Here is a 124,177-nt window from a genome sequence, read left to right as displayed (position 1 = left end):
CACTCATTTCCAAGCAGCTTGAGGATTTGTCAGCCTGTGAAGTATATTTGCCTTTTAAGTTGGATCACATCGACGGATATCTCCATCAATAACTAAAATTATTATTTTGTAATGGATTACATTTTTCCTGACAATTTGGCCAGCGCAATTTTATTATAGACTTTTTAATTTTAAAAAATCGGCCAGAAGCCTGCATTTACAGGCTAAAGGAAAGCCTGTAACTGCCATGCTTTCTTTACCAGATAAGATTTGTTTGATAAGTGAACACCTAGGATGGCAACAGTTCAAGATATTAACCCCTAAAACGAGTCCAGTACCGAATGCCCAGATAGTCTCCAAATACTATACATTAGGATTAAAGCGCACCTAGGCTATATCTAAAGTTGCTGTGGGCAGTGTAACACAGTGTTGTGGTGGGATAAAGAACAGTGGGTCTCAGCAAGATTCGCCAAACATCACAGTTTCTCCTGTCCCCCCAGGGAGAGCAAAGCAGATTTGTTTCTGCCTCCTCAAGCAATAAATCACACAACCCTAAATGGTGCATTGCCTCCACTCCAGTCACAAAGGCAGAGGCAGAGTCAGACAGAGGCAGAGTCAGACAGAGGCAGAGTCAGGCAGAGGCAGAGGCAGAGTCAGACAGAGGCAGAGGCAGACAGAGGCAGAGTCAGACAGGGGCAGAGTCAGGCAGTCAGACAGAGGCAGACTAAGGCCGAAAGAGTAACTTTTGCTCTGCTCACGGCTACAATATTTTTTAATTGAGGATTGCCTCTGTTCCAAACTCCAGATAATTCCAGAGGAAGAGACAGGGAGACAGGGAGACAGGGAGAACGAGAGAAGCAGTGACAAAGACAGAGGCAGGCAGAGGCAGAGACAGATATTTTCATAGTATTACTACACAGACATACCATGTCTGCATAATATATTCCCTTCAGATGTTTTCTCCATACAATGTCTGTGTAATAATACCTGATCTGTCCCTTCAAGCCCTAGGGTTTATCTTATATAATTAGATGTGTCTCTTCAGTACTGAGTCATGCAACAGGAGCCCAGAGGATTGTCATGGACTGAATTGTCCTCATTATTAGACCTTGAGAGAGGGAGCTTTGTCTATTTGATCACATAACCACTGTCTCCTGCTTCGTTCCAGTTCATTTCGACCAGATATTTTGGACTATTTTCAGATCAAGGACTTTTCTATGACCGTATATTCTTCATAGAAGCAGCAATACTGTATGTACAGCATGTGCTGAGAAATACATGGGTATGGGAAATGTAAATTCAAGACAATTTGTAAAGGGTTAATAGGTGCAAAGGGTGTGACAGTACACTGTGTCTTGCATAGCTCCCATTCATAACGACAAGAAATGTATTTCAGACGTGGAACTTTTGAATTTAATAATACATTATATAAGCACATTTAATGCCTAATGAGCTATGCATGTTTTATCATGTTTCATTTTTCTCATAATACATTTCTCACAAAATAAGTACGATGTGCCGAGAAATACATGGGTATAAAATAGATCACTTCGGGACAACTTTCAGTGTAAATGGATCAGACCTGGGTTCAAATACATGTGTATTGGCCTCTTGAGTGGTACAGTGGTCTAAGGCACTGCATTGCAGTACTACAGGTGTCACTACAGACCTGTGTTTGAGCCCAGTCTGTGTCACAACTGGCTGTGATTGGGAGTCCCATAGGGCGGCACACAATTGGTCCAGCATTGTCGCACTCTAGCAACTCCTTGTGGTGGGCCGGGTGCCTGCAGGCTGACCTTGGTCGTCAGTTGAATGGTGTTTCCTCCGACACATTGGTGTGGCTGGCTTCACGGTTATGCGGGCGGCTGTTAAGAAGAGTGGTTTGGCGGTGATGATATGTCTGTGTTCTTTTGGCCATCATAATCTTTTATTTGTATTGGCCAGTCTTAGATATAGCTTTTTCTTTGCAACTCTGCCTAGAAGGCCAGCATCCCGGAGTCACCTCTTCACTGTTGACGTTGAGACTGGTGTTTTGCGGGTACTATTTAATGAAGCTGCCAGTTGAGGACTTGTTTTCTAATGATCAATTAGCCTTTTAAAATGATAAATTTGGATTAACTAATACAACGTGCCATTGGAACACAGGAGTGATGGTTGCTGATAATGGGCCTCTGTACACCTATGTAGATATACCATTAAAAATCATCCGTTCCCAGCTACAATAGTCATTCACAACATTATCAGTGTCTACATTGTATTTCTGATCAATTTGATGTCATTTTAATGGACAAAAAACTTTGCTTTTCTTTCAAAACAAGGACATTTCTAAGTGACCCTAAACTTTTGAACGGTAGTGCACACACACACACACACACACACACACACACACACACACACACACACACACACACACACACACACACACACACACACACACACACACACACACACACACACACACACACACACACACACACACACACACACACACACACACACACACACACACATACACATATACAAATATGACTACACCTCCTGGTCTAAAATAGCATTAAAAAAGTAAAGGTATGGGGTCCATCTGATGAATAACCTTCTATAACAAAATTATTACATCATGACTCCAAGCCAGTCACAGCAGCAGTTATTTGCGTTGATTGATTTATCTCTGAGAATATATTATGAATGTATCCAAAAGTAGTGCACTATAAAGAGACAATCCTATATTTTAAATAATGTATAGGTGGTGCTGAAGAGAGAGACGGCATCATGGAACAGCTTGTGCTGTTCGAAGCGAGAGAGAAGTCAAGGTAAGGCTAGCTGCTTATAAATTATGATCATCATCGTTTTCCTTCCTGTCCTTGGCCTTGATGTCATGCTGCTAGCAGAGCTCGCTACATAGGCTACAGTACAGTGGGGTGTCTTCCTCTCTCCTCCTCCCCCTCCCTCTCGCACTTAACACCTACAGTAGCTTTTTCCTCTTTACTGACATTGATTCAATATCAATGACTCACCCAACCTAACAGCTCTTCTCGTCTAAGCAGGGAGGAAAGGGCTGTGTGTGTCGTGCGTGCTGTGTGTGTGCATGCGTGTGTGTTTTTCCCTACTCTCAGCACTTCTGAGGGACTGCACCAACCGACCTCCGTGTGACTTTTTCGAGACCAGTTAAATGCTGCAGTGAGTAGAGTAGCCTGCCAGCTAGTTCCCACACATTAGTTTTACAGTGCTTGATCTGATAACTGTGATGATGTGGCTCAGTTGGTAGAGCATTGCGTTTGCAATGCTAGGGTTGTGGGTTCGATTACAAATAAGTACAGTACAAATAAGTATAAGTATGAAAATATATGCACTCACTACTGTAAGTTGCTCTGGATAAGTGTTTCTCCTGAAAAGGAATGATGAATAAACCATTTCAGTTTTCACATAGAAATAAGTTAAATTTGCAAAGTATTTTAAAAAATCTGGAAAACATATATAAAGCAAGTGTTTTAATATTCCACAAGTATTATCAGATTAACTGTTTTGTACAGATAATTATCAGACTCAAGTTACAAATACTGGTAAACAATACAAATACATTTAGTTTAAATTGCTTCACAAAAGCAGTGCACTGGGCCTTTCCTAGTCTTGTATTAGCAGACTGATATACTGATATAGACTTCTTCAATGCAGGCAATTATTATGTATTGCATTCCCTGTCTGCAAAAATAAATCACAGCAGCCCACCCTCAAACTACTTCCTGCAGCTATGGTAGAAGCTATAGAATTAGAGATCACATCCTTACCTTTGGGGGAGCATTTAACCTACTTCAAGTACAGTCTGTTAACATAAAATGAGTTGTCTGTTAATGACTTTTTGAGGTCAACGTAACTGGGCCTAATGCATTAACTGTCTTACCTTACCTTTGGGACTGCTTCCTCTAATGGCTTACATGGTTCCTTTAACACACACACACACATTGCTAATTCACATGTATTAATTTGTTTATTTCTCAGAAACCAAGTGTATGTTCCAAATGGCAGTCTATTCCCGATATAGTGCCCTTGGGACCTGATCAAAAGTAGTGCACTACATAGGGAATAGAATGCCATTTAGGATAGCGACATTGTAATGGGGACTCACTGAATATACCTAAATAGACAACTAATGAAAAACACAATGAAAGAACACTGGGATTAAAACCACTTAAGTGTCAACAATCCCTCTTAGAGAACTCTCTGCATTCATTTCTGATACGGATTCCATTGGTTGCCCATGGATACAGTTTCAGTACTGACCATAACTCATATTTTCATAGGAGGCATGTTGAAGGTCTTGTTCATCATGAAGTACATCCAGGGCATGTTTTTTTAATAAGCCTCATTGGATCTCCGGATTTCACATCTCTCGACCCTGGAGCCGAGCAGCATTCCAGTTATTCTCCCTCTCCTTGAGAAAGAATGGGACCCGAGGAAACTGGAATTGCAGGGATTGTCATCATGATCGCAGCCATTGAGAGACAATATTTAGTCCCATCTGCTGTAAGGAAGGTATACTTGATCTCCCATCTCCCCACCCTGAACCCAAGCATTCCCCCGCCACCATCAGTTTCTCTATCTCTCCTTGAGAAAGAATGGGACCCAAGGAAACTGGGATCACACGATTGACCATGTTTATTATTCCCAGCTGATGTACTAAGGAGGGTACCTGAAACTGAGACCAGGATTACTCAGCCTTTTCTTCTGGCTGACTCCTCTATTAAATAAGAGGATCATTCCTGGTCTATCAGTCGTCTAGGACATAGAAATATAATTACTAGAATAGACGATAATGCCGGTCCACCCATCATGAATTGAATGGGGATATCCGTTCTAGTAATTAATTTGGTCTACGCCTCTTCTTCTGTTCCTACTTCCTATTCTCTCTGTCTGTGACATCTATTTCTATGTCTAGGCCTCTCTCATATCCTCTACCTTTCACATTTAATCAGTCCAGAGTCCTTGAATGCAGTACAGAGTGGTTACAGGAGGCTAGGCCTGTTTTCCAACCATGTGTGTTGGGTACAAGGACCATACAGCAGCGAGTAAGTAGGTGGTGGATGCAATTTAGAAAATTCTAATATTCTACATTGATGTATACTGAACAAAAATATAAACTCAACATACAACAATTTCTAAGATTTTGCTGAGTTACAGTTCGTATAAGGAAATCAGTCAATTGAAATAAATAAATTAGGCCCTTATCTATGGATTTCACATTACTGGGCAGGAGTGCAGCCATAGGTGGGCCTGGGAGTGCACAGGCCCACCCACTTGGGAGCCAGGCCCAGCCGATCAGAAAGAGTCCCCCCTACGATCTCACAGGTGAAGAAGCCGGATGTGGAGGTCCTAGGCTGGCGTGGTTACACGTGGTGTGCGGTTCTGAGGCCGGTTGGATGTACTACCAAATTCTCTCAAATTATGTTGGAGGTGGCTTATGGTAGAGAAATTAACATTCAATTATCTGGCAACAGCTTTGGTGGACACTCCTGCAGTCAGCATGCTAGTGTAACGGATGTGAAATGGCTAGCTAGTTAGCGGTGGTGTGCGCCAATAGCGTTTCAATCGGTTACGTCACTCGCTTTGAGACCTTGAAGTAGTGGTTCCCCTTGCTCTGCAAGACCCGCGGCTTTTGTGGAGCGATGGGTAACGATGCTTCGTGGGTGTCAGTTGTTTATGTGTGCAGAGGGTCCCTGATTTGCGCCCGGCTCGGGGCGAGGGGACAGACTAAAGTTAAACTGTTACACCAATTGCACACTCCCTCAAAACATGAGACATCTGTGGCATTTTGTTATGTGTGGCCTTTTATTGTCCCCAGCACAAGGTGCACCTGTGTAAGGATCATGCTGTTTAATCAGCTTCTTGATATGCCACACCCATCAGGTGGATGGATTATCTTGACAAAGGATAACATCCTCACTAACAGGGATGTAAACAAATTTGTGCACAAAATCTGAGAGAAATAAGCTTTTTGTGCATATAGTATAGAACATTTCTGGGATATTTTATTTCAGCTTATGAAACATGGGACCAGCACTTTACATGTTGCGTTCATATTTTTGTTTAGTGTATTGCATTAGATACTTCCTTAAAACCTAGAAGTACTGTATCCCTAGATCCATAAATGCCTTGCCTTTTTACACCTCACTCATTTTGTGACTTGTTGGTCTAGCATCCTCAAGTAGGCAACCTTATTACTAGTAGATGTATCCTTATCATTCTGTATATTTGAGGTACTGTTGTTAAGATTAAGTTACTTGTATGATTGATGTGTGGTGTTGATCACTGTACCAGTAGCAGTGCGTGGGTAAAATCACTGTGGAGGCCAATAAGAAGACATAGTGGCAAAATAAATTCTACCACACCTTTTGTTTTTATCACAAAACCGGATAGCAACCTCTGTCCAGTGGAGTCCACAAAGCATATTGCATGTACAGTAACAGACAGTTACATGACCTACAGCATGGTCAAGCAAGTTAATGTTTCTGACATTTTTGGACCACAAAACAACTATTGATTTAGAACCACCAAGAGTTACCAGGACAGGATCTGCCATCACTATTCCAGCACAATTTCAACTTCAACATTTCAACATCATCAATTCACCTATGCTTAGTCTAATACAGTGACAACTAAAAAAATCCCCAAAACAATTTAGTCCAATCAACGTAAGCTAAATATGTTCACCCACGACTGCGTGGCCATGCACGCCTCCAACTCAATCATCAAGTTTGCAGATGTCACAACAGTAGTGGGCTTGATTACCAACAACAATGAGACAGCCTACAGGGAGGAGGTGAGGGAACTCGGAGTGTGGTGTTAGGAAAACAACCTCTCACTCAACGTCAACAAAACAAAGGAGATGATCGTGGACTTCAGGAAACAGCAGAGGGAGCACCCCCCTATCCACATCGATGGGACAGCAGTGGAGAAAGTGGAAAGTTGTAAGTTCCTCAGCGTACACGTCAAAGACAAACTGAAATGGTCCACCCACACAGACAGTGTGGTGAAGAAGGCGCAACAATACCTCTTCAACCTCAGGAGGCTGAAGAAATTTGGCTTGTCACCTAAAACCCTCACAAACTTTTACAGATGCACAATTGAAAGCATCCTGTGGGGCTGTATCACCACCTGGTATGGCAACTGCACCAACCTCAACCGCAAAGGCTCTCCAGAGGGTGGTGCGGTCTGCACAACGCATCACCGGGGCAAACTACCTGCCCTCCAGGACAGCTACAGCGCCTGATGTCACATGAAGGCCAAAAAAATCATCAAGGACAACAACCACCCGAGCCACTGCCTGTTCACCCCACTACCATCCAGAAAGCAAGGTCAGTACAGGTGCATCAAAGCTGGGACCGAGAGACTGAAATACAACTTCTATCTCCAGGCCATCAGACTGTTAAACAGCCATCACTAACACAGAGAGGCTGCTGCCTACATACAGTCTCTAATCAATGGCCACTTTAATAAATGGATCACTAGTCACTTTAAATAATGCCACTTTAAGAATGTTTACATATCTTACATTACTCATCGCATATGTATATACTGTATTTTATACCATCTATTGTATCTTAGCTATGCCGCTCGGTCATCGCTCATCCATATATTTACATGTACATTCTTATTCCATCCGTTTAGATTTGTGTACAAGCTTTCTTCTTTTCACCCTGTTATTTAGGTTAGTATTATAGAGTAACTACAATGTTGTTGATCCATCCTCAGTTTTCTCCTATTACAGCCATTAAAGGTGCACTATGCAGAAATTTCTCCAACATCTGGTTGCTAAAATTCTAATAGTTCGCCTAATTTCAATTTATGTGACAAAACAAGCAAGTATAGTGTAGAGAATCATTGTACCATCTAAACCGCTGTAAAATATATTTTCATATCCAAAAACATAGTATTTTCAGCCGTTTTAAGCTGGTGTACAAAACCGAAAGTACAAGATGAAAAAATGCACATAGAACATATCCACCTCTTCTTAGACTTGCTTTCAATGAGAATGACAGATCTATAACTCACTTTTCTATGTGAATATTGTAGCTTTAAACTCTACCTGTTTTAATGTCACCATTGGCCTCATGGTGAAATCCCTGAGGATGGATCAACAACATTCCTCTCAACTGAGTTAGGAAGAACACCTGTATCTTTGTGGTGACTGGGTGTATCGATACACCATCCAAAGTATAGTGAATAACTTTACCATGCTCAAAGGGATGTTCAACTTATGTGACTTGTTAAGCAAACCTTTACTACTGCACTTACAGTATGTAGGCTTACCACAACAAAAACACTGAATACTTATTGACTCAAGACATTTCAGCTTTTCATTTTGAATAAAATTTGTACAAATGTATAAAAAAACTAATTCCACTTTGACATTATGGGGTATTGTGAGTAGGCCAGTGACAAAAAAAATCTCAATTGTATCTATTTTAAATGAAGGCTGTAACAAAATGTGGAAAAAAGGGGTATCAAATCAAATCAAATTGTATTGGTCAATACACATGGTTAGCAGATGTTAATGTGAGTGTAACGAAATGCTTGTGCTTCTAGTTCCGACAGTGCAGTAATATCTAACAAGTAATCTAACAATTCCACAACAACTACCTAATACACAGAATACAATATTCCAGAACATGCATCCTGTTTGCAATAAGGCACCAAAGTAAAACTGCAAAAAAAATTGACAAAGAACTTTTTATCCTTAATTCAAAGTGTTATGTTTATGGAAAATCCAACACAACACATCACCGAGCACCACTCTTCATAATTTCAAGTATGGTGGTGGCTGCATCATGTTATGCATATGCTTGTCATTGGCAAGGACTAGGGAGTTTTTTAATATAAAAAGAAACGGAATAGACCTAAGCACAGGCAAAATCCTAGAGGAAAACCTGGTTCAGTCTGCTTTCCAACAGACACTGGGAGACAAATTCACCTTTCAGCAGGAAGATAACCTAAAACAAATATACACTGGAGTTGCTTACCAAGATGACATTGAATGTTCCTGAGTGGCCTAGTTCCAGTTTTGACTTAAACCGGCTTGAAAATCTATGGCAAGACTTCCAAATGACTGTCTAGCAATGATCAACAACCAACTTGCCAGAGCTTGAAAAATGTGCAGATGTTGTACAATCCAGGTGTGCAAAATATATATATATTTTTTAAATGTTAGAACTTTTCTTCCACTTTGACGTTAGAATATTTTGTGTAGATCATTGACAACAAAAATTACAATTAAATCAATTAAATCAATTTTAATCCCACTTTGTAACACAATAAAATGTGAAAAAGGTAAAGGGGTGTGAATACTTTCTGAAGGCACTGTAAGTACTTTCCCTCCACTTGCAGTTTGTGATGAATGTGAGACATGCAAAGTCTTAACAATAAAGACAAACCCGCGATAGGCTATATGTAGGCCTACTAGTCAGTCACAATTCCCATCTGAATTCAATTTAGCTCAGTGTACTCGTGTGTGCGTTTTCAATCTAAACGATTTTCTCCCCCCTCGCTCTTTTGCTGGAAAACTGATTGCTTTCTGTGGAGAGATTAGATTATCCCCTTCGAATACTGCCTTTAGAGAGAGGAGCAATAAAATGGTATATTCAGTGAAGGAATAGTAAAGACGGCATCCGTTAATCCTGTATTATAATTACAGCGCGTCTACAACATAACTCCCTTGGGGCTGGCTAGTCCCACCTAGCTCAGCGATATGCAGGTAGGAAAGTGATAGAGGAAATTAAAAGGCACGATAGTAATAGATAGGAGACTGATATAAAGTGATAAGCGATTCCCAGCTGTGAATTATTTGCACAGGCTCATGATCTCTGTTACATCTGAACATGACCAAACGGGTATTGGGTTGTCCGTGTACCTCGAGAGTGACTGTGTTATCCCACTGAGCTAAAGCAAATGGCAGTGGCACTGTCTTTTCTGATAACGTCTTTATTGAGGAAAAATGTACTTACCTCGACTGTGATGTGGTTATCTTCAGATGAATGCACTACCTGTAAATCGCTCTGGATAAGAGCATCTGCTAAATGACTAAAATGTAAAATGAGTGGTTACAAAAGGACGTTTTAACTGAATGATGTATTGCTTTCTTTAAGACAAGTGGTATATCTAGATCATAGGCTACAATTAATCAGTTAAATGAGGTAAGATATGATTACACCATCCACCATTTATCAATTGGTGCATGTGTAATGTCCTTATATAGGTCATATTCAATGGGAGCAATGAGAGGAAATGTCATAACAGTAGACATTATTGTACCTTTAATGCGTAACCTCGCCAGGTGCTATACATTTCGTAACACATGAAAGCGCCCCCCCCCCCCTCCCTCTCTTTCTCCCTCTACCCTCTCCTTTTCGCGGCAGCAGTAGTAGGAAGGCGCATCTCCGCAAACAGGTCACATTTCCCTCTAGTCGCATCCTCGTCTTCTTCTCCAGAAGAGAAGCTATTATCGAGTGCCGCGCGCCTTTTCTAAGCGCTTACCATGGTGATAATGACCGAATTGGGGGTCCTTCTCGTCCCGGTGATGATGCTGGTGGGATTCACCTTGCAGGCGGAAATTAAGAACGGGAAAGAGGCTGAAAAAACGGGGAATTTCATGGAAGACGAGCATTGGCTGTCCACCATTTCACAGTACAGCCGCAAGATCAAGCACTGGAATCGTTTCAGAGACGTGAGTCGCTGTTTTGGTTGATTGAGAGATCCGCGGTAATGCGGTAAGCTGTGTTGATAGGGCAACGGATGCCAGCGGTAGAATTCCGCCCGAGGCACGTCTTTATAATAACCATGTAGTTATTAAAAATATCGCCTAGTTAGACCATTATTACTGTTCCAGCTGGCTGATATGCTTTATTATAGGTAATGTTAAAGGGATTCATCGGGATTTTGGCAATTAGGCTTTTTATCTACTTCCCCAGAGTCAGATGAACTCGTGGATACAATTTTTATGTACAGTATCTGTGTCCAGTATGAAGGAACTTAGAGGTAGTTTCGCGAGCGAATGCTAACTAGCATTACCGCAATGACTAGTTGATGGGTATCTGCTAACGTGCTCATTTGCAAACAGGGACAGTTTCGTTGCACACAATCCACACTGATTTGGCATTGGATACATTATAAGATTAACACAGGCATATATCTCTGTCCATTCTTAGCCTGTAATTTAAGTAATTTGTGTGGTATAAAAAATATTCTGCTCGTAAAATTATGTAGAATTGCATGAAATGTTTATTGATCGGCAAATACGATGATAGATGCTATAATCTTACTATAAAGGAGCTCTATCCACCCCTACTCTTGTCCATGGTGGTCTGTGAACCCGCAACCTTCTGGCCTGCAGCCCTGTGCGAAATCAAAGTTCCTGCGTTCACATGTAGTGCTGACAGGACGAAGAACAGTTTCTTAAACTGCATATCTAAGGCTCTAGTCTGTCCAATAAATTAGGGAAATGGTAGACGTTCTCTGCTGTCCACTTTGTTTACATTATTATTTTGGTTATAGGGGAGCATCACTTGTTTTGTTTTTCAAGCGTTCGGGGAGTGTTTAGGTAAAATATTTCCCTGATTGGGGGCGCCATCCATTTTCATTTTTGAGAGGTCTGATTTTCTCCAGGTAACCCTTATTATAAATAACGTTCACTCCCCAACCTTTAATTAGCATACTTCTTCAATTCCCTACTTGGAAGACAACAGGTATTCTAAACTTCCACACAGAATTCGGCACAGAATCTGCAAATCTCTTCTAGTGTGATATGTGCAACGACAAGTTTTGAGAACGGTGATTGGTCAGCAATAGCCAAAGACAGCTCAGGAATGGCCAATGAGAGCCAGTGAATAAAATTAAAATAATAATATCTATTTTTTGGGGAACTCAGTCAGGGTCTGAACATAAGTAAAAAAAATAGTATTCTGAACTAAAATATAAACGCAACATGCAACAATTTCAACAATGTTTCTGAGTTACAGTTCATGTAAGGAAGTCAGTCAATTGAAATAAATGTATTAGGCCCTAATATATGGATTTCTCATGACTGGGAATACAGATATGCATCTGTTGGTCACATATACATAAAAAAAAAGGTAGGGACATGGATCAGAAAAACAGGCAGTATCTGGTGTGACCACCATTAGCCTCATTCAGCGTGACACATCTCCTTCGCATAGAGTTGATCAGGCTGTTGATTGTGGCCTGTGGAATGATGTCCCACTCCTCTTCAATGGCTGTGTGAAGGTGCTGGATATTATCGAGAACTGGAACACGGTGTCGTACACGTCGATCCAGAGCATCCCAAACATGCTCAATGAGTGACATTTCTGGTGAATATGCAGGCCATGGAAGAACTGTGACATTTTCAACTTCCAGGAATTGTGTACAGATCCTTGCAACATGGGGCCGTGCATTATCATGCTGAAACTTGAGGTGATGGCGGCGGATGAATGGCACGACAATGGACCTCAGGATCTCGGTGTCTCTGCATTCAAATTGCCATCGATAAAATGCAATTGTGTTCATTGTCCGTAGCTTATGCCTGCCCATACCATAACCCCACCGCCACCATGGAACACTCTGTTCACAACGTTGACATCAGCAAACCGCTCGCCCACACAACGCCATACATGCTGTCTGCCATCTGCCCGGTCCAGTTGAAGCCGGGATTCACCCGTGAAGAGCACACTTCTCCAGCATGCCAGTGGCCATTGAAGATGATAATTTGCCCATTGAAGTCAGTTACGACACCGAACTGCAGTCAGATCAAGACCCTGGTGAGGATGACAAGCACACAGATGAGCTTCCCTGAGACGGGTTCTGTTGTCTGACAAAACTGCACAGTTTAGAGTGGCCTTTTATTGTCCCCAGCACAAGATGCACCTGTGTAATGGAGAAATGCTCACTAACAGGGATGTAAACAAATTTGTGCACAACATTTGAGAGAAATAAGCTTTTTGTGAGTATGGAAAATGTCTGGGATCTTTTATTTCAGCTCATGAAACATGGGACCAACACTTTAGATGTTGAGTTTATGTTTTTGTTCAGTGTAGAACACATCAGGTGCAATTTTGAAATGTGGTTGTGCATCATCAGTTTTTCTCTTGTTATGTCAGGCACTGGTAGTCAGCTAACAATTTTTTGATCGCAATTTGTTCCCCTTTAAAGCACTGCATCCACATTCACCCCTTATACGGTTTGTCACGTCCACTTTCTCACAATATGCATTTTGGCCTGCTGTCATCCTGCTATTGACTCAGCCAAGTGTTTGCAAATGATCTGTTACAAACAGAATAGGCACAATGCAATAATGCAATTATAATACAAGTTCTGATCATTGATTACCAAGGTAATGCAGTTAGCTTCAAACTGAATCCGGCTGTACCGATACAATTTTAGCCTAAATGGCATGTAGATATTGCTTTGTCTATGAATATTGTGTGTGTGTGTGTGTGTGTGTGTGTGTGTGTGTGTGTGTGTGTGTGTGTGTGTGTGTGTGTGTGTGTGTGTGTGTGTGTGTGAAATCCTGCCTCTATCCTGCCTCAATATGATTACCAACGATCACAGCATGACTTGGACCAGAGGCCTGTTGGATTATACACTGAGTGTAGAAAACATTATGAACACCTGCTCTTTCCATAACATAGATTGACCAGGTGAATCCAGGTGAAAGCTACAGTATGATCAACTCAATATTATGAATGTGTTCTTAATGTTTTGTACACTCAGATTATTTTCAATAATTATATTCCCTCATAATCCTGTTGTTTTAATTGATCCCATAACTAGTTTGAGGGATTATGTCTTAATTGGAGCATACAACACAATACCAGCCTTTTTTCTCTTGAGTTAATTATTGCAATGAAATGTGTGGAAATAGTCCTTATTTCTGTATTGAGGAGATGGTTGGCCCCCTCCATGTCCAATATAATTAAATAATGTTTAATTGTAAAGGTCAATTCCACATTAACGGAATTACGCTTTGACTCAGACTTTCCACTTTAAAATCTCTTAGATGTAAGGTCCCCTGTTTAGGGTACCTCCGTGGTTCTGGTACCGGTTCCGACTGACATTTTTGCTTATAAATCGATCGGTGGACACCATAGATAAAAATGGCTTGGTTTGAGCGATGTCCGCGGGAACCAGGGCTATCAAAGAAAGCACCAGAACCACGGCGAAATCAATGGGATCTCGCATTTTACAACACACGGTTTGAAAAAGCATGTGATCAAACAAAGCTTCGGACATCATTGATGACGACCTTCTGATAAAGTGATACACGCATCTGCACACTGCTTCAAAGTTAGCTGCTTACGCTTCGATCACACCGACAGCGTCCTTGTGCAAAATAGTACGCAGCATCATCTGGATATGTATGCAACAAAAGTAAAAAATTCACCTTCTGCTACCATTTCTGTCAAGAGGTTTATTCATACAGTTTAACACATACGTTCGATAAATCCAACGTATGCACCGAGCGCACTGCAACTGCCGCTGCAACGCAATGCTGCAAGGCAAACGCAGCGTTTCATTGGAAATAAATGTACTTTTGGTGTACCAAAGTGCAATCCACTGTCGGTGTGATCGAAGCTTTAGCAATTTCGATGCAAGCCTTGGAGCTCCGGTATCAAACGTAATATCACTAGCCAGCATCCCATATGCCTAATGTTTGAAGTTATCTCTGCCACGGGATAAGATAGTATTTTCCCCAGTTATTTAAGTTGAAGTTGAAGTTATTGCCTTAAAGGTTGACTTAGTGAAATGACGTTGCCATGAGCAGCACCGCAGATGTTGAGATGAGCGAGATGCAATACTTCGCTCTCACACATAAACACACTATCTGCGCTTGTGCACATGTTCGCTTCAAGCCGTTCACAGCGTGTTAGCCAGGGCACCAAAACAGCAGAGAAGTTGAACCTTGCTCTTCAACACTTAGTTGTTGCTGAAATTGACCCACTATGCCAGGGGTGTCAAACTCATTCCATGGCAGGCCTAGTGTCTGCGGGTTTTGGGGTTTTCCTTTCAATTAAGACAGACAACCAGGTGAGGGGAGTTCCTTACTAATTAGTGACCTTATTTCATCAATAAAGTACAAGGGAGGAGCAAAAAATATGCAGATACTCGGCCCTTTGTGGAAAGAGTTTGACACATGCATTATGCTGTTTACTTTCTGCATCTAGGTCATATTGCTGAGTATACCTTTAAAAGGGCCAATAGTTGATTTTGAAGGTGCTTCTTTGGGTAAGAACATATTTTGGGACCTGAATGTTCCCCTAGCCACCTGTCAAGCCTTTTCAGTTAAATAAATCCCCATTTGAGAACGGAATTGCCTTGTCTGACTCTTGGTTTTGCACTACCACACATGTGACACAGTCCTCCACCTATGGAGTGGTGACACATCTTTGAACAGAAATAAATGGAAAATGCAAACAATTGGAAAACGAGTTAAAAGGCAGTTTTTCAGGAAATTACTTGGTTATTCTATGAAGGATCACCCATGACACTGTTAAATAAGCCAAATTACTCAAATGAATGCTGACCCTCCTTTGAGGGGCAGAAAGTGTAATATTAATGCAACAATGGAAAGCAATAATTATAAGCAGATCATAAGAACATGCACACACAGTATATACACAGAACCACAAAAACATACATGAATATTAAATATGTATTCTATTTCAAAATTAAGACCTACAGTATGCAGAGCTTGCATTGGATTGTTTGTGGCCGACGGCTGTTTTGCATTTGATAAAATCTCATCCCCCAACTCTAAATATAATTGATTCTTGTTTTTTCTATATTCCTGGTATAGTCAGTGTCTTCTGTAACCTAGCGTGATTCACGGTTGAGCCAACATGCTTTATCCCCTGGCCCCCTCTTCAAATGGCTATTGTGATGATGAAACAGTCCATTTGCACTCAATTAGTAGTCCATGTTCAATTTGAACTCTTAACACAAAGCAAACGGACACTGAAAGAGGCTGTTGATCCAGCAAATGAAATTGTATTGGTCGCATACACATATTTTGCAGATGTCATCGCAGGTACAGCGAAATGCTTATGTTTCCTCTTTGTCTCAAACTCCATTAAATGTCTCAAACTCTCCTTTTCCACCCAGGTTTCACAGTCACACAAACTGGTTAATATGGTAAGATGTTCAATGAGACTCCATTATAGGGGTGATGAGTTATGATTGCTGTTATTACTCTATCAACCTGGATCAAATTCAGATAGGCTCATCCGATGAGTCCGTTATGTCTTAAATTGCACCCTATTCCCTATGTAGTGCACTACTTTTGACCAGGACGTATAGCACTATATAGAAAATAGGGTACTATTTGGGCTGCAGACTCCATCATTGTGTAGCAGCTTACCAGTCAAGCCACCATCTTATCCATTCTTGTTATAAAAATAAATTAGACGACACTGCATTATTGAAATTGCAGTCATTCTGCACGTTATGCATAATTGATCGGATTTAGTCTCTCTGATTGCAGAAGCCAAATCAACAGTGAATACAATTTTATGCTCAACTAACTTCCCCTTATTAACGTCACATTGTGAAGTCATACTTTCGAATCAGTCTGATCAGCATTGGAGACAGTTGTCTTGTCCCAAATGGTACCCTATTCCCTACATAGAGCACTACTTTTGGCCAGAGCCCTATGGTGTTTTCTATCGTTTATGATGACATAGAATAGATCAGTTTAGAATGTTCATCAGACTGCTAATGAGACGCACCTGTGGGAGAGGATCACACATACTCATTATTTTTAGGAGAGTGTGTAGTGGCACCGAAACACACGAATGCACTCACACAGTAACACACTGTTGGAATAAAAACAAGCAGAGCTGACCTATCCTTAGGTCTCTCTCTCTCTCTCTCTCTCTCTCTCTCTCTCTCTCTCTCTCTCTCTCTCTCTCTCTCTCTCCCTCTCTCTCTCATCAAATCGGTTCAATCTGCATTCCCCCTCCAACAATTCTTCCCCCTTTCTCTCTTTATATCCTACTCCTCATCACCCCTCTCTCTCTGTGCTGGTTAGAAGTAGCAGTAGTTCTAGCTCGTTAGAGCGCAGCTCTCTTCCACAGCAGCGGGTCAGGGCTGTGCCACTAAGTCCCTGCCTGCACCTGTTCTTCTCCTCCACTTCATTTTTAATGAACAGAAAACGTTCTGTGCATTCACACAAACCTCAGTCCCCATGCAGTCGATGCCAGCCAAATAAAAAATTCAGGATGGCTGGGCACGCAGGTAGGTGGGGGGGGTGTAGACAGTTTGGTTGTCGTAGCGAAGCTCATTATGAAGATTCAGTGATTCAGGCCCGGATGTGGTCATGATGGTGTTGGGTTCAGTGTGTGTCTGTTGTTTGCCAACTTGATCATCAAATCATGTGGATGTCGTTTCGCTTGTGTTTGTGAACCGTTAAAGCTAGAAAGCAATGCAAGCAGTTGGCTTGGTGGCTAAAGCAATATAACCTGCTACATGGAGCCTAGCGTTCACCTGGGCTCCGAGACAATGATCTTTATGTCAGGGTGGTTGCATGACACATATAGGTTGCTCCCAAATGGCACCCTATTCCATATATAGTGCACTACTTTTGACTAGAGCCCAAGTACGGAATAGGATGCCATTTGGGATGCATCCACACACAGTCTTGGACGAAACAAAACACACACAAAACAAAGGTTGTTTGATAAACGCCAACCATGGCACCTGTTCCTCTTCTTGTCTGATGTTGGCACAACAAACACCCGCCCCTTCAGTCCCCCAAACAGAAATTGTTAAGACCACACTGTAAAATGGAAACAGAACCCATTGATTGGCCTTATTCAAATACTTCAGAAATGCATCCTTCCTTGAGTAATACCACCTTATTACTTTCACCAATCCAACCAAATGAGATCTGTGATTACTTCAAGGAAGGATGCATTTCTGAAGTATTTGAATAAGGCCAATGGGTTCTGTTTCCATTTTACAGTGTGGTCTTAACAATTTCTGTTTGGGGGACTGAAGGGGCGGGTGTTTGTTGGTGACAGTGCAGCCAAATACTCAATTTAAGATGATTCAGGAGATTACTGTGTGGGTGAATTATTACTGTAGCCTACTGTACCAGTCCTGGATATTGTCCTTGTTCGGAATGTCACAGAGAAACTCTATGCATACTTTCCCTTTAACAGCTGTTTATTTAATTATTATTTATTTAAAGTATGTTTATGTTTTTAGATTGAGATATGTCATGTTCTTCCTTCATTTGGTTAGTATTTACAGCTTTGTCAAGAAAGATCCCCTCACCAACATTTTGTTGTCTTGTGAACATAGATCAGCAGGCATGGCGTAGTAGATAATGTGCCTAAATCAGCATCTAGATAGCGCTGTTGGGTGTTTTGGCCCAGCACCAGAAGTTGTGGGCTCTTGGGAAGTCTGCGTAGATTGAGTGCACCTAGATCAGCAGGCATGGCGTAGATTGAGTGCACCTAGATCAGCACTGACAGAGAGAGGGGTTGAGAGCATCATGCTGCTCTGTGGGGTGTTTAGGCTCGGCATCAGAGGTTGAGAGCACAGTGCTACACTGTGGGGTGTCTTGGCCCAGCACGAGAGAGATGGGTGGGATGGAATTGAGTGAGAACAAAACAAAATATCCTTTCATCATCCTCCATGCACTCCCAGACAGCATTCCAAATGACAACCTAGTCCCTGTATAGTGCACTACTTTTGACCAAGGCCCATAGGGAAAGACACAATAATTATTGTGAATTGCTGTAATTTCCTGGAAAGACACAATAATTCATAATAAGTGTCCTAGTTGGTCTCTGAAATGACACTGAAGTTGTTGTGTTGTTTTGCCTTGAGGCACTTGGGCCCTGGTCAAAAGTAGTGCACTGCATAGGGTACAGAGTACCACTTGGGAGACAGCCTGTGTGTTTTGTGGAAGACAACTGCACTGAAATATTCACAAAAGTCAATATTTCACAACTGGATTAACCAAGTATTCTTGTTTGTTCTACTTGTCTTTAATCTCACTATACTACCCTCTGTCACTATTGTAGCATTATTGCAGTGACGGGTCATACACTCCTATGAAATGGTATCAGGCCTGATTAGATGTGAATCACTTTAATTCCCTTGCTGAGTCCAGAAAGGGTTCTAAATTCAGCAGTATTTAGGATGGCCTGCCCGGCCGAGGCTGCAAGCAGCAGCAGCAGCAAGACACGCAATCTATAATCAATTACAGCTGGATACTGTGACAGTACTGTGTGTGTGTGTGTGTGTTTGACAGCACTAGGGGACATTAATAACACAGCATGGGGGGAAATGGAAACACTTAGAGGATTTAAAATGTTCAATCGCTTTCCGCTCTTTTTTTCTTTCTTTTTTTCTCTGGTTCTCCTCTCTCTTGCTCTACCGCTCTTTCTCTCTCATCCCTCTTTCTCTCTGTCTCTCTCTGCCCCCTTCTTTCTCACATGCTCCCTGTCACTCATTCACCATCTTTCTCTCTTCATCTCTCCTTTTCCCACTCTCCCTCTGTATTCTCTAAGTCCGACTCCCCCAGAGGTACTGAACACCTCTCACCTCGCCGCTCTGACAGCTCTCATATAGCCCTCTCTAGCCTCTTCTCTCTACCTCCCTACCCTCCCTGCCATCCCTAGCCTCTACTCTCTACCTCCCTACCCTCCCAGCCCTCTAAGCCCTCCCATGATCAGCAGCTTCTGAGCTGGATCCCCCCACACAAGACCTGACCCTGCCTCCCTACAGCTGCTTACACTTCCCTACAGCCAGAGGGAGGTGTATAGATGTATATATTTTTAATTCCATTCCTTTACTTAGATGTGTGTATTGGGTATATGTTGTGAAATATTTAGATATTACTTGTTAGATATTACTACACTGTCGGAGCTAGAATCACAAGCATTTCACTACACCCGCAATAACATCTGCTAAACACGTGTATGTGACCAATAACATTTTATTCTGATTTGATTTGAGAAGAAGAGTGTGCTGGTGATGCTGCTACTGCAGTGTGTGATCTGCCTCCATTCACTCCACACTTTTAATCTGGAAACACCTGGTTGGAAACGAGGGAGACCCCTGTGTCCATATATACACACATCCATGCATATCGACCAATTAGTAGGTTCTAGTGATCTTTAGAATATATATATTGATTTTAGATCACAACAGAATCACAACAAAATATATATACATTTACATTTAGGCTCTAGTGAGCAAATCCGTGCTTCACAGCTCCTGTGAACAACACACTGTTGGCATAGCAACACACTGCTGACATAGCAACACACTGCTGACATAGCAACACACTGCTGACATAGCAACACACTGCTGACATAGCAACACACTACTGACATAGCATAACACTGCTGACATAGCATAACACTGCTGACATAGCATAACACTGCTGACATAGCATAACACTGCTGACATAGCATAACACTGCTGACATAGCATAACACTGCTGACATAGCATAACACTGCTGACATAGCATAACACTGCTGACATAGCATAACACGTTGGAGGAGAGAAGAAAGTATACAATGTTCTGGAGTCCAGAGAGGATGTCCCATGTGTTCTCCTCTTGGACCATGACTGATTAGATCCACAATCAAAGGGAGGATTCTGTGCTACTTATTGTGAAGAGTCTGTGTCTAGTTCTCAGGAGACTAGAATATAAGAACATGATGTAGCACAAAGCCTGTACATATGTAGCAAAGCAGTACTGCAGTAGAGGCTCCTACAGATGGAACTGAAGGTTTGGTTCTAAACTTTCCTCTATTATCAAATCAAATCAAATTTTATTGGTCACATACACATGGTTAGCAGATGTTAATGCGAGTGTAGCGAAATGCTTGTGCTTCTAGTTCCGAATATGCAGTAATATCTAACAAGTAATCTAACAACTACCTTGTACACACAAATACACACAAATGTAAAGGGATGAATAGAATATGTACATATAAATATATGGATGAGCGATGGCGTGCGGCATAGGCAATATGCAGTATATACAGTTGAAGTCTGAAGTTTACATACACTTTAGCCAAATACATTTAAACTTTCACAAAATAAATTCACTTTCACAATTCCTGACATTTAATCCTAGTAAAAATTCCCTGTCTTAGGTCAGAAATTTACATGCACTCAATTAGTATTTGGTAGCATTGCCTTTTAATTGTTTAAGTTGGGTCAAACGTTTCAGGTAGCCTTCCACAAGCTTCCCACAATAAGTTGGGTGAATTTTGGCCCATTCCTCCTGACAGAGCTGGTGTAACTGAGTCAGGTTTGTAGGCCTCCTTGCTCGTACACGCTTTTTCAGTTCTGCCCACAAATTTTCTATAGGATTGAGGTCAGGGCTTTGTGATGGCCACTCCAATACCTTTACTTTGTTGTCCTTAAGCCATTTTGCCACAATTTTGGAAGAATGCTTGGGGTCATTGTCCATTTGGAAGACCCATTTGCAACCAAGTTTTAACTTCCTGACTGATGTCTTGAGATGTTGCTTCAATATATCCACATAATATTCCTTCCTCATGATGTCATCTATTCGGTGAAGTGCACCAGTCCCTCCTGCAGCAAAGCACCCCAACAACATGATGCTGCCACCCCCGTGCTTCGCGATTGGGATGGTGTTCTTCGGCTTGCAAGCATTCCCCTTTTTCCTCCAAACATAACAACGGTCATTATGGCCAAACAGTTCTATTTTTGTTTCATCAGACCAGAGGACATTTCTCCAAAAAGTGCGACCTTTGTCCCCATGTGCAGTTGCAAACCGTAGTCTGGCTTTTTATGGCGGTTTTGGAGCAGTGGCTTCTTCCTTGCTAAGTGGCCTTTCAGGTTATGTCGATATAGGACTCATTTTACTGTGGATATAGATACTTTTGTACCTGTTTCCTCCAGCATCTTCACAAGGTCCTTTGCTTTTGTTCTGGGACTGATTTGCACTTTTCGCACCAAAGTACATTCTATCTCTAGGAGACAGAACGCGTCTCCCTCCTGAGCGATATGACAAATGCGTGGTCCCATGGTGTTGATATTTACGTACTATTGTTTAGAGGTCGATCGATTAATCGGAATGGCTAATTAATTAGGGCCGATTTCAAGTTTTCATAACAATCGGAAATCGGTATTTTTGGACACCGATTATGCAGATTTTTTTATTATTATTATTTTTTATTGTTATTATTATTATTTTTACACCTTTATTTAAATATTGCTGTTACATTGTACAACCTTCAATGTTATGTCATAATTATGTACAATTCTGGCAAATTAATTACGGTCTTTGTTAGGAATAAATGGACTTCACACAGTTCGCAACGAGCCAGGCGGCCCAAACTGCTGCATATAACATGACTGCTTGCATGGAACGCAAGAGAAGTGACACAATTTCCCTAATTATAAGAAATTCATGTTAGCAGGCAATATTAACTAAATATGCAGGTTTAAAAAGATATACTTGTGTATTGATTTTAAAGAAAGGCATTGATGTTTATGGTTAGGTTTGGTGCAACGACAGTGCTAAATCATCACCCATTTGCCGAAGTAGGCTGTAATTCGATGAGAAATTAACAGGCACCGCATCGATTATATGCAACGCAGGACACGCTAGATAAACTAGTAATATCATCAACCATGTGTAGTTAACTAGTGATAATGTGAAGATTGATTGTTTTTTATAAGTTTAATGCTAGCTAGCAACTTACCTTGGCTTATTGCTGCCCTCGCGTACCAGGTAGTCAGCCTGCCACGCAGGCTCCTCGTGGAGTGAAATGTACTCCACGAGTGGTTAGAGCATTGGACTAGTAACCGGAAGGTTGCAAAAATGAATCCCTGAGCTGACAAGGTAAAAATCTGTCGTTCTGCCCTTGAACAAGGCAGTTAACCCACCGTTCCTAGGCCGTCATTGAAAATAAAAATGTGTTCTTAACTGACTTGCCTAGTTAGACTTAGGGATGCCAACCGTTAGATAAAATACGGAACGGTTCCGTATTTCACTGAAAGAATAAACGTTTTGTTTTTGAAATGATAGTTTCCGGATTCGACCATATTAATGACCAAAGGCTCGTATTTCTGTGTGTTATTATGTTATAATTAAGTCTATGATTTGAGCGATGGTAGGCAGCAGCAGGCTCATAAGCATTCATTCAAACAGCACTTTAGTGCGTTTGCCAGCAGCTCTTCGCAATGCTTCAAGCATTGAGCTGTTTATGACTTCAAGCCTATCAACTCCCGAGATTAGGCTGGTGTAACCGATGTGAAATGGCTAGCTAGTTAGCGGGGTGCGCGCTAATAGCGTTTCAATCGGTGACGTCACTCGCTCTGAGACTTGGAGTAGTTGTTCCCCTTGCACTGCAAGGGCCGCGGCTTTTGTGGAGCGATGGGTAACGATGCTCCGAGGGTGTCTGTTGTCGATGTGTTCCTGGTTCGAGCCCAGGTAGGGGCGAGGAGAGGGACGGAAGCTATACTGTTACACTGGCAATACTAAAGTGCCTATAAGAACATCCAATAGTCAAAGGTATATGAAATACAATTGGTATAGAGAGAAATAGTTCTATAATTCCTATAATAACTACAACCTAAAACTTCTTACCTGGGGATATTGAAGACTCATGTTAAAAGGAACCACCAGCTTTCATATGTTCTCATGTTCTGAGCAAGGAACTTAAACGTTAGCTTTTTTACATGGCACATATTGCACTTTTACTTTCTTCTCCAACACTTTGTTTTTGCATTATTTAAACCAAATTGAACATGTTCCATTATTTATTTGAGGCTAAATTGATTTTATTGATGTATTATATTAAGTTAAAATAAGTGTTCATTCAGTATTGTTGTAATTGTCATTATTACAACAACAACAAAAAAAATCTGCCGATTAATCGGTATCGGCTTTTTTTTGGGCCCTCCAATAATCGGTATCGGCGTTGAAAAATCATAATCGGTCGACCTCTACTATTGTTTGTACAGATGAACGTGGTACCTTCAGGCGTTTGGAAATTGCTCCCAAGGATGAACCAGACTTGTGGAGGTCTACAATTTTTTTTCTGAGGTCTTGACTGATTTCTTTTGATTTTCCCATGATGTCAAGCAAAGAGGCACTGAGTTTCAAGGTATGCCTTGAAATACATCCACAGGTACACCTCCAATTGACTCAAATTATGTCAATTAGCCTATCAGAAGCTTCTAAAGCCATGACATCATTTTCTGGAATTTTCCAAGCTGTTTAAAGGCACAGTCAACTTAGTGTATGTAAACTTCTGACCCACTGGAATTGTGATACAGTGAATTATAAGTGAAATAATCTGTCTGCAAACAATTGTTGGAAAAAATACTTGTGTCATGCACAAAGTAGATGTCCTAACCAACTTGCCAAAACTATAGTTTGTTAACAAGAAATTTGTGGAGTGGTTGAAAAACGAGTTTTAATGACTCCAACCTAAGTGTATGTAAACTTCCGACTTCAACTGTACATATGAGATGAGTAATGTAAGATATGTAAACATTATTAAAGTGGCGTTATTTAAAGTGACTGGTGATACCTTTATTAAGTCTATTTATTTAAGTGGCCAGAGATTTGAGTCTGTATGTTTGCATCAGCCTCTCTATGTTAGTGATGGCTGTTTAACGGTGATGGCCTAGAGATAGAAGCTGCTTTTCAGTCTCTTGGTCCCAGCTTTGATGCACCTGTACTGACCTCGCCTTCTGGATGATTGGGGGTGAACAGGCAGTGGCTCAGGTGGTTGTTGTCCTTAATGATATTGTTGGCCTTCCTGTAACATCGGGTGCTGTAGGTGTCCTGGAGGTTAGTTTGCCCCCGGTGATGCGTTGTGCAGACCTCACTACCCTCCGGAAAGCCTTGTGGTTGAGGGTGGTGCAATTGTCATAGCAGGCGGTGATACAGCCCGACAGGATGCTCTCGATTGTGCATCTGTAAAAGTTTGTGAATGTTTTAGATGACAAGCCAAATTTCTTCAGCCTCCTGAGGATGAAGAGGTGCTGTTGCACCTTCTTCACCACGCTGTCTGTGTGGGTGGACCATTGAAGTCTGTGATGTGTACGCCAAGGAACTTAAAACTTTCCACCTTCTCCACTACTGTCCCGTCGATGTGGATGGGGGGGTGCTCCCTCTGCTGTTTCCTGTAGTTCACGATCATCTCATTTGTTTTGTTGACGTTGAGAGAGAGGTTATTTTTCTGACACCACACTCCGAGGGCCCTCACCTCCTCCCTGTAGGCCATCTCATTATTGTTGGTAATCAGGCCTACCATTGTAGTGTCGTCTGCAAACTTGATGATTGAGTTGGAAGCGTGCATGCCCACGTAGTCGTGGGTGAACTGGGAGTGCAGGAGAGGGCTGAGAACGCACCCTTGTGGGGCCCCAGTGTTGAGGATCAGCGGGGTGGAGATGTTGCTTCCAACTTTCACCACCTGGGGCGGCCCGTCAGAAAGTCCAGGACCCCAGTTGCACAGGACGGGATCAAGACCCAGGGTCTCGAGTTTAATGACGAGTTTAGAGGGTACTATGGTGTTAAATGCTGAGCTGTAGTCAGTGAACAGCATTCTTACATAGGTATTCCTCTTGTCCAGATGGGTTAGGGCAGTGTGCAGTGTGATGGCGATTGCATCGTCAGTGGACCTATTGAGGCGGTAAACAAATTGGAGTCTAGGGTATCAGGTAAGGTGGAGGTGATATGATCCTTGACTAGTCTCTCAAAGCACTTCATGATGACAGAAGTGAGTGCAATGGAAGATGAACTAAGCGGTACGGTTACAACCTCTACTCAACGGCTGGATCAGTGTTCAACTGGGACTGTATGTTATCATCAGTGATAGAACATGAGAGAGGGAATGAAAGAGGGGAAGAGTAGTTTGAGATGCAGAGGAAGGAAGATGGGAATTAAGAAAGAGGAGAGGGGGATGAAAGAGAGGTGAAAGGGGATGAGATAAAAGAGAGTGAGAGAGAGAAACAGAAGGAAAGAGAAGACAGAGAGCATCACATATAGAGAATAAAACCGAGACGGCGAGAGGAATGGAAATGAGGACAGTGCAGTCTTACATGGTCTAAAATCATCTTTGTGCCGGCGGTCGGGTGCCAGGCGAAATGAGAGCTGCCCAGCAGGTAGTGTGAAGCAGCAGGGTGGAACTGAATTTAGTCTGAAGCAGAGAGGCAATGCAGAACTCACTTTATTTTCCTCTCTCTGTCATCTCAAAGGGTAATAGCTTATATAAAGAAATAACCCCCATTTACCTCAATGATGAGCAGTTGTAGACTCAGTTGGTAAGAGTGTGGTGCTGGTAAACCCATGGTTGTGGGTTCACTTCCTGCAGAGAACAAATTAACATACTGATACTGCAGTCCGTCATTGAGTAATGTTAGAAAGGAAGGTGTTGAGAAGGTCATTCCCTATGAGATTAGTGTTGCTAATTGCTCGTGTTTTAAATGCCTCCTCTGATAAATTACTGATGTTTTCTCCTTCCTCGTCTACACATGATGGAAGACCTTTTGGATCACCAATAGTGTATGTATAGTCATGCATACATAGATTATCATCGGAGGTCCCACTACCTTCTGTTTTGCTATTGTGATCCACCCCATCCCCAGTACTTTCTTTGGGACAACTGAACAGGATACAGCATGTGACAGCTGACGTCTACTTAGAAATACCTGTCATTCACAGACTAACATGTGCACGTAAGCACATCCACACACACAGGCTGAGTCTCGTCCCAGTGATATGAGGGATTATAACCTGTCAGTCAGGGTGTGGATACACAGCAAGGGGTGGAGCTGTCTGCCATGTCAGATACTGAGACACCCAAAGTTAAGTGGATTCCTGTCATATACATGTAGCTACATGACATCAGGTGTTCGGCCCATTCATTTAAAATGGTTCAAACGGACAGTTTTACTATATCCCGCTTTCAACAGACTTGTGATACGAGTGGATTTTTGTCATAATTTTTTTTTTTTTGGGGGGGGGGGGGTATTTGGTGTTAGCTGGATGCATGCATATGCATCCTTGAAGATTGGCAGGCATTTGCATACCAGAATGATTTGTGATATCGTGACCCTCTTTCACCCTTTTGACATTGCCTAGTTGCCACAAACTGAAATTAAACCTTGTGACATTTCCCCAAATGATAATGTCACCTTGCTACCGTGTGCACTTAAGCCACTATATGTGTTTCGCAGTCGATGTCCATGATACATGTACACAAAATAATGAATAAATTCTCCCTGAATAAATGTTTTGTAGCCTTCCCTTCATAAAAGCATTGATTTCCACTTCTTGACAGAAGGACTCCTATTACACTGGGCCTGGCAGAATACCAAAAACCCCCCCCACACACACACACACACACACACACACACACACACACACACACACTTTAAATAATGCACGAGCTGCAGCATCAATAACAAGAACATCAGAGGTGTCCGATTTAATGGTTGGGTCATAAACTCTGTGACACACACAAGACCCAGCTAATGTGTGACTCCATCAGGCCCGGATAAGGTTAAACTACGAGAGCCAGAAATTCACAGAGCCAAACAGCAAAGGTAGATTTAAAGGCAATGTACAGTCAAAATCATGTTTTTCATGAAATTGGATGATATTTAGATGAAACCAGATCAAAGTATGATGACCAAAGTCAGAAAAATGACTGTTGCTTCTACATTGATAAAGTTTGTTCATAAAGTTACTGGTCCGATCCCCCGTGTCAAACACTTGGATTCAGGAGGCGGGATTGTTAAGAGGATAGGATGGCATGACCTTAACTCTCATTTTAATACACCAATTGTAACATGCGTGTTTGCAAAGGGGTGTGGTTTATATAGCTAGATACAGTGCATTCGGAAAGTATTCAGACCCTTTGACTTTTTCCACATTTTGTTACATTACAGCCTTATTAAAAAATGTATTACATTGTTTTCCCCCCCCAATTTAAACACAATACCCCATAATGACAAAGCAAAAACAGGTTTTTAGAAAATAAAAAAATATATATCAAATTTTATTTGTCACATACAACAGGTGTAGACCTTACAGTGAAATGTTTAGTTACAAGCCTTTAACCAAAAAGCCTTTAACCAAAAATGCAGTTCAAGAAATAGAGTTAAGAAAATATTTACAAAATAAACTCTAGTAAAACATGATAATTTTTTTTTATTGTAACACAATAAAATAAAATAACAATAATGGGGCCATATACAGGGGTACCGGTACCGAGTCAATGTGTGGGGGTACAGGTTAGTCGAGAGGGAGGGGGGGGGGGGGGGTGTCAATGAAAATAGTCTGGTTGGCCATTTGATTCATTTTGCAGCAGTCTTATGGCTTGAGGGTAGATGCTGTTAAGGAGCCCTTTTGGTTCTAGACTTGGCGCTCCGGTACCGCTTGCTGGAGTATTTGACAATTTTTTGGGCTTTACTCTGACACCGCCTAGTATATAGGTCCTGGATGGCAGGAAGCTTGGCCCCAGTGATGTATTGGGCCATACACACTACCCTCTGTAGCGCCTTACGTTCAGATGCCGAGCAGTTGCCATACCAGGCGGTGATGCAACCGTTCAGGATGGTCTCGATTGTGCAGCTGTAGATCGTTTTGAGGATCTGGGGACCCATGGCAAATCTTTTCAGTCTAATTTCATAAGTATTCAGACCCTTTACTCAGTACTTTGTTGAAGCACATTTGGCAGCGATTACAGCCTCGATTCTTCATGGGTATGACGCTACAAGCTTGGCACACCTTTGGGTAGTTTCTCCCATACTTCTCTGCAGATCCTCTCAAGCTCTGACAGGTTGGATGGGGAGCGTCGCTGCACAGCTATTTTCAGGTCTCTCCAGAGATGTTCAATCGAGTTCAAGTCCGGGCTGTGGCTGGGCCACTCAAGGACATTCTATCAGGCTTGAAGGTAAGACCCAGATGTAGACTGTGTCGGAGTAACAATGTTTATTACAGGCAGCAGGGCAGGCCAACGACAGGTCAAGGCAGGCAGGGGTTGATAACCAGAGTAGTGGGGTAAAGGTACAGGACGGCAGGCAGGCTCAGGGTCGGGTCAGGCAGAGGTCGGTAATCCAGAGGTGGGGAAAAGGTACAGGATGGTAGGCAGGCTCAGGGTCAGGGGCAGGCAGAGTGGTCAGACAGGCAGGCTCAGAGACGGGACAGGCAAGGGACAAAACCAGGATGGCGAGAAAAAGAGAGACTGGGGAGAAGCTGGAGATGAGACGAAAAGCTCTGGTTGACTTGACAAACAAGACGAACTGGCAACAGACAAATAATGGCGACACCTGGAGGGGGGTGGAGACAATCGCAAAGACAGGTGAAACAGATGAGGGTGTGACAATACCCCCCCCCCCCAAGGGGCACCACCTGGCATCCTACCTGGGCGCATACCTGGTTGACCGGGGTGCCAGCAGTGGAAGTCGGCGATGAGGACTGGGTCCAGGATGTCTCTAGCGGGGACCCAGTACCTCTCCCTCCCAGTCAACCAGGTACTGGAAACCCCTACCCCACGGCCGCACAATCAGGAGGCATCTCACAGTGTAAGCCTGTTGGCCGTTGATGAGACGGGGGAGAGGAGTGGGCCTAGAAACAGAAGACAAAGGTCTGTGAGACATGGGTTTAACTCGGGACACATGAAAGGTGGGGTGTATATGAAGGGTACGGGGCAACAGAAGACGAACAGCAGAGGGACTAATAATTTTAGAGATGGGAAACGGCCAATAAACCAGGGGGAGAGTTTGGATTTTAGCCCTGATGTCCTTACACAGCTCTCTGGTCTTGGCCATTGTGGAGAGGTTGGAGTCTGTTTGATTGAGTGTGTGGACAGGTGTCTTTTATACGGGTAACGAGTTGAAACAGGTGCAGTTAATACAGGTAATGAGTGGAGAACAGGAGGGCTTCTTAAAGAAAAACGAACAGGTCTGTGAGAGCCGGAATTCTTACTGGTTGGTAGGTGATCAAATACTTATGTCATGCAATAAAATGCTAATTAATTACTTAAAAATCATGCAATGTGAATATCTGGATTTTTGTTTTAGATTCCGTCTCTCACAGTTGAAGGTACCTATGATAAAAATTCCAGACCTCTACATGCTTTGTAAGTAGGAAAACCTGCAAAATCGGCAGTGTATGTTCTCCCCACTGTATATATTTTTTTAGTACCTTTTTTTGCCAAATTTGGTCTTTAATAAAGAGTAGACAAACAAGTTCCCTACCTTCTTCCACTTGCCTCCTCTATTTTTGCGGTAATGCTGCAATCAGTTGGTTGTAATTTTGGATAGAGCAAACATTTCCATATATTTTGGTTAACTGTACATGTGACATTACTCCACCTTTTCTATTCATAATATCAATAACAAAGATAGTTCGTGATTTTTTATTTTTTTCGTGAGTTTCCATAAAAAATTTTTTTTAAATTCATCAATTAGTATATTTGAATGTAATATTTATTTTCTGAAGGATGAAACTGTAATTGCAACCAGCTTTGTATGACTTGTTTTACAAATGGCGATCATTTAAATATTTTCAGATAACTGAAAGTGAGAGGTTGTAATCTGAATAAAGAGAAAAATACCGTATTTGAACAAGGGGTGAGCCATTCTTAAAAATAGCGTATTTGAACAAGGGGTGAGCCATTCTTACTAATCTACTGGAGAACCAGTTTGGGTTTAAGTATAACTTTTGTATGCTTTTAGTGAGAGGCTTAATGCTTTAATATTTAATCACTTTAGCCCCCCAAACTTACTATCAGTATATAAATAAGCACGTTTCATTTTCTCTTGCTTTCCGTTCCAAGTAATAAAAAAGAAATCTCAAATAATTTAAAATGATAAAAATCTGTCGTAAATAGGTAAACTGGGATATATCTAAGTAATTAGTCAGGGTGATTTTTCCATAAATAGACAAGTATTTACCTTTCCATGGTAGCAAGATCTTAACTATTAACTTCCTATTAAAATGAGTTGTACTACGTTCCTTTATTTCTTTAAGGATATGAATAACTGTGTCTGATGTTAGCTAGTTACAGGCTAGAGGGGTCTTCAGCCAGCATGGAACAAAAGGGGGGGAAGGATCGTTCAAAACTCAAGCGCGGTTGTCAAGTCAACACCTCCATCAGTGCTGCTGTGAACCACATCACATTTTTTACATCATTAGCTCAGTTTCCATCCAATTGGTGACAGATTTTCATGAGAATATAAAAAAATCTGCATAAAGAAAATATTTGCATTTTACCACCCAACAAACTTGTTGTGGATAACAGTCAGTGCGTGATGACATAGTGCACACAAAATGTACTTTTTCTCTTAAGTTTTCATGTACCGAATACATTTTTTAAGTTCAATGTGTTTCCAGTGCATTTTCAACTCAACCTATAGTTTTTTCACAAAAACTGTTGCATTAAATAGAACATTTAGGTGTTTCCACCACCATTTTTCGCATAATTAATTTTACAGACACAAAAAGATCCCACCAAGTAGAATTTACAAATGATCTGTCAGCATTTATAAAATTGTACCGAAACAACATGTTTTTTGTACAATTTTATTTATGATTTATATTTTTTTTTATATAAAACATCCACATACAAACTACAACATACAGACATACACAAACATTCACAACATCACCCCTGCCCAGATTCACCTGCTCACACCCCCATCTCCATCGCCCGTATCACTCTCTGCCTCAAACTGCACCATGTTGTTTCTCTCTTTCAATATTTAGATAATAAAACCTTGACCTTTCCATTGTGTTAACGATGGAGGATTGGTTGATTTCCAGTTTTTATATATACTTTTTTTTTTTTAAGTAAATATACATCGTACTACTTCTGACAGCCAACTTTCTAACTTTGCCCATCACTTTTGAACTTTATAGCATGCCTAGAAGGCATGAGTCAGTGATTTTTTTTTAATACTGTATGACTTTACTCACATAAAAACTGTGGATGGAAATGTGGTTAGTGATGCAATTTCAATGTTGATTGAGTAGCTTTGTGTACCATCAAATTAGCTTGAGATGATTTTACTGCAACATTGCTCACTGCATCCAAGTTACTTGGCATTTGAAAGATCTGTCAGTCAAGGCGAGCTCATGAATATAATCTCCCTGCCCACTCAGCCTGTCTTTTCAAACTTTCTGGTACTTAGCCATGAGAGAAAAATAAACATTTCTCAAATTTTGAGCACTTCTATCCAAAACAAATATTATTTATGATGTTTTAGTCACTCAAAAGGCTATTTTACATGTGCATCAGGATGACTGTTTTGAGACTTTTAAATTCAGTTCCTCCCCTTGTCAGAGACACCACCCAGTCTACTGTAAGTACTCTGGCTGGGACTGAGGAGGAGAGAGGGATGGGGACAGATAGGGGAAGAGGAGAGAAATGGGTTCAGGGAAATCAGCTCATTCCCAGTGGAGGGAGAGAGAGAGAACAGCAGTGTTGTGGTCTGGGAGGTTCTAAATGGCAGAGTTGAATCTCTGCCATTAGCTAGGTTTACAGATTTTCATACCAATATTCTAAAATCTGCATAAAATAATATATGCACATTTTCCCACCAGAGATGTGATTCCATTAAATTGACTTGTTGCGGATAAAAGCCTGTGCGTGATGACGTAGTTCACATTACATTTGCGGTTAAATTCCCATGTACCAAAAAAAAGAAGGTTAAATGGGTTTACATTGCATTTTCAAATCTGCTGATGGTTTTGTCACAAAATGTTTTGCATTATATAGTGAATGTTCCCACTCTGGTATTGACACATGCGCTCTAGCCAACAGCTGGCAGATACAGTGCGGCTAGGCTCTACAGGCAGTGTTGCCAACTTAGCGACTTTGTCGCTATATTTAGCGAGTATTCAGACCCCTCTAGCGACACATTTTCAAAAAATCGACTAGCGACATTTTTTGGAGACTTTTGGAGACTCTGACATGAAAGCATGTATCGTTCTTACTCTTCTCAACAAGCAGCAGGTGCTGCCGTGGGCCCCATCCCCGTCCCAAAGCACTCACAGGTGGCTCAGTCCTCGCGTCCCTCCGCGTCCAGACTGCAAATGAATCCCGCATGCGGGAAGCCGCCGCTGGCTGATTCCTGGCTTACATTCAGGGCGGGATGTAAATGTAAAATGTTCTTTATCTAAAATAAATCACTGCAAAAAAAATCAATCACTGCATTTGAGTCACACAGCCTCAGTCACTTACTCATGTTGTCCACTGTGTGTGTGCCTCTCTGTGACATAAGCTAAACATCTAGCTGACTAGCTCATCATGTCTGTCTAAACTGTACACTCAAAAATACAGAAAGGAGTGGGAATCAAACCCTGAATTCAAAGGCTGGTTGAAGCCGTTTATTGGAGATGATACACGGCCATACTGCCTGTATTGTAAGGCTGATTTCTACACCAAACTTAGTGAAGTAAAAAAACACATCACAACTCAAAAACATACTCAAAAGGCAAAGCCTTATAACAGTTCCACCCAAAATAAGCTGCCATTTATGGTTTAAAAATTGACTCTGCAAAAAAGGCTGAGGCCACCATGGCATTAGCTATCGCTGAACACTGTTCCATGCTGGCATGTGATCACATTGGAGAAGCATGTAGAGCTGCTTTCCCAGACTCCACTGCTGCTACCCACTTGAAAATGCACAGGACAAAGTGCACAGAAATGATTAATGGTGTTCTAGCACCATACTTTCTGAAATAGTTGGTCGCAGATGTGGGTGATCAGCCTCCTGCTTGATGAATCCACGGATGTAAGTGTTTCTAAGTACCTGGGGGTTGTGATAAGGTACTTTAGTGACACCAAGCAGACAATTGTATCAACATTTCTGGGGCTTGTTGGGTTGTAGGGAGGAGATGCCAAATCTATAGCCCGTGCTGTTGTGGCTTTCCTCGAGAAGTGTTGTCTTAAAAAAGAGAAACTCCTGGGGATAGGAACTGACAATGCCTCTGTTATGACGGGGATTAACATTGGGGTCCATAAAGTGCTGAAGGAGGAGTATGGCCTCAAATATCTGGTTATTTTTCGCTGTGTGTGCCACTCTCTGCAGCTTGCTCATTTGTAGTTCTAAACATATTTAGGGTGTTTTTTACTCACTTTTTGTCTCTCGCACGGCGTTATTCCTCTCTCCTACAGCGTCCATCACAGTTACATGCACATGGCCAATTATGCAAATTAGGCGATGACGTCATTTAGAGACTTCTAGCGACTTTTAGGACAGCCAATAGCTACTTTCCTTACTGAGGTGTTGGCAACACTGTCTACAGGTAGGCTAGTCTACTTGATGAGATTATTATCGATAAGAGCTAAATACTTTTTTTGTCAAACGGCAACCAAGCATCGATCATCATGTCACCAGAATAAGACCCTTAATATTTATTGAAATCAGCATCAAGCTGTGAAGTTCATCACCACTTATTTCATCTGTAGCCTAATAAACTGCATGCTTTCCCGAGTCGTCGTGGGAGGACCACACAACATATCATCGCGTGACTCCAATTTTACTTCGATATGATGGTTAATATATCAATATTTGTTCATAAAAGCAATTCCACTGCCATTTCTTGCATATTTAATTTTACAGACACAAAAAGATCCCACTTTGTATAGCATATTTTGTTTTGCTGTTTCCATCAGGCCTGTCGTGTCATTTGTTATCCGACATGTACTTTACTCTCATAAAAAGGTTGTATGGAAACCTGGTTATAGACGGAAAATATTTACCTCCATGAAAACAGCCCCAAGGAGCAGAGAGGGAAGACCTCAGTATGCCTTTATGAGGGTGTCACGCTTTATGGCTTCCATTGGGAGCTTTTTGGCACCTCTTCTTCCTGTACAGTAAATGTTTATGGTGATGTTTTTCCTACGGCGTATACCATCGCTAAGGAGGGAGACCATATATTTCACCAAATGGCTGCTATTTACTGTTCTGAGGCCAAGAGATAGGCCTAAGCCAATATGCTGAATTTCTTTGCTGTTTGTTATAGAGCATATTCACAACCAAATAGATACAGGGAGGATATCACAATGTAAATTTGTGTATATTTATTGATACTGGGGAAATATGCTTTCTCTTTCTTTTACTTCTGTTGTGCATTCCGTTTTATGAGGATACAAATGCTTTGAACAATATTGTTTTTTCTCGGCCTGTTGCAGAAGCAATTATATGTGAAGTCACTGCTAACAAAAGCTGGTTGTTATTTATTGTGTCTATGTGGAGACCTTAGCACGAATCAAGAGATGCTGTATACTGAAGATGGTGATGAATGTTGATTAATACACTTCGATATATTTGATGTTACACTTCTTATCCTCAAACTATCCCTCTGTTTTCTTCTCTTTTGCATCTCGTTCCACCAGGAAGTAGAGGTCAGTTTCTTTTTCATCTATATTCTACTCTTCCCTTTTTCTTTTGTCTGATGTCTTTAAAAAAATACTTGTAACTCACTTTCATTGTGTCTCTGTCTCTTTCTTTATTGCAATTTCCTCACTCTCCCGCCCGCCCTAGACACGTTCTCTCTCTCTCGCTCCTTCAATTTGTCCATTTAATGAGGATGGTTACTGTTGTAATGAAAGGAAAAATCACTCCACAACTATCTTTTGGTATTTTTTTAATTAGTCCACTGTTGATACAGTCGCAACATGTTTTGCATGTCAGCAACGACATTTTCAAGATATAGGACTTTCAAAAAGCAAATTGTCATTTGCCGCATCATCATGATGATGGAAATGACTTCATATGATGCAAAACGCATCATCATGATGATGGAAATGACTTCATATGATGCAAAACGCATCATCATGATGATGGAAATGACTTCATATGATGCAAAACGCATCATCATGATGATTGAAATGACTTCATATGATGCAAAACGCATCATCATGATGATGGAAATGACTTCATATGATGCAAAACGCATCATCATGATAATGGAAATGACTTCATATGATGCAAAACGCATCATCATGATGATTGAAATGACTTCATATGATGCAAAACGCATCATTATGATGATGTGGCAAATGAGAATTTGCTTTTTGAAAGTCCTGTATCTTGAAAATGCCGTTGCTGACATGCAAAACATTTGCGACTGTATCAACAGTGGACTAATGAAAAAAATACTAAAAGATAGTTGTGGAGTGATTTTTCCTTTCATTACAACAAGTATAAAAAGTAATTATTACAATTCAAAGCCCGCTTCCCCCTGAAGCCATATGTTCCACAGCCATTGGATGCATACCAAATGCATCCAGACTCCATTCCCTATATTGTGCACTACTTTTGACTTTACACAAGAGCCCCATGGGATAAGTAGTGTGTTATATGGGGAATAGGGTGCCATTTTGGACACACAGTGTGTGCAAGACTATTCTGGTGAATTACTACAGGCTGCCATGCTGCTCCTTAAATCCCCATGCAGACCCATAGGGCTCTGGTCAAAAATAGTGCACTATATACCGAATAGGGTGCCATTTGGGAAGCAACCATTGACTCACTCACTCAGTTAATCATGATGCTTATTTTACTGTGGGTTAACTTGGAACTCTCTGTCTCTGCAGGATGACTATGTGCGGACCTTGGATGAGAATCAGGGAGGCTCTAATGAAAGTACGTTTCACCTAAGTTCTTTCAAGTACCCTTTTATCTATTACAGTGCCTTCAGAAAATATTCACACCCAAAGATTGTTGTGTTACAGCCTCAATATAAATCGATTACATTTTGATTGTGTGTTCCTGACCTACACACAATACCCCATATCAAAGTGGAATTATTTTGGGGGAAATGTTACAAATGAATAAAAAATGAAAATCTTAATAAGTATTCAACCCCTTTGTTATGGCAAGCCTAAATAAGTTCAGGAGTAAACATTTGTTTAACAAGTCACATAATAAGTTGCATGGGCTCACTCTGTGTGCAATAATAGTGCTTAACATGATTTTTGAATGACTACCTCATCTCTATAGCCCACACATACAATTATCTGTACACAGATTCAACCACAAAGACCAGGGAGGTTTTCCAATGCCTCACCTATTGGTAGATGGGTAAAAATAAAAAAGCAGACATTGAATATCCCTTTGAGCATGGTGGTTACTAATTCAAATCAAATCAAAGTTTATTTGTCACATGCGCTGAATACAACAGGTGTAGACCTTACAGTGAAATGCTTACTTACAGGCTCTGACCAATAGTGCGAAAAAGGCATGTGTGTGTGTGTGTGTGTGTGTGTGTGTGTGTGTGTGTGTGTGTGTGTGTGTGTGTGTGTGTGTGTGTGTGTGTGTGTGTGTGTGTGTGTGTGTGTGTGTAAGTAAAGAAATAAAACAACAGTAAAAAGACATTTGAAAATAAGAGTAGCAAGGCTATATACAGACACCGGTTAGTCAGGCTTATTGAGGTAGTATGTACATGTAGGTATGGTTAAAGTGACTGTGCATATATGATGAACAGAGAGTAGCAGTAGCGTAAAAAGAGGGGTTGGCGGGTGGTGGAACACAATGCAGATAGCCCGGTTAGCCAATGTGTGGGAGCACTGGTTGGTCGGACCAATTGAGGTAGTATGTACATGAATGTATAGTTAAAGTGACTATGCATATAAGATCAACAGAGAGTAGCAGCAGCGTAAAAGAGGGTTTGCGGGGGTACACAATGCAAATAGTCCGGGTAGCCATTTGATTACCTGTTCAGGAGTCTTATGGTTTGGGGATAAAAACTTTTGAGAAGCCTTTTTGTCCTAGACTTGGCACTCCGGCACCGCTTGCCATGCAGTAGTAGAGAGAACAGTCTATGACTGGGGTGGCTGGGGTCTTTGACAATTTTTAGGGCCTTCCTCTGGCACCGCCTGGTCTAGAGGTCCTGAATGGCAGGCAGCTTAGCCCCAGTGATATACTGGGCCGTACGCACTACACTCTGAAGTGCCTTGCAGTCGGAGTCCGAGCAGTTGCCGTACCAGGCAGTACCAGGCAGCTGTAGAACCTTTTGAGCATCTGAGTACCTATGCCAAATCTTTTTAGTTTCCTGAGGGGGAATAGGCTTTGTCGTGCCCTCTTCACGACTGTCTTGGTGTGTTTGGACCATTCTAGTTTGTTGTTGATGTGGACACCAAGGAACTTGAAGCTCTCAACCTGCTCCACTACAGCCCCATTGATGAGAATGGGGGCGTGCTCGGTCCTCCTTTTCCTGTAGTCCACAATCATCTCCTTAGTCTTGGTTACGTTGAGGGATAGGTTGTTATTCTGGCACCACATGGCCAGGTCTCTGACTAACTCCCTATAGGCTGTCTCGTCGTTGTCGATGATCAGGCCTATCACTGTTGTGTCGTCTGCAAACGTAATAATGGTGTTGGAGTCGTGCCTGGCCATGCAGTCGTGGGTGAACAGAGAGTACAGGAGGGGACTGAGCATGCACCCCTGGGGAGCTCCAGTGTTGAGGATCAGCGTGGCAGATGTGTTGATACCTACCCTCACCACCTGGGGGCGGCCCGTCAGGTTGTCTAGGATCCAGTTGCAGAGGGAGGTGTTTAGACTCAGGGTCCTTAGCTTAGTGATGAGCTTTGAGGGTACTATGGTGTTGAACGCTGAACTGTAGTCAATGAATAGCATTCTCACATAGGTGTTACTTTTGTCCAGGTGGGAAAGGGCAGTGTGGAGTGCAATAGAGATTGCATCATCTGTGGATCTGTTTGGGCTGTATGCAAATTGGAGTGGGTCTAGGGTGGTGTATCAATACACCCAGTCACTACAGAAATGCAGGCGTCCTTCCTAACTCAGTTCCCGGAGAAGAAGGAAACCGCTCAGGGATTTCACCGTGAGACCAATGGTGACTTTAAATCAGTTACAGAGTTTAATGTCTGTGGTAGGAGAAAGCTGAAGATGTATCAACAACGTTGTAGTTACTCCACAATACTAACCTAAATGACAGAGTGAAAAGAAGGAAGCCTGTTTGCAATAAGACACTAAAGTAAAACTGCAATAAATGTGGCAAAGAACTTAACTTTATGTCCTGAATACAAAGCGTTATGTTTGGTGCAAATCTAACACAACACATCAATGAGTACTATTTTCAAGCATGGTGGTGGCTGCATGTTATGGGTACACTTGTCATTGGCAAGGACTAGAGAATTTACTTAGGATAAAAATAAACAGAATGTTTCTAAACAGAGGCAAAATCTTAAAGAAAAACCTGGTTCAGTCAGCTTTCCAACAGACACTGGGAGAAAAAAATCACCTTTCAGCAGGACAATAACTTAACACCTATGGCTAAATTTCCACTGGAGTTGCTTACCAAGACAACATTGCATGTTCCGGAGTGGTATAGTTACAGTTTTGGACTTAAATCTGCTTGAAAATCTATGGCAAGACTTGAAAATGGTTGTCTAGCAATGATCAACAACCAACTTGACAAAGCTTGAAGAATTTTTAAAAGAATAATGTGCAAATATTGTACAATACAGGTGTGCAAAGCTCTCAGAGACTTACCCAAAAAGACTCACAGCTGTAATCGCTGTGAATACTTATGTAAATTAGATATTTCTGTATTTAATTTTCAATCAATTTGAAAACATTACAAAAACATGTTTTCACTTTGTCATTAAGGGGTATTGTGTGTAGATTGGTGAGAATTTTAAAAGAAAATCAGTTTTAAATTCATGCTGTAACACAACATAATGTGAAATAAGTCAAGTGGTATGAATACTTTCTGATGGCACTGTATGTTTGTGTGCTGTCCATGCAATGTACTATGAACTTTATTTAGGATGATGCATCGCCCAATCAGTTTTCTTTTTCTGAATCAAAAAGGGCCTTCGGTGGTGGGCATGGCAGGGGTGGTCAGCGCAGTTACATTATTGAGAAAATGTTTGAATCCCCATCTAGGCAGTGTAGAGACATTTTTGCATGTACAAGCCAATTTCCTGTAATTCTATACATTTTGCCATGCAGCTGCGAGAGAACTTTGCAGTTTTAAAGCAAATTTCCTATGATTCTACATATTCTGCCATGGAGATGAGAGAACATTTAGCAGTTGTAAAGCTATTTTCCTGACATTGTACCATGGCTAATGCTGTGTTCTATTGATCAAACATAATAACATAATTTATACTGGTAAATGCATTTATTTTGTTATTTTCCCTGACTGTCTATCTTTTTATTTTGGTGGTTGTTTTGTTCTCAAAGATTATATTACTAAAATATATATAGGTCCATTATCTTTTCTAAATACTTTACATCTGTTTTTAGTCCCAAAAAATAATTTCAACCCCCCCCAAAAATATACACTGTATAGTGCATTCGGAAAGTATTCAGACCACTTGACTTTTTCCACATTTTGTTACGTTACAGCCTTATTCTAAAATGGATTACATTCGTTTTTTCCCTCATCAATCTACACACAATACCCCATAATGAAAAAGAAAAAAATGATTTTTAGAAAACTTATTGTACATTTACATAAGCACTCAGACCCTTCAAGCTGTGATTGCAGCTTGAAGTCTTCTTGGGTATGACGCTACAAGCTTGGCACACCTGCATTTGGGAAATTTCTCCCACTCTTCTCTGCAGATCCTCTCAAGCTGTTTCAGGTTGGATGGGGTGTGTTGCTGCACAACTATTTTCAGGTTTCTCCAGAGATGCTCGATCTGGTTCAAGTCTGGGCTCTTGCTGGGCCACTCAAGGACATTCAGAGACTTGTCCCGAAGCCACTCCTGCGTTGTCTTGGCTGTGTGGTTAGGGTTGTTGTCCTGTTAGAAGGTGAAGCTTTACCCCAGTCTGAGGTCCTGAGGGCTCTGGAGCAGGTTTTCATCAAGGATCTCTCTGTACTTTGGTCCATTCATCTTTCCCTTGACCCTGACTAGTCTCCCAGTCCCTGCCGCTGAAAAACATCCCCACAGCATGATGCTGCCACCACCATGCTTCACTGTAGGGATGGTGCCAGGTTTCCTTCAGACGAGACGCTTGGCATTCGGGCCAAAGAGTTCAATATTGGTTTCATCAGACCAGAGAATCTTGTTTATCATGGTCTGAGAGTCGTTAGGTGCCTTTTGGCAAACTCCAAGCAGGCTGTCATGTGCCTTTTTACTGAGGAGTGGCTTCCGTCTGGCCACTCTATCATAAAGGCCTGATTGGTAAAGTGGTGCAAAGATGGGTTACCCATCTCCACAGAGGAGCTCTGGAGCTCTGTCAGTGATCCTCGGGTTCTTAGTCCAAGGCTCTTCTCCCCCGACTGCTCAGTTTGGCCGGGCGGCCAGCTCTAGGAAGAGTCTTGGTGGTTCAAACTTCTTCCATTTAAGAATGATGGAGGCCACTGTGTTCTTGGACTTCCAATGTTGCATACATGTTTTGGTACCTCGACACAATCCTGTCTCGGAGCTCTACGGACAATTCCTTCGACCTCATGGCTTGGTTTTTCTCTGACATGCAATGTCAACTGTTGGACCTTATATAGATAGACAGGTGTGGGCCTTTCTAAATCATGTCCAATGATTTGAATTGAAATTGACTCCAATCAAGTTGTAGAAACATCTCAAGGATGGTCAATGGAAACAAGATGCACCTGAGCTCAATGTCCAGTCTCATAGCAAAGGGTCTGAATTCTTATGTAAATAATGTATTTCTGTTTTTATTTTATTTTTTATAAATTAGCAAATATTTCTAAAAAACAGTTTTTGCTTTGTCGTAATGGTGTATTGTGTGTAGATCGATGAGTAAAACATTGATTTAATCAATTTTAGAATAAGGCTTTAACGTAAGAAAATGTGGAAGAAGAGAAGGGGTCTGAATACTTTCCAAATGCACTGTATTTACACCGTTTGGACTTATGCGACCCCAAACAATGCTTAAGAGGCCTGACAAAGGATTTAAATGGCAGGAAAAAATCCTGCCAACCACTCTTGAGAGCTGACTAAATCAGTGTAGGCTAGCTAGCTAACCATCTGAGAGACCGGTCAGCAACATCACAAGGACCAGTGCTGGGCAAGAAACTGGGGGTTGAAGATCACTGGGTTTATCAGACACGACACGGTACATAGGAATGAGAATCAATGCACCACGACGCGCTCAAGCCCAGGTTGGATAAAAGGGAGCAAAAAGGTACTCAACTGAGGAACGAAACGCTACTCTGGTGTATTAGACACAACAGGGTGAATGTTTGTTTACAATCCCATTTGTATTCTTGGGTCAGATGTTGTCCACACGTGTAGTGGCCGCTCAGTGAAAAGTTCAAGTGATGTTAGAGATGTAAACTCACTGTAGTAGCAGCCGTCTGACTGTCTCTCTCTCTCTGTGGAGGTTCTGAGCTCTGCTGTCGACCACCTACCAATCAACATTGAGTACACTGTGTTTTCTCTACTCCTCTGTTTTTAATTCAGCCACAGGCAGATAAAGTCATGACATCCAGGTTGCATCCCAAATGACACCCTATTTCCTATATGGTGCACTACTATGGGCCCTGGTCAAACATAGTACGCTATATAGGGAATAAGGTGCCATTTGGAACATAGACTGAAATCATGTCCATGACCATTGTCTTGATTTGCAGCTCAAATAAAGTAGTGGGAATGAAATGGCTGAGTCCATTAGTACTGCTATATCTCTCCGAGCTTAATTAGTGGGTAATTATGACTTCCTGTAGAGGGCTGGAGAGAGAGGGGGAGAGGGAGAGGAGGGAGAGTGGAGGAGGTAGAGGGGGAGAGAGAGATTGTCTTGCTGGAGTCCATTTTGTGTCCATTGTATTTTATTATAATCAATAATTGAAATATCAAACGATGCTGTAGAAATTGTTGGAGCTCTCATCTTAATAATCTATTGATAGGCTTTCCTCTAAGGCTGGTTTAATGAGGCAATGGAGAGAGGGATAAAGGGTGAGAGAGAGATGGAGGTAGAGAGAGAGAGAGGGGAAGAGAGATTGAGATACAGAAAGAGTGAGAGAAGTGGAGAGGGGGAGAGATTTTGTCCCTCAGACATCTCTAGAGTCAGTGTGATGTCTTCACTGTAGAGCCAGGCTGATCAGACACCATTTCATGCCTCGTTAGTCTAAACCCAGAGAGGATAGACAACCAATCCCACTCAATACTGTCACACACAATGGCTGTGTTTACACAGATTTTTCTTCCATAGGCCTATCCTATCTTTTTTACTGACTGTCCACACGGAGTTTTACATTTGACCTATTACAGATTTGCTCACTCAAAAGATGTAGCATCTGAAATAGCATACAGATGCTATGTTCATTTCTTGTCACTGTTCCTTTAAATGTTGAGGGGGTTGTCTTGGTAACGGTAGGTTATGTGCAAAAACAAATGTGCTTCATAGCAAAAAAATCAGATCTGAGAATCCAGACAGAAGTCACATGTGGAGGATCGGGTTTGTATCAGGATTTAAATCCACATATAGAGGTGGTATAAATCGTAAGTAAAAAGATCAGATTCCATGTGTTTTTTTTGCTGTTTACACATTAGGGAAAAGATCAGATAGGTATCAGATATGCAAGTAATTGGCAAAATAATTGGGCTGACTGTGTAAACACAGCCATATGAATGTAGTATAAATCGCAAGTCAAAAGATCATGGAATAATTGTTATTTAGTAGACTCAATAGACACAACTATTGTAGAGAACGCAACACTGTCACAAAAGCAGGAAGGCACTGCCAGGTCACAAATAACATTGTTTACATATAGGCTACAGTTATACACATAAATAATATCACCCCAATACATCCCTCCATGCAACAAATACAATACCTATGGCTTTTTCATCAGTGTTTTCGTGATCATGTGTAGGGCTTTTAAAGCTGGAGGATTCATCCAGTCCTCTAGGTTCCTGATAGCAATTTGCTTATCTTTGTTTACTCAGCAACTGGTTTGACCCAGGGAGGACAGGTGAGCCGACGTTCACTCTCTGACTAATCAATGACCTTGAATCAATTTCCTCAAATCAGTGACGGTGAAACAATTATGTACTCTAAGGAGGTAGGGAAACTAGCTGACTCTGCAGCCCCCAGGTCTATAGTTCAATACCCCTGCTATAGGGACTGTAGGGTATCGATAAGGAGGCAGGTCATGGTGTATGTGAAGGCTGCTTAGAAACACACAACCATGGTTGAGTGCCGTGTCTTTGTGTGTCTGTGTGTGTGTATTTCTATGTGTGGTTCTGTGAATGTGCGCTTATACACGCACGTGAGTGAGCACACACTGTGTGTGTTCATAAACTAAAGATATCTGAGTAATAGCTCCGTTTATCTATTTCCAGGAAAAAGCAATATGCAGTAGCTGATGACATTAGTAGCAGAGAGTTTGTAAACAGAGGATGAGAGATGATGATGAGGCAGTGGACTGAGCTGAGCTCCCCATTCTCCAGCTCCAATATGCAGGGATTAGCCTGATGATAATCTGTATTAGGATGGATATCCACATACAGGGCCTAATTTGGAGAGTTTATAGCAGCACACTCTTATGGTATAACAAGGATAGAGATGGAGAGCGATGATGGGAAGAGGAGTGAGAGATGATGTGAGGAAAATACAGAGGGAGAAGGGTATAGAGTGTGAGACTGGGGATGTAAAAGAGACTGTTGAGAGAGACCATGATAAAGAGAGAGTAGATGTGGAGACAGAGAGACAAAGGGAGATGGTTGTTTAAAGAGAGGGAGCGTGGGAGGAAGAGGAAGGGGGGCACAGGGGGTACTGAGAGGGAGAGAGTGAAAGAGAGAGAGAGTTCTCAGTAATATAGCAGATTGAGCTGCAAATCACATTCAGTCCAAAAACTAGACCCCCATCAGACCGCAGTGCACATAGCCTGTTGCTATGGAGACGTCATCGTTGTGGTGCAGGCACTACTTTAATCCATGGAAGCCTGTTAAATTATCACTGGGCTAAGGCAACCACCTTATGCTATTGTACAACACACAACACAACTCCAAGCCTGCCAGCGCCAGTATTGTGGCTGCTGCTATACCAACAAGATTTATTTACAAATGTTTTCTATAAACATTACGAGGATTGTCTTTTCTATTTGCATGTATTTTCTTATTTCCTAAGCTAAGGTTAAATCCTCGGGAGGGAGGGAGAGAGAGAGAGGGAGAGAGGGAGAGACGGAGAGAGGGAGCGAGAGAGAGGGAGAGGAATGACCAGTTGATGACAGACTGAAAGGGTGATGATCTTGGTCATTTTGTAAATATATATTATTTTCTGGAACTACTACATTTACCCAACTCATTGTTATTAAATTATTAGAGAAACTCATTGTTTTTGCACCCACCATGCGTCATTTCCGCAATGGTCATGTGAGGTGAAATGTGGATATTTTGGGATGTGAACACTCAGTTGGTTTGCTTGATCTGACGAAGAGCCGTTTCAGATGAAAACGTTATCAATAAAGCGGTGAATTGGGAGCTTCAACAGCGTGTGGGCCTTCTTGTTCTTTACAGGCTGGATCTTCACCAAGACTCGTCTGTGGCTCTGACGTGTGCACATGCATGCAAGTGTGAGGCAAAACAGGCCCGTGGCGGACGAATAGGGAGTGTATTGTTTTGGATTTGCTTTTCCAATCTGATCTGTGGGTTTGCTCTGATAATCTACAATCTGCTGCAGAACTCTGTTTTACTGATTTAGTCTTCTTCATCCTACAATGCCATAACATGAGATGATACCGGTCACCACAGGCATAGATATAAGATGACTATGTGTACATGTGAATACAGTATGTCTCTATGCATCACAACATCTGCTCTAACTGTGCCATAAGAGCTGATTTAGAAGAGAAGAGAGAACAGCAATTCTGTTATGACAATGATCGAGATGTGAGAATGAATATAAATGTCAAGGGATTTAAGTCTTGCTAATTGATAAAGCACTAAGTGGTATTGTGTTGTAAGGACCCAGTTGCCTGCAGTAGCCTAAGGTATTGATGGATAGTGTGGCTGTATAGAGGTGGGGGAGGGAGAGAATATGTCATCCGGTTCAGGATTTGGTGGGCTTGGTAGTTGCATACAGTGGTAACATATAAGTGTGTGCGTCATCCGGTTCAGCCTCGGTGGGCCTGTTAGGAAGACGTGTGTGTGTGTGTGTGTGTGTGTGTGGTGCCGACACACAGCCACTGGCGTACCGGACACTCCCACAAGGGGGTTTGACCTTTACTGGTACACAATAGCAAGTACACATTCTTGGTCCCCGGCCCCAGTATGCCCACATGTGTTCAGAGAAAACAGTGCTCTGCTCACTGAGAAAACAGTGCTCTGCTCACTGAGAAAACAGTGCTCTGCTGTCTCTGATCAATATGATGCACACTTGGGTGAGTTTGGTTACATACACTGCATTTGAGACGCCTATTGCAGTCTCTTGTGCCCACTTGACAAGCAACCAAAACAAATTCCCCTTTCCTTTAGGAAACCAATCTTCTCCCTGTGGCTCCTTTTCCTAAATTGTGGACACAGCTCCAATTTGTGACGGCCGTTACACAACAGATCTGTGATGTGTTTTGGGTTTTGGGGGGGGGGGTTGCTGTGGTGATGACATGCTGGTAGCAAATCTGCTCCCTGTGTATTTGTGAATAGACGTGTGAATGAGCCTCGACGTTTGGCCTTTGAGTCTTGCTTCTGGATTGTATAGGATCTATTCTCACCTGTTTTTCCATGAACAGGATGAGATCAAGTAGTCCAGCACGCCTGCTCCTGTAACTCACAAGCAACTGACCTCCACCTCTCCCTGACTTTGTAGGGTAATTACAGGATTATGTTCTTTAAGCTGGAGGCCAGATCCATCTCATCCATATCTACCATTGCATTACAACAACCTCTGAGAATTTCGCTACACCGGCCATAACATCTGCTAAATATGTGTACGTGACCAATACAATTTGATTTGATTTGAGGTATAATGCATAGGCCTGTAATGCCTTGTGGTCTTCGGATTTGATGTTAGACCAGCTAAAAGCATTCTCCATGCATTGGCAATCTTGTATTCATCACTGTAGTTCTCCTTTAATAAGCCCTTGTCTTTCTGATAGCCTTATCTGGAGCCATATGTTGGCAGCTCCTAACCAGCTCTCGAGGCTGCGCTCTGGTTTACTGTTCGAGGAAGTGTTGTTTGTGTTGACTAGTTTGGCCTATATACCATGTTCTAATGACTGAACGAAGGACCTGTACTGTAAAATGTCACCATCAAAAGAGTAATTTCTCTGGGTGGCAGAAAGGAATGATGTTGCTCTTTGACTAGCATAGCAGTAACCTCATTCTGTCTTTGGAGAATGGTGATGAGAGGGTTTTCAATGTTTTCCTGTGAAATGTCCTGTGAATTGGAAAGTCTTGGCTGTTCTCCCCATGGCCCTCTATGTGAGTTGGTCAGCACAGAGGGGCCTTGTCCTGTATAGGCCTGCAGACTTGGGGTTGAGTCTTGTGCAGCAGTGTGCTCTCCATGAGCTGCTGCCTGAATCACACTGTGTCCTGACTGTTCTGATTGAGCTGAAACACTGTGAGCCTGGGCTGATTGAAGGTCAATGTGCTCAATGAATTGGGGTCCTTCTTTGGTACGCATACTTTATTTTAAATTTTTTTTTTTAATTTCACCTTTATTTAACCAGGTAGGCTAGTTGAGAACAAGTTCTCATTTGCAACTGCGACCTGGCCAAGATAAAGCATAGCAGTGTGAACAGACAACAACACAGAGTTACACATGGAGTAAACAATAAACAAGTCAATAACATGGTAGAAAAAAAAGAGAATCTATATACAATGTGTGCAAAAGGCATGAGGTAGGCAATAAATTGAGTAATTACAATTTAGCAGATTAACACTGGAGTGATAAATCATCAGATGATCATGTGCAAGAAGAGATACTGGTGTGCAAAAGAGCAGAAAAGTAAATAAATAAAAGCAGTATGGGGGGTGAGGTAGGTAAATTGGGTGGGTAGTTTACAGATGGACTATGTACAGCTGCAGCGATCGGTTAGCTGCTCGGATAGCAGATTTTTAAAGTTGTTGAGGGAGATAAAAGTCTCCAACTTCAGAGATTTTTGCAATTCGTTCCAGTCGCAGGCAGCAGAGAACTGGAAGGAAAGGCGTCCAAATGAGGTTTTGGCTTTAGGGATGATCAGTGAGATACACCTGCTGGAGCGCGTGCTACGGGTGGGTGTAGCCATCGTGACCAGTGAACTGAGATAAGGCGGCACTTTACCTAGCATAGCCTTGTAGATGACCTGGAGCCAGTGGGTCTGACGACGAACATGTAGCGAGGGCCAGCCGACTAGGGCATACAGGTCGCAGTGGTTGGTCGTATAAGGTGCTTTAGTAACAAAACGGATGGCACTGTGATAAACTGCATCCAGTTTGCTGAGTAGAGTATTGGAAGCTATTTTGTAGATGACATCGCCGAAGTCGAGGATCGGTAGGATAGTCAGTTTTACTAGGGTAAGTTTGGCGGCGTGAGTGAAGGAGGCTTTGTTGCGGAATAGAAAGCCGACTCTAGATTTGATTTTGGATTGGAGATGTTTGATATGAGTCTGGAAGGAGAGTTTGCAGTCTAGCCAGACACCTAGGTACTTATAGATGTCCACATATTCTAGGTCGGAACCGTCCAGGGTGGTGATGCTAGTCGGGCGTGCGGGTGCAGGCAGCGAACGGTTGAAAAGCATGCATTTGGTTTTACTAGCGTTTAAGAGCAGTTGGAGGCCACGGAAGGAGTGTTGTATGGCATTGAAGCTCGTTTGGAGGTTAGATAGCACAGTGTCCAAGGAAGGGCCGGAAGTATACAGAATGGTGTCGTCTGCATAGAGGTGGATCAGGGAATCGCCCGCAGCAAGAGCAACATCATTGATGTATACAGAGAAAAGAGTCGGCCTGAGAATTGAACCCTGTGGTACCCCCATAGAGACTGCCAGAGGACCGGACAACATGCCCTCCGATTTGACACACTGAACTCTGTCTGCAAAGTAGTTGGTGAACCAGGCAAGGCAGTCATTAGAAAAACCGAGGCTACTGAGTCTGCCGATAAGAATATGGTGATTGACAGAGTCGAAAGCCTTGGCCAGGTCGATGAAGACGGCTGCACAGTAATGTCTTTTATCGATGGCGGTTATGACATCGTTTAGTACCTTGAGCGTGGCTGAGGTGCACCCGTGACCGGCTCGGAAACCGGATTGCACAGCGGAGAAGGTACGGTGGGATTCGAGATGGTCAGTGATCTGTTTGTTGACTTGGCTTTCGAAGACCTTAGATAGGCAGGGCAGGATAGATATAGGTCTGTAACAGTTTGGGTCCAGGGTGTCTCCCCCTTTGAAGAGGGGGATGACCGCGGCAGCTTTCCAATCCTTGGGGATCTCAGATGATACGAAGGAGAGGTTGAACAGGCTGGTAATAGGGGGTGGGACAATGGCGGCGGACAGTTTCAGAAATAGGGGGTCCAGATTGTCAAGCCCAGCTGATTTGTATGGGTCCAGGTTTTCCAGCTCTTTCAGAACATCTGCTATCTGGATATGGGTAAAGGAGAAGCTGGGGAGGCTTGGGCAAGTAGCAGCGGGGGGGGCGGGGCTGTTGGCCAAGGTTGGAGTCGCCAGGAGGAAGGCATGGCCAGCCATTGAGAAATGTTTGTTGAAGTTTTCGATTATCACGGACTTATCAGTGGTGACCGTGTTACCTAGCCTCAGTGAAGTGGGCAGCTGGGAGGAGGTGCTCTTGTTTTCCATGTACTTTACAGTATCCCAGAACTTTTTGGAGTTAGAGCTACAGGATGCAAATCTCTGCTTGAAAAAGCTGGCCTTTGCTTTCCTGACTGACTGCGTGTATTGGTTCCTGACTTCCCTGAACAGTTGCATATCGCGGGGGCTCTTCGATGCTATTGCAGTTCGCCACAGGATGTTTTTGTGCTGGTCGAGGGCAGTCAGGTCTGGAGTGAACCAAGGGCTATATCTGTTCTTGGTTCTGCATTTTTTGAACGGAGCATGCTTGTCTAATATGGTGAGGAAGTAACTTTTGAAGAATGACAAGGCATCCTCAACTGACAGGATGAGGTCAATATCCTTCCAGGTGCATGCCTGGCAGAAGTGTCCCTCTGCCCTGTCTGAAATTCAAGGTCATAGATCTTGTATCTCTCTGCCTTTTCCTCAAAGTAGTCATTCATGCCATCTATTATTGAGTTGGCCTTTCTCTCCCTACAGATGTCTAGACCATGAGCTTTGCTGAGGCAGCTGCTATTTCAGTTTGCAGCTCAAGAGTCTCCCTTCTTTTCCTTAGTTCCATCTTTTGTTGGTTTAATTCCTCCTCCCTATCCTCTAGAAGGTGCTTGAACTTGAGAGCAGCAGCCTTTATTATTAATGCTGCTCTGTCGGCCTCTGGTCGGATGCAGGCTGAGGATGTGGAGGATTCACCTGAGCGTGAACTCCTGTTAGACCTGCGGCTGGAGGTTTGGCTGGAGGTTTGGGACACACTGTCAGTAGGTTTAACATCTTTCTATTCAGTGCATTCATCAGGTTTCTCTGGTGCTGGGGCTGCACCTGCAATCCATTTCAAATCAAATCAAATTGTATTGGTCACATACACATATTTAGCAGATTTTATTGCGGGTGTAGCGAAATGCTTATATGTTGGACACAGAACTAGAAATGCGTGAATATGCTGCCATTTGGGTTCCAATTCAGCATATCAGTTTTTCTTTCATCCTCAGGTATCATGTGATGATAGGAATGAATCAAATCTTTGAATCCATTCAACATTTCATTGAACTGAAGCATGTTTTGTTTTTTTACAACTCAGTCATCAGATCAGTAACAATGTTCATTTTTCTAGTCAGCATTGCCAGTTTACCCCTTCTGGATTTGCACATTTGGGAAACGTTCTCCTTCAAGGCCTTTTCTGATAAAGGCTCCTCCATTATCGCCATATCGCCCCCATACACAACTCTATCTGCAGTGGTAGAATTCTCTTCGGCCATATTCCATCGATAGGCTATCACAGTAATATCTATATCAAGAGATGCATATGTGTATTCCCTGTCATGTGAAATCCATAGATTAGGGCCTTATGAATTGATTTCCTCATATGAACTGTAACTCGTTAAAATCTTTGAAATTGTTGCATGTTATGCTTATATTTTTGTATTTCCCCTAATGTTATTAGTCTACCTCCTCTTTCTCTCTCTAGTGTTGCTTCATTCCTTCCTCACTCTCAACAGTTAAATGAAATACGTTTCGATGTCCTTATTTTCATCATTCTAATGACATCCTTTAATAATATTGGACTAGAATTAGATGCAGAAGGCTTTCACTTCTCTTCAAGAATAATGGTTATGGGTCTGAATAAATAACTGCGATAGCCTTCCGCCATCACGCGTTCGCTCTTCTTTCAAACTACCCGTGAGTTCTATTGGCTGCTGTATTAAACATTCAGCAAAAAAGAGCTTGCGTCCCTCTTCGAATAGTCTGTTGGTAGAAGAAATACTAAAAAAAATAAAGTCCAGCAAGCTATTCTAGTCTAGCTTTTCCTGCATTGGACTTGCTATGTTGTGTTCATCAATGATTGTCTAGTATAGCATCCATGATTCGTATCATTGATTGGACAGTCTATTTTGTTTATCTGTTTTTTTCATCTGAAATGACTAGGTGATTTGGTGGTCCTATTTACGTTTTTTTTTTTATGCTACTCATTGAGATAAACGTCAGCTTCAACTGAGAACAAGTGTTTAGTTTTAGTTATTTTTTTAAACATAGCATTTGGCGAAGGTGGATGGCTGACAGTATTTCTACAATATCTCTACCAGTTCTTTCCTCACGTGGGTGAACCAACAATCCCATGGGACAGATGGAAGTTGTCGTTTGAGACGTACATGCTACCAACCGGACTGGATGTGGTTAGCCCTGAGAGGAAAAGGGCCATTCTTCTCCGCTGTCTCGGCGCCGAGGGCCTGCACATCCTTTAAACGCTCAGGGAAGCAAACACATATGATGCAGCTGTTGAACTTTTGGATGGACATTTAGCAAAGAAACTCTTCTTCTGAAGAGGCTGAATTTTCGGTAGTGCGCACAGCGTGTGGGTGAGTCGGTGACCTTAAAGGGCTAGCGCAGTCATGTCCATTTGTTTATCTTAAAGATGAAATGATCAGGGACCAGTTAATTGAAAGATCCTCCAGCTCACCAGTGTGGGAGAGGCTTCTCCTTGAAGATGATGATCGGACTTTAGTAAAAGCTGTAGCCATAGCTTCCCAAGTGGAATCAGCAGCTCCCTGTGCAACTAAGATCTCTGAGGCACAGACACATGCTTCCATGTTCAGGCTGTGCAGCAGTCTCAGTGCTCAGACTGTAGATGTCACTCAGACATACGAGTGCCTCAGTGCAGTTAATGAGAACCCAGGAGCGTCAACGGTGTGCCAACTGTGGTTCCAATAGACACAAGTCACGTGCCCCTGACTGCCCCGCTCGTGGACAGACATGTAGACGATGCCAGAAACCAAACCATTTTGAAAAGTGGTGTAGGTCAGCTCCAGTCCCCCGTGCACCAACGCTCACGCCCCATGGACACACCACCTGCTGTCAATCACACTGTTGGCTCAAACCCAGCTGGGTTTTCCACCTGTGCTGTATACCTGGGTGACTCCTGCATTCCTCTCGTGCTAGACACAGGAGCAAAGGTGTCGCTCTTCAACATGGCTACCTACGAGCAGTTCTTGTCCCACCTGCCACTCCAGCCACCCAGCCTTAGCCTGTACGGATATGGGTGCTCTGTGATTGATGTTATCGGCTTTATATACTCACCTGTGCAGTATGGCAACAAGGCCTTCACAGTTTCCCTTCCACATCACACGGCAGGGCACTAATATCTTACGTTTAGACCTGTTCACCAGCCTGGGGTTCTCTCTGTTGGCAAGAGCAATGGCCCACCCTCTTCAATGGCGTAGGTGCCCTGACAGCGTTCACACATAAGCCCTTCCTCGTCCCTACTGTGACTCCAGTCATTCAACCTCTACGCCGTATTCCACTGGCTGTATATGTGAGGAGGTCACTAAGGATCTACAGAAGCAGCTGGAGGGTAGATTCATCGAGCCAATGGATGCCTCCCCATGGTTGCCCAACTTGGTCATTGCTAAAAAATAAGTCTGGAGAGCTGCGGGTCTGCTTTGATCTGGCCAACAAGGCCATCATTCCTGATCGGTACCCACTGCTGACTATGGAGGAACTGACCACTCACTTCTACGGGTCGACGATCTTCACAAAGCTGGACCTTCGCAAGGGCTACCTCCAAGTTCACCTACACCCAGAGTAGGAACCTGACAGCCTTCGTCACTCATAATGGGGTGTTCCCCGACACCCAGAGAGTAGGAACCTGACAGCCTTCGTCACTCATAATGGGGTGTTCCCCGACACCCAGAGAGTAGGAACCTGACAGCCTTCGTCACTCATAATGGGGTGTTCCCCGACACCCAGAGAGTAGGAACCTGACAGCCTTCGTCACTCATAATGGGGTGTTCCCCGACACCCAGAGAGTAGGAACCTGACAGCCTTCGTCACTAATAATGGGGTGTTCCCCGACACCCAGAGAGTAGGAACCTGACAGCCTTCGTCACTCATAATGGGGTGTTCCCCGACACCCAGAGAGTAGGAACCTGACAGCCTTCGTCACTCATAATGGGGTGTTCCCCGACACCCAGAGAGTAGGAACCTGACAGCCTTCGTCACTCATAATGGGGTGTTCCCCGACACCCAGAGAGTAGGAACCTGACAGCCTTCGTCACTCATAATGGGGTGTTCCCCGACACCCAGAGAGTAGGAACCTGACAGCCTTCGTCACTCATAATGGGGTGTTCCCCGACACCCAGAGAGTAGGAACCTGACAGCCTTCGTCACTCATATCGGGGTGTTCCGCTACACAAGAATGCCCTTTGGTCTCAGTTTGGCCCCCAGCTGTTTCCAGAAGATAATGACCACCATCCTTGTCGGGGTCTCTGGAGTGGCTGTCTACTTGGACAACATCGTCGTCCATGGTAGACGTCTGCAAGCAGCCTTCACAGCACTCAGTCAACACAACCTCACACTCAACACTGAGAAGTGCCTGTTCTGAGTGCCAGAGATCGACTTTGTCGGGTTCTGCGTGTCAGCCTGAGGTCTCTCACCGCTGCAGTCAAACGTGGAAGCCATCCATCGTGTCCCAGAACATACATCTGCTACACAACTTGCCTAATTTCTGGGAATGACGGGTTACTATGCGCTTCCAGCCCCAGTACTTGGGAATCACTTCCGCTCTGCGTCAGCTGTTGAAGAAGGAGGTGTACTGGGCCTGGACACCCGACTGTGCACAAGCTGTCCACTCTCTCAAAGAACTGCTGACCACCTTCTGTACCGGCCCACTTTAACCTCACCAGCCCACCTCTGGTCACCTGTGACGCGTCAGCTGCAGCAGTGAGAGTGGTTCTTTCTCAGCTTCAGGACGGTGTTGAGAAACCAGTGGCTTGTGCATCTCGCCCCACCGAACAAATGTACTCCGTTCAAATCAAATCAAATCAAAGTTTATTTGTCACGTGCGCCGAATACAAGATGTAAACCTTACAGTGAAATGCTTACTTACAGGCTCTAACGAACAGTGTAATGTCTAAGTAAAAAAAAAGTATTAGGTGAACAATAGATAAGTAAAGAAATAAAAACAACAGTAAAAAAGACAGTGAAAAATAACAGTAGCGAGGCTATAACAGTAGCGAGGCTATGTACAGGCACCGGTTAGTCGGGCTGACTGAGGTAGTATGTACATATATGACAAACAGAGAGTAGAGGGGGTGGTGGGTTGCGGAGCACAATGCAGATAGTCCGGGTAGCCAATGTGCGGGGGCTGGTCGGGCTAATTGAGGTAGTATGCACATGAATGTACAATTAAAGTGACTATGCATATATGATAAACAGAGAGTAGCAGCAGCGTAAAAAAGAGGGTTTGGGGGGGCACACAATGCAAATAGTCCGGGTAGCCATTTGATTACCTGTTCAGGAGTCTTATGATTTGGGGATAAAAACTGTTGAGAAGCCTTTTTGTTTGACTTGGCACTCCGGCACCGCTTGCCATGCAGTAGTAGATAGAACAGTCTATGACTGGGGTGGCTGGGGTCTTTGACAATTTTTAGGGCCTTCCTCTGACACCGCCTGGTCTAGAGGTCCTGAATGGCAGGCAGCTTAGCCCCAGTGATATACTGGGCCGTACGCACTACCCTCTGAAGTGCCTTGCAGTCGGAGTCCGGGCAGTTGCCGTACAAGGCAGTACCAGGCAGCTGTAGAACCTTTTGAGCATCTGAGGATCTATGCCAAATCTTTTTAGTTTCCTGAGGGGGAATAGGCTTTGTCGTGCCCTCTTCACGACTGTCTTGGTGTGTTTGGACCATTCTAGTTTGTTGTTGATGTGGACACCAAGGAACTTGAAGCTCTCAACCTGCTCCACTACAGCCCCATTGATGAGAATGGGGGCGTGCTCGGTTTCCTGTAGTCCACAATCATCTCCTTAGTCTTGGTTACGTTGAGGGATGGGTTGTTATTCTGGCACCACATGGCCAGGTCTCTAACTAACTCCCTATAGGCTGTGTCGTCGTTGTCGGTGATCAGGCCTACCACTGTTGTGTCGTCTGCAAACTTAATGATGAGTCGTGCCTGTCCACGCAGTCGTGGGTGAACAGGGAGTACAGGAGGGGACTGAGCACGTACCCCTGAGGGGCTCCAGTGGTGAGGATCAACGTGGCAGATTGCTACTTACCCTCACCACCTGGGGGAGGCCCGTCAGGTTGTCCAGGATCCAGTTGCAGAGGGAGGTGTTTAGTCCCAGGATCGCTGTTGAACGCTGAGCTGTAGTCAACGCTGAGCTGTAGTCAATGAATAGCATTCTCACATAGGTGTTCCTTTTGTCCAGGTGGGAAAGGAAAGTGTGGAGTGCAATAGAGATTGCATCATCTGTGGATCTGTTTGGGCGGTATGCAAATTGGAGTGGGTCTAGGGTTTCTGGGATAATGGTGTTGATGTGAGCCATTACCAGCCTTTCAAAGCACTTCATGGCTACAGACGTGAGTGCTACGAGTCTGTAGTCATTTAGGCAGGTTGCCTTTGTGTTCTTGGGCACAGGGACTATGATGGTCTGCTTCAAACATGTTGGTATTACAGACTCAATCAGGGACATGTTGAAAATGTCAGTGAAGACACCTGCCAGTTGATCAGCACATGCCCAGAGCACACATCCTAGTAATCCGTCTGGCCCCGCAGCCTTGTGTATGTTGACCTGTTTAAAGGTCTTACTCATGTCGGCTACGGAGAGCGTGATCACACAGTCGTCCGGAACAGCTGATGCTCTCATGCATGCCTCAGTGTTGCTTGCCTCGAAGCGAGCATAGAAGTGATTTAGCTCGTCTGGTAGGCTCGTGTCACTGGGCAGCTCGTGACTGTGCTTCCCTTTGTAGTCTGTAATAGATTGCAAGCCCTGCCATATCCAATGAGCGTCGGAGCCGATGTAGTATGATTCAATCTTAGCCCTGTATTGACGCTTTGCCTGTTTGATGGTTCGTCGCAGGGCATAGCGGGATTTCTTGTAAGCTTCCAGGTTAGAGTCCTGCACCTTGAAAGCGGCAGCTCTACCCTTTAGCTCATTGTGAAGGTTGCCTGTAATCCTTGGCTTCTGGTTGGGGTATGTACATACAGTCACTGTGGGGATGACGTCCTTGATGCACTTATTGACAAAGCCAGTGACTGATGTGGTGTACTCCTCAGTGCCATCGGAAGAATCCAGGAACTTGTTCCAGTCTGTGATAGCAAAACAGTCCTGTGGTTTAGCATCTGCTTCATCCGACCACTCTTTTATAGATCGAGTCACTGGTGCTTCGTGCTTTAATTTTTGCTTGTAAGCAGGAATCAGGAGGATAGAATTGTGGTTGGATTTACCAAATGGAGGGCGAGGGAGAGCTTTGTACGCGTCGCTGTGTGTGGAGTACAGGTGATCTAGAATTGTTTCCCTCTGGTTGCACATTTAACATGTTGATAGAAATTAGAAATAGAAATCCACTCCGTTGGAGAGAGGGAGGCAATAGCATGTGTCTGGGCCTGCAAGCAGTGGCAAATTTACCTCTATGGACGTTCTTTCACCCTTAAGCACCGGCCACCAGGCCCTCACAACCTTGATGTCTACCTCAGGGTCGGGTCACAAGACCCACCGCATGTACCGCTGGTCAGACCGCCTCCAGCAGTATAACTTTAATCTGCAGTTTACGCCGGGCAGGGACAATGTGGTGGCCGACCTCCTTTCGTGCTCAGTTCCCTCAGACTCTGCCCAGGTTAACTCTGAGGAGGACCTAATCCAGCTCCTACACTCACCTCTACAAGATACAGTGTCGCTCAAGGAGCTGACCCAAGAATCAGCCAACGACCCCACCTTCACGACCTTACAGGAATACGTAGCCAATGGCTGTCCTGCACAGCTCCCGTCGGAACTCCAACCATATGCCAAGTTCGAACATGAGCTGTCATGCTGGAATGACATATGTCTGGGTCGTGGAAACTGCACTCTCATACCAAGCAGCCTCAGAGGACGAGTGTTGGCCATGGCTCATGAGGGCCACCTTGGCATTGTGAAGCTAAAGTAGCGCTGCCGTGGACCTGGTGTGGTGGCCTGGCATCAATCATGATATTGAAGGGCTAGTACGTGACTGTGCTCCGTGCCTTGTCAGTGGAAAGACAGGCCCACCTCTGCCACCACCACTGCAGACACTGGCCTGGCCCTCCCGTCCATGGGAACATATCCAACTGGACATCTGTGGTGATCTCTACAATGTGCCACATCACCAATGCTTTCTGGTGGTTGCGTATGACCTACATTCAAAATGGCCAGAGGTCACACCCATGGGTTCTGTCACATCAGGGGCCCGTTATACACTTCCTGGATATGCTCTTTTCTATCTGGGGACTGCCTGCAACTCTGAACACGGACACTGACCCCTCAGCTGGTAAAGGCCGAGTTCAGCACTTACATCCAAAGCAAGGGGATCAAGCACATTAGAACATCCTACTACCTACCCCAGGAAGAGGTTCAATCAAACCCTGAAAAATGGACTGAGGGATCACCTAGCTCAGGGTTGCTCCTTCACTGAGTCCTTGTCGCAAACTCTGCTGCACTATAGAGCTGCTCTGCACCTTCTTGTCAACACAGTGTCAAGTTCGACGTCAGCTGGGCCCAGCAACATTTCAACTGACTGATGGCTCTTGCTGGCATGCCAGCCGACTGAGGAAGGTGCCACCTCCTGCATGTCCCCACTCTGCCATTGATGCCACCTTGAGTGGTTCACTACCGGTGGCAGACGTTCCCTTGGCCCTAACTGATGTACAAGTGCCAGCCCCACAGGCACCTGTTGCTGTCGCTGCAGCACCTGTTCTTACACCTCTAAGGGTGCGCTCTAGACCTGTTCACCTTCACTTTATCACCTCCTTTCATTTCTAGTTTAAAAGTGGTGGGGATCACTGATTGTCTAGTATAGCATCCATGATTCGTATCATCAATTGGACAGTCTATTTTGTTTATATGTTTTTTATCGGATATGACTAAGTGATTTGGTGGTACTATTTCTGTTGTTTTTTAAGATGCTACTCATTGAGATAAATATCAGCTTCAACTGAGAACAAGTGTTTGTTTGTTAAAAAAAACATAACAGGACTCGCTAAGGAGCGTTTTTTAAGGAGAGAGGCCAGCGTGTGTATTGTGCAAGAGACATAGGCTGTACATTAGAAGCTTATTATGCATTCTATTACTGTAGAATAGGCTATGCTGCAGCAAATGTAGGCCTACCTGTCACAAGGAAAAAGGTTACCATGATGAGATAGCTCTACATGCATTGTGAACTGCGCTCCATAGGGAGATGTGCTGTCTGTCCGCACCCTGAGCGTTGATCATTGATCATGCAGAGAGAAGGCCATGGAGAAGCCAGATGTAGACATTGCATATCATTTAACAGTTCCCGTTCATGTCATGCTGTTCATATAAATAATTTATTATAATCTAGCGGTTTCTCTCAGTTATTTATCCCGGGAAAGGGGAGTGGTTTTGGGTGGTAAATCTCGGCAACCAGGTTCAAGCTATTCAACCCTAGTCTGGTCAAAAGACTGTGTGCTGCCATTCCAGTCCCTCCCAGTAGGCATTGGAGCATTTGTATTTTTTATTTCACCTTTATTTAACCAGGTAGGACAGTTGAGAACAAGTTCTCATTTACAACTGCGACCTGGCCAAGATAAAGCAAAGCATTGCGACACAAACAACACGGAGTTACACATGGAATAAACAAACGTACAGTCAATAACACAATATAAAAGTCTATATACAGTGTGTGCAAATGAAGTAAGATTAGGTAGGTAAGGCAATAAATAGGCCATAGTGGCGAAATAATTACAATTTTGCAATTAAACACTGGAGTGATAGATGTGCAGGCCTTGGAGCATGTATTCATTTGAACAGTTTTCTCCATTGGCCTGTAGAGGGGGTACATACGCTTGACAGGGGATTAGTGGCAAACACACATACAACTGAAATTCATCATGAATTGGAATAATTGGAGCAATTTAACCTATTTGGCTCCTACACCGTTCACAGCACAAACAAATGGTGCACTCATAAGTTTAATGCAACAGCAGTAATGGAGTTTATAGAAATGGAAATGTTTATACTTGGCAGGCATGAATGGAGAATGGTGGTTCAACGTGATTAGAGAGCTTGTATCATCACACAAGCCGTTGTTTATAGGGATTATATCTGTCTCATAATTGGCCTGGACTATTGTTTGCATTCAACACCAGGTCGTTTTTATTGCTCTGTTTGTCACTATCAGAGTAGCCACTCATTTATGTTAGTTGTGTGGTATTAAAAATGATTATGCTAATGTCATCTATCATCCATCATGTAAAAAATAAATAAAATCCAGACCCCGCAAAATTTTTTACAATGTGGAAATCCTAGAAACTTGTCTGCTCAACTGTATTCCACTACGCAAATGCAATTATAGATGCATGCAATGCTTTGTTATGGGCATTTTTTACACCCCTCTGGCAGCACCATCCAACTCTAAATGTCTTCCCTCAGCCATGCCAGTGGACTTTCCTCTTTTGTTCTCTTTTGCTCCTCTGTTGTTCCTCAAGCAGGGGGGGGGGGGGGGGGGTGCAGATCACGGATTCCCATCAGACCAACTCCTTGAATGCCCTACTCCTTGAAGTTTGAAGTTGTGTTTAAAAAATACAATTTTGCTCAAAACACATTTTTTTACCCTTTAGTGTGTGTACTTTACTGTATTTATACTTGGGATATATGTTGCTACCCCTCACAGCACCACAGGTAGAATAAATACCATTCTTGACCATCTACAAAATCCATGTAGGCCCTTTGAAGAAAAAACATAATTGCGCCTAGGTCTTCCTCTACATAACATACTGTCTCTGTACATTTTTTTATTTTTTTTATTTTTAACTAGGCAAGTCAGTTAAGAACAAATTCTTATTTTCAATGACGGCCTAGGAACAGTGGGTTAACTGCCTGTTCAGGGGCAGAACGACAGATTTGTACCTTGTCAGCTCGGGGATTTGAACTTGCAACCTTCCAGTTACTAGTCCAACGCTCTAACCACTAGGCTACGCTGCTGCCCCCATGCAATGCTCACCTACAGAGAAAGTGTTAAATGCATGGTTTTAGCATTGAACCACATGCTAATTGACACGTCAGAACACAAGAGCAACACCACCTGGAACAGACCCATTGACAGAGCACAGTCCCTTGAAGGTCCTCCCCCTAGACCTAAGAGCAGAGGGGGCCTATAATTGACAGCGTCTGGACCTGGAAGGCCTGTTGATTGGCTTTATCTACTGGGTAGTGACGTTGATGTCCATGTCACTGTAATGGCTATATGAGGAACCTTCAGACATGTAAATATTGCCATTATTTGCCAAATGAATGAGTAGTTATGTTGAACTGCACTGTTAGACTACCACCATCCGACATACAAATGCTTACATTGTTTTTCAACTAGTCAGTTAATGGAAGGAAAGTAACTTAGAAAATAGAGATGGGGAAGGGAGGGGTGGAATACAGAAAGAAAGAAAATGGAGAAAGTGGTCATAGCAGAAGGTTTACGTCAAGTTTGGAAAGAGGCAAGCAAAGAGCGAACGAGGACTGGATAGTCACAGGAAGAGCGAGCTGGTGAGAAACATACATACTGTAGGAAGAAATATTGCTCTTCTCGTTTCCTCAGAAAAGGGCACGGAAAATGAGATGGATAAAGGGGAGGGAGAAGGCGAGAAACACCAAGAGATTTCTATCGTCTGATCTCCTTGTCTGTCCATAGATGTTGACACCACCAAGGACCCCTGTCAGAAGGTGAAGTGTAGCCGACACAAGGTGTGTATCGCCCAGGGATACCAAAGGGCTGTGTGTGTCAACCGCAAGAAGCTTGAGCACAGGTGAGTGTGTCTAGCCCGCAAGAAAGATGGTTGATGAATTTGACTTGCCATGCACTCAAAGAGATAAATGTGTGAGCGCACACACACATACTAACGCAAGCACGCACACACTCACATGCACACACGCACACACACTGTGGCCTTCAAGGACTAGATACAGTGGGCTGTCACAGAATGAGAGTCTATTTCTATGGTTAGCGCCCTAAAAGTGCTTTTCCCTCATTAAAGCCTGAGGTTGAAGGATTCTGCTGCTGTGCTGTAGACGGATGATTAAACACCTCTAGGCGTACTGTACTGCACAGTTACTGTACGTTCTCAGGTTTAACTCTAGCTCTATAAATACCCTGTGGTTGTTATGATACGAGGAAGGATCCTCAGGACATGTCTGTGGATGTGTTACCGGGTAGAAAACAGCACAAGCTTTCACTAAATATAATATGAATATATAGTATTATTATGAGGTGGAATTCATTCAAAACAAACTGATGTATACAACTCAGTTTACTGTAATGTTTCACAGGGGAATTACTTAATTGTAGCCACCAAGCCATGGTAAGCATTATAGAACCTCTGTTCCCTCTGTGTACTGGGTGAAGCATCCTGCTCAACTACTGTGTGTGTGTGTGTGTGTGTGTGTGTGTGTGTGTGTGTGTGTGTGTGTGTGTGTGTGTGTGTGTGTGTGTGTGTGTGTGTGTGTGTTCTGTAGACTGAAGCAGCCTTCCCTGAGGTCTCCTGAGGGAGGATGCCGGCCCTGCCCCATCTCCTCCTCTGTTGCTGTGTGTGGCTCTGACGGACACAACTACGCGTCACAGGTATAGCAACACACATAGTGACGGGGGAATTTAGTTAAATCCCAGATACAGATTAAATATTCATAAAGGTAACTGTCGACTGACTGTACACCTTAATTCGAATCTCTCTCTGAAACGAGCCTTTAGATGAATAGAGCATAGTCTTTTCATTTCCTGTTTCCTCTTCAACATATCATTTCTCAACAAGGTCAGAGACAGTCCCAGAAGACAAAGCATAAATCACTAAAAACACATGCGAGAGATGCCTCACCACAACAACCCTCTGGTTTTCCTGTTCCTCTGAGGCTATTTATCACGACCCTTTGTCATTGTGTTATCTTTAGGCATGTTCACCTCTAACAGTATCTATACCATTATATACATGTTCTAGATTCAGGAGAGACAACACAACAGCCATGTTTTAATTCACTGATAATTACCACAGAACACAGAGAAACATAGCCTGGTAAGAGATGTGTGTGTTGCAGTGTAAACTGGAGCAGCAGGGGTGCCTCACAGGGAAGGAGCTGACTATGAAGTGTTCAGGTCTTTGTCCCTGTCCAACCACAGAGACAGAGGTCAAGCATGGTAAGTACGCACATGCAAACACAAAAATGTGCACACACGCCCAAATGCACACACATGCTCACACACACAAAACTGCAATGCTATACAATTTATCGTTCTCTCTCTCTGTCTCTCTCTCTGTCTCTCTCTCTGTCTCTCTCTCTGTCTCTGTCTCTCTCGCTGTCTCTGTCTCTGTCTCTCAGAGAGTTGTACAGGGCAGGACCTCTCTGATCTGGGGGAGAGGCTGAGGGACTGGTTCCAGCTGCTGCAGGGCAATGCCAAGCTGAACAACAACAGCAAGACTGGAGGCAGCAACCCAGCAGGGGCTAACACTGGATCAGGTAAGAGATAGATCCGATGCAGAGCCTGGGGTCTAGAGGTAACGTATACTCCTCTCCCCGCCAGAGATGGTGGTTCAAATTCCGCTCCAACCCTTTCATCTCCTTATCCCACCTGTCTGTCTCACCCTATGTCATTGCATAAATGTCTCAATAAAGTAAACAAATACAGTAGATAAGAAGAAAGAAAAAAGAGACAGTTAAGTTATTATACGGCTAGCACTGCATCAGGTCAGATTAAAATAGGACCAGCAACATACTGTATCAGATGCAACAGTGAAGACATTCTCCTTTCTTTTGCACTCTAGTGACATTTTGACTCACTGTAATCCTGATGTCTACCACTAGTATAAATATTTGATCTGTATATGTAGATTATAACTCATTCCCCCTTCCCCTTTTCACTGTGTGTGTGTGTGCGCACGTGCGTGCGTGTGTGTGTCTGTGTCTGTGTGTGTGTCTCTCTAATATGTGTCTCATATCTCTGTCTGTAGTCATGGACAGGAATGTGGTGGCCAGCTGTAAGGACTCTATAGGTTGGATGTTCTCAAAGCTGGACACCAACAGTGATCTGTATCTGGACCAGGCCGAGCTGGCAGCCATTAACCTGGACAAGTATGAGGTCTGCATCCGACCTTTCTTTAACTCCTGCGACTCCTACAGGGACGGGAAGGTTTCTACAGCCGAGTGGTGCCTCTGCTTCTGGAGACAGAGTGAGTATACTGTGGGGAGAGGAGTGTGTGTCTGTGAGGGAGTGACAGAGTGTGTGTCACTGTGGGGAGAGGAGTGTGTGTCTGTGAGGGAGTGACAGAGTGTGTGTCACTGTGGGGAGAGGAGTGTGTGTCTGTGAGGGAGTGACAGAGTGTGTGTCACTGTGGGGAGAGGACTGTGTGTCTGTGAGGGAGTGACAGAGTGTGTGTCACTGTGGGGAGAGGAGTGTGTGTCTGTGAGGGAGTGACAGAGTGTGTGTCACTGTGGGGAGAGGAGTGTGTGTCTGTGAGGGAGTGACAGAGTGTGTGTCACTGTGGGGAGAGGAGTGTGTGTCTGTGAGGGAGTGACAGAGTGTGTGTCACTGTGGGGAGAGGAGTGCGTGTCTGTGAGGGAGTGACAGAGTGTGTGTCACTGTGGGGAGAGGAGTGTGTGTCTGTGAGGGAGTGACAGAGTGTGTGTCACTGTGGGGAGAGGAGTGTGTGTCTGTGAGGGAGTGACAGAGTGTGTGTCACTGTGGGGAGAGGAGTGTGTGTCTGTGAGGGAGTGACAGAGTGTGTGCCACTGTGGGGAGAGGAGTGTGTGTCTGTAAGGGAGTGACAGAGTGAGTATACTATGGGGAGAGGAGTGCGTGTCAGTGAGGGAGTGACAGAGTGTGTGTCACTGTGTGTGTGTGTGTGTATGTGTGTGTGTGTGTGTGTGTGTGTGTGTGTGTGTGTGTGTGTGTGTGTGTGTGTGTGTGTGTGTGTGTGTGTGTGTGTGTGTGTGTGTGTGTGAGAGAGAGTGAGTATACTGTGGGGAGAGGGGTGTGTGTCTGTAAGGGAGTGACAGAGTGTGTGTCACTGCGGGTGGGTGGGTGGGTGGATGGATGGGTGGGTAGGTGGGTGGGTGGATGGGTGTGTGTGTGTGTGTGTGAAAGAGAGTGATTATATTGTGGGGAGAGGGGTGTGTGTCTGTGAGGGAGTGACAGAGTGTGTGTCACTGTGGGTGGGTGTGTGTGAGAGAGAGTGAGACGCTAAGGTCTGCACCGTTGCCTGGTAACTCTGTTTCCAGAGAGAGTGAATATGGGGGATATTGTGTGTGTAGATGGGGGGTGGAGTGTGTGTGTGTCCGTGTGCAGTTATGTGTGTTTTTCATGTAATCTGGCATTCAGAGTTCCCTACTGTGACCATGGCTACACAACGTACAGGTAGAAAACTCTGTGTCCCCTCTCGCCCCTCTCTCGCCCCTCACCCTTTTTGCCCCTCTCACAGTCCGTCACAGTTTGTCTCCCCCATTGTTGTTTTGGGGGAATGGCCACCATTGTGGAATAACAACATGACTGTAGCTTGTTGACAGGCTGGTCCTCCCAGAGCTCTCACAGACTGTATGTGTGTCAGCCAAGCAGCCGAGCAGAAACCAGACGAGACCTGTGTTTACCACTGGACCTGGCTGGAGCCACTGGCTGTGTTCCAAATGGCACTTCATTCCCTGTGTAGAGCACTACTTTTTTCCAGAGCCCATTAATATGTAGGGGATAGGGTGTCATTTTGGGCACGGGTTCTGTGCAGTCCAAATCCACTGCATAGCCTACAGAGGGGGGAACCTGAGAAACACAGTAGTTCAAAGTAGCATTTAAATCATGCATAATAATGGGAGATTTGTGTGAATGTTTGACTTCTGAATTATTTTCTACAGATTTCCTACGCCTTGATTTCAAAGTTTACCGTTGACTTACCAATAAAAGCTCAACCCAATGTGTCCACACGCACAAGTGTGCTTTAGTGTTTGTGTGTATTGGAGTGATGTACTGAAGCGTTGATGTGTTTCCCTCTCAGAGCCCCCCTGCCTGGCGGAGCTGGAGAGGATCCAAGTACAGGAGGGAGGCAAGAACAAACTGGGTATGCATTATGTTCCTGCATGATTCACATTTCCCAGATGAACATGTGTGCTTTGTGCTTGAGTGAACATTTGTGTACGAGTGTGTGCCATGTGTGCCACACGTTAGAGTGCGTATGCGCACAATGTGTGTGTGTGTGTGTGTGTGTGTGTGTGTGTGTGTGTGTGTGTGTGTGTATCACTGATAGAGGAGTTTCATTAAACAGATGCCAAGCAGAAGGCAGGGATAATCCCCTGATCAGCCCAGTGGATTATAGCTCCATACAGACAAACGGCTAGGGTCTGCAGGAACCAGGAACCAGGGTGTGTGTGTGTGCAGTGGTGGAAAAAGTACTCAATTGTCATACTTGAGTAAAAGTAAAGCTACCTTAATAGAAAATGACTCAAGTAAAAGTGAAAGTCACCCAGTAAAATACTACTTGAGTAAAAGTCTAAAAGTATTAAGTATCAAAAGTAAATGTAATTGCTAAAATATACTTAAGTATCAAAATTACAAGTGAAAATATGTTTCTTATTCCTTATATTAAGCCAACTAGACAGAAAAATGGTCTTGTTTTTATTTATTTATGGATAGCTAGGGGTACACTCCAACACTCAGACAACATTGACAAATAAAGCATTTGTGTTTAGTGAGCCAGATTAGAGGCCGTAGGGATGACCAGGGATTTTCTCTTGATAAGTGTGTGAATTTGACTATTTTCCTGTGCTGCTAGGCATTGAAAATGTAACGAGTACTTTTGTGAGTCAGGGAAAATGTATGGAGTAAAAAGTACATCATTTTCTTTAGGAATGTAGTGAAGTAAAAGTTTAAGTTGTCAAAAATATAAATAGTAAAGTAAAGTACAGATACTCAAGAAAGGTACTTTAATTAGTACTTCAAAGTATTTTTTACTTAAGTACTTTACACCACTGTGTGTGTGATGCTAACCACATGGCAGTTTGTGTCTGTGACACAATGCGGACTGTGCATGTGTGTGTGATGCAATACACTGAGTGTACAAAACATTAGGAACATGACATAGACTGACCAGGTGAATCCAGGTGAAGGCTATGATCCCTTATTGATGTCACCTGTTAGATCCACTTCAATCAGTGTAGATGAAGGGGTGGAGACGGGGTTAAATAAGGATTTTTAAGCCTTGAGACAGTTGAGACATAGATTGTGTATGTGTGCCATTCAGAGGGTGAATGGCAATAGAAAGATTTAAGTGCCTTTGAACGTGGTATGGTAGTAGGTGACAGGCGCACCGGTTTGAGTGTGTCAAGAACTGCAACACTGATGTTTTTCACGCTCAACAGTTTCCAGTCTGTATCAAGAATGGTCCACCACCCAAAGGACATCCAGCCAACTTGACATAACTATGGGGAGCATTGGAGTCAACGTGGGCCAGCCTATCTGTGGAATGCTTTCGGCACCATGTAGTCCATGCCCCGATGAATTGAGGCTGTTCTGAGGTCAAACGGGGATATGCAGTTCAGTATTAGGATGGTGTTCCTTGTTAGTAGACTCAGTGTATATCGTGTGTGAGGTTTTCGTGTTTGTGTGTGTTTGCATGTTCGCGCGTGCTTGTGCATGCATATCGTGGGTACTGTGTGTGTGTATGTGTGTGTGTGTGTGTGTGTGTGTGTGTGTGTGTGTGTGTGTGTGTGTGTGTGTGTGTGTGTGTGTGTGTGTGTGTATATACTGTATGTGTGTGTGTTGCTGACTTGGCTAAGCTGTGTATCAAGGCTCTTCAAGGACACGGAGTGGAGCAGAGAGGAGGCTGGGCAAATTCTGCCAGTGATACTCAGACACAGTTCCCTTGAAAGCCAATCACTCAGGGACTAGAGGGCTGCCTCAGCTGATAAGAACACAACCCAATGCAACGTTATGTCATTTATTTACATGAACACATTTTTCAATTTATTCTGCCCTTACATTATAGAAGTCCTATGACCTCCTCTCCCAATGTCATTCCTTTTTGGGGAGCAAATTCTTAAATAGTAATGCATATATTATATTATTATAACATATTCCAAAGTGTCTCAGCAGTCTGGTAAAGGTTAACTAGTCCAGATTCAGAGCATGTCTGTCCTTGTTCTCTTGTCATTAGCCAGCCCCCTGGTGCAGCAGTAGTATGCTGACCATAGAGTATTAGAATTAGATTGTCATTCAATCTCTATGGTACTGACTACAGTTTTTCACCTCCATCCCCTTAACTCCTTAATGAATGGATATGTGTTCATGAAATGTGAAATATGGCTGATGGTTTGCCAGAATGTATAGCTTACTGGCCTACAGATGGAGGATCTTAATCACCCTGTTGAAGGAGAACTTTCCTGCAATGCATGACATTTCTAACTTGTATTGTGTTTAAGATTAAAATGCTTTTAAAGTTTGTAATTCTGACTTTTTCCATGAATTATTTTCCTGCTGTAGCAAACTGGCTCAAATTCAGATCTGCCATCTGTATACAGATCTAACTGTAGATGTTAACCTGCACACATCAGCAAGTCAAATGCTTTTTGAACATGGAACTCTTGATTCAACAGAATAAATTAAGAAAAATTTAACTCACAATTAACATTTTATTTACAAATAGCCTGATTCTCCAACAGTGATAAAAAAATAAGCACCAAAGACCAAAAATAACAAACAAAAAAATTATGAACAATACAGTAAGGTGCCATGAACAGGTGTGCCAGTTTAGAGTTGCTCTCTGTTCTCATAAGTGTTGCAGGGCAGTCATTTTCCTGTGTGGTTGAAGGTGGCGATGCCTCTCAGGTACTCAGCCAGTGGTTTATTCTGGCAGTCCTCCACGAGCTGCTTCAATTCCTGCTGGCTGCTGCGCAGACGTTGCAACTTTAGTAGCGGTTGACTACCAGCGAGGTACTGCTCCTTCTGCACTATGCTGCTGTAGTTGCAAGGCATCGAAGAACTAACAAATTGTGGGTTTTGTCGCCGTGGAATAGGTAATATGCCCCACAAACGACCGACAACAGCCCTTTGTGATGTTATTGGCCTTCCCCATGTCCTTCAGGACAGCATCTTAGTAGTTCCACGTTTCTGAAATCCAAAGATCGAAACATGTTAAACACCCATTTGCCATTGTGTTTAACCTTGTTGCAATAGCCTATTATACATATTATACTCACATTATTATTAGTATATAATTATTAGCCTATTAGTAGGGCCTATTTTGTTAGATTATTTCGTGTTATTAGTAGTATAATAACATTGCATGTCCTAATGAAATGACTGGCCTACAGACATCTAGACAAGAACATACCCATGGCAAATTCCGGTGCTCTTCTTTGTTGTTTTTTACCCTTGCCCATCGGGCGCCCAAACCATGTGTCCTCAAAGTTGGCCACAAATGTGAACAGCGCCGGGTCCTGAAAGAACAGATTTTCCTTCATCTCCTTGAAACATCTCACCACATCAGCGGGCGGGACGAATGTCAGCCTGTGAAACATCTTGATGTGGAGGGCGTCAAAGTCTCTCCAGGACTTTGATGCCACTTCAGGACAGCGGGGCAGTTGCTGCCTAAAAAGTGGACCCAGATGGAAGAAGCATCACTGGTTGTGGATTCCCGGAAACACCTTCTTGAAGGCCTTTACGGGAGCTGCTGGCTTGAAGTCAGTCATGACGGATTCTGGTTTCAGATCCAGGTTCAAGTTCTTCAGTGCAAGGAAGGCACGAGTGTATGTCTGCAAAAAAATATAAAATAGTAGGCTGTTGTATGTTGATGTTTACCCCCCATTCAAAAACATATTTTATGGTTTTGAATGCATCACTAACTGAAACTACCCATTTCCACTAGCATTGCTACGTTCTCCAAAAATGCTAGCCAGATTCGTATTCTTATTCTCAACCTTGCATAATAACCAGCTAACAAATGTTTTAAAGGTTTGGAGGAAACAACCACAGCCCAGGGATGTCGGAAAAAAAGAGTCAACTATCCCTTTAAAACAACTTCAATAGGCTAGTGAATGATGATGCCTATCTCAGAATTCTCGGGCAACATAATAATGGCTGCTGCAATCACGTGCTCCTGTTGCATCAGGTCGTTTTCATTTGGTGAATATGTGGGAATTCCGTGGATGGTATACACCTGCTGGAACAGATGTGGGACCTTCTTGAATGTTCCATTGGCAAGCCAGGGATCGCAGTTGCACAGGAATTCCAAGTTGTCTTTGGTTGTTAAGTTCAGAAGCCTGTCTGGGCCTGGCCCACTGTTGTGCTGGAGGAACAGGTCTCCACAATGCGTGGTTTGGTAGATCTCAGATATTGCGAGGTTGGAGAGGGTTGCAGGTCTAACCTGGCCTCCACCCATTGCCGTACCATTGCCCCCAGGAGCTGGAGCCAGTACCGGCGACATCTGCTTGTCTTTGTTCTTTTGCCGGTGCCTCTGAATACACCTTTTCAAGTTATTTTCTGAGGGCAAATAATGCCTTACAACACCTGTCATGGCTGATGTAGCAGGCTCCAAAACACGCAGCGTGCTTTCCTCAGTCTCCAAACTCTTCTTCTTCAAGTTGTTCAGTACCTGTCGGACTTCAATCTGCTTTCCATCGTTTCTTTCCACGTTTCTTTCAATAGGTGTATCCGCCATGCCCCAGGATTCTGCTTCCACGCACAGAGAGGACAAACTTGAGTTCTCTAGTTCCAAAATTGGGTCTCATTGTAGCTCCATTGGACCTCCTCAGAAATTAAAGACTGCTGAGGAAAGATTTATTTTGTAAAACAATCTTGGGGTTATTAGCATACTAGTGATTTGCCGGTATATTGTTGGACTATCAAGGTCCCTCCACACAATGGGCATGTGTCTATTCAGTATGCATTATGTTCCTATTCAGATGCATTTCAGAAGTGTTAATGTTGGGAAAGAATGTGCACCTATAGCTGCACCCACAGCAGTTAGGCCTATTATAGGCCCCAGGTGTTCATGTTTGGATCACCTTCATGACTATATATTACTTTCTACAATCATGTGAAAACCAGCCTTCATGTCATGTGAAACGACCAAGCTGTCTTCTAATGCAAACCACAAAATGTATAATTAAATATATAAAATCATAGGATAATGAATAGTCAATAATAGGCTTGGAAACACAAGTGACTAGGAAATCAGTTAAGAACAAATTCTTATACAAAATAACAGCCTAGGGACAGTGGGTTAACTGCCTTGTTCAGGGGCAGAACGGCAGATTTTTACCTTGTCAGCTTGGGGATTTGATCTTGCAACCTTTCGGTTACTAGTCCAACGCTCTAACCACTAGGCTACCTGCCACCCCATATATGTAATGGAGTAGGCTAATGAAAATGTAACATCACATACACCGCAATGCAAATATAGATTTATTCGGTCTAAAAAAGCATGTGTGCCTCCGTATGTAACCTCCCTTTGTTTGTGTGTCTTAGGCTTGTTCATCCCTAGCTGTGATGAGGATGGATACTATAGAAAGCTACAGTGTGATCAGGCCAGGGGAGAGTGCTGGTGTGTCGACCAACACGGTGGGGAACTAGCCAGTTCCAGAATCCATGGCAACCCTGACTGTGGTAAGACACCATCAGGGTTCAATTGCTCTCAAATCTCAAACTGATGGTGAAAACCCTGGCACACACTCCATATAGAACCTCACGCACATACTTGGGTTGGCTACAAGACCATCACACACAAGCGGTACGCCAAAACACACACACACCCTCACACCCTCAGTATTGATACCCATACACTGTCGAATGATCAGTATTGACCCATCACACACACTCTGTACCCCAACACATGCTCAAACACTCGTTGCAGAACCTCGACACACTATATTGATTGTCATACACACTCGATACAGATCCCTACACACACTCGGTACAATGCACCCTTTATTCGTCAGCTAGGGCTCAGATCCACAGCACCACTAGCAGTCAGACACAGTGCCACATTCAAATCATGTTGTCAGGGATCATTTGCATTCTAAAGGGCCGCTTGTCGCTGAGAGAAAAGTCTTTCAAGATAAATGGTTGTCTGGCTGGACGGAACCTGCTCCTGATAAGAATGGCTCCCCTGGCAGGGTCCAGAAATAGCCATTAAAACCCAGACAAAGTCAAACACATGCCCTTTACTTCACCACTGTCAAATTCACTCAGTGTTTTTTTTTTTACAAATGTATTTCTTGGATTAAATAGATGGAATTGATCAAAGCTAGGAAGTATACATGCAGGGAACAGAAGTCAACTTCGAATGAAATATATCATATTTGGATACAGGTACATTGATTACTTCAATCTCTCTCTTCCTTTTCTCCCATCCCTCTGTCTGTCTCTCTTCCTTTTCTCCCATCCCTCTGTCTGTCTCTCTTCATTTTCTCCCATCCCTCTGTCTGTCTCTCTTCCTTTTCTCCCATCCCTCTGTCTGTCTCTCTTCCTTTTCTCCCATCCCTCTGTCTGTCTCTCTTCCTTTTCTCCCATCCCTCTGTCTGTCTCTCTTCCTTTTCTCCCATCCCTCTGTCTGTCTCTCTTCCTTTTCTCCCATCCCTCTGTCTGTCTCTTCATTTTCTCCCATCCCTCTGTCTGTCTCTCTTCATTTTCTCCCATCCCTCTGTCTGTCTCTTCATTTTCTCCCATCCCTCTGTCTGTCTCTCTTCATTTTCTCCTATCCCTCTGTCTGTCTCTCTTCATTTTCTCCCATCCCTCTGTCTGTCTCTTCATTTTCTCCCATCCCTCTGTCTGTCTCTCTTCATTTTCTCCTATCCCTCTGTCTCTCTTCCCCTTCTCCCATCCCTCTGTCTCTCTTCCCCTTCTCCCATCCCTCTGTCTGTCTCTCTTCATTTTCTCCTATCCCTCTGTCTCTCTTCCCCTTCTCCCATCCCTCTGTCTGTCTCTCTTCATTTTCTCCCATCCCTCTGTCTCTCTTCCCCTTCTCCCATCCTTCTGTCTGTCTCTGTTTCTCTGTCTCTCTTCCCCTTCTCCCATCCCTCTGTCTGTCTCTCTTCATTTTCTCCCATCCCTCTGTCTCTCTTCCCCTTCTCCCATCCCTCTGTCTGTCTCTCTTCATTTTCTCCCATCCCTCTGTCTCTCTTCCCCTTCTCCCATCCCTCTGTCTGTCTCTGTCTCTCTGTGTGTCTTCCTCTTCTCCCATCCTTCTGTCTGTCTCTGTTTCTCTGTCTGTCTTCCTCTTCTCCCATCCCTCTGTCTGTCTCTGTTTCTTTATCGCTCTTCCTCTTCTCCAGATGAGGCGCTGACATATTCAGGTGATTTTGGCAGTGGGGTAGGATGGGAGGATGAGGAAGAGAAAGAAGCGGAGGAGAATGAAGAGGAAGAGGAAGGAGAGGCGGATGACGGAGGATATATTTGGTAGAGGTGAAGAAATAATGGAGTCTAGCTGGTCCAACATTACTACCGGAGCATCTCAACTTCTCTTGCTTTCTCTGTCTCTTACATACATATATACACACACAAATAATGATCCCGAAAACCTGAAGAGAAAACACACTCTGAACAACACTGAATCAGTCCTGGACTAAGGGAGGGGGTTGGAGGGACAGATGGGGGGTGGGTGTGGTGGCGTGACAATGTGTGATATCAATAGCTAGCAACTGTGGTCTGACGAGTCAGGAGATGTGTCCTAAATACCTGGGAATATCTTGGCTCTTTTTTCTGTTGTATGTACAAGACAACTTTCTCATGGAGCAGTTTTTAGCAGCTTAAAATGTTTTATTAAAGGCAGGAAGCAACTGGAGGTTATGTGTTCATGTTAGGAACTGGAGACGGGTGCATCTCAGTAGTCAAAAGTGGCATCCTCCCCTTGCTTCTGTTCCTTCATTTCCTCCTTTCTCTGCACCGATGTGAACAAACTGGACAGGTAATTATAGTCAGGCTTTCACCTTACTGTTTTCACCAACCCGGGGCTTTCAGATTAGGGCAGATGGAGAGGAGACAAGGAGAGGAGTCCACTTTAGACTAATTGCATATTCCTATTGCATCCTTTGACTTTCCCCATTCCATCCCGTATGCTTCACCTCACATGACAGTAGTGCTCTGTCTCATCAAGTCTAATAGAATAAAGTTTCTCACGCTACACTCCTAAATGTGAATAAACTGTGTATCTAAAGACAGATTTACCACTATTATTATTATTATTAGTCCTGTATTGCTAATGCCTTGAGAGCCTGGCAGACTGTACTGCTTGATTGACAAGTGTCCATTGTATTATCTGCAGATCAACATTGTGTTTAATAATAAAATTTATTGGTTCTATGTGGCCCAACAAGGCCACCATATTCCTCTGTCATGCTGTTCTTCCCTTGGCTAAAAACTGACGGCGGAGATGAAAAGCAGGTACGGGAAGTTGAACATTTAATGTAGGACAGACATGGAACAGGACAAGAACAGCGTCAGAACCAGGTAACAAAATGACATTAATGCAGCAGTGGGGAAACAGAGCTGGGGAACTGACAAATACAGAGGAGGTAATAAACAGGTGATTGAGTCCAATAAATCGCTGATGCGCGTGACGAGATGAGGGAAGGCAGGTGTGCGTAATGATGGTGGCAGGAGTACATAATGCAGGGCAGCCTGGCGCCCTACATTTCGCATAACCTTTTTCTGCAGTTTCTGAGGCTTACATCTATAGGAGGCTAGAAAACATATATTACAGTGTATGTAAATAATGTACATTGTGTGTACACTTTTTAGCTGAAACATGATCTAGGTCGTATATTGCACATCTGCAATTCTAGCAAAACAATATCATAGATGCCCCCTTCTACCCAGCATCCTGAAGGCATTTCGCCGCTCGTTTACCTGTAAACTACTGCCATGTAAACCAGTAACCGTGGCGCTTTATATTGTCGTATGAGCCTTCAGCTTTCCCATTCCCCTGTAGCTCTACTGCCTGGTATTGTGCTATTTGAAATGGACAAGTAATCAATCATTTTAAATCATGTTTCTCAGCATCATATTTCTGCCATGATGGAATCCGGTAATGGCCCTGTGGGGTCAAGAAGAAGACGTAACGTATGTTACCTCAGAGTCTACAACAGATCTGGATTCAAATGCTATTTAAAATCTTTCAAAAACGTTGTGCATTCATGAAGTGCAAGTTGGGTGAGGTTTTCAGTTTTGTGACTACTCTATTGGTCCTTTGCATCAGGCAAGATCAATCAAGCCTAGCTAAAGTATTTTCAATTACTTCAAATAGTACTTGAACCCAGGTTTGGCGTCTATGCCTTTTTTCTGCTCCTTTCCGAGTGCAGGGGAGAGAATAACATGTGTGACAGCTTTTATATCTGAGCTACCCAAAGATGCCAATCAGTCTGTGCAACATGTCAGATAATCAGATTTCTCATCCCATGCCGCCTGGCCGGATGAGAGCCACATGTAACATTACCAGGTGTAAATCTCACACTTGAGAGGTCGATGCGATGGTTTTAGTTTTACATCCAGACTAAAGTGTACGGTACAGTATGAAAGTAGAGGTGGCTCAGTTGGTAGAGCATGGCGCTTGCAACGCCAGGGTTGTGGGTTCTATTCCCATAGGGGGACCAGGGTTCAATTCCCACGGGGGGACCAGGATGAATATGAATGAACTTTCCAATTTGTAAGTCGCTCTGGATAAGAGCGTCTGCTAAATGACTTAAATGTAATGTTAAATGTAAATGAGGAGATGAGATGGTGGAAACCACTGAAAGTGTTAGATACTAATCTGTAGCAGAGATTGTATATCTAAAGCTTTATGTGTGCTCTCATGCTGTGAATACTCACCCTGTCAGTTTGTGATGCAAGAGCTCTGATAGGTTGGAGGACATCCTCTGGAAGTTGTCATAATTACTGTTTAAGTCTATGGAAGGGCGTGAGAACCATGAGCCTCCTACGTTTTGTATTAAAGTCAATGTACCCACTGGAGGATGGAAGCTAGTTCTACTCTGGCTTCACCATGGTGCTCCCCTACAGTGCTGTTGAGGCTACTGTAGACCTTCATTGCAAAACAGTGTGTTTTAAATAAATTATTTGGTGACATTTGAATATATTTAGTATAGTTTTATCTAAAAAGGATAACTTTTTAAATGTTTTACAATTCTTATTTTGATGAAATTCACTGAAGAGGATGGTCCTCCCCTTCCTCCTCTGAGGGGCCTCCAATGGTGTACAAAACATTAGGAACACCTTCCTAATATTGAGTTGCACCCCTTTTTCCCTCAGAACAGACTCAATTTGCCTCCCGAGTGGCGCAGTGGTCTAAGACACAGCATCGCAGTGCGCGCTTTGTCACTAGAGATTCTGGGTTCGAGTCCAGGCTCTGTCGCGACTGGGAAACCCATGGAGCGGCGCACAATTGGCCCAGCGTCGTCTGGGTTAGGGGAAGGTTTGGCCGGCAGGGATATCCTAGTCCCATTGCGCACTAGTGACTCATGTGGTGGGCTGGGTGCAGTGCACGCTGACACAGTCGCCAGGTGTACGGTGTTTCCTCCGACACATTGGTGTGGCTGGCTTCCTGGTTAAGTGGGCATTGTGTCAAGAAGCAGTGCAGTTGGGTTGTGTTTCGGAGGACGCTCGGCTCTCAACCTTCGCCTCTCCTGAGTCTGTGCGGGAGTTGCAGCGATGAGAGAAGACTGTAACTACCAATTGGACACCACAAAAAGGGGTAGAAAAATAAAACAAGAACAGCCTCAATTAGTCAGCGCATGGACTCTACAAGGTGTCGAAAGCTTTTTACAAGGATGCTGGCCCATTTTGACCCAAATGCTTCCCACAGTTGTATCAAGTCCTTTGGGAGGTGGACCATTCTTGATACACACGGGGAACTGTTGAGCGTGAAAAAAACAGCAGCGTTGCAGTTCTTGACATACTCAAACCGATGCGCCTGGCATCTACTACCATACCCTGTTCAAAGGCACTTCAATCTTTTGTCTTGCCCATTCATCCTCTGAATGGCGCACACACACAATCCATGTCTCAAGGCTTAAAATCCTTCTTTAACCTGTCTCCTCCCCTTCATCTACACAGACTGAAGTGGATTTCACAAGTTACATCAATAAGGGATCATAGCTTTCACCTAGTCAGTCTGTCATGGAAAGAGCAGTCAAGATAATGTTTTGTATACTCAGTGTATTTTCTATGGTGAACAAGTGCCCCCCAATGTTCAAAAAGGGTATAACTCTTTCAAAATCAGTGGTTGCCACCATCCCACCTTGAGGTTTTTGACTTGGTGGTAAACAGCTACGACCGGTAGCAGGTTAGGAGAGTTAACATAGCAGGTTTGCATTAGCTAAAATGCTCTCCTAACTTGTTACAAAAAGTTACTTCCGATCATAGTTGTACTCCATCTAGTCACTATCCTCCTGGAGAGCTGTGTACAGGCTTTTGTTCCAGCCTTGGCCGATCATCAGGGCCTTGACCCGGAATCAGGTGTTTTAGAGCAGGGCTGGAACAAAAGCCTACAAACCCAGTAGCTCTCCCAAGAGTAGGGTGGCCTTACCTAGCGTCTCTCCTGATTCTGCACGCACTACAGCTCCCCCGTTGGTGCCTGCTTGCCCTGCAATTGTGGTATGCAGCATGATGGCCGTGACAGCTGAAGGCCCTGGACAGGATGTCACTGGCCAGAGAGGGAAAGCAGCGCTGGCCGAAGGCTCCGTAACCCACCCCCACCACATCCTCACCTGGGGACAGACCCAGGGAGATATTTCTTAAATAACACCCTAGCACCTATTTCCAGATCATTTCAATCTCTCAATCACCTTTTGTTTATAAAGCACTTTAAAGTAACTCGGCTTAGTAGACCTATAGACCCTAAAGAGAGATCAGAAGCACAATGGCAAGGAAAAACTGCCTGGAAGGAGGAAACCGTGAGAAGATCCTGACGTGGCAGAATGGCCCATCCTCCTCTGGCTGTCCTCTTGTGCAGAGAACAAAAATGTCCCGCCCTGAAGACGTCTATATCTGTCCACTAATGCAGGACTAGTAAAGCCCCAGTGCAATACTTTTGTGAAAATATATTTTTCAAACAATTTAAAAAAAATTATTATTTATTTTTTATTCTGCTGTAGGACCCTCAACACCCCTACTTCCCGCAGCTTGCCAACACCTGGGAGAGGGTGGTTCATAGTGGTAAAATAAACATTTAGTGAACCAAAAATTGTTACAAAATACTGTACATATGTAACGGATGTGAAATGGCTAGCTAGTTAGCGAGTACGCGCTACTAGCATTTCAATCAGTTACGTCACTTGCTCTGAAACCTAGAAGTAGTGTTGCCCCTTGCTCTGCAAGGGCCGCGGCTTTTGTGGAGCGATGGGTAACGACGCTTCGTGGGTGTCAGTTGTTGATGTGTGCAGAGGGTCCCTGGTTCGCGCCCGGGTCGGGGCGAGGGGACGGTCTACAGTTATACTGTTACACATACAAATACAGTGCCTTCGGAAAGTATTCAGAACCCTTGACTTTTTCCACATTTTGATAAATTAGCCTTATTCTAAAATGTATTATATAAAATAAAATCCTCAGTAATCTACACACAATACCCCATATTGGCAAAGCGAAAACAGGTTTTTCGAAATGTTTGCAAATCTACAAAATAAACTAAAACAGAAATACCTTATTTACATAAGCATTCAGACCCTTTGCTATGACACTTGAAATGAAGCTCCGATGCATCCTGTTTCCATTGATCATCTGTGAGATGTTTCTTCAACTTGATTGCAGTCCACCTGTGGTAAATTCAATTGATTGGACAGGATTTAGAAAGGCACACACCTGTCTATACAAGGTCCCACAGTTGACAGTGCATGTCAGAGCAAAAACCAAGCCATGAGGTCGAAGGAATTGTCCGTAGAGCTCTGAGACAGGATTGTGTCGAAGCACAGATCTGGGGAAGGGTACCAAAACATTTCTGCAGCATTGAATGTCCCCAAGAACACAGTGGCCTCCATCATTCTTAAATGGAAAACATTTAGAACCACCAAGACTCAGCCTAGAGCTGGCCGCACGGCCAAATGGTCACTCTGACAGAGCTCTAGAGTTCTTCTGTGGAGATGGGAGAACCTTCCGGAAGGACATCCATCTCTGCAGCATTCCACCAATCAGGCCTTTATGGTAGAGTGGCTAGACGGAAGCCACTCCTAAGGAAAAGGTACATGACAGCCTGCTTGAAGTTTGTCCAAAAGCACCTAAAAAACTATCAGACCATGAGAAACAAGATTCTCTGGTCTGATGAAACCAAGACTGAACTCTTTGGCCTGAATGCCAAGCGTCACGTCTGGAGGAAACCTGGCACCATCCCTATGGTGAAGCATGGTGGTGGTGGCAGCATCATGCTGTGGGGGTGTTTTTCAGCGGCAGGGATTAGTCAGGATCGAGGCAAAGATGAACGGAGCAAAGTACAGAGAGATCCTTGATGAAAACCTGCTAGAGCGCTCAGGACCTCAGACTGGAGCTAAGGTTCACCTTCCAACAGGACAACGACCCTAAGCACACAGCCAAGACAGCGCAGGAGTGGCTTCGGAATGTCCTTGAGTGGCACAGCCAGAGCCCGGACTTGAACCCGATCAAACATCTCTGGAAAGACCTGAAAATAGCTGTGCAACAACGCTCTCCATCCAACCTGACAAAGCTTGAGAAGATCTGCAGAGAAGAATGGGAGAAACTCCCCAAATACAGTTGTGCCACGCTTGTAGCGTCATACCCAAGAAGACTCAATGCTGTAATCACTGCCAAAGGTGCTTCAACAAAGTACTGAGTGAAGGGTCGCAATATTTTTGTAAATGTAATATTTCCGTTTTTTATTTTATACCTTTGCAAAAATTTCTAAAAACCTGTTTTTGTTTTGTCATTATGGGGTATTGTGTGTAGATTGATGAGGGGAAAAAATGATTTAAAACATTTTAGAATAAGGCTGTAACGTAACAAAATGTGGAAAAAGTCAAGGGATCTGAATACTTTCCGAAGGCACTGTACATATTCAAATATACAGATCTGCAGAATAAACTCGAAAAATAGCATTTAGGTATCATAATGACATGTAAGAAATGTTGGCGCATTTAATTACACAGTAGGGAGACGATGGATTGATGGAGTACAGGACATCACCCACCACAGCATGAAACCTATAGGGAGGAAAAAACTACTTTAAGAGTGATGGAACTTCCCTTTGATCTGTATAATGTTGTGTGCACTCCTTTCATCTTCATGATGGTCTTCATGCTGGTATGGAATAAATGTTACTTTTTGTTATGCACCGGATTTCTCTTTTATATAGCAGCTGATATATAAAAGAGAAATCCAGGGAATAAAATAAAGTGGAACTTGAACCAACAACCCTGTAGTACATCTGTCACGCCCTGACCTGAGATATCTCTGTTTTCTTTATATTTTGGTTAGGTCAGGGTGTGACTAGGGTGGATTACGCTAGTTTTTGTATTGTCTAGGGGTTTTGTATGTCCGGGGTTTTGTAGGTCTAGGTATTTGTATGTTTATGGTGGCCTGATATGGTTCCCAATCAGAGGCAGCTGTTTATCGTTGTCTCTGATTGGGGATCATATTTTGGTAGCCATTTCCCCTTTGGTGTTTGTGGGTCTTTATTCTATGTTTAGTTGCCTGTCTGCACTATTCATATAGCTTCATGTTTCGTTCGTTTTGTTGTTTTGTTAGTTTCTTCAGTGTTCTTTCTTTAATATAAGAAGAATGTACCTATACCACGCTGCACCTTGGTCCGATCTTTATGACGAACGTGACAGAAGAACCCAACAAAAATGGATCAACCAGCGTGTTCAGGAGGAATGGACCTGGGAGGAGATTTTGGATGGAGCAGGACCCTGGACGCAGGCTGGGGAGTATCGCCTTCCGAAGAAGGAAATAGAGGCAGCGAAAGCGGAACGGCGATATTACGAGGAGTTATACCAACGAAGTAGGCCATAGAAACCCCAATAATATTTTGGGGGGAGGTACATGGAGCAGTCGACAGAGCCGAGGAGCGAACCAGAACCAGTCAGGGAGTCGTATGAGGAGTGTGACGCAAGATTCCGGAGAGAGGTGATAGCATTGAGAGGGCTGCAGAGCGGGCGTGTTGAGGTGTGTGTCATTAGCCCGGTGTCACATGTACCGGTCCCACGCATCAGGTCTCCAGTGCGCATTCATAGCCCAGTGCGTCCTGTGCTAGCTTCCCGCACTTGCCGGGCTGGAGTGAGCATCCAGTCAGGAAGGGTGGTGCTTCCTCTCCGCACTTGTCCTGAGGTGCGTGTCATCAGCTCGGTGCCACCTGTACCGGTCCCACGCATCAGGTCTCCAGTGTGCCTCCACAGTCCAGGACGTCCTGTGCCTCCTCTCTGCACTGAGGTGCGTGTCATCAGCCCGGTACCACCTGTACCGGTCCCACGCATCAGGTCTCCAGTGCGCCTCCACAGTCCAGGACGTCCTGTGCCTCCTCTCCGCACTCGCCCTGAGGTGCGTGTCCTCAGCCCGGTACCACCAGTTCCGGCACCATGCATCAGGCCTCCAGTGCGCTTCCACAGTCCAGTACGGCCTGTGCATCTTCCCCGCACTCTCCCTGAGGTGCGTGTCATCAGCCCGGTACCACCAGTTCCGGCACCATACATCAGGCCTCCAGTGCGCTTCCACAGGAACCTCCAACGACGGGCCACAGTCCGGAACCTCCAACGACGGTCCACAGTCCGGAACCTCCAACGACGGTCCACAGTCCGGAGCCTCCAGCGACGATCCCCAGTCCGGAGCCTCCAGCGACGATCCCCGGTCCGGAGCCTCCAGCGACGGTCCCCAGTCCGGGGTCTCCAGCAACGGTCCCCAGTCCGGGGTCTCCAGCGACGAGCCCCAGTCCGGGGTCTCCAGCGACGAGCCCCAGTCCGGGGTCTCCAGAGACGGTTCCCAGTCGGGGGCCTCCGGCGATGATCCGCAGTCCAGAACCTCCGGTGATGATCCACGGTCTGGCTCTACAAATGCGGAGGGATCAGCGTAAAGAGGGGGGGGGGGGGGGCAGCGTTCAGAACCAGAGCCGCCACCAAGGGTAGATTCCCACCCAGACCCTCCCCTAAGGTTCAGGTTTGCAACCGGGAGTCCGCACCTTTGGGGGGGGGGGGGGGGGGTACTGTCACGCCGTGACCTGAGATATCTCTGTTTTCTTTATATTTTGGTTAGGTCAGGGTGTGGGTGTGACTAGGGTGGATTACGCTAGTTTTTGTATTGTCTAGGGGTTTTGTATTGTCTTGGGTTTTTGTTTGTTTTGTTGTTTTGTTAGTTTGTTCAGTGTTCTTTCTTTAATAAAATAATAATGTACTAATACCACGCTGCACCTTGGTCCGATCTTTATGACGAACGTGACAACATCTCTTGTACCATGAAGGCCAAGACCTCTTGGCTGTTGCACTACACTTGGGTCGTTCCACGAAATGAGTGCCTTTTGCATCCCTTTGATATTTTAAGTAGAAATTGTCCACAAATATTGAATTTTAAAAGTCTGTTAAATGAAACGAAGTGTCATTTAATATAGACCACATGGACAATTCAATAAATCCGATTTTTTTTATATGAATAAAGACTTGCTAAAGTGCACAGACGGTATTACAGGGTGCGTTCTCCGAGCATGCGCAGAACAGCTGGCTGGCATATTTACGATCCTTTTCAACAACTCCTTGTCCCAGTTGGTAATTCCCATGTCTTAAGCTGACCACCATCATTCCTGTTCCAAAGAACTCTAAGGCTTCATGCCACAATGACTACCGGCCTGTAGCACTCACTTCTGTAATCATGAAGTGTTTTGAGAGGCTGGTTATGGCACATAACTCCATCATCCCATACACCCTAGACCCACTCCAATTTGCATACCGACAGTGGTGGAAAAAGTACACAATTGTTATACTTCAGTAAAAGTAAAGATACCTTTTAATAGAAAATGACTCAAGTAATTTCACATTATTTACAAAAAGGATAAAAGGTACCCACTATCTACTGCACTCTCAGATATTGTGTGTCTGTCAAACAAAGCCTATTATATTTAGTACCACACAAGTACTCTCATAAACTCAGCAAAAAAAGAAACATCCTCTCACTGTCAACTGCGTTTATTTTCAGCAAACTTAACATGTGTAAATATTTGTATGAACATAACAAGATTCAACAACTGAGACATAAACCTAACAAGTTCCACAGACATGTGACTAACAGAAATGGAATAATGTGTCCCTGAACAAAGGGGGGGGGGGGGGGTCAAAGTCAAAGGTAACAGTCAATATCTGGTGTGGCCACCAGCTGCATTAAGTACTGCAGTGCATCTCATCATAGACTGCACCAGACTGCACCACACTTCCACCAAGGCACCTGCAAGTTCCCGGACATTTCTGGGGGGAATGGCCCTAGCCCTCACCCTCCGATCCAACAGGTCCCAGACGTGCTCAATGGGATTGAGATCCGGTCTCGCAGGAAATCACGCACAGAACGAGCAGTATGGCTGGTGGCATTGTCAAGCTGGATGGTCATGTAATGATGAGCTGGCAGGAAGGGTACCACAAGAGGGAGGAGGATGTCTTCCCTGTAACGCACAGCATTGAGGTTGCCTGCAATGACAAGCTCAGTCTGATGATGCTGTGACACACCGCCCCAGACCATGACGGACCCTCCACCTCCAAATCGATCCCGCTCCAGAGTAGAGGCGTCGGTGTAACGCTCATTCCTTCGACGATAAACGCGAATCCGACCATCACCCCATGTGAGACAAAACCACGACTCGTCAGTGAAGAGCACTTTGCCAGTCCTGTCTGGTCCAGCGACGATGGGTTTGTGCCCATAGGCGACGTTGTTGCCGGTGATGTCTGGTGAGGACCTGCCTTACAACAGGCCTACAAGCCCTCAGTCCAGCCTATCTCAGCCTATTGCGGACAGTCTGAGCACTGATTGTGCATTCCTGGTGTAACTCGGGCAGTTGTTGTTGGCATCCTGTACCTGTCCCGCAGGTGTGATGTTCGTATGTACCGATCCTGTGCAGGTGTTGTTACACGTGGTCTTCCACTGCAAGGACGATCAGCTGTCTGTCCTGTCTCCCTGTAGCGCTGTCTTAGGCGTCTCACAGTATGGACATTGCAATTTATTGCCCTGGCCACATCTGCAGTCCTCATCCCTCCTTACAGCATGCCTAAGGCACGTTCACGCAGATGAGCAGGGACCCTGGGCATCTTTCTTTTGGTGTTTTTCAGAGTCAGTAGAAAGGCCTCTTTAGTGTCCTAAGTTTTCATAACTGTGACCTTAATTGCCTACCGTCTGTAAGCTGTTAGTGTCTTAACGACCGTTCCACAGGTGCATGCTCATTAATGGTTCGTTGAACAAGCATGGGAAACAGTGTTTAAACCTTTTACAATAACGATCTGTGAAGTTATTTGGATTTTACAAATTATCTTTGAAAGACGATCCTGAAAAAGGGACATTTCTTTTTTTGCTGAGTTTATTATAGCTATGAGCAGCCAATAGTCACCAAGTACTTATTTTACAGTAACAAAAACCATTTATACAGTTGGTAGACTATAGGAAATTGCATACATTATCTGTAACCTACAATGTTGTGATAAAACCCTGGTATTACAAAATACTGTACTTTTGTATTAAACAATAATTTATAAATAAAAAGTGTTAATGCACTTGTAGTCACATTCATGTCATCGGTTGGTAGTGAAACAACTTGAATTTATCAATACAAAAACAGTCATTTATGACAAAACAACAACTTTGTCCTCGCTGGTAAAACGTGTCTGGTATGTAACTATTTCTAATGGTCAAATAACCTCAAATAGCATGTCTTGAGGGGTGCTGCTATATTAAGGAGTGAGACCATAGTATTACATATAGAACAGAATAATAGGATATCTATATATTCTTGAAGGAAGTGTAATTCTACTGGAATAGCCATGTAATAAAACATCAATTATCATCTGCATAGATTCCATGTCTTGATTTGTACAGTAAAATACATTTAGGGCACCAATGCTTTCCTTTTATAATATGCATTTGAAAAGAGAAGTGCTTAGAATAAATGTAAGGGTGTAGGCCTATATGCTTTGGCAGTTATAGAAAAAAGTATTTGGCCTGGTTGGTATAGCAGACCTAGCTTAATTACAATTTGAAATCATTTAAAATACTTCCGCTGTGCTTGTTTGAGCTTGTATGTTGCAATAGAACAAACAGAAAAGTCCCAGAAGTACAAACCTGGCAATCCAGGCAGGCTAAAGAAAAAGCTAAAAGTATTTGAAAGATTTCTAAAGTATGTGAACCCAGGCCTGGTATGTAGTAAAGTTGAAGTCGGAAGTTTACATACATCTTAGCCAAATACATTTAAACTCAGTTTATCACAACTCCTGACATTTAATCAGAGTAAAAATTCCCTGTCTTAGGTCAGTTAGGATCACCACTTTATTTTAAGAATGTTCCCAGTGTATCACATTCCCAGTGTATCAGAAGTTTACATACACTCAATCAGTATTTGGTAGCATTGCCTTCAAATTGTTTAACTTGGGTCAACCGTTTCAGGTAGCCTTCCACAAGCTTTCCACAATAAGTTGGGTGAATGTTGGCCCATTCCTCCTGACAGAGCTGGTGTAGCTGAGTCAGGTTTGTAGGCCTCCGTGCTTGCACACGCTTTTCAGTTCTGCCCACAAATTTTCTATAGGTTGAGGTCATTGGCCAACCTTGTATATTGGGTACAAGGTCAGGGCTTTGTGATGGCCACTCCAATACCTTGACTTTGTTGTCCTTAAGCCATTTGGCCACAACTTTGGAAGTATGCTTGGGGTCTTTGTCCATTTGGAAGACCCATTTGTGACCAAACTTTAAACTTCCTGACTGATGTCTTGATGTTGCTTCAATATATCCACATAATTTTCCTCCCTCATGATGCCATCTATTTTATGAAGTACACCAGTCCCTCCTGCAACAAAGCACCCCCACAACATAATGCTGCCACCCCCGTGCTTCACGGTTGGGATGGTGGTCTTCGGTTTGCGAGCGTCCCCCTTTTTCCTCCAAACATAACGATGGTCATTATGGCCAAACAGTTCTAATTTTGTTTCATCAGACCAGAGGACATTTCTCCAAAAAGTACGATCTTTGTCCCCATGTGCAGTTGCAAACCATAGCCAGGCTTTTTTTTTACGGCAGTTTTGGAGCAGTGGCTTCTTCCTTGCAGATCGGAAGTCAATATAGGACTCGTTTTACAGTGGATATAGATACTTTTGTACCAGTTTCCTCCAGCATCTTCCCAAGGTCCTTTGTTGTTGTTCTGGGATTGATTTGCACTTTTCACACCAAAGTACGTTCATCTCTACGAGACAGAACGCATCTCCTTCCTGAGTGGTATGACGGCTGCATGGTCCCATGGTGTTTATACTTGCGTACTATTGTTTGTACAGATGAACGTGGTACCTTCAGGCGTTTGGAAATTCCTTCCAAGGATGAACAAGACTTGTGGAGGTCTACCATTTTTTTCTGAGGTCTTGGCTGATTTCTTTAGATTTTCCAATGATGTCAAGCAAAGAGGCACTGAGTTTGAAGGTAGGCCTTGAAATACATCCACAGGTACACCTCCAATTGACTCAAATGATGTCAAGTAGCCTATCAGTAGCTTCTAAAGCCATGACGTCATTTGGAATTTTCCAAGTTGTTTAAAGGAACAGTACACTTAGTGTATGTAAACTTCTGACCCACTGGAATTGTGATACAGTGAATTATAAGTGAAATAATCTGTCTGAAAACAATTGCTGGAAAAATGACTTGTGTCATGCACAAAGTAGATGTCCTAACCAACTTGCCAAAACTATAGTTTGTTAACAAGAAATTTGTGGAGTGGTTGAAGAACGAGTTTTTATGGCTCCAACCTTAAGTGTATGTAAACCTCCGACTTCAAATGTACGTGGAAGGAGATAGCAGCAATGTCTAAAAGACACAAACGCGGAACTGTTACACCAATAACCCCTCTGAAATCCAATGCCAGCGACTTAAAAATAAACCAGGGGTATGAACTGGTTCAAAGCGATGACATGTCCCTGTAACTTCCTCATAAGTGGGAGGGGAAATAATACTGTAATAATAAAACTGTTTGACTGACATCATGTGAGGTATGATTCAAAATGCACACCACCACAGTACTTTCAGAAAGTAACAGATCATTATTGAAAATGACGCAATGTGTAAACTACACAATATTGGGTTTGCAGGTTTTGAAGTTTGAATTCACTACATAGGGCTCAGACTATAAAATGGTGTACCAATTATTAATAGATTTTACTATTCTACTATCAAACAATTACTAACCCTGCATATTTCAACACTGTTTGAACCCAAAGAAATATGTCCAAAACACAAAGAGTATAAATACTGTATCAATAAAAATATATTTTTCTTAGAAATATATTTACTTATTGAGGCCACACTTTGTCAAACGTAAAAATTACAATAAATATAGCACGCTAGCAGTTAATAGCTTTTCCAGCGGGTAGATTCGTGAGGCATGTCCTCTTATGTACTTGGCTGACCTGAACTTGTTACACATCCATCATAGTTGCTTGAACCATGCTGGAAATGACCATTTTATTTTGAAATAATCTAGCCCACCCAGTAAGGTTTGGGTTGGCTGTATAGTGTGAATCTAGTATGAGAAATAGTGATGGATCGATCAGTCAATGTACTGTGAGAGCCAGCGGAAACCGTCTCCGTATCCCTGCCTCTTCAGAACACTACACATGAAGATCTCCATGGGCCTCAGGTTCAGCTCCTTCAGTGACACATTTCCCTGAGGAGAGAAACACATAGGCAGAAGAGACAAGTAAAGATTACCCTCCATTCCAACCTTTTCCTTTGCATTGGAGTCAATGTGAGACTACAGAGTTACTATAATAAACTACTACAATGAAGTGGATCCTAACTGTACTCTAAATCAGTCATTTGTCATCCACATCTAGTCATTGTCAATACTAGACCCAATTGCCTAGCTCTGTAGTAGTGTTCTCACAATACCAGTATTGCAATACTATGATACCAGATTTACTTGGCAACTAGGAAATTACAAAGCAGACTTAACTCTATGGTCCTTCAAAAACCTATTAAAAAACTTATGGAAAATAGTGTCGATAGTATGCTTTCAAAATAAACCAAATGTGACAACATAATGCTGTTTTTTTCAACATTAGGACTGCTTTATGTTTTGTTTCTTTTTCTTCTTTACTTCCTAGTATGATGGTACTGGTACTATCTGATGTCAGTTGCTTTGGAGGCTGCTGCTCTAGAGGGTAAATTATGTTGTGTGCATTCAACAGTAAGCCCCTCCTCACCTTTCCGGTAGTGTGTCCAATGAGTCCGAACATCCCTCGGAGTGCGTCTTCACTGATTGCCTCTTGACGGTCGATCTTATTCCCGAGGATAAGTACAGGCACGTTGTAGATGGTCTCATCTGTTAACAGCGCCTGGAGAGGGAGAATGTAGAGGGCCAGTTAAACCTCTAAAGGTTCTACTAAGGTAACATATGATATTGTTTAAAGATGGTCATACCATGGATCCTTTAGCCATTTCAGTTGGAATTTTAGGACCCCTTTAGGTATAAAACTAATTATAAAAAAATATCCTATAAAGTATTTACATTTGGCCTTTACTACTATTGCCCTTAGAAACGCATTGAATAACACATGCGTAAATGGCAAAAAAGACAGTCAAAAAAGAAATAACAAGGAATAAGCTGTCTGTCCTATATCTAGGAGATATAAGAAAGCTCACAAATAGTTGTTGTTTTAAATACATATTTAACCGCTTATTTTTGTTGGCCCAAAACTACCTCCATTAATTTGTATTGGTTACCTTGAGACCAGTTCTGTGACACTTGTGGGGTTCGTGTTCGTGAGAGTCTCATCTTTCCATAGAGTGGTCATATTAGTTAGTAGGCCAAACCTTTCAGACGCTACAGATGTTTTCGTGACGAGAACGATTTTCGGGATGTCTCCTGGTATGACAAACAGCTCTGTAATGCTGCCACTTTCCACCGCAGATGCGGAAGGGCGACATAGGCGGATGCAGTGGATTGGGACGCAGCCCATGCAACTGATATCTAGCTTAAAGACGCACTATGCAGGAATCGCTCCGACATTTCCTGGTTGCTAAAATAGTAATAGTTCGCTTAATTTCAGTTTATGTGACAAAACAAACAAGTATAGTCTGGAGAATCATTGTACCATTTAAATGGCTGTGAAATACATTTTCCATAACCAAAAATATAGTATTTTCAGCTGTTTGAAGCTGGTGTACCAAACCGAAAGTAAAAGACTCAAAAGCTAAACCCCAAAAAACTGGAAGCATAGAAATACTCTAAGAATGGTGCCAGAGGGGATGACCAGCTGATGACTAACTCCTAACCAACTGTGCTATTTTGTTATTTTTTTCACGTTGTTAGTAACTTTGTTTTATACTTATTTTGTGCATAATGTTGTTGCTATCGTCTCTTATGACCGAAAATAACTTCTGGACATCAGAACAGCAATTACTCACCTCGAACTGGAAGAAGACTTTTTCTTTAACGAGTCTGACGCAAAAGATATCCTGCTTTCTCGGGAACAGGCCCAAATCCCCGTCATTTGCGTGAAGAAAAGACGGAGAAAAAGGGGGTGGAGGTAAGGCTGCCTTCTGAGAATTTGTAGGCGAGTGAGTAAACCTCCACTACCATCTGTTCTATTGGCCAACGTGCAATCATTGGAAAAGAAAATGGATGATATACGATCAAGACTATCCTGCCAACGGGATATGAAAAACTGTAATATCTTATGTTTCACGAGTTGTGGCTGAACAACAACACGGATAATATAGAGCTGGCGGGATTTTCCATGTATCGGCAGGACAGAGCAGCTACGTCTGGCAAGACGAGGGGCGGGGGTGTGTGTCTATTTGTCAACAGCTGGTGCACGACGTCTAATATTAAAGAAGTCTCAAGGTATTGCTTGCCTGAGGTAGAGTACCTTATGATAAGCTGTAGACCACACTATATTCCAAGAGAGTTCTCATCTATATTTTATTCGTAGCTGTCTATTTACCACCACTAAGACAGCACTCAACCAGCTGTAGAAGGCCATAAGCAAACAAGAAAATTCTTATCCAAAAGCGGCGCTCCTAGTGGCCGGGGACTTTAATGCAGGCAAACTTAAATCCGTTTTACCTAATTTCTACCAGCATGTCACATGTGCAACCAGAGGAGAAAAAAAAAACTCTAGACCACCTTTACGTCACACACAAAGATGCATACAAAGCTCTCCCTCGCCCTCCATTTGGCAAATCTGACCATAATTCTATCCTCCTGATTCCTGCTTACAAGCAAAAACTAAAGCAGGAAGTACCAGTGACTCGCTCAATACGGAAGTGGTCAGATGACGCGGATGTTACGCTACAGGACTGTTTTGCTAGCACAGACTGGAAAATGGTCCGGGATTCATCCAATGGCATTGAGGTGTATACCACCTCAGTCATCGGCTTCATCAATAAGCGCATCCACAACGACGTAGTCATCCCCACAGTGACCATACGTACATATCCCAACCAGAAGCCATGGATTACAAGCAACATCCGCATCGAGCTAAAGGCTGTTTATGTAATGCGGATGTTGCTTGTAATTCATGGCTTCTGGTTGGGATATGTACGTACGGTCACTGTGGGGACGACGTCGTCGATGCACTTATTGATGAAGCCGATGACCGCTAAGCCCTCAGATGAACCATCAAACAGGCAAAGCGTCAATACAGGATTAAGATTGAATCCTATTACACCGGCTCTGACACTCGTCGGATGTGGCAGGGCTTGAAAACTGTTACGGAGTACAAAGGGAAACCCACCTGCAAGCTGCCAAGTGACACGAGCCTACCAGACGAGCTAAATGCCTTTATGCAACACTGAAGCATGCATGAGAGCACCAGCTGTTCCGGACGACTGTGTGATAACGCTCTTAGTAGCCGATGTGCGCAAGACCTTTAAACAGGTCAACATTCACAAAGCCGCAGGGCCAGACGGATTACCAGGATGTGTACTCAAAGCCAACTGGCAAGTGTCTTCCCTGACATTTTCAACCTCTCCTTGACCAAGTCTATAATACCTACATGTTTCAAGCATACCACCATAGTCCCTGTGCCCAAGAAAGCAAAGGTAACCTGCCTAAATTATTACCGCCCCGTAGCACTCACATCGGTAGCCATGAAGTGCTTTGAAAGTCTGGTGATCAACACCATCATCCCAGATACCCTAGACCCACTCCAATTTGCATATCGCCCCAACATATCCACAGATGATGCAATCTCTATTGCCCTCCACACTGCCCTTTCCCACCTGGACAAAAGGAACACCTATGTGGGAATGCTGTTCATGGACTACAGCTCAGCGTTCAACACCATAGTGCCCTCAAAGCTCATCACTAAGCTAAGGACCCTGGGACTAAAAACCTCCCTCTGCCACTGGATCCTGGACTTCCTGACGGGCCGCCCGCAGGTGGTAAGGGTAGGCAACAACACGTCTGCCACGCTGATCCTCAACACTGGAGCCCCTCAGGGGTGAATGCTTAGTCCCGTCCTGTACTCCCTGTTCACCCACGACTGCATGGCCAAACACGACTCCAACACCATCATTACGTTTGCTGACGACAACAGTGGTAGGCCTGATTAGCAACAACGATGAGACAGCCTATAAGAGGAGGTCAGAGACCTGGCAGTGTGGTGCCAGGACAACAACCTCTCCCTCAATGTGAGCAAGACAAAGGAGTGATCGTGGACTACAGGAAAAGGCGGGCCAAACAGGCCCCCATTAACATTGACGGGGCTGTAGTGGACCGGGTCGAGAGTTTCAAGTTCCTTGGTGTTCACATCACCAACGAACTATCATGGTCCAAACACACCAAGACAGTCGTGAAGGGGGCACTATACCTTTTCCACCCCAGCAGACTGAAAATATTTGGCATGGGTTCCCAGATCCTCAAAGTTTTGCAGCTGCACCATCGAGAGCATCCTGAGAGGTTGCATCACCGTCTGGTATGGCAACTGCTCAGCATCTGACCGTAAAGCAGTGGTAGTGGCTTCCTGCCATCCAGGACCTATATACTAGGCGGTGTCAGAGGAAAGCCCAAAAAATTGTCAAAGACTCCAGTCACCCAAGTCATAGACAGTTCTCTCTGATACCGCACAGCAAGCGGTACCGGAGTGCCAAGTCTAGGACCAAATGGCTCCTTAACAGCTTCTACCACCAAGCCATAAGACTGCTGAACAATTAATCAAATGGCCACCCGGACTATTTACATTGACACACCCCCCATTTGTGGCTACTCGCTGTTTATTATCTATGCATAGTCACTTTACCTTTACCTACATGTACAAATTACCTCGACTAACCTGTACTTCCTGTATATAGTCTTGTTATTGTTATTTAAATTGCGTTACATTTTTTCATTTTTTTCTTCCTTTAATAACTGCATTGTTGGTCAAGGGCTTGTAAGTAAGCATTTCACGGTAGTCAGCGCATGTGACAAATAAAGTTTGATTTGATTTGAAATAGCGCACATAGAACAGATCTACTGTGTCTTAGACTTGGGGTCGCCCAAAAAGTTACATATTGCAGCTTTTAAACTGATAGATTTCGATCAGGATTTTTGTAGTATGTTCATTAAGTTGATGCATGGGTGCGTCAATAGACTATTAAGGATTAATGCCCTGCTCATCAGTGAAAAGCAATGGTGTATTGATTAGCAATAACAACAATAACTACTGGGTGTAAGATACTGTATACTGCTTATTTACTACGACTATTTATTTTCTTTGTAGAATTGTGTTGGGGGGGGGCTTACATCCAGTTCAATTTTGGCTTCTTGTAGTCTCTCATGGTCTGCACAATCCACCAGGTAGACTATACCATTTATAGCTGGGAGGTAGTTCTTCCAGATTCTTCTGGCTGTGAGTGAAAATCAAAGCAGTTTCATTGATCACAAGTGACTTGTCACTACCACTTAAGCCTTAGTATCACCTGAAGATTTCAAGACTTAACCATAAATTAACCAAGTTTGAGTTCTAATGTGTACCTTGTGTGTGACCACCAAGATCAAATGTTGTGAATGTCATCCCAGCAATGGTTAACTCTTCTGATGCTGTGGGACAGAGGCAGACAAATAGACTACTTTAGGAACACCAGACAAAGGTCATTCAATGAGAGCACTTAAAAGAGAACGATGGACAGCCATAGGTAAGTAAGCAAGGTGTCTGAACCTCCTTTGCCTTACTGGGATGTAGTGTTGGCACATGCTGTCCCAGTCGGTCATCTCTGAGCATGTGCAGTAGTGTTGTTTTTCCAGCATTGTCCAAACCAAGGAACACCAGCTTCCCAGACTTCTTATACAAACCTGGAGGGAGATACAAGCGAAGAGACAGTCTATTTACCATCAAATTTAATGTAGGAAAATATGATGCTGACAATACGATATGGGATTGAATACCTGATTTGACCATAATATGATTAGGTTAGGAATGTGCTTAAGAAAGAAAACACAGTTATTGGTACAGCATGAGTCAAACTCTACAGATACACTCAGAAATAAAGTTGATCACTCTTCAGTAAGTAATTCATCTTTCTTCAGTAGTTAGTTTTAATGATTGAATGGTTTAAATTGTATTATAAACTGGGTGGTTCGAGCCCTGAATGCTGATTGGCTGACAGCCGTGGTATATCAGACTGTATACCATGGGTATGACAAAACATTTATTTTTACTGCTCTAATTACGTTGGTAACCAGTTTATAATAGCAATAAGGCACCTCAGGGCTTTGTGATTTATGGCCAATATACTAAGGCTAAGGGTTGTATCCAGGCACTCCCTGTTGCGTCATGCGTAAGAACAGCCCTTAGCCGTGGTAGATTGGCCAAATACCACACCTCCTCTAGCCTTATAGCTTAAATGCACTGTACCTAGTAACTGCAGCACACCACTGAGGCCTCTGTAGATCCAGTTAAATATAAACGACATGTCTGTTATCTTCACCTGAAACAGAACGGTTAAATAACAAACAGTCACTTACAGTGTTAATGAAAATCCTGACAGTACTTACCTCTTAACTATACTCAGCTTCATTCATTAGCGGACAGACAAGGGCCAACTACAACTCTTCCACGCAAGAGAAAGTTAGACATAATGCTTCTACACATTGCTTCTGGCTCTACCCATTTCTATACCCATATACTAAACATTATTTGTGAAAGAGCAAGTAAAGTGCTGGCCCCAAGTGTCACGCCCTGACCATAGTAAGCTGTTTTTTCTCTGTGTTGGTTGGGGCGTGATAGTGACTAGGGTAGGTCATCTAGGGTTTTTGTATGTCTATGTTGGCCGGATATGGTTCCTAATCAGAGACAGCTGTTTATCGTTGTCTCTGATTGGGGATCATATTTAGGTAGCCATTTCCCTTTTGTGTTTGTGGGATCTTGACTATGTTTAGTTGCCTGTCTGCACTATTTTGTATAGCTTCATGTTTCGTTTGTGCTTTATTGTTTTGGTGAGTTTTCAGTTTATAAAAAATATGTGGAACTCTACTCACGCTGCGCCTTGGTCTCACTCATACAATGATCGTGACACCAAGTTTCCCAGACATTTTCCATATGCATTGAATTTCTCTCAAATTTTGTGCACAATTTTGTTTACATCCCTATTAGTGAACATTTCTTCTTTGCCAAGATAATCCATCCACCTGACAGGTGTAGTATATCAAGAAGCTGATTAAACAGCATGACACAGGCGCACCTGGTGCTGGGGCCACTAAAATGTGCAGTTGTCACACAACACAATGCCACAGATGTCTCAAGTTTTGAGGGACCGTGCAATTGGCATGCTGACTGCAGGAATGTCCACCAGAACTGTTGCCAGATATAGAAATGAACATTGAATTATCATAAGACGCCTCCAACATCGTTTTAGAGAATTTGGCAGTACTTCCAACCGGCCTTATAACCGCAGACCACATGTAACCATGCACCCAGGACCTCCACATCCGGCTTCTATGGGCAGGCATAAGCTATGGACAACGAACACAATTGGCAATTTGAATGCACAGCGATACCGTGACGAGATCCTGGAGGCCCATTGTCATGCCGTTCAGCCGCTGCCATTACCTCATGTTTCAGCATGATAATGCACGGCCCCATGTCGCAAGGATCTGTACACAATTTCTGGAAACTTGAAAACGTCCCAGTTCTTCCATGGCCTGCGTTCTTACCAGACATGTCACCCATTGAGCATGTTTGGGATGCTCTGGATCGCTGTGTACGACAGCGTGTTTCAGTTCCCGCCAATACCCAGCAACTTCGAACAGCCATTGAAAAGTAGTGGTACAACATTCCACAGAACACAATCAACAACCTGATCAACTCTACGTGAAGGAGATGTGTCGCGCTGCATGAGGCAAATGGTGGTCACACCAGATACTGACTGGTTTTATGATCCACGCCTACATTTTTTTTATTTTATCAACAGATGCATGTCTGCATTCCCAGTCATGTGAAATACATAGATTAGGGCCTAATGAATGTATTTCAATTGACTGATTTCCTGAACTGTAACTCCATAAAATATTTGAAATTGTTGCATGTTGCATTTATATTTTTGTTCAGTGAAATAACAAAATCTCTAACAAATTAGAGGTGATACAATTTGTTTATCAATGAAACATGACGAAATAAAAATACAGAAATAGTCAATTGAAATAATAACAGCTAAATCACAAATCACACAGCGCAATAGACTTAGTCACACCTATATAACCTCCAATAGAGCCCTCACAGTGAAGGTGTCATAATACCCATAAAACCTAGCGGTCAAACAAGGACATGGTTCCAATCATTTTTCCACCATTAATTTATTCATTTTAGAAACACTTAAAATAAGTGCTGTGTTTCCTTGTAGGTTTACCCTAGCAGGACGTTTTGATAACCATATAAATCGCTCTAGAACAAGGTTACTTTTATCAATATTAGAGGTTGACCGATTATGATTTTTCAATACCGATTATTGGAGGACCAAAGAAAAGACGATACCGATTAATCAGCTTTTTAAAATGTTATATATATATATACATATATATATACAGTATATATCTTTGTAATAATGACAATTACAACAATACTGAATGAACACTTTTATTTGAACTTAAAATAATACATAAATAAATTAAATTTAGTCTCAAATAAATAATGAAACATGTTCAATTTGGTTTAAATAATGCAAAAACACAGTGTTGGAGAAGAAAGTAAAAGTGCAATATGTGCCATGTAAAAAAGCTAACGTTTAAGTTCCTTGCTCAGAACATGAGAACATATGAAAGCTGGTGGTTCCTTTTAACATGAGTCTTCAATATTCCAAGTTAAGAAGTTTTAGGTTGTAGTTATTATAGGAATTCTAGGACTATTTCTCTCTATACCATTTGTATTTCTTATACCTTTTGACTATTGGATGTTCTTATAGGCAATATAGTATTGCCAACCTAATCTCGGGAGTTAATAGGCTTGAAGTCATAAACAGCGCTGTGCTTCAAGCATTGCAAAGAGCTGCTGGCAAACGCAGGAAAGTGCTGTTTGAATGAACACTTACGAGCCTGCTGCTGTCTACCACCGTTCAGTCAGACTGCTCTATCAAATATCAAATCATAGATGTAATTATAATATAATTAACACACAAAAATACGAGCCTTTGTTCATTAATATGGTCAAATCCGGAAACAATAATTTCGAAAACAAAATGTTTATTCTTTCAGTGAAATATGGAACCGTTTCGGATTTTATCAAACGGGTGGCAACCCTAAGTCTAAATATTGCTGTTACATTGCACAACCTTCAATGTTATGTCATAAGTATGTACAATTTGGGCAAATGAATTACGGTCTTAGTTAGGAAGAAATGGTCTTCACAGTTCCCAACGAGCCAGGCAGCCCAAACTGCTGCATATACCCTGACTCTGCTTGCACTGAACGCAAGATAAGTGACACAATTTCCCTAGTTAATATTGCCTGCTAACATGGATTTCTTTTAACTAAATATGCAGGTTTCAAAATATATACTTGTGTATTGATTTTAAGAAAGGCATTGATGTTTATGGTTAGGTACATTGGTGCAACGATTGTGCTTTTTTCGCGAATGCGCTTTTGTTAAATCATCACCCATTTGGCGGAGTAGGCTGTGATTCGATGATAAATTAACAGGCACCACATTGATTATATGCAACACAGGACAAGCTAGTTAAACTAGTAATATCATCAACCATGTGTAGTTAACTAGTGATTATGTTAAGATTGATTGTTTTTTACAAGATAAGTTTAATGCTAGCTAGCAACTTACCTTGGCTCCTTGCTGCACTCGCGTAACAGGTGGTCAGAGTGCCACACAGTCTCCTCGTGGATTGCAATGTAATCGGCCATAATCGGCGTCCAAAAATGCTGATTACCAATTGCTATGAAAACTTGAAATCGGCCCTAATTAATCGGCCATGACCGCTAATCAATATATTCAACTATTTACTCAGATTCTAAAATGCTAATTAGCATCAAAGTAGACATCATGCAAGACTACAAATCTGCAGCTCCTGCACTTCATCTCTAGCTGACACCTTTGCTAACAGGTAGTGTCAATTTAAAACTTGCACAAGACAGCTCACAGAATTGTCAATTTAAAGAAATGTAGTCAATTTACTAACTGCTAAATGTAGCTAACATTAGATAGTTAATCCAGAGATTCTTACATTTGCCTCGATTTGGTTTGCTCATCCAGATCATCATGGCATTTGTAGTTTTTTATGATAGCCACATTAGCATTTCATTTTTGGGGTGGAAAATACAGGTGAACATATTGTTAAGTCACCTTGTCCTAGAGAGATTTGGACGTATATCAAAACGTCATGCCAGGGTAAGCCTACACAAAACACAGACCTTATTTTATGGTGGAAAAAACGCTAGGTTTCATGGGTATTTCGAACAATGTTCCCTCTAATTTTTTGGGCACTGAGCAGATTTCAGGTCCGCTGAGAGCAAATTTCAATGACTTGTGAAACTGCTGTGCAACTTCCAGCATGTGTTTACTGTAAACACTGAGGCTGAACCCACTTTAAGTTAGTTTTAAGTGGCCATGTAGGCTACTGTGGCTATTTGATCAGAATGTACACCTACCATCAAAAACTATGGAGAAAATGCATCCCATTACATTTTAACATGGAAATAGCTGTTCTACCATTCAGCCTACAGTAGCAGCCAATGTGTGGTGTTCAATGTAGGCCTATATACCATGAGACTTTGAAGAAAAAAAACACTTTACAAAATAAAATGCATTATTTCCTAGCCACCGTGCTTCTACACCTGCCTTGCTTGCTGTTTGGGGTTTTAGGCTGGGTTTCTGTACAGCACTTTGAGATATCAGCTGATGTAAGAAGGGCTATATTGTCACGTTCGTTCTCCTCCTCATCTGAGGAGGAGCATGGATCGGACCAAAACGCAGAGTGATATGAATACATCTTCTTTTATTAGAGACGAAGATGAAACGAACACCATACAAAAACAATAAACGTGAAGCTACAAACGAAAGTGCACACACAGCTAATAACGTTAGACATAGACAATTACCCACAATCACCTAAAGACTATGGCTGCCTTAAATATGGCTCCCAATCAGAGACAACAATAAACAGCTGTCTCTGATTGAGAACAAAACCAGGCAACCATAGACTTTCCTAAACCTCTCTACTGAACACAACCCCATACACTATACAAAACCCCCTAAACAATACACACACCCTAAACTAGACAAAACACACAAACATCCCATGTCACACCCTGACCTAACTAAACTACTAAAGAAAATCAATATAACAGAGGCCAGGGTGTGACATATATAAATACATTTGATTTGATTTATTATTCCCATTCTATTATTAAGGAGAATCAGACAAATTTTTTGGCAAATTATATTTGATTCGCTTTTCAAAGAGGTCTAGAAATGTATACGTTTTGTGCTCTTGTAGGAAGCAATCACAGCCCTATTGCTGACTACAAATGATCTATAACTGGGCTAATAACTCACTAACTAGCAAAGGACATGAACAAAATGTACACACGTGGCTACATACATCACTTTGATGTATCGGTATGTTGTATGTTGCATTGAAAGTGGCTAATATTGCATTGATTCGATCACAATCTCAATCGATCACAGTAAAGGGAAACATTGATAGTGTTTACAGGGAAAACTCTAGAACAGTTGACACCAACCTTTTCTGAGTCAAGATCACTTTGAGTCAAAATGCAAACCTAGATCTACCGTTAAGATTTTTTTGAAACATGACCTTAAAAAAAAAGCCTACGCAATATTAACCAATGTAAAACAGTGCTGTAACAATGAAGTTTGTGCTGTAAGTGTAACGATTCTCTAGCTCTTCCTCCTCCTCGGACGAGGAGAGGAGAGAGGGATCAGAAGACCAATGTGCAGCGTGGTAGTTATAGGACATAATGAATTTATTGAACAAGACAAAAAACGAACTATACTTGATACTAAACAAAATAACAAAACGAATGTAGACTGACCTGAACGTAAGAACTTACATGTAACGAAGAACGCACGAACAGGAAAAACAGACTACACAAAAGAACGAACGTACAAACAAACCGAGACAGTCCCGTGTGGCGCGACAAACACAGACACAGGAGACAACCACCCACAACCATCAATGTGAAAACACCTACCTTAATATGGCTCTCAATCAGAGGAAATGAAAACCACCTGCCTCTAATTGAGAACCATATCAGGTCACCCTTTACCAACATAGAAACACATAACATAGACTGCCCACCCAAACTCACGCCCTGACCGTCAAACACATACAAAATAACAGAAAACCGGTCAGGAACGTGACAGTAAGCTATAGGCCCAATACATGATCACCGCATATTGGCTTTGCTTTAATTTCCCTGCCAATGCATTGTTGTTCTTGACCAATCTTTTAAAATTATATTTCAACATTTGAGGTAGGCTATATGATCACACCATTAATAGATCTGTTGTTGTATTACTTGTGAAGCACAGCTGAGTGAGTGTTACAGATAGGAAATACCTGTTTTTGTAGGGTTTTCCTCAGATCAGCCTTGGGAGGTTGAGCAACAAACTGAGCAGTGTCTCTGTTGCCCAAAACATTTAACTTCACCACAATATTTAGTAGTAGTGGCTAGGGTTGCAAAGAGTCAGAAACTTTCTGGTAAATTTCAGGAACAGTGAACCTTTTTTGTGGGATACACATAAGGCAATTCTAGGTCTTGTGGCATATTTTGGTTACACTATCCCCAATTCAATGGAATTGCAACCCTCTGCATGCACAGTGCATTCTTCCATCACATGTACAGCTGATTCTCAAGGACTTGCACACTAATGAGATGCTTTGAGCCCACACTACTACACTGTCTGAGCCAAGGACTATATGCTTTCTGGTAAGTTTTGATTACAATACTGGGTGGGGTGAATATATTTTATATGACATACATCATTTTTTTGTTAACTACTAAATAGGAACCTACAGCAAAGTGTGTTTAAATCATTTCTAACTTGTTAACAATTTCTGCTGGTTAGTTTTTGCTACCATGTGGGTTTAGCTTGCTTGAGCCTGCTAACTGAGTGTTAATTCACCTGTTTCCATACATGTTTAATTTTAAAATATGTATCTTACAAAGGAGTTGTTTAATCTAACTGTTTAAATATTTATCTGTACATGTAATTGTATTTGTTTTTTTAAACATTTCTTTGTACAATTTTTACATGAAAATGCCACAGGCACTATCTGATGTGTGGAGACATTTCACTGCAGCTAATGTAGAAGGAAAAGCTGTGTACATTTGCAAATATTGTGCCAAATCCCTCTATTCGAGGTGAAAATGATGAATCAGACACCTTATCGATAGCAACAGCTCATGGTCCTCCTGGAATCAGAAGTTTTTTTGACTCAATGGAGGAACGTAGTCAGGGAAATGCTGATGAATGTCTTGCTCGAGCTGAGTATGCAACTGGTTCACCTCTGATGCTCACAGGCAATGTGTATTGGAAGAGATTTCTGAATGTTCTTTGCCCAGCATACACCCCTCCAACCAGACATGCTTAATCTACTCATTTGCTGGATGCAGAGTTCAACAGAGTTCAAGTGAAGGTCAAGCAAATCATAGAGAAAGCAGACTGTATTGCAATCATCTCTGATGGGTGGTCAAATGTTCGTGGGCAAGGAATAATTAACTACATCATCTCTACCCCTCAACCAGTATTCTACAAGAGCACAGACACAAGGTACAACAGACACACAGGTCTCTACATTGCAGATGAGCTGAAGGCAGTCATCAATGACCTTGGACCACAGAAGGTATTTGCCCTGGTGACAGACAATGCTGCAAACATGAAGGCTGCTTGGTCTAAAGTGGAGGAGTCCTACCCTCACATCACACCCATTGGCTGTGCTGCTCGTGCATTGAATCTGCTCCTCAAGGACATCATGGCACTGTAAACAATGGATACACTCTACAAGAGAGCCAAGAAAATGGTTAGGTATGTGAAGAGTCATCAAGTTATAGCTGCAATCTACCTCCCCAAGCAAAGTGAGAAGAATAAGAGCACCACATTGAAGCTGCCCAGCAACACCTGTTGGGTGGAGTTGTCATCATGTTTGACAGTCTCCTTGAGAGGAAGGACTCTCTCCAAGAAATGGCCATATCACAGTCTGCCGATATGGACAGCCCCATCAAGAGGATCCTCCTGGATTATGTATTTTGGGAGAGTGGTAAGCAGCCTGAAACTCCTGAACCCTATAGCAGTAGCCATTGCACGGATTGAGGGAGACAATGCCATCCTGTCTGATGTTGGAGGTTGGAAAGTGACAGTGAAGATGAGGCCTCAGAGTCTGATGTTCAAGAGGTGGACATTGAGGAGGTCCAGGGAGAAGTAATGGAAGCCTGAGAGGAAGACAACCAAAGCTTTAGTTTCTAGACTATCATTTTACAGATGTATGTTGAAAACGTTTTTGGGAGATGCGATGGATCATTGGGGATCATTCAATATTCCCTTTCTTTTGTTGTTCAGTGAAATCCTCCCATGTGAAGAGTCAACTCATTTAATTAAAGTTCAATTTGTAACTAATTGTTTAAAATATATATATATTGGAAGGATTTAACAATTTGTAATTATGTGTACTTATGATAAGGTAAAAGTTTTATGTTTCTGTCTCCATATGATATGGTAAATATATCCAATGAAAAAAAACATCTACATTTAAATGGTATTAATATTAATTAGCATATTCCCACGTAAAGTTTCCACCTCTGAATATTCCTCAAAACGTGCAACCCTAGTAACGTAAACTCACGTAAACTCGTACATCGCCTTGGTCCGTACAATTGCCCTTATTTTAGCGCCCCAAAAACGTAATACTTCCAGATCAACTGTAATGTCAATAACATTGTAAAGCACAATTTCTCCCCTTTCCAACAGAATCAACTACATGACCTAAACACTGCCCGTTTCTACATAATTCAAGCAGGCAATGAGCCCCGTCGGGTCTTTTTAAAAATGGCGGGTGGGGAAGCGAAACTAATGCGTGATAGTGAGAAGGAGAGATGTCGTGTGGGAAAATTGCTTTTTTTTTCACTTTTTTTTTTTTCCACATAGGACATGTTAATCCCAAAACATAGCGTGACTGCAGAAAAGCTGTTGTTAATTTAGGGTGTCGACTGTGCAAACCAGAAGGTTGAGACAAGATGGAAAATGCTGAATAACAAGAAAACAGGAACTGAGGAATGTGTAGCCACCGACAACTCAGCTCAAACTTCACAACAAACACTTCCGGATATCTGGATCCTGTGTGCTGTGAGGCTGGGACCAGCCTGGGCACCACCGATAGGCTAGCAAGTTTAAACCACGCTAAGCCTCTACTGTGACAGGCCAACTCTAAAGTTGGAACTACCTTTGTTACTAGTATAAAAAAGGATGTCTGTACTATTTCAGTCAGTTCTCTGCTTTACCCTGCGTGGTGATACAGTGAACCCGTATTAACGAAAATTGCATTTACCATTTATCGCTTATGTTAAATAAAAAATACTTAAAGTATATTCGGTGACTCTGAATCACGTTTTATCCTGATACCAGATTCGATTGACGTAAACTTTTACAATGGGGTGAGTTTACGTTAGTGGCACCTTTCCTAATAGTATAGGGTGAAAAATTACAAATGACTTACTGTATGCAGCCCCTCAGATTACGTGGTTAATAGCAATGGAGCATCCACCCGCAATACATCCCAATACCTATAACAGGTTAGGCCTCTTACCCCAAGGCAGTAGTAATTTAAAAATAGTTCTGCTTTAAAATAATGAAAATATATTGCCAGTTTTAGGCAACACAACAGGCACAATTTCACAGAATAACCTACTGTAACCTACCTCAGGTGCAAGGTTAGCCTAGCTTGAAGACACTATATCAGATATCCCAATAACAAATAAAAATAACGAACGACACCCATTAGTTACTGTGTTAATTGGGTCTGTATGAGGGCTAATATAAGTAGTCTGCAACGTTGTCACGGTAATATTATTCTCCTTTGAATGGCTAATTAGGCCTAAATGTTCAGTATTAAGTGTCCCTTCTTATCCTTGCACTACTATGTAATGTCAAACAACTGAAAATTCCCCAACTTTAGATGTCCTCTTCTTTCAGGTCATAAACAGAAAGTACAATTACTTCCACGGGAATCTTTTATAACTAAATCACTTCAACTCACGGTAACAATTATTTGATGTCCATCACTCCGGTGGGTAACGTTAGACAGCTAGCATCACTCTGGCGAAAATGACAGTCATTCGGTGGTATGGAACAATCCTCTTCCAGAACTAGCACGTCCTCTTTCTCCAACGATACTCAGATGTAAGGTACTTTCTGAATTCGGCTCCTTTCTACTCGTTATCGTTCTTTCTCTCCTCCTTTTACAACACACTTGCCTGCGCACTCCCTCGCGTCATCTCTACCGGGGACCTTTTTAGAACAGGTGTTGTGCGAAAATCTCCCCCCTGTCAGAATTCTCCCCCCTTCGCGTTCTTCATTGCTGCGACTTGCTTGCTAGTTGAGACTTCTGCTCTTCACTCCGTTGTACATTTAGCCTACATTAAACTGATCTTAGTAGCAGAAAGCATTTTTGTCTGCAGTTTTCGGTTTGGCTATTTGTTTCAAGTGTATGTGGCGGTTCTAGCTTGTTTGACGCCCTGGGCGAACCCCCCTTTCAGCGCCCGCCCGCCCTCCCGCCCGCACCCGGGGGACAAGATGTTGCGTTGGACAGCTGCCCATGTCGCCCGTACCTAAATCCGCTACTGATTTGTATTAGTCTATAAATAAATCTCTTTGCCAAAATTCGTCATCTCTCCCATGTCTTATTCGACAAGTATTTTTGAAAGTGTAAGATAATTCAGCCATAGTTGTTCTGAAATGTTTATTGCTTGTCAACATTTTACTCCCTCTATGTTTAAGATAACACACATACATTCATTATTAATTTCGGTTGCCTATCCGGACGTGAAGTTTGTTCTATTGAAACTATTTGACTCTAACCACATAATTAAGGAAATTAGAAGGGAGGGGGGAATTCTGGCAGGGGGGAGATTTTCGGCACAACAGCGGCGGTGATGTCACCTGGCTCACAATAGTCTTGGAAAGCCATATTCCTAGACTCCGCCACATGAGCAGACATTTAAATAATTGTATTTTTCTGGGCTGATGGTGCCTGCATATCTGAAGGTCAGTCTGCCTCAACATCCCTCCACTCTCCCTTTCCTCCACTGACACTGACCAAAAAGGGCCACCATCTTCCAGCTGATGGCGAAACTCGAGTCACATGGCATTATTTCTGCAACATGCACAAATTCATGTTACTCCTATGAACAGAGAAAGTGAAATATTCCTTGACATAAACTCCCCAAGCCACTAATAATAACACAAGCCACTTTCCTACACACTCATTGCTGCTGCAGTGCTTGTTGTTGCGCTGGGTGGAAATAGGAAGAACACACATTTTATGGCTTATAAAAGTGTTGACAGTGCTGAGTAAGAACTTAAACATGAACTCGCTAATAAAAACAACATCTCTTTGCTGTATTTGTTGACAGTCTCTGCATTGTGCATGGTGATCTTAGGCTTGTGTGTAGCTTCTCAGCCATGGAAACCCATTTCATGAAGCTCCTGAGGAACAGTTCGTGTCCAGAGGCAGTTTGGAACTCAGTAGTGAGTGTTGCAACCGAGGACTGACCATTTTTACATGCTTCAGCACTCAGTGGTCCCATTCTGTGAGCTTGTGTGGCATACCACTTTGTGGCTGTGTTTGTCTATGAAGATTGCATGGCTGTGTGCTCGATTTTATACACCTGTCAGCAACAGATGTGGCTGAAATAGCCTAATCCACTAATTTGATGGGGTGTCCACATACATTTGTATATATAGTGCAGGTAGACAACCCATTCACACTTCACACTAACTGGGAGCTGGCTTACTGATCATAGCAGTCAGACTGTCCATAAAAATAGTCCAGCAAGAACAAATTGTGGCTACAGATGACATTTGATACCTCTGTGGCAGCCATGACTGACTGATACACACGTCACATTCTTGATAGTGTCTACTAACTTACTGTGTGAATATCATGACAGTGACCTTAAGGAATGCAACAACTAATTCTAATTACCTATATCTGCCCGGCTATGATAAAATTCAAGGTTATTGGAGTTAGATTTGTTATTGACTACAGATATACAATGGACAGTATAATACCATAGCTATAGGCCTACTGTTGTTGACACCATATAGAAATCCAGTCTGGAAGCAGGTGACTGTAAACTTGCAACATCAGCGTTGCTGGAATAAACATCAGTGTAAACAAGCCGAGGCAGAAAAGGTCGCAAAACAACCCACTCCAATTGATCAAACTCAAAACATACTGGCCTGATTTTCTGATAAACAAGTGTGTAATGTTGATTTTCATGGAACTGATGACAAAAAATTTGATCATTTACCTTGTGTCCGTGGCTCTAACACTCCGTCCCGTTACTTTTGGTCAAGGCTTTTTTCTCGTGAATGACTGGTCCAAAAATAATTTGACAGTTTACCGGAACTGCGTAACAACTGCTATTGGGACAGGCGTCACGTCAAATTACGATCCTATACCTTTATAATTTGATTTTCTTAATCAAGGAACTCAGAATCTCACATCAAAACAAAGTTTATATATTTTTCAAATCTAAAAATACACGAATAGCAATTTATAGCACCACTACTATGCAGAGAATGTCCCATAGGGCGGCGCACAATTTGCCCCAGCGTCGTCCGGATTAGGGAAGGATTTGGCCGTCATTGTAAATAAGAATTTGTTCTTAACTGACTTGCCTAGTTAAATAAATGTTAAACATTTTAAATAAAATGACAATTCCTGAGCGCCTTGGTATAGAAAATGACCGCTAGATGGCAGTAGAACACAACATACAAACGTGCCTTTTCCACAGTACAGTATTCGACTGTTCTAGCAAAGGGTAACCAAATCAGCCATCATCTATCTACATGTCAGCTGGGTAACAGAGTACAACTTCCTACAAAATAATGTCAGACAAAATCAAATTTAAAGTTATTACAATTTTTTACATTATCCAACAAAACGATCATAGTATTTTTGTTTTACAGATAAAGCTTTATTAAAGGAATTACGACCCCATACAGTAGATGAGTAGCTAGCTATAGGAAGCACACTACCAGTACTATCTGTTCGACAGCACATCTCCAATGAGACATTTGTTAAATAACAGTAACAACACATTTCCTCAGACATTATTTCACTCTTTTTGTCCCATCTTCTCTTATCTTCAGAGTATGGAGAAGAGAGTCTATTCTTTCGCAGCCACACCCCCAACTGTCATTAAGTCTATGATCTTCAAGTACACTTGCTAAACAGGTGAGACACTGGTCCATTGAGTCTTCGTCTTAAAGTTACTCCTTCTCATAGTAGAACCATTTATCCACTGGAAATAGAAAATCACATGATTAGATGTGTACAGAACAAGTAAAGTTATTCTTGCAACCTTTCGGTTACTAGTCCAACGCTCTAACCACTAGCCTACCTGCCACCCCAGTGAATTCACATAAATCCATTGGTTCAATTCCATTTCAATTCAAGAAATAAACTGAAATTCCAATTTTCCCCACTGACAAAAAATGTAATTGGAATCTTAGCTTACTTCCTGAATAGCAATGGAATTGACAGTCATAAAATAAAATACGTGTGTACAACCATGCAGTCCTTTCCTATCATTCCAGGTTGGTCATAAAGTGGCCATAAAGAGTTGGAGGTTTGCAATATGTCAAATAAATATCTGAGTCAAGGCAGGATCCAATACGTAAATATATGATCATAGCAAGGATCATTATTAACTATGGGAGTTATTTAATTTTTGTTGATTCATTTAGATCCGTTTTTATTATATGTTCAAGCAAATAGGCAGAATTAACCAAATAACAATTGCATTATCAGCACCCGTCCAACACATTTCACGATATTCAATAAAACAAAGTAGATTCAGAGTACGTTTCACAATCTTGAGGTAAAAATTATTTTAAAGAGACATACCTGAGCAGGGGATAGGATCTTCGGTTCCACAAGGGGTTGTCTAAAAAAAATCCAAACATAAATAAATAAACATAATTGGATGGTCTGATTGAGCAATTTATAAATGTATATGCTAGACATGTTTGACCACAGCAGAGGCATGTAGGAGCACAGCACATAAAGGAGACGGGTCTGACCCGACCCTGAAGTCCTAGAAACTAGCCATAGAGAAGCAGAAGGTACTGACCCCTTCTATGACAGCCTTGGCCTCGTCCGTTGAGCAGCAGAAGGGGCTGTCGTCAGCCGAAACACACGTGTTTTTACTGCAGGATTGGAGAAAAAGGTCACATCAGTCAGGTATTCATTAATTTTGTATTCAGATTCAAACAAGTTCTTGCTTGTTGCTTTAGTTCTTCAAAAGTAAGGTCTAATTTCACAAATTAAGTGGCGGGGCTTACATGTTGGAATTACGGATTGGGCCTTTAAAGATTGATCTAATTTACAGTAATGATTTTAAGATGATGGGACTGTAACAAATGCCAGTTTTAGAGATATTTTACTGTACGAGGATTGCAAATCGTGTATGCTCTCCTCACCAGTTGAGTCCTCCAGAGTTGGTCTTCTGAGAGATAAGTGCCTTCCAGAAGCCATGGGTGCTCTTGATTGTCTCAATGGCAAATTCCTGAGAAGGGGAAACACAGAGTTGAGGCTGTTGTAGGGCAAGGAAACATCCAGTTTGGGGTGATTTTCCGGACACAGATTAAGCCTACTCCTGGAAAATGCAAACTCAATGGAGAATCCCAAATGTGAGTGCATTTTAGTCCAGGATAGTCTTCATCTATGTCCGTGAAACCAGCACTTCGCATTTCTGTATTTTAGCTGAACCGATCACTTTAAAACAAGCCTGTATTGAACTTCATTGGACACTGTATATTGTAAAAAGGTTATCGCATCCTCAGGGACATACTATGTTACAACAGGATAATACAACCTTATGGGTCTTGCTAAATAAATGTCAGGTCTTGTGCAACAAACTGAATTTGCCTCTATCTGGCGGACGCAATTTAGCCTTGGTACCAGACTTTACTTGCATTCAACAACGCAACATTTAACAAGACTATTGCAGGCAGACTGACATTCAGGCTAAACGACTATCCATGAACAGTTGAAGTCGGAAGTTTACATACACTTAGGTTGGAGTCATTACAACTCCTTTTTCAACCACTACACACATTTCTTGTTAACAAAACGTTAGTTTTGGCAAGTCAGTTAGGACATCTACTTTGTGCATGACAAGTAATTTTTCCAACAATTGTTTACAGACAGATTATTTCACTTATAATTCACTGTATCACAATTCCAATGGGTCAGAAGTTTACATAGAACAAGTTGACTGTGCCTTTAAAAAGCTTGTAAAATTCCAGAAAATGATGTCATGGTTTTAGAAGCTTCTGATAGGCTAATTGACATCATTTGAGTCAATTGGAGGTGTACCTATGGATGTATTTCAAGGCCTACCTTCAAACTCAGTGCCTCTTTGCTTGACATCATGGGAAAATCAAAAGAACTCAGCCAAGACCTCAGAAAATAAATTGTAGACCTCCACAAGTCTGGTTCATCCTTGGGAGCCATTTCCAAACGCCTGAAGGTACCACGTTCATCTGTACAAACAATAGTACTCAAGTATAAACACCATGGGACCACGCAGCCGTCATACCGCTCAGGAAGGAGACGCGTTCTGTCTTCTAGAGATGAACGTACTTTGGTGCGAAAAGTGCAAATCAATCCCAGAACAACAGCAAAGGACCTTGTGAAGATGCTGGAGGAAACAGGTACAAAAGTATCTATATCCACAGTAAAACAAATCCTATATCGACATAACCTAAAAGGCCGCTCAGCAAGGAAGAAGCCACTGCTCCAAAACCGCCATAAAAAAAGCCAGACTATGGTTTGCAACTGCACATGGGGACGAAGATCGTACTTTTTGGAGAAATGTCCTCTGGTCTGATGAAACAAAAATAGAACTGTGTGGCCATAATGACCATCGTTATGTTTGGAGAAAAAAGTGGGATGCTTGCAAGCCGAAGAACATCATCCCAACCGTGAAGCACGGGGGTGGCAGCATCATGTTGTAGGGGTGCTTTGCTGCAGGAGGGACTGGTGCACTTCACAAAATAGATGGCATTATGAGGGAGGAAAATTACGTGGATATATTGAAGCAACATCTCAAGACATTAGTCAGGAAGTTAAAGCTTGGTCGCAAATGGGTCTTACAAATGGACAATGACGCCAAGCATACTTGCAAAATTGCTTAAGGACAACAAATTCAAGGTATTGGAGTGGCCATCACAAAGCCCTGACCTCAAGCCTATAGAAAATTTGTGGGCAGAACTGAAAAAGCGTGTGCGAGCAAGGAGGCCTACAAACCTGACTCAGTTACACCAGCTCTGTCAGGAGGAATGGGCCAAAATTCACCCAATTTATTGTGGGAAGCTTGTGGAAGGCTACCCAAAACGTTTGACCCAAGTTAAACAATTTAAAGGCAATGCTACCAAATACTAATTGAGTGTATGTAAACTTCTGACCCACTGGGAATGTGATGAAAGAAATCAAAGCTGAAATAAATCACTCTACTGTTATTCTGACATTTCACATTCTTAAAATAAAGTGGTGATCCTAACTGACCTAAGACAGGGAATCTTTACTAGGATTAAATGTCAGGAATTGTGAAAAACTGAGTTTAAAAGTATTTAGCTAAGGTGTATGTAAACTTCCTGACTTCAACTGTATCTAGATTGAAAAAGCTGTTTTAGATGAGGGTGGATGTGGTACAAGGTAAATAGATAAATGAAAAGTATGTTGATGAGGATGGATGTAGCTACTGTAACAAGGCTGTGACAACTTCAAGGCTACAATACCTTGCCAAATACTACAGAAACAGGAGATGAGCCATTCTGTCTCGGGCTAAAAGTTTACAGAACACAAACTCCTGTGTATGGGGTACAAGACGGATACCTTGTCTTTGAACTCTCCGTTGAAGGCAAACTGGTTCTCTGGTTTCCCATCTGGTACCTTGTACCTCCTGAACCAGTCCACGGTGGCCTCCAAGTAACCTGGCTTCAGCCTCTGGATGTCACCGATGTCTGAGGTACACAAGATAGGGTGACAGGTGAGGGAAAAGGAGTGGCGGGATGACTTGTGGCAATAGGAGTAGACACACATGCACGCAGCCACACACACCTACATTTGGGAAAACATAGATTCATTGCATTCTTCACTTGCAGATGACTGTGGCAATAGGAATACACACACACACTTGGGGGGGGTGATTGTTCAATCACTGCATTCTTCACTTGAGCAATCATATTCCAATACTACTATATGCAGTGACTGGGCTAAATGGGCACTTTTAAGGAATGGCCTGTTATATTAGGGATTCTCTGTTTAGTCCACATCTAGCTCCTCCAATGCTTACTGTTCAGGTCCTTAGCTTCAGGGTCCTCCACGTTGATGGCTATGACCTTCCAGTCCGTCTCCCCCTCGTCGATCATGGCCAAAACCCCCAGTACCTTCACCTTGATCACCTCCCCACGCAAACACACCTGGAGGAGGAGGCAGATTCATGATCAGTACAGCATAGAAAAGTAAGATATTGGTCACTTTCAATGATGTTCAGAAAGCAGATCACATGCTGAAGGAAAGTGCATTTCATCACGCAACCATAAACAAATCTCATACCACAACATCTGTACAGGCAGCTGATGTAACAAACCCAGCTAAATTGTCGGACACACTTTCTCGAAATTGGACACCTTGCTGAGGTGACAAAAAGCTGCTTTGAATGACACCGTAAGCATGTAGGAATGGCAGAGATTGAATGGAAGAAACAATATCAAGATCTTAAAAACGGCTCCAAAGGTTAATAGTAGTTAGAGGATAAAGTGCTGTACCTTGGTACCGATTTCACAGACGTCGATGGGGTCGTTGTCACCACAGCAGTCAGTGTCTTCATCTTTGTGCCCGGGATCCTCCCAAGTCTACCAAGAAAGAGAAATGTCACAGTCAAAAGAGATTGTGATATTTAGTTCATATGACAGAGAACTAGGCAATCATGGCCATTTCATCTCTAGGTGATCAATGAATGGGGTTGAACATGTAGCGTGGGTCGGCTTCTACAAACGTATTAGTCTGCATTGTAACATGTTTGAATGCAGAAACAGTGACACACTACAAAGATTATGTTGGAATGCCAAAAGTCTTGTAAATATACAGTCGCAAGCCTGTACTTGCATTTATGACCATTTGCAGTTTGGTGACTGTCTGACCTGAGGTATTGCTCCATAGTTCCAGATGTAGCCTTTGTGGGGGAAAACATTGGCGACGTAACGCAGGTTCCCCTTCTTCACATCCTGCTTGATCGGGTTCAGGGGGTCTTTGGTTGCAATCTGGAAGTAGAAAAGCCAAACATTATTGAATTATATTTTGTGTCTTATTTTGCTTGACTAGCCAGAGAATCTTGTTTCTTATGGTCTGAGAGTCTTTAGGTGACTTTTGGCAAACTCCAAGCAGGCTGCCTTTTCCTGAGGAGTGGCCTCCGTCTGGTCACTCTACCATAAAGGCCTGATTGGTGGAGTGCTGCAGAGATGGTTGTTTCCCATCTCCACAGAGGAACTCTAGAGCTCTGTCAGAGTGACCATCGGGTTCTTAGTCACCTCCCTGACTAAGACCCTTCTCCCCCGATTGCTCAGTTTGGCCGGGCGGCCAGCTCTAGGAAGTCTTGGTGGTTCCAAACTTCTTCCGCTTAAGAATGATGGAGGCCACTGTGTTCTTGGGGACCTTTAATGCTGCAGAAATGTTTTGGTACCCTTCCCCAGATCTGTTCCTCGACACAATCCTGTCTCGGAGATCTACGGACAATTCCTTCGACCTCATGGCTTGGTTTTTGCTCTGACATGCACTGTCAACTGTGGGACTTTATATAGACAGGTGTGTGCCTTTCCAAATCATGTCCAATCAATTGAATTTACCACAGGTGGACTCTAATCAAGTGGTAGAAAGATCTCAAGGATGATCAATGGAAACAGGATGCACCGGAGATCAATTTTGAGTCTCATAGCAAAAGGTCTGAAAACTTATGTAAATAAGGTATCTGTTTTTTCTTTTTAATACATTTGCAAAACATTCTAAAAACCTGTTTTCACATTGTCATTATGGGGTATTGTGTGTAGATTGATGAGGAAAAACATTTGATCAATATTAGAATAAGGCTGTAACATATCAAAATGTGGAAAAAGTGAAGGGGTCTGAATACTTTCCGAAGGCACTGTATGTATTGTTTTTAACTGGCTAATAAAATCAATCAAGGTGAACCTACCTCCATCTTTGCATTTGTCCATCTTGGTACTTCAACAACCACGTGGAAAATGTTCTGAAAGAGAAGAAAGCAATGACTCATACTTCATTAGTAGTAAACAAAGGTGTTTGTTCGCTGTTGGCTGAGCTCCCCACTTGTGCCATCAAACGCCTGCAACTCATCCATAACCCTGCAGACCGCTTGGTGTTCAACCTTCAAGTTCTCCCATGTCACCCCCCTCCTCCATACACTCCACGGGCTTCCAGACAAAGTTTGCATCCACTACAAGACCAAGGTACTTGCCAACAGAGCAGCAAGAGGAACTGCCCCTCCCTACCTTCAGGCTATGCTCAAACCCTACACCCCAACCCGAGCACTACGTTCTGCAACCTCTGGTCTCTTGGCCCTCTTGGCTCCCGCTCAGCCCAGTCCAAGCTCTTCCTTGTCCTGGCACCCTAACGTTGGAACCAGCTTCCCCTTGAAGCTAGGACAGCAGAGTCCCTGTTCCTGCCCCTGCCCTGAAAACATCTGAAACCCTACCTCTTCAAAGAGTATCTTAAATAACCCTCCCCCCAAAAAGAAAAAACATTTTGTGAACACTCACACTTCCCCCCCTTACTAGTTAGTTCTGGCTTTGCGGGTAGCTACTTTGAGGGGAAAAAGTACTTAGTATTACTATGAAATGCGGTTGTCCCACCTAGCTAACTGTTTGTCGCTCTGAATAAGAGCATCTGCTAAGTGACTAAAATGTGCACACAAACTGAGCATTAACAACCATGGACATTTTTTGGTTGTTACATTAACTTTTTAGTGATCAAGCAGAAGCGCTTATCCAGAACAACTTACAGCAGTGAGTGAATACATTTTCATACTCGTTTGTCACATATAATATCAATATACCCAGCAATAATTTATTTATGCCTATGGATATGTTGGAGGAAAGGAAAGGCCATCCAACTCTGATATATTACTCCAGAGAGATAAGACAATGATTAAAGAGTTCAGTGTTGGAGTGGTAAAGACCGTTGATTTGACAAACAGACTATGACCTTGCTAGCGGAACTCCTACTCTCCCACACGCATAGGTAACAAAAATGAATACATTACAAACAATTCCAACCAAGAATGCTATGGAGATACAATAACTCAATGACATCTTTAAAGGTGAAATATGCAGAAACCACTCTAGCATCTCCTGGTTGCTAAAATTCTAAGTGATAACGAATACAGTTGTTTGTGTCATTTGTTTCGGGAAAGTACTTGCATAATTGTGCACCCAACTCACTCAGGTGCTTCGCTATATCACATTTGACATTGTCCTTAAGCTTGAGTTCATTTGCACACCAAAAAAATCATACAATGATGGAAAGACCTGTGTGTTGTCCTTGTTAATGCAGACAGAGAAGAGCTCCAACTTCTTAATCATAGCCTCAATTTTGTCCCGCACATTGAATATAGTTGCGGAGAGTCCCTGTAATCCTAAATTCAGATCATTCTGGCGAGAAAAAACATAACCCAGATAAGCCAGTCGTGTGAGAAACTCGTCATCATGCAAGCGATCAGACAAGTGAAAATTATGGGTCAGTAAAGAACTTTAAGCTCGTCTCTCAATTCAAAAAAACGTGTCAATACTTTGCCCCTTGATAACCAGCGCACTTCTTCTGTATGTTGTAAAAGCGTTACATGGTCGCTGACCACATCATTGCATTGTGCAGAAAATACACAAGAGTTCAGGGGCCTTGCTTTAACAATGTTAACCATTTTCACTGTAGTGTCCAAAATGTATTTCAAGCTGTCAGGCATTCCCTTGGCAGCAAGAGCCTCTCGGTGGATGCTGCAGTGTACCCAAGTGGCGTCGGGAGCAACTGCTTGCACGCACGTTACCACTCCACTATGTCTCTGTCATGGCTTTTGCGCCATCAGTACAGATACCAACATGAGCAGCAGCTACGTTTGGCTACATATGGACCGTTAGTGGAATTCCCGCAAGAGAGTTACAGTTAATGTGATTGGATGTTCATTATTTGGAGGACCTGTTGTCCGGACTTCTGGCAGTCTCTATGGGGGTACCACAGGGTTCAATTCTCAGGCTGACTCTTTTCTCTGTATATATCATCGATGTCACTCTTGCTGCGGGTGATTCCCTGATCCACATCTACGCAGACGACACCATTCTGTATACATCTGGCCCTTCTTTTGGACACTGTGTTAACTAACCTCCAAACGAGCTTCAATGTCATACAACACTCCTTCCGTGGCCTCCAACTGCTCTTAAACACTAGTAAAACCTAATGCATGCTTTTCAACCGTTCGCTGCCCGCACCCGCCCGTCCGACTAGCATCACTACTCTGGACGGTTCTGTCCTAGAATATGTGGACAACTATAAATAACTAGGTGTCTGGCTAGACTGTAAACTCTCATTCCAGACTCATATCAAACATCTCCAATCCAAAATCAAATCTAGAATCGGCTTCCTATTTCACAACAAAGCATCCTTCACTCATGCTGCCAAACATACCCTCGTAAAACTGACTATCCTACCGATCCTTGACTTCGGCGATGTCATCTACAAAATAGCTTCCAATACTCTACTCAGCAAACTGGATGCAGTCTATCACAGTGCCATCGGTTTTGTTACCAAAGCTCCTTATTCCACCCACCACTGCGACCTGTATGCTCTTGTTGGCTGGCCCTCGCTACATATTCGTCGCCAGACCCACTGGCTCCAGGTCATCTATAAATCTATGCTAGGAAAAGCTCCCCCTTAGCTCACTGGTCACGATAACACCCACCCATAACACGCACTCCAGCAGGTATATCTCACTGGTCATCCCCAAAGCCAGTACCTCATTTGGCCGCCTTTTCTTCCAGTTCTCTGCGGCCAGTGACTGGAACGAATTGCAAAAGTCGCTGATGCTGGAGACTTACATTTCCCTCACTAACTTTAAACATCAGCTATTTGAGCAGCTAACCGATCGCTGCAGATGTACATAGTTCATCTGTAAATAGCCCACCCAATCCACCTACCTCATCCCTATTATTGTTTTTATTTACTTTTCTGCTCTTTTTCACGCCAGTATCACTACTTGCACATCATCTGCTCATCTATCACTCCAGTGTTAATCTGCTAAATTGTAATTACTTTGCTACTATGGCCTATTTATTGCCTTACCTCCTCACGCCATTTGCACACACTGTATATAGACTTTCTTTTTTTCTATTGTGTTATTGACTGTACGCTTGTTTATTCCATTGTTTTATTCGTTGTTTGTGTTGCACTGCTTTGCTTTATCTTGGCACGGTCGCAGTTGTAAATGAGAACTTGTTCTCAACTAGCTTACCTGGTTAAATAAAGGTGAAATAAAATAAACAATTTGACTTGGCTATCTGTATTTGACATTGTGTTGTTATTTCGCTGAACACTAGATGGCTTCATTTTATTTTTGGCAGTGAAACGAGGCTACTCAGGCGAGAAAACCTCACCCAAATGTATAGCCCTGTTGGAAAATATAAATGGAATCACATTTTTATTTTGCGTACCCCCGTACCCAGTTTGGGAACACCTGGTGTAGAGAATCACTGTACCATCTAAACTGCTGTGAAATATGTTTTCATTGTATTTTCAGCTGTTTGAAGCTGGTGGAGATGGGGGTAGCTGCATCCCAATATGGTAATTGGTGTATGGGCGGGTGGGTGTGTCGAAAGGAAAGTAGTGGGTGTATCGAGACCGCTCTGCTATAGGTTAGACGGTTTTGATTGAGCTGTTGTTTTTTGTGGTGAATGACTTCAGGATTTTTGGTGTCGGTTCCGACATCTGTAGGTAGAGTCACAGGAGTTGACTCTTGCTCGACTCCCAAAACACGCAGAAACGAATGTGCACACACATACACACCATCTCATTATTGCAGTCCTTCTAGGAAGACATTTGTGATCAAGAGGACTGACATGAGCATGATGCTGGCCATCTGCCTATAAAAAGAGCTATTTTGTTTGAATATATAAATACTATTTAAGCGATATCTTATGGGATGATATATACAGATTACCAAGATACAATATAGCACAGTGGTTCTAGGACCCCTGCCCTGGGAGTACTTGTCCTATCCACAGGGGGTACTTGAACTCATGAGACCATAGGCCTACTGGTAAAATGTACATGAGTACTTCAGGGGTACTCCGGGCAGAGCAAAATTCAGTTGGTGGTACAGTAACCAAAAAAAGTTGGGAACCACTGGTATAGCCTGTGCTCACGGTTCTGACCGTCTCTCTGCCTGCCCCGATCCGAACTCTCCCTCACCTGCTCTCCTTTCTGTTCGCTATGAAAAACTCTAGTATGTGTTTGGTTTTTGGTCTGTTACGTGTAGAATAGCTCAGCATACTCACTGATATCCCCTACTTTGGTGAACTTGCTCAATCCAAGAAATTGCAAAATACAGCATTGCGATAGCCTATAGCCTACATCTTTTGATTACCAATGCACTGTTCTGAATGTCTGCCTATGCCCCTCCCATCCCTCTCTCTGCTCGCTAGCTCAGTCTTTCTTTGCTGTGAAAGATGAGTTTGTGTTCTCCAAGTAGACCACGTAAAATAGTTCTGTTGCAAAAAATACAGAATCTTAAGAGTCGAGGAGTCGAAGCTTGACACCCAGAAATAGGAGTCGACGGGCAAGGAGTCAGGGATTTGATACTTGGAGTCGACTCCCCACGGGTAGTTTTCTCCCCAGGCAACTACTATATATTGAACTACCGTACCACGAGTCAGGACTTCTGTTAAGTCTGAGGACGAGTCATATTTCACTGTTAGTTTCACACAATTGTATATTTTCTTTTATAAAACTGATGACTGCTTATTAGTTATTAAAATGATTGATGATGGGTGTACTTGTTTCATGCGTTGCATGTGTGTGCTTACTATGACTGTCACCATGATATTGGCTATTAGGTACTTGTCGAGCGGGAGCAAAGGGCACTGTGTCCCGGTGTTGTTACTGTATTATTGCTGTTCATGCCCTCCCCATTGAGTAGTTGACTATGTATGTATGTAATCAAGGTGACATCTAGATGGTTATAAATAGGGTTGAACATTTTGGGGAATATTCTGAGGTGGAAACTTTGTGGGAATTCATGGAAATATATGCAAATGAATACCATTAAATGTATATGTTTTTTGCATTGGATATATTTACCATATCATAATGGAGAGAGAAACATAAACCTTTTACCTTATCATAACTAGACATAATTGCAAATGATTAAATCCTTCCAATAGAAGTCAAAAAAACAATTTAGTTATGAATTGAACTTTAATTAAATGAGTTGACTTTTCACATGGAATGATTTCATTGAAAAACAAAAGGGAATATTGAATGATCACCAATGATCCATCACATCTCCCAAAAACGTTTTCGACATACATCTGTAAAATGATAGTCTAGAAACTAAAGCTTTGGTTGTCTTCCTCTCAGGCGTCCATGTCTTCTCCCTGAACCTCCTCAATGTCCACCTCTTGAACATCAGACTCTGAGGCCTCATTTCACTATCACTTTCCAACCTTGTTGAGGATGGCCCGTTGTCAGGCTCAGATTAGCCCGGATGGCCACCAATTTTTCAACCCTGCAGTTTCCTCTGCTTGGAGCGACAGTGAAGTGGTCAGGACAGTACGTATTTATTCTCTTACATCTGCAAGCAGAGTCTGAACATCAGACAGTATGACATTGTCTCCCTCAATCTGTGCAATGGCTACTGCTATAGGTTTCAGGCTGCTTACCACTCTCTCCCAAAATATATAATCCAGGAGCATCCTCTTAATGGGGCTGTCCATATCGGCATTCTTCACATATGATTTGGCACAGTATTTGCAAATGTACACAGCTTTTCCTTCTACATTAGCTGCAGTGAAATGTCTCCAAACATCAGAGTGCCCGTGGCATTTCCCTGTAAAGATTATTAAAAAATTGTAAATAAATAGAATTCCATGTACAGATAAATAGTTAAGCAGTTAGATTAAACTCCTTTGTCAGATACATATTTTAAAATGAAACATGTATGGAAACAGGTGAATTAACACTCAGTTAGCAGGCTCAAGCAAGCTAAAACCCACATGGTAGCAAAAACGAACTAGCAGAAATTGTTAACAAGTTAGAAATGATATAACACACTTTGCTGTAGGCTATTTGCTAGTTAACAAAAAAGCATGCATGTCATAAAATATATTCACCCCACACAGTATTGTAATTAAAACTTACCAGAAAGCATGTAGTCCTTGGCTCAGACAGTGTAGTAGTGTGGGCTCAAAGCATCTCATTAGTGTGCAAGTCCTTGAGAATCAGCTGTACATGTGATGGAAGAATGCACTGTGCATGCAGAGGGTTGCAATTCCATTGAATTGGGGATAGTTTAACCAAAATATGCCACAAGACCTAGAATTGCCTTGTGTATCACACAAAAAAGGTCCAGTTAAGCTAACCTTTTTGATGAATTTAAGCAAAATTCCCAGGCTTAAATTCACGGAAAATTCCCAGAAACCCTTTGCAACCCTAGTTATCAATTTGAGTTATTGTGTACTCTGCTATCCTACTTGAAATAAAATTCCACGTAGCTACTGCCAGCGACACAATAATAATGTTACCCATTAGGAAGCACAACACCTCGCCGGCTTACTATCGGCTCGTAGTGCAGCCCAATCAGCCACGCAAAACGGTCTTGAGTGGCAACAAATCTGCCCAAATAGCTGATTTGCTTTCCATACATCTATTCCTTTAACCCGGACGACGCTGGGCCAATTGTGCGCCACCCTATGGGTCTCCCAATCACGGCCAGTTGTGATACAGCCTGGAATCAAACTAGGGTCTGTAGTGACGCCTCTAGCACCGGGATGCAGTGCCTTAGACAGCTGCACCACTTAATGTTTGCTTGAGCTGGTGTACAAAACCGAAAGTAAAAGATGCAAAAATGAAACTTAAGAATGAGACGCATAGAAATAGAGAACATAAAAACATATCACTTCTTAGATTTGCTTTCAATGAGAATGACATATCTACAACTCACATTTCTATGTGCATTTGGTCAGGTCACCCAAAAAGATTAATATTGCAGATTTAACCATGAGTCAAAAGTTAGACTAAGTGAGTATCTTTCTATAAAGAAGTGGTTGAATTGATATACCATCTCCATTCAGTGTGTGTGTGATATGTAAATGGGGCGTTGTAGCAGGATAAAGATAACATACCTGGCTCTCATCAGCATACATAGGTATGTCATGGAATGGGGAGACATACTTTCCATCAGCATTTTCTACAGAGAACAGACAACATACATCATGAGAATAGGAGAATATGAGTGACCTTTAAGTTTAGTGTGTGTAAATGTATGAATGTAAGTAAGAAAATCAACCACTTACACATGATATTCATGATGCAATTAACCCCCAGTGTAATGGTAATTAAATGCGCAATCATAAAGGCGGCACTGTACGGAACAAATTTGAAAGACTGCTACATCATATTTGAACAATGACACATTCAGGCTAACACTGGTTACATGAGAAACACCTTTTGTTTGACAGGTCTTAAAGACTAGTCTTGATCTTAGAAACTGAAACTGGGCGTAACCCACACGTACAGTAGCTAAACAATGATTTAACGAGGTTACTGTTGTGGTATCCCAACAAGACTAGCTAACTAATTTTATCGAGGCTGCTAGTGTGGTATCCCAAAAAGACCGGCTAACTAATATCAGAAATACCACAATGACAGGATATATTTAATAGAATAAAAAAGCTGAATTGGATCTTGATACCGGTAAGTCAAATTCATGTCCAGCAAACCGGCAAAACTGGTCCATGCAATTGCTAGTTACCGTATGTCTGCTCAACTAAAATGGGGAGCAAAGGTCAAAGCGCTGATGCATGCATTTACTCAACGATCCTAACTAGGTGCAAATACCTGTGAAATCTACACTTGAACTTGACATTAGGAGTATAAAACCAACGCGAAATTAATGACTAAGTGACACGTGGGAGGTGGGGCCCGATCCCACTAGTAAGCCGGCAAATCCACAATGGACTCGATCCTTGCCGTATTATAGCTAGCTATTAACTAAGCTAGCTTAAGCTATATTAACATTAAAAAGAGTACCACACTTACTGAAAAACAAACGATAGCTCAAAGTATTGGGTTTTCCCCTCTCTTCGACTGTGAAACTCATGTTTAGTCTGTGGTGGGCTCTTGCCGAGGATGCAGTGATGGCTAGTGCACTGAGTGTACCAAAGAAGTTCACCTAGAACTGTATTGCACATGCGCATTTCTAGACAGAAAGCTTAGAAAGTGTGCTGCAACTGCGCATAATGAATAATCATAAACGCATGATGGCGAGTTCACGGGCTATCACAATTCAGAACCGCCGAGTTAAAAATAAACCTAGTTATTTGCTTTGAGCTTTCTATTGGTTGATTCTGATACCTTTCAAGTGGGAAACGTGGGTATTATCTCTCAACGAGTTTCCCCATTCGGAAACGTCTGCGTTTCCTATTTCTGAATAGCACATCTGAGTTGCCTATTAACGCAGCATCAAACAAAATGTTATGCTGTGTTCTTAACCGAGTGGGAAGGTGGTATTTACCACATACGACTGTGAAAATCCACTTAAATGCCCCTCCAACTGGTAATTACTAGTGGGAAACTCGTCTATTATCCCTGATGCTGCGTTCAAGACAACTCGGGAAGTCAGAAACTGTGATTTGCAATCTCTTGGAAAGTATCAATGAACCACTTGGAAAGTATCAATGAACCATCAGGAAGCTCTACACAAAAAAAACGATATGCAAACTTTAACTGAGGTTCCCGAGTTGCCACACTCAAAACGTTAGCTTTATTTAACTAGGCAAGTCAGTTAATTAAGAACAAATTCTTATTTACAATGACGGCCTACACCGGCCAAACAGATGCTGGGCCAATTGCTCGCAGCCCTATGGGACTCCCAATCACAGCCAGGTTGTGATACAGCCTGGAATCGAACCAGGATGTCTGTAGTGACACCTCAAGCACTGAGATACAGTGCCTTACTGTTACGCACGCCTCTGAGAAGAGGGAACGCAACATCCTGCTACAACTCAACTCCCGTGAAGTGAAAGAGGTATGGACTGTAGATGCGAGTAAGGATGACAAGTCAGAATTTACTGTTTACTAGGATTTATTTCCTTAAACTGTAATATGGGGAAAAGGGGCTGAACGGAACCAAAGCAAAGAAAGTAAATATCAAAGTTTCCCCCTCTCCTATCTAACTATCTTAGCACCACCTGGTGCCCTAACCAAAATACAGGGGGTGGTCCACCCAAGTCTTACCTAGTGTGCCTAGACAGTGAATATACTACGGGTATATGTATGCCTGCGGGCCTCTTGCCTAAGCACTCCCAAAGTGCCTTCTTCCCCCCTGGGAACAAATTAAACAGAACAACAATTTCAATAATCAAAACAGTGCGTCCTATAACACATAAGACATAACCAATCAGCTCCCTCAGCAACAACTTACATAGTACATACCAAATCTCTTTGAGAAACAACCAACACTATCACAATCAAATTCTCCAGAAAAAATATCTCTCTCTAATCTCTCCAAAATATTCAACCTTTTCTCTCTCTAATCATTTCTCTTTCCTTCTGAACAGAACACTGGCTTTTATATCTTCTGGTGGCAATGGTGATTAGAGTCAGCTGCTTCTTGACGAGGGGGCTGAGTCAGCTCCAATCATCAATTAGCCTGGGGTCGACCAATCAGCTGGTTGGGGAGGCTTCCAGGAAGCCATCTCCTGAAACACACACACTCAAATACAACACAGAAACTGGGGAACGTAACACTTACACCGCTGCGCCACTCAGGAGCCCCTATGTCCGACAACAGTGCGTTCAAGACAACTGGGAACTCGGGGGAAAAAATATGGAAAAATAATTTTGAACGGTCATCCAACTCAGAATTTCAAGTCAGAAACTCGGGCATCTTTCTAGAACTCGAGTTCCAGGTTATCTTGAAAGCCCCACAACTTCTCCCACATGTTGACCGCTGACATCGTCTTCTAAGGAAATTAATTAAATATTTTATTTTATTTGTCCCATGCTTCGTAAATAACAGGTGTAGACTAACAGTGAAAGGCTTAGTTACGTGCCCTTCCCAACAATGCAGAGAGAAAAATATAGAATAATAATTAAACGAAGAATACATACACAATGAGTAACGATAACACAGAGTTTCTAAACCCAGAGGTGCAACATCGCAAGACATCCGGAAATGGTTGCGAAGCAGACCAAACAGACCAGGCCAAGATCAAATCAAATTTTATTGGCCACACACACATGGTTCAAATCAACAACAAAAAATGGTCACTTGCGCCGAATACAACAGGTGTAGACCTTACAGTGAAATGCTTACTTACAAGCCCCTAACCAACAATGCAGTTTAAAAATAAAATAAGAATAAGAAAAAAAATTATTAAAGAAACAAGTAATTAAAGAACAGCGGTAAAATAACAAAGCAAAACTATATACAGGGGGTACCGGTACCGAGTCAATGTGCGGGGGTACCGGTTAGTCGAGGTAATTAAGGTAATATGTACATGTAGGTAGAGTTATTAAAGTTACTATGCATAGATATTAACAGAGAGTAGCAGCGGAGTAAAAGGGGAGGGGGCAATGCAAATAGTCTGGGTAGCCATTTGATTAGATGTTCAGAAGTCTTATGGCTTGGGGGTAGAAGCTGTTTTGAAGCCTCTTGGACCTAGACTTGCCGTGCGGTAGTTGAGAGAACAGTCTATGACCAGGGTGGCTGGAGTCTTTGACAATTTTTAGGGCCTTCCTCTGACACCGCCTGGTATAGAGGTCCTGGATGGCAGGAAGCATGGCTCCAGTGATGTACTGGGCTGTACGCACTATCCTCTGTTGTGCCATGTGGTCGGAGGCCAAGCAGTTGCCATACCAGGCAGTGATGCAACAAGTCAGGATGCTCTTGATGGTGCAGCTTTAGAACCTATTGAGGATCTGAGGACCCATGCCAAATATTTTCAGTCTCCTGAGGGGCAATAGGTTTTGTTGTGCCCTCTTCACGACTGTCTTGGTGTGCTTAGACCATGTTAGTTTGTCGATGATGTGGACACCAAGTCTCCTGAGGGGCAATAGGTTTTGTTGTGCCCTCTTCACGACTGTCTTGGTGTGCTTAGACCATGTTAGTTTGTCGATGATGTGGACACCAAGGAACTGGAAGCTCTCAACCTGCTCCACTACAGCCCCGTCGATGAGAAGGGGGGCATGCTCAGTCCTCCTTTTCCTGTAGTCCACAATCATCTCCTTTGTCTTGATCACGTTGAGGGAGAGGTTGTCCTGGCACTCCCTATAGGCTGTCTCGTCATTGTCGGTGATCAGGCTTACAACTGTTGTGTCGTCAGCAAACTTAATGACAGTGTTGGAGTC

The 124,177-nt window shown here is 42.9% G+C and overlaps 3 protein-coding genes across 3 annotated transcripts; 1 reads left to right on the top strand and 2 right to left on the bottom strand.

Annotated features, from left to right (window-relative positions):
* Positions 1–10,364: 10,364 nt before the first annotated feature.
* Positions 10,365–73,983, top strand: LOC129859071 (testican-2-like). The gene is made up of 10 exons (XM_055928430.1): positions 10,365–10,693; positions 36,586–36,634; positions 61,328–61,442; positions 62,149–62,254; positions 62,722–62,821; positions 63,004–63,141; positions 63,633–63,851; positions 65,664–65,726; positions 71,129–71,266; positions 72,934–73,983. The coding sequence occupies exons 1-10, from the start codon at positions 10,505–10,507 to the stop codon at positions 73,059–73,061; spliced, it is 1,245 nt and encodes a 414-aa protein (XP_055784405.1). The 5' UTR covers positions 10,365–10,504; the 3' UTR covers positions 73,062–73,983.
* A 10,139-nt stretch (positions 73,984–84,122) lies between these two features.
* LOC129859064 (GTP-binding protein SAR1a-like) lies at positions 84,123–105,901 on the bottom strand. The gene is made up of 7 exons (XM_055928417.1): positions 105,789–105,901; positions 93,652–93,724; positions 92,970–93,089; positions 92,772–92,837; positions 92,541–92,644; positions 88,015–88,146; positions 84,123–87,476 (listed from the first exon to the last, which is right to left on the bottom strand). Exons 2-7 carry the CDS (start codon positions 93,707–93,709, stop codon positions 87,360–87,362), a joined length of 597 nt encoding a protein of 198 aa, XP_055784392.1. The 5' UTR covers positions 93,710–93,724; positions 105,789–105,901; the 3' UTR covers positions 84,123–87,359.
* A 534-nt stretch (positions 105,902–106,435) lies between these two features.
* ppa1b (inorganic pyrophosphatase 1b) lies at positions 106,436–121,017 on the bottom strand. The gene is made up of 11 exons (XM_055928404.1): positions 120,866–121,017; positions 119,950–120,014; positions 112,743–112,796; positions 111,694–111,813; positions 111,319–111,405; positions 110,844–110,970; positions 110,384–110,511; positions 107,965–108,050; positions 107,616–107,691; positions 107,390–107,429; positions 106,436–106,784 (listed from the first exon to the last, which is right to left on the bottom strand). Exons 1-11 carry the CDS (start codon positions 120,924–120,926, stop codon positions 106,753–106,755), a joined length of 876 nt encoding a protein of 291 aa, XP_055784379.1. The 5' UTR covers positions 120,927–121,017; the 3' UTR covers positions 106,436–106,752.
* Between the last annotated feature and the right edge of the window lie 3,160 nt (positions 121,018–124,177).

The sequence above is a fragment of the Salvelinus fontinalis genome, chromosome 1 (assembly GCF_029448725.1).
Source record: "Salvelinus fontinalis isolate EN_2023a chromosome 1, ASM2944872v1, whole genome shotgun sequence".
NCBI lineage: Eukaryota > Metazoa > Chordata > Actinopteri > Salmoniformes > Salmonidae > Salvelinus > Salvelinus fontinalis.
Note: the sequence above shows the minus strand (reverse complement) of the source record. Positions and strands in the feature narration are given on the sequence as shown.

Bases quoted from the DNA above. Each gene is read 5' to 3' on its own strand.
- LOC129859064 (XM_055928417.1), bottom strand. From the start codon at position 93,709: ATGTCGTTTATATTTAACTGGATCTACAGAGGCCTCAGTGGTGTGCTG. The intron at 92,838-92,969 runs GTAAGGCAAAGG...TCTGTCCCACAG, and splicing joins TGTGCCAACACTACATCCCA to CATCAGAAGAGTTAACCATT. The intron at 87,477-88,014 runs GTGAGGAGGGGC...TTCTCTCCTCAG, and splicing joins TTGGACACACTACCGGAAAG to GGAAATGTGTCACTGAAGGA.
- ppa1b (XM_055928404.1), bottom strand. From the start codon at position 120,926: ATGAGTTTCACAGTCGAAGAGAGGGGAAAACCCAATACTTTGAGCTAT. The intron at 111,814-112,742 runs GTAGGTTCACCT...TTCTACTTCCAG, and splicing joins GGACAAATGCAAAGATGGAG to ATTGCAACCAAAGACCCCCT. The intron at 110,512-110,843 runs GTAAGCATTGGA...TGTGTACCTCAG, and splicing joins TGAAGCTAAGGACCTGAACA to ACATCGGTGACATCCAGAGG.
- LOC129859071 (XM_055928430.1), top strand. From the start codon at position 10,505: ATGGTGATAATGACCGAATTGGGGGTCCTTCTCGTCCCGGTGATGATG. The intron at 62,255-62,721 runs GTATAGCAACAC...TGTGTGTTGCAG, and splicing joins GACACAACTACGCGTCACAG to TGTAAACTGGAGCAGCAGGG. The intron at 65,727-71,128 runs GTATGCATTATG...TGTGTGTCTTAG, and splicing joins GGGAGGCAAGAACAAACTGG to GCTTGTTCATCCCTAGCTGT.